Source organism: Pinus tabuliformis, chromosome X, assembly GCF_031772625.1.
Source record: "Pinus tabuliformis cultivar Carrire ecotype Pingquan chromosome X, CPIR1, whole genome shotgun sequence".
Taxonomy (NCBI): domain Eukaryota; kingdom Viridiplantae; phylum Streptophyta; class Pinopsida; order Pinales; family Pinaceae; genus Pinus; species Pinus tabuliformis.
In genome coordinates, this window is record NC_142308.1 from 753615304 (window position 1) to 753759482 (window position 144179).

Here is a 144179-nt window from a genome sequence, read left to right on the forward strand (position 1 = left end):
TCTCCTGGATCTCATGAGATCACTTTGTCACATACCTTTACTAAATTGATCCTAACCACACTTGCCAAAACTGAATTTTCATTTCTCATACATTTTCAAATATCTTTTTATACAAATAATTGAGTGGCATTTATCTTGTATATCTTTTGTCAAAAATTTTGTATGGGATTAAATTAGAAACATTACACTTATTCCACTTGTAACATACTAACTAAAAACATGCCACATAATCATACCACTTTTCCATTTCTTTTCATGCAACTTTTCAAATTCCTTTCATGTAGCTTTGCAAATTCCTTGCATGCAAATATGCATAGATAAAATTCAACAATATTATCGCATCCATAAAACAACATTCTCTTCAAACAATTACTACACTATTACACAACAATACCATCCCCAACTACAAACAACATACTCATTGGGGAATTTCATCAAACAATTTGTATGCAATGAACCATTGAACCATTTAAGCCTTTCATCAAACAATTTGCATGCAAACTAATATAGCGAATGATTCAGAGCATATCTCCTAAACTTTGGCAGTACAAGTTATGGAAACTGAACCAGATAATCGGTGGGAGTTTCCTTCACTATGGTTCAAGTTTCAACTTCTGACACCTCATATATAAAAATTATAGCAGAAAATACCAACACAGTCCTATTTGGTGCACAATTATAGGAGCATTCAAGAAGCTCTACTTCCACTAGTGATATATCATAAAATATAGAGACCTAATATATGAAATTATTATCACATTATAAATTGGATTTCCCCTCATTATGAAAACAAATTCAACTCCTGATACCTCCCAAATGAAAAGTTATAACAAAAATTTGAACATGACCTGTTTGTTGCCTGATTTTAGGAGCATTCAGGAGGCTCAACTTCCCCTGTTCATATCTACTAAAATATTATGACCTAATATCTGAAATTTTTATCACATAATCAAATAGACTTACCCTCAATGTGGAAAATGTTTAATCTTATGGAACCTAACATAAGATAATTTATGGTACAATTTCCAACATGACCAGTTTAAAGATGCATTCAGAAAGATCATCCTCCTCAAATCATAATTCCTAATATATTGTGAACCAAAATTTGAATTTTAATCAGATTATCATTGGGATTTACCCTCAACGTGGACAATTTTTCAGCTTTTAAAATTCTACTTAAGTAGATTTATAATAAAAATGAAAGTGATTGTACTCATTGATCCCTACATGTACACATGAACATATAAACTTTCACAATCATGTATTTAAACAAAATCATATCAATGTAATAAATAATATTGCATCCTAGTTACTACAAGGATTGAAACATTTCTACCACATGTTATTCTAGAAACTCTTATGCAGTAAGAACAACACAATGGTTAATTCATAAACTAAAGAAATCATGAACCATGTAATCAATGAACATCATTTCAGACTAGTATCATATAGGAACATATATATGTACAGATGTATTAAATTATTGATTTCTTTGAGAACATGAGAGATACATATCTGAAAAACTAGTGGAAAACTAATTTTGGGACTAAGACTCTCTACCCAACTATAAATAACTAAAACCAAGTCTCACTTGTAGCTGTCACCCCCAAGACATATTCCATAGATTGAGGGATCATTTGCTCAGGACATAAACACAACCATCATTCAGACCAGGGAGTCTAGAGAACCATCCATTTGCACCCACCAACTGGATTGAAAATTAACACCATGCATAGGGATTTTAGGGGCCAATGTTCTTAACCCTTTCAAAACACACACATTGTGGCTCCACCCAAAAAGGAGGGATTCTAAAACTTACATTAGAGTCAAAAGATAAAAGGGAAACATTCAAAAATACTCCAAGAATTTTCCAGGACCAATTCCTCCATCCCATCCCATTGGTATTTCCTAAGAAACACCATCTCCACCCTCGAGGAAAACATGGACTCAAGAGGTAAGTAGTTCTACACCAGGCATCTCTTCCTGCTCCCTTGCCATCCAAAAGAACTCCTTCATCTCTGCTATTCAATCTCTCTTAGAATTCATTTTTTCTCTAGGAAAAACCTCCCCTCCAATGTTTATCAAATTCCCTTATTATTATTATTTTCTAGTGTCTCTTCATATTCCTCTTGTGTGTCGCCTCATATTGTTCATTATATTTTTTGCACAATAATATTTTCTAGCAATAATCACCCCAAACCTCTAGAATATGCATCCCATTACTCAACTCATTTTATTTTATCATAATGTTTACATTTCATACATAAATGTAACTGCTTGGGGTTGTCACACCTCCCATGTATTTTAGTCCTCTTAGCCTCCTATATGGTATGAAGGAAATTCTATAATAAGCACATTTTATAAGCAATATTTTAATGATTTTGTTTTTACAATTAGTGAGGAATCTTATTATTTAAATAATCAGCTGGGTGAATTATATATTTTTAACCAATCAGATAATGCTAATGGTTTTCATTTTATTAGTATTAATTTATCTTCTATATTAAATAATGATTTTGTTAATTCATCACAAGTTGATTATTTAGAATGTGAATTTTTTGAGATTTGTCAAGATGGTCAGAAACTTCATGTTTAGCTGATAATTATTTTAGAATCTCATGATCTGACTAAAATATTTGAAATCAATTATACCAAGATACTTCCACAAAATTGTACGCGTGATATTTACTCATTTGTATATTTATTTCAATATTATCACACTAATATTTGTACATTACCTAAAAATATTAACTCGCTTTTCTTGCATGTTTTAAATTCAATTTTAGATGTTTTAGATTTTTTTTTCTTTTGTAAGTTAGGAATTGTATTAATTCAAGAGAGAAAAAAATAACATATATCAGAGTCATTCCAGGTCAGCCCACAGGGAAAACTCTCATATTATAATTGTGCTATACATAGGGAAGACTCTCATCCCAAATCGTGGATGATTGGAGCTGTACATGCAGAGTATGTGTGCTATCATCATATTGATGACCTCCACCTAGCTATCAGTCTAGGGATGGAAGGCAGTAGACTTTGTGAGCTTGGTGTCCAATAGTGTCCAGAGGCTTGACCAAAATGTGCTCCAGAACCTGCTATCTCATTCTGAGATAATGGTATGCAGGATCCCAAAATGTACCCATACTTGTTGAAAGAAGAGTTTGGTAGTTTCCTCTACTCTGATACTCTTCTTGTAGGCTGCTAATATAGCCATCTTAAAAAAACTATCCATGACCACAAATACACAATCATTACCACACTTTGTAGAAGGGAGGACATACATATAGTCCATGGAGATGGATTCACATGGCTAGCTGGGAGTAGGAAGAGGAGTGTACAGGCCTTGATTCTTAATGGTTGGCTTGGCCATGGCATAGGAAATGCAGCATCTGATATGTTTCCCAACATCCAGTCAGAGTTTGGGCCAATAAAATTACTTTTTTAGTACAACCATAATTTTCTCCCCACCAAAGTGTCCTACAACCATACTGTAGTGCACCTCCCAAATTATCTTGGCACTCTCACTTGAAGGAACACAAAGGTGACCCAAGTAGATTCATAATAATGTGTCATGGAGGTGGAAATCAGGAACTTGCTTTCCATCTACTAACATCTGGTATATGGAGGCCAACTCTGGATCATATTTCTATAGATGCAATTGTTGAAAATAATACTGAGAGGGGTGGTGAATCAGTATTATCAGATCAATAATTTAATTTTCAAAAATGATTTGTATACGCTACTTCAGCTTAGTGAACTAGCATGTATACACACTATACTTAATGCAACCAGTGTATATGTAGAGATCCAAATTATCATGCATTGAACATTAACCAGTGTATCTAGAATTCATTAGACAATGCAGTAAAACCAGAATAAAACATCACACATAAGAAACACACATGAACACCAAGATATAAGCTGGAAACCCAATGTGGGTGAAAACCACCTGCTGCAATCATCTCTGTCTTCCTTTAATAATAAGAAAATTATGTTTACAATTTTTGTACTAGTGCAGTCTTATACCAGTACGCAAGCTTCTACCTGTAGAAGGCTACAACCTTCTCTCGTTCTCCAACTTATACTAGAAGGGAGCTACAGCCCCCTAGCTCTCGTACTAGCTGATACGTTTACTAGTACCTAGGTGCTGGCCTACAGAAGGCTACAACCTTCTCTTTTCTTCTAGGGACCACATTTCATAAATTTTCAGACTGGATCCATCAACAACATCATTCAATCATCAAATATATCTGCAACAACCAATCTCCCTTTGAACCAATCACAACCGAATCAATCAATCACTCTGACAACCCATCAATATGATCTTTCATAATGTTGTCACCAGAATATAGTAACCAGAACCCAAGCCAAAACCCAAAACACTGCAACAACAAACAGAAGCAACTAAAATATATTTATAAGGTACACGCTACTTCCACGTGTCGAACTTGTGTGCATACGCGCTTTCCTCAAAGTGAACCTACATATATGTTGCTTTGATATATAGAACTAGCGTGTATATGCTCCTTTTCTAAAGTGAACCTACATACAGATCAGTAAATGATGATTTAAACATTACAACTATTCTAGACTTCAGTCATACCTAGATCATATCATTTACAGAATAATACATGCGTCAGTATTCAGATCTAGCATATTCATGAGCAAAAACACATAATGATAATTCATTTTACGCCTTAAGATTCTGATCCATCATTAGATCTAGTTCCTCATCATCTACTAAGGTTCTTCCTTGGTTCAGATCCAGCAATGCACCATAACCCAATAACCTGCATAATAGATCTCACACTTCATTAGATATTTGATACTTGCACACATTGGCCTAATGATATTCTCCTCCTTTTATAGTTTGTATGCCTTTCTCAATACCATGGACCAAAACCACTTAGGACCAATACCTTGGACCAAATAACTAGGGTCAATACCTCAGACCCAATACCTTGGACTAATACCATGGATCAAAATACCATGGACCACATATTTCGGACCAAAAACTTAGTTTTCCAAGGTATACATGCTTTTCCTTTTATGAAAGTGTGTGTGTACGTATACGCAACTTCTATACAGTGAACCCACCCATATACGCAGCTTAGCTAATAGTGAACCTGCGTGTACCTCTCTTCCTTCATTCTGTGAAGTCTGATCTGTAACTCTGTGTTGTTAACCTATTGTACTGTGATCTATCATTTGAGTGAGTTGCCTTTTGAACTGATTCCTTGAAGCTGCCTGGCATTTCATCATGTCTATTAATACTACTGCCATGCATTTTGTCACATCTGATATCTCTTCTATAGCTTCATCTAGTTACCATGTGTAGAAATTTTTAATAATATGACACATATTCATAGAGATTATCTTGATTATACACTTATAAGCGGAACATGCATAATACATAACCTCCTCTACATTGATCATCAATTTACAGAAGCAGAAACATTCACAGGCGCACATAGAAGCATCAATCACACATATCAACACAGTATTTTCCCAGGGAAAGCATCTCGCTAAAAACCCCAACTATCTGTATATTATATTGATTGAATCATGTAAAAATACATAGTACAATACTCCTCACAAGTATCCAACACTATCTCTACCTATTACACACAATACATCTCAGATCTGATCTCCAAATCTCCTCCGCTACTTGCCTACCTCCACTGCACAATCCTGCAAGAGAATGAATCAATTCAAACTCATTCCAAGTTCTTATTTACCTTGGAAAAGTCACTCACACTGGAAATCACGTGAGCACAGGCTATCTACTGGGCATATCTCATGGGCATACTCAATCATGTGCAAATCTCATGCACAACTGATAGCTACAACTCACCCTTTCACTTATCTCTACCACCTGTCTTCACTGAACTGTCCATTGCACTGAGTTAACTGATGTATTCTTCAGTTGCATTATGAGTTAATAATTATGAATTAATTAATAACTAATTCACCCAATTCATCTCTAGTATATTGGCCAGTTAGACTAAATACAACTAGTTTAACCAAGTCAAACTGAACACAACTCCATCAACTGCTCCTCCAACTCCACAGAACTCAATCACTGAAGTTCTAACTGAGGTCCTGCATACAATAGATCAGTCATCCCATAGGTTACCACGTGATTCCTTCTGGGATCTGCATGTGCCACATCAGTAGCTCATCCTGAAGTGCTCAAAGAGAATAAGATAATGTTTAGAGTCCAAATATTATTAAGGGCTAATAATATTCGACTGTTCTATATTCAGAATTATAGTCACTCCACTGTGATCTAAAAATAGAATTCCATCTATTTTTACCAACATGACCAATCATCCATAAACAACATCCTGCAACTCATAGACATGATCCATATGTCTAAAAATAGACTTTGCGCCAAAAATAGCCTGCGGGCCCACTTAGTGAAGGCGACTCCTTTCCACTAAGCTCCATCATCTTGTTGCATCTTCAAAAAGCATTTCTTGTTGCACACTTTTCAACACCACGTACATGTGAGTTGTTCTGCTACATGTGGGTTGCCATCAAGTACAACACATGCATCATAATTCCAACAATCTTCCCTTTGGACTTGATGTCAACAACAACTCCAAGTCACTCTCCTCCTTTGACATCAAGGGCAAAGGGTCATGCTCCCCCTGAGTACATGCTGAATTCCCTGATATGATGAAGTGTGCTGATTGAGCTCCCATGATTGAGTCAATGCTCCCCCTGAGATCAAGCAAGGTCTGCAAAAAGATAACATGACTCTATACATACATTCATCTCCCAACCAAGTGGGGATATACCAACTTTGACTCATCCACCCAACCATGTGGGGATATACCAATTGCTTATACACGACAAAGAGAAGAAACATTACATCATTCGTCCCATGCATAGTGGGGTTACAAATTAGGTCTCTTCATGACCTTTACATTAAATGATATACATGAAATATATAATAGAGACCAAATGTCTTAAACAAGACCATGATAGTCATCAACGACTATCATCAACAACATCTGTCAATCAGCATCCATACCAGCAACCATGTTCTCCCCCTGAATCTGTTCCACCTGTTCACTATCAAATCTTATCATTGCATATGTCAGTAATAGATATCACAACATCATCATCAAGCATATATACATCAGGTTATCAACAACTTTATGAGGACCAAGATATTTCCATATGTTATAACCAGATTGTAACCATCATCAAACATAGCAGATAATTGACAGAACCATAACAAACCCCCTACTGAAACCAGCCTACTATTTTTCTTCAAACCAACATATACACGACTGTGCCCACATAAATCCACATATGTATGTGACTTCGCTTCATGAAAATCACGTATAACCACGTATCTCTGAAAAATAGGATTTAACAGCAGGACGATGCAACAATTACTCCCAACTTTTGTTTGAGATATTCAAATGTCTCTCTGGGTAGTGGTTTAGTGAATATATCAGCAACCTATTCTTTGGAGGGAACATAATCCAATTTGACCTTTTGTTCAAGCACTTGTTCACGTAGGAAATGATATTTGATGGGTATGTACTTTTTCCTAGAGTGCATGACTGGATTCTTTGAAATAATGATGGTGCTTGTATTATTACATAGAATGGAGATGGGTGGAGTACATGTGATCTAAATATCTTGCAAGGTTTGCATCATCCAAAGTAGTTATGTGTAGCAAGATGCAACAGCCATGTATTCTACTTCAGCTGTATATAATACAATTGAAATTTGTTTCTTGCTGAACCAAGACACTAATCTGGTACCCATATAGAATGCACCACCACTAGTGCTTTTTCTATCATCAACACTTCCTACCTAATATGCACCTATATATGCATGAAGTGTAAGATCTTTATCTCTATGATACCATAACCCAAAGTTCTGTGTTCCTTGAAGATATTTGAAAATCCTTTTGACTGCTTGAAGGTGTGATTCCTTGGGATTTGCTTGGAATCTTCCAACTATTCCCATAGCATGCATGATGTTCGGACGGGTACCTGTTAGATAAATCAGACTACCAATCATGGATCTATAAGTTGGTTGATGTACTACTGTTGATTCATCATTTGAGATAAGATTGCATCCTGTTACCATTGGGGTGCATATTGGTTTAGAATATTCCATGCCATACTTTTTCAGGATTTGTTTGAGATATTTGGTTTGTGAGAGAAAAATACCATTTTTATTTTGTTGAACTTGTAGACCAAGAAAATAGGTTAGCTCACCAAGCAAGGGCATTTCAAATTCTTGCTGCATAACTAAAGCAAAATTCTGGCTCATGGATTCTTCATTTCTACCAAAAATGATATCATCAACATAAACAACAATTATTAGCAATTTACCAGTGTCAATCTTTGTATTGATATCTGCTGACCCCTTTGAAAAACCTTGTTGGTGGAGATGTTTGTCAAGATGATAGTACCATGCCCTTGGAGCCTGTTTTAGACCATAGAGAGCCTTTCTGAGTTTGCATGCAAGTTTTTCATCATTTCCAAGAATGAATCCTTCTGGTTGTTCAATATAGACTTCTTCTTCTAAGTCTCCATTAAGAAAGGCAGATTTTACATCTATTTGATATACTTTGAATTTCTAAAAACTAGAAAGAGCTAGAAACATTCTTATGGCTTCAAGTCTAGCAAAAAGTGCAAAAGTTTCTTCAAAATATATACCTTCTTGTTGAGCATATCCTTTGCAAACAAGTCTGGCCCATTTTTTAATAACTTCTCCATTTTCATTTAGCTTGTTTTTGAATATCCATTTAGTTCCTATGATATTCTTATCATGAGGTCTAGGAACTAATTCCCAAGTATTATTCTTTTCAATTTGCTCAAGTTCTTCATTAATGGCCTTGACCTAACATTCATCTCTGCACACTTCATTTACATTTTGAGTTTCACTGGAAGATAGTAATGCTAGATAGCTTGAGGTTTTGTTAATAGTTCTTCTTGTCTGCACACCTGCCCCTTTTCCCCCTAAAATTTGAGTTTCTAGATTATTTTTCTGAAGATACTTGGACAGAGTCTTTTCTTCTATCGTTATCTCTGCCTCTGGTGCTTCATTGGTTTCTTCTTCAGAATCAGTTTTATTTTATGTGGGAAACTGATCCTCATCTTCTTCATTGCCATAATCTTCAGTTTTTATCTATTTTGGATTTTTGCATGCTTCATCAACTACAACATCAATACTTTCAATAATTTTCCCAAGTCTTTTAATATAACATTTATATCCTTTACTTCGGGAAGAGTAGCCAAGAAGAATACCTTCATCTGCTTTGGGTTCAAACTTACCAAGTTTTTCATCAGTCCTTTTGATGTAACATTTTCTTCCAAAAATTTGAAGTATTTTGCAGTAGGAGTCTTACCATACCAAAGTTCATGTGGAGTTTGAGTGTTGTTTACCCGAGCATTTGCTTGGTTGAGAATAGTGATGGCGGCAAATGCAGCTTCACTCCAGAAGGTTGTAAGAGTTCTAGATTCATATAGCATAACACGAGCCATTTGTTGAACAATTCTGTTCATTCTTTCTACCACTCCATTTTGCTGAGAAGTCCTTGTGGTGGAGAACTACCTTTCTATTCCATGTTGTTCACAAAAGTCAAAGAATTCATCCGAGGGAAATTCCCCTCCTTGATCAGATCAGAGGCATTTTATTTTGTGATCTGATTCATTTCCAACCAAAGATTTGAAGGCTTTGAACTTTTCAAATTCTTCATCTTTAGGCTTTAGAAGACCTATCCAACACATTCTAGAAAAATCATCAATGAAGAATATAAAGTATTCTTCTCCACGATGTGACCTTTTCCTTGATGGTCCACATAAATCAGTATGAACAAGTTCAAGAGGCTTACTAGATGACCCTTCCTTTTCAATGAATTAAGATCTGGTTTTCTTATCGAATTAACATGATTTGCATATAGTATTTTTAGGAATGTTGATATCTGGAAGATCACGAACAACCTGGAATCTGCATGCTTTCCTTATTTGAGAAAAGCTTAGATGTCCAATCTTTTGTGCCATAGCTAGTTTTCATGATTTTTTCTTAGGTAGCACTGTTGTGGTCCTCCCTTGAGTACATATAGGTTGTTTGGAGTTCTTTTACCTTTAATCACGGTTTCTCCTGTATTAAGCTCACGAACAACACATCCATTTGATCGAAACACTACTTCATTTCCTTGATCACACATTTGACTCACACTCAACAGGTTATGCTTTAAGCCATCAACATACATAACATTCCCAGCTTTAACTTTTTCTTTCAAGAAAACAGATCCTTTACCTTTTATGATAGCAAGAGTGTCGTTTCCAAATGAGACACTCTTTTCCTATTCTAAGGCAATATATGAGTGTAGTTTTTCTTTGTCACCTGTCATGTGTTTTGAGCATCCACTCTCGATGTACCACTAGTTTTCTTGTCCTTCTACATACAAGTGTATACCACATCTTTCTGTTTGTGGTTCTTTCTCTCTCCATATTTTGGGATTTAATGGAGTTTGATCCTTTTGAGATATTTCCCGAAATTTACTCCTGCATTCACATTCTTCATGGCCAAAGTTGTTATAGATTGAGCATTCTATTTCATTCTCAAGAAGAGAAAAGTTATTATAGGAACTTTTCTTGATCCTTGTCACATTTCTTTGATTTCATGTTTCTCTAGTCATGATAGTTTTGTTAGCAATACATTGAGTATCTTTGTGTCCAAAATTATGACATGAGAAACATTGACCATTAAAGAAGTTCATGTGATTATCAAATCTACTGACCTGGTGATTGTAGTTTCTATTGATATTCATCTTTGAAGAAAATTGAGTACAATTTACCTGAGTTTGGTTGTGGCTTTTGCTCATCCTTGAAGTAAATTCAGCCTAATTTACCTGGTGTTCTGCTTTATGCCTTTGCTGACGATTGTCAAACTGTTCACTGCTCTTTGCTGCACCAAGATAGCTTTTAGTGGAGGTTGACATCTTTTGTGCTTGAGATGCTTCTTCAGTATATCCAAGACCTGTCTTTATCAAAGGAGAACGCTGCACTTTGATAATTTCATTTAAGGTTTCTAATCCTTTAGCAAATCTGAGATTGAGAGCTTTTTTTTTCTCAAGATCCTTTCTTAGACCCACAATTTCACATTCTAGTTTTTCATTGCTTTTCTCCCTTTCAGCAAGTTTCTATGTCAAGGTATCTATAATCATATTCTTTTCTTCTAAACAGATTTTGAGTTTAGATATTTCTTCATAAAGGTCATCTTCATCTAAAGCATCAAAAAAATCATCATCTTCAAAAGCCATCAGAATTCTATAGTCATTACTATTTTCATCTTCATCAATATTTGATAAACCATCGCTATCTTCATGAGTATAGTAGCTCTTTTTACTTACACTTTGTTTTCTATTCCATTTTGCAGATTCCTTCCCTTTATCATATTTATCTTTATGAGGACATTTGGCAGCATAATGACTGACTCTACCAAAGGCAAAACATTTGAAAGGTAGTTCACCTCTGAATCTTCCAGAACCCCGTTGAAGCCTCTTGACAAAGTTTACTTCCTCTTCTTCTTCTAAAAGATGTCCTGATTCATCGAGTTCTTCTTTTCCTTTTGATAAAGCTTTAAATGCGACTTCTCTCATATCTAATGGACCTCCTTTTCTCATCTCAAAGGCAGTTAAGATTCTGTGCAGTTGTGTCATAGTAATAGTCTGTAGATCCTACTTTTCTTCTATGGCAGATACTTTTGATTCAAACATAGCAGACAAGGATCTTAAAACTTTTTCAACTAAGGTAACTTCCTTTATCTCTTCACCCAGATTCTTCATGCAATTAACAGCCTCATCTATACGTAAGAATTAACTAGTTATACTTTCATCATTGTGCATCTTAAGAATTTCATATTGAATTCTGAGAGTTTGTAGTTTAGCACGTTTTACTTGAGAGTCTCCTTCATAGCTTAGAACGATTTTGTCCCATATTTCTTTGGTATATTTGAGCTGCATAATCTTGACAAACTTTGATTTGACAAACTTCCCAATAATGTATTGACAACCTTGGCATTGGTTTCATATTGCTTTTTACCTGTCGTATCTGTAGGAATTGTTGATGGAAATGTATACCCTCCTTCCATGATTTCCCAGAAATCTGTTCCAAGTGATTGAAGATAGGTTGTGGTTCTTACCTTCAAATAAAAAAAGTTGCTCCCATCAAAGATTGGCGGTCTAATGGATCCCCCTCTTTCTCGATTACTCATGATGATGGATCTTCCTTCAAGCGATCAAGCTTCTTCTGAAGGACTTGCTCTGATACCAATTGTTGAAAGTAATACTGAGAGGGGGGGTGAATCAGTATTATCAGATCAATAATTTAATTTTCAAAATTGATTTGTATACGCTACTTCAACTTAGTGAACTAGCATGTATACGCAACCATACTTAATGCAACCAACGTATATGTAGAGATCCAAATTATCATGCATTGAACATTAACCAATATACCAAGAATTCATTAGATAGTGTAGTAAAAGCAGAATAAAACATCACACTTAAGCAACACATGAACACCAAGATATAAGGTAGAAACCCAATGTGGGTGAAAACCACCTGCTGTAATCGTCTCTGTCTTCTTTTAATAATAAGAAAATTCTGCTTACAATTTTTGTATTGGTACAGTCTTATACCAGTACGCAAGCTTCTACCTACAGAAGGCTACAACCTTATCTCATTCTCTAGCTTCTACTGGAAGGGAACTACAACCCCCTAGCTCTTGTACTAGCTGATATGTTTACTAGTACGTAGGTGTTAGCTTACAGAAGGCTACAACCTTTTCCTTTACTTCTAGGGACCACGTTTCATAAATTTTCAGACTAGATCCATCAACAACATCATTCAGTCATCAAATGTATCTGCATCAACCAATCTACTCTTGAACCAATCACAACCAAATCAATCAATCACTCTAACAACCCATCAATCTGATCTTTCAGAATGCTGTCACTAGAATACAGTAACCAGAACCCAAGCCAAAACCCAAAACACTGCAACACCAAACAGAAGCAACTAAAACATATTTATAAGGTATACGCTACTTCCATCTGTCGAACCTGCATGCATACACACTTTCCTCAAAGCGAACCTACGTATAGGCTGCTTTGATATACAGAACCAGTGTGTATACACTGCTTTTCTAAAGTGAGCATGCGTACAGATCTGTAAATGATGATTTAAACATTACACTATTCTAGACTTCAGTCATACCTAGATCATATCATTTATAGAATAATATATGCGTCAATATTCAGATCTAGAATATTCATGAGCAAAAACACATAAGGATAGTTCATTTTATGCCTTAAGATCTCGATCCATCATTAGATCTAGTTCCTCATCATCTGCTAACGTTCTTTCTTGGTTCAGATCTAGCAATGCACCATAACCCAATAACCTACATACTATATCTCACACTTCATTAGATATTCGATACTTGCGCACATTGGCCTAATGATCTTCTCCTCCTTTTATAGTTTCTATGCCTTTCTCAATACCATGGATGAAAACCACTTAGGATCAATACCTTGGACCAAATACCTAGGGTCAATACCTTGGACCCGATACCTTGGACTAATAGCATGGATCAAAATACCATGGACCAAATATGAAAGTGCATGTGTACGTATACTCGACTTGTATATAGTGAACCCGCGTGTATATGTGGCTTGGCTAATGGTGAAACTACATATACCTCTCTTCCTACATTCTATGAATTCTAATCTATAACTCTCTGTTGTTAACCTGCTGTATTGTGATCTGTCATTTGAGTGAGTTTCCTTCTGAACTGATTCCTTGAAGTCACCATGCATTTCATCACGTCTATAAATACTACTGCCATTCATTCTGTTGCATCTGATATATCTTCTGTAGCTTCATCTAGTTATCATGTACACGTGAGTTGTTCTACTACACGTGGGTTTCCATCAAATACAACACATGCATCATAATGCCCACAACAACCATCCAGAGGTCTCATGGCCACAAGAGTTGAGAACAATAGTTAGTGTTGCAAGTGGGGTCAGCTAAGGGAGTTTGTAACGTTATTGGTGTTGCCATTTTTGTATTTAATGTTCAAGTGGAATTGTTACAAATATGTAAGCCACTTTTGATGGTGATCGTTCTGCAACTTCCCTTGTGCCTGTATAAATTGAAGAGTTCAGTGCTCAGTGTGGATGACCATGTCCTTCCCCAGAATGTAATGCTTCCATTGTCGGTAATCTTGCACGATGAAATACATCTCTTTATCATAGGTGGGGTACTTTTAAATTGTATCAGAAAGTGTCTCACTATGATAGGCCACTAGATGCCCATACTAGGTGAGGACTACACCAATAACATAGTTTGAGGCATCTGTCTCAATTTCAAATGGTTGTTGTAGGTCTGGCAGTGTGAGTACTGATGCAGAGAAGAGTCGATGCTTCAGCTCAACGAACACCTTATGTTGGGACTCAGACCAGGAAAAATTTTCTTTCACCCCGCCCTTAGTAATCTAACTCATAGGCCAAGTGATATGGGAGAATCCCAACACAAGCCTCTGATAAAAATTTGCAAGGCCCAAAAAGTTGTGCAGCTGTGTTAGATTGGTCGAGGCTGGCCAATCTTGAATTACTTGGATATTAGTTGAATACACATGCACACCACGCTCATCTATGATGTAACCCAAATACTAGACTTGGCTCATGCGAAAGGTGTATTTCTCTAAGTTGGTAGATAGTTTGTGTTGCTGAAGGGTTTGAAGGACCTGCCAAATGTGTTGCAAGTCTTCTTTCCAACTCTTCCTGAAGATGAGGATGTCATTTAGATAAACAACAACAAATGAGTTGGTAAAGGGCCGCAAGATATATAACTTACTACCCAAATAAATAATAATAGAGTGCGGTCTAGACTCATATACAACATTATTATTCCATAAGTATGGTTTTCCTAATAATACATCACAAAATTCAAGAGGAGCAACATCACACAGTACCTCATCCATGAAGGGCTTGATGTTGTAGGGAAGGAGACATTGTTGGCTAATGCAGAGATCTCATCCTTCGTGAAGCCACCCGATGGTGTATGGTTGTGGATGTGTTGTATTCAGTAGGCCTAACCACTTCACAACCTCTATTGAGATGAGGTTCTTTTGGCTCCCGATGTTGATAATGAACTACATCAAAGAACCCTTCACCCTGTGAGTGGAATAGACATTCCCCTCATCTAGATCTTAAATCTCAATATTCTGGATCTTGGTGGTGGCCACACTGGCACTGCGCTTCAAGTTAATTAATTTCTTCCCTTTTTCATTCCCCCTATCAATTTCTGACTCAGAATCATAAGATGCGTCTGACTCGAAAGCCTTCAGCTCATCCATGGGTGACTGCTTGGCCTAACACTCGTGTTGTGAGTGCAGCTCTTATGGGACTCACACCACTTTCCCATGTCCTTCTTTTTCTTTGAGATGTTGTTCATTACTTGTGGTTTTAGTGGGTTATCCTTGGTTTCCTCGCCTTGGCTTTTCCATTTTCTCTATAGTTTTGGGGCACCTTTCCCTTGCTTCGAATACACAAATCCAAAGTCTCACTTTTTCTGTTTAAAATTATGCTCAATATTGACAGTGTTTTGGTATGTCGTACTAAGTGAGGAGATGTCTAGGAACTCCATCTCATCCTAGATGTACCTATGTAAGAAGATCTCATACTTGAATACCAAATGTTTCTCAAAATCCTTGATACCCAACTTCATGCGAACAGTATGAAAAACATTGGTAAACTATGACACATCATGGTCCCTTCGCCGCCAGAGTGTGGTCCACTTTATGTATTTATCCTCATAGATCCTAACAAGGTAGTACTGCTCCTTAATGGAATCTCGAAATGAATTCCAGGTGGGTGCAACCAAAAATAGTGAGGGTGTATTTTTGTGCTTTTTCTCACAGTAGGTTTCCCACCAATCCTTGATGTGGTTGGCAGTTTTGAGAAGTGAAAAAGTAATCGTTTCCTAGATGGAAAAATCATGAACAAAAAAATATTCTTGTAGAAAATTTAACCATTTATCTATGGCATCTACATCTATGTGACCCTCAAATATGGGGATGTCAAAGTTAACTTGTACCTTAAAGGGTGTGGCACTTCCAGAGTAGATTCTAGAAGGAGATGTGTTGCCCTGGGGTAGCCACTCAAGGATCGAGGCAAATGTTTCCATAATCACATTCCTCTATCGCTTGAGGGCTTCTTCGAGCAAGATTTTGAAAGGATCTCCTAACCCCTTACATTTCTTCTCTTCTTTCATGGGAGGTCGTCGGGATTTGTGAGGTTGGTATTGCAAATGTTTGACCAGTTCGAGCCCTAACTCCTTATATCCCAACCTCGTTGGGGACATTCAAAGAGAAAAATAGAAAGAGAAGACTGCTCTTATACCACTAATCCAAACTTAAACAGTAACGCAAAAAATTACAGATATTACCACAAATAACAAAAATAACACTTCATTTCATTAATATCAAATACTAAAATATGCTTATAAACATAATGGAAATAAAACTAGCTCGTGCGATGATCGCTTATCTTTAAGAAGAGATGTGGTGGCTACATGCCTCTAAACTATGTTACAATGAGGCTCGGAGGCCTCTTTATTTTTGAGAAAAAATTGAAAACCCTAAACATCAAGGAATTTAGACTTCTGTGATCCATAACGTTTGTTTAGAAAAATCTTTGGCGAAATCACATAATTGATCATTTGTCGACGCGTTTCGAACCAACTAGTGTGGTTCATCGTCAGGACAAGTTGAAGATACAGATCCAGTATAGCGAGTTAAATAGTCCAAGCAGAGACTCCAACGGCTAAAAAGACTAACGGCTATTTTTCAACTTAAGGACCAAGTCAAACCCCTTTAACTAAATTAATATTAATATTCTTTATAATTATTATTATACTACTAGAGCTAAGTAAACTGGGTAAAAATTAACTAGATCAGAGATTATTAATCTATTTATATATTTAATATATAATTATATATAATATTTTTCAATACCTAATATAATACTATATTTAATATTTAGTTTTTAAATTATTAGAAAACTATAATTTTTACTAAAAATTGAATTAGATCAATGGTTAGTTATCAAACTAAATCATTTATTTATTTAAAAATATATATATATATATATATATATATATATATATATATATATATATATATAGATATATATATATATATAAGTATATATATAAATTAATATATTACCATACCTAACATTCTAATAATATTATATTTAATGTTTAAATATATATATATATATATATATATATGTGTGTGTGTTTTTTTTTTTTTTTTTTTTAATTATATATATATATATATATATATAAATATATCAATTTAAAATTCTTTAATAACTAATCATTCTAATAAAAATTTTATTTAAAGTATAGATATTAAAATATTATATCAATTTCTATTTATATAATTAAAAAACTTTTTTTAAAATTTTTATCCTACACTATCTCTTAAGGTTAGTTCAATTAACTAGAACTAACAAAAAATCAAAATTAATCAAATGAATAAATGAAAAGTAATATTGATTAGTTAAGAAAAATGCATATTTTAATTATACATGTATTTATAGCATAAGGATGTTAAAAATATAAGGTTAATAAAAAGTAAATAATTACCGTACAATCTAAGGATAGTTCAATCATATATTATGTTAAATATTCCCAGGTTGCCAAATTTAATAATCTTCGAATATAAAGGGAAAAAGAGGGGACTAAATCAAGATCATAAGGGTGATAATTAAAAGGAGAACAAATCAAATCAAGAGAAAAGCAAGCAAATAAACCACAAACACAGAGGAAACAAATCTTAAGGAAAGGAAACAAGAAACACAGAGACCATACCAAGCAAGGACCGTGGAGGCTAGGAAGATAGGGCTGGGACCCAGCAGCGGCTGATCTTCCAGCCATCATCCCTATTAAGATTATTCGGCCTTTTTTCGATTTCCAGGGCCTCCCTAAACTTGCGATGGTGAAACTGAGCAACTCTAGCAATGACTTGAGCCTCTTCGATACATACATGATGCATCGTCTTCTCGGCATGCTCTGCCAAGGCTAAGGATTTGGTCCTACCATGCCTCAGGTCGGCTGAATGCTCACTAATCCTTTGATTGATAGAGCGTCCTGTCTCACCAATATATGGAATCCCACAAGAACAAGGGATGACATAGACGCCCTTCATGTCTTTAGGGTCAATAGGATCTTTTACAGACCTGAGGGATCTTTTAAAAACTAAATATTAAATATAGTATTATATTAGGTATTGAAAAATATTATATATAATTATATATTAAATATATAAATAGATTAATAATCTCTGATCTAGTTAATTTTTACCCAGTTTACTTAGCTCTAGTAGTATAATAATAATTATAAAGAATATTAATATTAATTTAGTTAAAGGGGTTTGACTGGGTCCTTAAGTTGAAAAATAGCCGTTAGTCTTTTTAGCCGTTGGAGTCTCTGCTTGGACTATTTAACTCGCTATACTGGATCTGTATCTTCAACTTGTCCTGACGATGAACCACACTAGTTGGTTCAAAACGCGTCGACAAATGATCAATTATGTGATTTCGCCAAAGATTTTTCTAAACAAACCCTAAACATCCAAAAACCTAACTCTAGGAGATGAAGTGCCAAACCTATGGGCCTTGTTTGGGTAAATTGGTACATCAAATTCCCCAGGTCGTAACTTTGGTATGAAAACTCCATTTGACACGCAAAATACCTCATTAGAAATGTCTATCCAAGGACTACAAATTTCAATCAGAAAACACTAATCATAAGCCCATTTTGGCCTTGCTTTTCCTAAAAGGTGTCATTTAGGGCCTCAAAACGGCTCTGAAGTTCAAGACCTAAAAAACTGCCAAAAATAGTAAAGTGTGCTATAATTAAGGAAACTGGAAAACAAAAAGAGACAGGGGTGGGGGTCCAAGTGGAATAGGCTAGTGGCCATCAAAATCCACCTGGATCATACAAAATGTCAAAAATGGTAGATATATTTGTTTACAAATTATGAGGAGAAAATGGAAAAAGAGGAATAGGAGAAGGAGAGAGCAGAGGATGATGCTCCATTTCCATCTTCGAGTGAGTATACTTCTTCATCTTCTTCTCATCATTTAAATGAAGAGATGAATGAGAGACTTCAAGCAGAGAATGTTGAATTGAGGACACTTCTACAAGAAGCAAAAGAGGAGAAGCAAATATTGCAACTTCAACTACGAGCCATGAAAGAGGCCTTGGAAAGGATGAAGTGAAACAAAGGCTTAGAGAAGTTGTCATCACCTGCTTCAAAACCAAAAACTGAGGTAAACAATGTTGATAGCTCTTCAATTTCATTTTCACATGATGTTCTTTTTGTTGGAAGCCTTGAGGTACCCATTTCAGGATTGGGGTACACTGAAGGAGACTGTTCAAAGGCAGCAGAAGCAAGGGGTTCTTTAGACAAAGAAGATTCCAAGCCATTTCCGAAACCATCAAGGAAATAGGATGATGGAAACACACCACCATCTTCCAATGACATTGCATATTGCAAAAGAAGAGCTAAGGCAAGCTCTCATTGCCAGGATTGCACCAGAGACAACCCTGTGAGGTATAAAAACTCTCAGTATGATAATGTTCCTTTTGACTATAGGAAGATTTATAATTATGAGAAAAGTTTATTGCATATAAATCAATGTAGTTTTTGTGGCTTGCATAACCATGTGGTTTCCAAGTGTTGGAAAACAATGGCAGCAAGGAAAAAGACAAGACATGTAAACCCTTCTTCACAACAGAGTAGGAAGAAGGTCAAGCAAGTCTCGAGGAAGAAGAATTTTTGTAGCCATTGTAACAAGCATGGGTATCAAAGAGCTACAAGTTGGGAGATCCATCTAGAGTAGCATCTCAAGAAGGACAAAGCGCCTATGCAAGAACCAACCAAAGAATTTGTTCAAAAAGTGAATTAGCTACAAGGAGATGATCCATTCACTTTGTTGGGTGAGAGATGGTTTTATTATAGATAGTAGCTTGTCATGGCTGCATTTTGTCGATCACATGTTGTGAAATGATTATAAAAGTGAAGAAATGTTTACCATCACTTATGTATTCAACATGATGGCATTTTTGACCTTTTGTTGATACTTGGGGTATTATTTTATGTTATGATCTTGATGCAAACTTGACCAAAGAGTGTGTTATAAACTCTTGGAAAGTATGGGGTTCCTTGGGTCATGATAGGTCATATAATTGAACATGTATTTTGCAAGATGTACTATAGGTTTGGATAAGATACAAGTATCAATTCATCACGTATGACTTTGAAGAGAAAAGGTGAAGGAGAAGGAAGTGTGGCTCATTAGGGCACTTGTTGTGTGGGTAAGGGAGTACAACATATTGTAGATTTTGTTCATACTTTTAGAGGACCAAAAGCTCCTTAGTGGAGAGGAATGATTCAAGTGGCTCTAGAAAGGCTCAAAAATCAAAGTATTTAGATTTTTTCGAAACTATGACCAGATCAAAGAGCTCGTCGTCCTAATTCCAATGGTGTAAATGACACTCAAATCCAAGTTTGTATGTTGAAGGTATTTGTGGTCAAAGTTTTGGTCAACCTGGCCCAACTCGCTAAATTTAGCAGGTTGTTAACTGAATTTGGAGGCTCTCCAAATATGGAGGTCCCACTAAATTTTGTGACGATTAACTAGGATACAAGATGGAACTTGATGACAACTATTCTCGATGGTTAAATATGGTGAAATCTTTGCCTCTTTAAATTTTCCAGTGACCCCAAAAATCCGACAAGAAAATTTCAAACAGTTTGTTTAAAACCAGAAAAATATATAAAAGAAAGGGATCGGAAGGTGGCCAAATCCTGCCAAATCATAACAAACATTGTAATTATTTTAAAAATGGAGCGATCCACCCAAAATGGCAGACCTGCCATATATAACACCACAAACAACGAAGCCGATGAGAGTTGAACCCGCGTCGGCTAGGTGACCGACCCACCCGATGTGGCGACCCCATATTAAAACAAAATACAAAAACATACACAAAAATAGGATAAGTCCTATGGGGTTTGACCCCAAGACTTCTGCAAAATAGTTACTTAAAATTCATCTACCAATTGGGATGCCAACTAGGCACTTTGGGTAATCTGCCCAAATTTTTACATAAACACCCGCAAATGTACCACTTTCCCGAGGAGAAACGGAGGAACCAAAAGCAGAACTCAACCTAGGAGGGGCATGTTTATCAAGGTGAGAATATTCCAAGTGACTATTCTATAGAATATTCCAATGCAAAACCTTGTGGAGGAATCTTTAGATTCCCTTGGAGCTGATTATTGAAGGTGTCAGATTCATGCCAAGTTTATACTCAAATTAAACAGAATTTCTCCAAGATTATGATGGTGTGATCTTATTTCTAATCTGAGTAGTAAAATTTTTAGGAGAAGAATGTTGATGGTAGAACCATGAAGTTTAAACCTTGACACAAAAATAAGGGTGGGGGATTGAGGCAAGGAAGTAAGGGAATGGGCAACATGCACTGATATAGAATGAAAGAGAGGGAGATGAGAATATAAATAGGGGTTAGAAATTTTAGCTAAAATTGGGGACAGAGCTGAGCTTCGTATCCCTTAATAATCTAATGATACGTATGGAAACATAAATGTGATCACCCATCACACATACGGTGGGATCATCCCCTACATTTGAGTGATTCATGTTGTAATTAGATGCGTGGGGTGAGTAGTTGCATCAGTCATACCTTGAGCAAGTCATGTTTACTTCGTTCAAGAGTTCATTAAGAGCTCTGAGAGGGAGGGTGCATGCGAGGGACATGGAAGAACCTCCTTCAATGTCCTCATCCTTTGACACCATGAGAATGGTTGTTGAATGGAGTGAGGGAGAGTTCACTCCTGGTGGGTAGTACTCTTCCTGTCCTTTTGATTGATATCCTCATAATCATGACACAACCTGCCAAATGGTGTTCCTTTCCATGCATTGGAGCACAGGATATCATTGTCATGTGTACCTTCATTGGAGAGCTTGTCAGCGAGAATTTTCCTTCCTTTTAAGAGCTTGAAAGTGCACCCCAACGAAGCTAGTGATGTGTTCATGGATATGCCAAAGGGTCTTGGAATGTTTGGTGGTCAGCTTTCTAACTGAAGTGTCATGTTAAGGCTTCCAGGTAGTAAGGATCGCCACTGCTGAGTCTCCTTCCATGATTAATGCTTTATAGGAATCTGCAATGTCAATGCCTAATTCCAGGGCTTACAAATTTGTTGCGTTATTCATGCTAATTTTCAATTTTCCATAATATATCCAAATTATTTCCCCATCGTCATTCCTGAAGGCCATGTTGAAGCCTGGTTCAACTAAGTTTCCTTATGATGACCTGTTATGAAACCAGCTCAAGAAAAGATAGAAAAGATATATCAATGCCTTAGAATTTAGCCTCTTCGAGGGGGCAACCTCCTCTACATTAAAAAATGAACAATTCTTCGATGATTCAAATCACAAAACCTCCTTTCTATATATAGGAGTCTAAGGAGTCAAAATATAACCCAGCCGACCTAACAATAATAATATAAAGCCAAAAAAATAACTATAGAGGGATTCTATGGGGCACAGTAATAACAATATGGGGATAATAGGGGCACAACAATATTAATAAGGGATGCACCTACAATAGTAATGGGGTAATTACTAGTAATATATGGACCCAACATGCCCCTCTCCTTAAAAAAAAGTTTTGTCCTCAACACATGAGTAGTTCTGGATGCTTCTGTATAAAATTCTCATCCTCCCATGTGGAATCTTCAGCGGATAAGTTCTTCCACTTTATAAGATACCCTGAAATTGATCGATTTCGTAGCTATCAAGTTCTTGTTTCTGTGACTGCTTCCAGTTCCAATACAATTTTTCCTTCCTCGTCAAGTTCTGGCAATATTGTTTGAACTGGGAGCTTGTCGCCTATAACCTTCTTTAAACATGAAACATGGAAAACTGAGTGCAATCAAGAAGTTGCAAGAAGCTCCAATTTGTATGCCATAGTACCAATTTTTTGCAACAACTTGTACAGACCATAATACTTTGGTGATAATTTATTATCCTTCTTAGCTTGCTTGAGGGACATTTGCTTATATGGTTGTAGCCGTAGGAATACCCAATCACCTACATCAAAACTTCTTTCACTGCGATGTTGATCTGCCTATTGTTTCATTCTATTCTGTGCCAACATGAGGTTATCCTTTAGGAGTTGGAGGACTTGTTGTTGATGTTCGATGTGATGTTCCACTACTTGAACCTTAGAATTTTCTCTTAAATATGACGTGATGGATGGTGGCTGATATCCATAAAGTGCCATAAATGGGGTCATTTTTGTTGTTGTATGGTAGGAAGTGTTATACCACCATTCAGCCAGAGGAAACCATTTGACCCATTGTGTCTGTTTATCTGATACAAAGCAACGAAGATATCCTTCCAAACATTTTTTTACTATCTCAATTTGCCCATCAGATTGAGGATGATAAGATGAGCTATGAGCTAACTGAGTACCAAGACAAGAAAATAATTCTATCCAAAACTTTCCAGTGAAAATGGGATCTCTGTCACTTACAATAATCTTTCGGTTTCCATGTAGCTTTTGAACTGTTTCCATAAATGCAGTAGAAACTGTACTGGCTTTAAATGGATGTGATAATGCACAAAAGTGTGCATACTTGGTAAGTCTGTCAACTACCACCATGATGAAACTCTTTCCCTCATACTTGGGTAAACTTGTGATAAAATCCATTGAAACCTCCTCCCAACGTTGGCTTGGAATGGATAAAGGTCGTAATAGACCCGATGTCTTAATTATTTCAACATTATTTTGTTGGCAAACCAAACATTCCGCCACAAATTTTTGAATATCCGATTTAAGGCCATCCAAAAAAAATTCCTTCTTAACCCTGTGGTAAGTTTTTAAAAATCATGAGTGCCCTCCTAAGGGAGAAGTGTGCAATTCCATAAGAATCTTTTGTTTTAGTTGGGAATTATTATAGAGGTATAAGCGATCTTTGTACCATAAAGAATCATTTTTCCAACTAAATGTATCAGACGTACTGGAATCTTGTTGTAACTTTCGAACAAGTGCCATAATTCTTTGTCATTCTTCCATTCCTCCCTTGCTTCATTTATCCAATCTGGTTGGATAATAGAAATGGCGCACAACAATGGTTCCACATCCTCATCCTTTCTTGAGAGTGCATCTGCCACCACATTTTGCTTCCCTTTTTTGTAGATGATTTCAAAGTCATAACCCAACATCTTTGTGACCCATTTTTGTTGCTCTTCAGAGGATAATATTTGTTCTAAAAATTATTTAAGGCTATCATGATCCGTTTTTACCTTGAAGTGTCTTCCCATTAGGTAGGGTCGCCATTTCTTAAGTGCATGGAGTATTGCAAACATTTCCTTCTCATAAATAGATTTGTGTAAAAACATTCCCTTGATTGGACGACTTTCAAAAGCAATGGGTCTTTCATCTTGCATTAAAACAACACCAATTCCATTTCCTGAAGCATCGCATTCCACAATAAAGGTTTTTGTGAAGTCCGGTGTAGCTAAGACCGGTGCTTGGCACATTGCCTCTTTAGGATGTTCGAAGGCCTTTGTTGCTTCTGGAGTCCATGAAAATGCATCTTTCTTCAATAATGTTGTTAGAGGTGCTGCTATTCTCCCATAATTCTTAACAAACTTGTGATAATACCCTGTCAACCCAAGAAATCCTCGCAGATGCTTTATGGATGTGGGGATTTTCCAATTCTTAATGGCTTTAATTTTGCTGGGGTCTACCTTAACTCCTTCATGAGATACAATATGACCCAGATATTCCACCTCTTGTACTCCAAAGGAACATTTGGATATTTTTGCATATAATTGTTTCTCCTCCAATAGTTGTAGCACCCTGTCAACATGTTCAACATGATCCTTCCAAGACTTGATGTAGATTAGTATATCATCAAAAAATACTACACAAATTTTCTAAGGAATGGTTTGAAAATGGAATTCATCAAACCTTCAAATGTTGATGGTGCATTGGTAAGGCCAAAAGGCATGACCAAAAATTCATAATGACCCTCATGAGTTCTAAATGTTGTTTTCGGAATGTCTTCAATCTTCATTCTGATTTGATGATATCCTGAACGAAGATCCAACTTGGTGAAGTAAATTGACCTATGCAATTCATCTAGTATTTCATCAATGACGGGAATGGGAAACTTATCCTTAATAGTGAGCTTGTTGAGCTCCCTATAATCCAGACACATGTGCCATGATCCATCCTTCTTGTGCACTAATACTACTGGAGCAGAGAAAGAACTTTGACTCGGTTGAATTATACCAGCCTCTAGCATTTCTACAACGATACATTTCATTTCACTCTTTTGGGCATAGGGATATCTGTACGGCTTGATGTTTGGAGGAACACTTCCTAGAATCAAATGAATAGCATGATCATGATCACGAATAGGTGGGAGACCTTGGGAGTCTCAAATACCTTGGAATGATTGTCCAAGACTTTTTGGAGATCTCGAGAAATAGATTATTGTAATGTGGAAACATCTAGCGAACATAATTGTGCAATTACAGCCCTTTTTTCCTTTTTTAGAAGCTTTGCCATACCATTAGAGCTAATTATCTTTCTCAGTTTCCCTGCAATACCCCTTAATTCAACTTCCTTTCCTTCCACGAAAAATTTCATGAAAATTTCTTGAAAATTGAAAGCTATTATACCCAAGGATTGTAGCCATTGTACTCCTAGTATAACATCAGCACCTCCCATTGGAATGGAAAGCATTGGGCTAGTCAATACATATTCTCCCATCGATAGCTTGATATTATGGCACTTTCCAGAGCAATTTATTGTTCCTCCATTTGCAGCCATCACTTGACACTCTGGTGCTGGGTATAGGAAGCAATTCAATTCTTTTGCTACCTTACAATGAATAAAATTGTGGGTACTTCATGAATCAATCAACACTAGTACCTTTTTCTTCTTGATTTGTCCTTCTATCTTGATGGTTTGAGGACTCGTAATTCCCGCCAATGCATTACAAGATATGGTCGGATTCATTTCTTCTTTATCTAGGCTTTGTTCCTGGAGTATATCCTCTTCTTTTTACCTTTCTTTCTCATTTTCTTCTTCCTCTTCACAATCTATGTAGAATAATTTCTTCTCAGCACACTTATGACCTTTAGTGTATTTGCCATCACAACTGTAACAAAGCCCTTTTGCTCTTTTTTCTTCCAATTGTTGTGGTGTCAACCTTATAGGTTGTGGAAGACTAGGAGCAACCACACTTCCATCTTTATAGTTGTGAGTGGTATGCTTCCTGGTTGCCATAATTTTGCTTTCCATTTTCTTGCTAACCTGAATGCCTTCTCTAATGAATCAGGTTCCCAAAGGCGAACATCATGTTGGATATTATCCTTTAAAGTCCCTATGAATAGCTCAATCCTATGCTCCTCTGGAATATCTTTTATCCTTATGTTCAATTTTTGGAACTCCTCAATGTGCTCCATTATTGAACCCTTTTGTTTGAGACTTATCAATTGGCTAAAAAAAGTGTTGCTTTTTGTATCCTCATAATGTGCTATCAATTCTTCCGTAAAAATTGCCCAAGTGATAATTTTTTTACGAGAGAAAAGCCATTGATACCATACAAACTGATTTCGTTCCAAATATAAAGTTGCAATACGTACCTTTTGTTTGTTTTGCACATTATTGAGATCGAAAAATTGCTCAATTTGTAATATCCATGGTGCAGGATTCTTGCCATCAAACTTCCTCATATTGATTTTTGGAAAATGGTGGGTTTTCGATCCCACATTAGAGTCTAAGAAATCATGATTAACATTTCTTTTGTTCGCATCATGAATTTCATTTACTACCTTTTCACCATTGGTAAGTATTTCTTGCCGAAAATTTGTCAAATCTATCTTCAAATCTGCCATGCCTGTCTTCAAATTTGTGTTCAAACCTGTCTTCAAGTTTTCCATCTTAGCTCCATGCCATTCATCTTAGCTTCCATGCCATTTATCTTAGCTTCTGTTAGCTTTTGTGACATTGACATTTGTTGCACTTGTTCATGTAATTTTGATATATCATGTAGCATTTCTTCCTCTTCTTCATGAGTCATGCTAGAGCTTTCAGGTTTCTTACTAGGTTTCTTCATTTTCTTTCCTTGGGGCATCAGTTATCGATAATAATTCTCTACTATGCCCTTTGAATTCCTTCAAAATAAATTTTCAAACCAAGATTAAGTAAAAATTTAAGAAAATCTACACACCTTTTTTCACTTTGTAGGAGCTCGATATTGCCTCTGATGTATCTTTGTACTTTCCAATCATCTAGTCCTAAATTTGTGAATTGCAGTAGCCCTCTGTGTCCTCTTTTCAATGCCACAAGTCTGACCCAAATTGGATTCTCCAAGGAAGAGTTATGCGAAATCTCCCACAGTGACTTGATTATAGACTAGTTGAGTAGAGCGAACTTGTACGACATGCCACGAGTCACTGTTTCAACCTTTGAATCTAAAAAATGCATACAAGAAACTAAAGTCTGTCCTCTTTCTGTACCTTCTTGCGAAATTTCAATCCGATCCCCAGTGAGAAAGTTATGACGATTTTCCCCAGGTCACCTGTTTGGAATGTAATTCAGGAGTCTACAAAAAGACCAACTTCCTCAGATCATATCTCCGAAAATATAGTGCGAAAAGCTCTGAAATTTGGACCCGAGGTTCAGCGCGATTTCTTCTCAAATGGATTTTTTTTGCAACTTCTGAAGCATTGCAGAAAAAAAAAAAAAAAAAAAGTTATAGCGAAAATTCCACGACGACCTGTTTGGAGCAGCGAAACCCTAGAATCCAAAGCTCTGATTCCAAATGTTATGAAACCAAGTCAAGAAAAGATGGAAAAGATAGATCAACGCCTTAGAATTTAGCCTCTTTGAGGGGGAAACCTCCTTTACATTACATAAATGAAAAATTCTTTGATGATTCAAATGACAAAACCTCCTTTCTATATATACGAGTCTAAGGAGTCACAATATAACCCAGTCGACCTAACAATAATAATATAAAGCCACAAAAATAACAATAGAGGGATTCTATGGGGCATAGTAATAACAATATGGGGATAATAGGGGAACAACAATATTAATAAGGGATTCAACTACAATAGTAATGGGGTAATTACTAGTATTATAGGGACCCAACATGACTTGTCAAAATTACGCTTGAAGACAATGATATTAGGAGGAGACCATAACTCTGGGATGTAGGGAGATGTAGAGGGGTTGTGCATGACATGATTTGGGATTTTCTCAAGTTAGAGGAGCTGGATAATTTGAATGTCCATGGCTTGGGGTGGACCTTGCTACGACAAAAGCTTAGAGACTGAGACTAAATCTTGGATGACCTTCTTCACCCTTGTAAGGAGAATTTCTGTTGTAACTTGTAGGTTTTTGAAAATTTATGCATTTCTTTCTTTCCATAGGACCCGACAAAGAGCTCCCAGGAACAATTCCCATGCCCTACTAACAATATGATGGGTATAAGTTTGAGGCCTCCAAGTCTTGAGGGAGCTTTGAATTTAATCTTTGTTCTTATCCAAGATTCTAAAAACCTATGCTCCCTAGTCCCATTTGGTGGAGGAAATTTTACAATTATTTAGAAGATGTTTCATTGTTTCTTCTTGGTCATTGCACATGATGCATCTTGATGGACCTGTGAGGCCACACTTGAGGATATTGTTCCATGTGAGGATTTTCCCTTACAAGACTACCCATAGGAATAGGGTTATCTTTGGCCAATTATTTTTGTCCCATAGAGAATACCATCAGGGGTACATTTCTAACTGACTATGCTTACCAAGGTGTCCATAGGCATCTTTGAGTAGGAAGACATCCCCAGAGTTTCTCCCCCATTTTAACTTGTCATCGTCCTATTATGGGAGAATTTGATGATCCTATAGGAGCTTCTAAAAAGCCTCCAAATTTAGGTCCTCTGGGTGAGGTTTTCATTCCTCCTTTTTTATATAGGTTCTCCATTTGCTTTCCTAAGGGGATTTTTTCTAGTAATGGGAGACAAGGGTTTTTCCATTGGATTTCATTTGTTATTAAAGGGTTGAGTGGGCCCCCTCATTCAATTCTGGTAGTTTTTGCCAGGCTTTTTCCCAAAAGAGAGCACTTTGACCATTTATCATTTTCTAGAAGCAATGTCATTAGATGAAGGGTTTGTTTCACCAAGCTTGATTCTAGATGGTCGAGCCCTTTATAATTCCTTCTAGTTAGATTAGGTCCTTTTGTTGATGATTGATAGAATACATTTATTTCCATGGGCTCGTCTAGGAGGTGTTCAGAAAATCTAACCACTTCCAATAGGTCTTGTCTCCAAGAGAATTTCCCATGATCTATGGGTCCAATAGGCCTAGTCCTCTAGTTGATGTAGGCCTGCACAGTTTTTCGTAGCTTACCATAGCTAATTTTATTCTTCCCTCTAATATTCAATAGAGAAAATCACTCTGAGGATTATGGATGTTATTCAGAATAGTTTTGGGAGAAACTAGGGCAGAACAAATGTAGTGAGGCATGGATTGTAGGACTGATTTGACCAGAACCAACCTTCCATCTACATTAATGGAACAAAAGGTCCAATTTCTGAGTTTAGCATGGATTTTTGAGAGAAGATTTTCCTTGGTGGATTTTTTGAGGACTTTATCAGTAATGGGAACCTTGAGATACTTGGATGGGAGAGAAATTTTTTGAAAATTTAGGATTTTGGTTATGTTTCTTTAAATAGGAAGGGGCATGTTATTAAACAAGACTTTGCATTTTAGAAGGTTCATCGAGGTGCCAAAGGCTTAAGAGAAGAGATAGAGGATTTTATTTGAGTTTCCTAGCTTCAACTATAGTGGGGATTCCCATGATAATTTTATCATCTTGTTGAAGGCTGGAAAATCCTTGCCTCAACGTCGGGGAATACCAACTGGTTGAGAACTTAAGGAAACTCCTTTGCTGTTGAAAATGGTGGGTCTGACTGGGGATAAAGGGACCAATTTCCCATTTAAAGAGATATAATAGAATAATGGGAACACAATGAGACTAATGGAATGATTTAAAAGCTAGAGATGGTATTACTAAGTAAAACTTATCCTACTTATTTCACAGGAATAATCTCTCTTTATATGTGATTCATAGAAATATTTCACAAAGCATGCAACAATATAGATCATTAAATACTTTATGAAAGGAAAAGTAATAAGATAAACTAAATCAATTAAATAGTTAATTAATTTAGTTGATTAAAACTTAATCACATATAAGAATTCATTATCTCATATACAATTACAGATCATACAATCCTACACATCAATAGTGACAATGTATGACTGGTTTCAAAGCATTTATATAATGAAACAACTTATAAGAAATTCACTATCTATTTCAATGAAAAATAGTAGTAATATAAAGATAGTAGTACCTGATACATCATTACTCTACTCATAAAAAGATAGCTACAGGTTCTTGTTTTGAATAAGATAAATTTGGATTTAAGCAATAATGAAAGTTCAATGTTGTCTTTCAAAAATTCAGAACCCCTTTCTAAATGCATGAAAGGAGTTTAAATAGCTTATTAATATTACAAAAATAATAAACTAGATAAAAGTCTTTAGCAAAACTTTAACAACTTAAGCTAAAAATGAAGCAAAGCTAAAGATATCAATTTGTTGCAACACAAAATTTGTGACTGTGCTCGAGGCTAATTCTCCATTCGTTCTCTGAATCCACATATGTCCGTCATTGGCTTTAGTTGGGGGGGAAGAATCAGCTGCATGCACATCTATCCCGTGAATACTGCATCACTGAGTGTTGGAAGGAATTGAGTCATTGCATTAGAGAGACACCTCAGCACTAGCCACTGACTATGTGGTTTCACTAAGAAATGCCAATAAACTTCAAGGTTCACTTTTGATAAACTTTGGATATCGTTGACATTTTTGTTGGATGCTTCTTTCCATGACTGCTTCAGAGTTTTGACATCTAGAAAAGTGTCCTTTGGGCATTCCTGTATTAGATTGGCCTGCCATAAGGTATCGGTGATATATTCGGTGAAGTTTGAAGTAAGATTTCTGGCTCTGATAATAGCCATTTATGATTGTTTCATTTTGATGTCCCAGTCACTGAAAATGATATCCTTTTGAGATTCTTTGATTCGAGGAAGATCAACTAATCTTCCTTCAGCATTTTCTTTCCAATCTATATGCTCAGATATTTTCTCTTCAATTTCTTCATAAAATTTCTACAAATCGGACAACTGGTTAACTAGACAATCACTAGTTTTACACAAATCATGAATTAAAGCTAATTTGTAACAATAAAAACCAGTTGGTTAGTGAGGATTGTATCCAGTTATCCTGCTTCCTTTCATACTTCATTTATTTTTGGACTATCCTTCAACTGGTTAATCTTTTGTTGCAGTTGTTGTACTTGTGCATCTTTGTCTTTGATTTCAAATTCAAACTGTAATTTTAAGTTATCAAAACTTTTCTATAACTCGGCAAGTTTTTCTTGCCCTTGTTGCTCAATCACTTGTCTTTCATTTTGAAAATCTTGCTCTAATTGAATAATCCTCTAGTATTTTTCCTTCATAAGTAGTTGTATTTCCACTGCTTTGTCAATAGTAGCACTAGCATAAGCTCCTGCAAACTATGAAAGCCTATTTAATTCTTCATCAGGAGCTGTTTGGGCTCCTTTCCAGAGAACTTGAAAAGGAGTCTCGTCTAAAACTGATGCTTGTGCTTGTTCTATATTTCTCTTCTTTCTTGACCTGCTCATTACTACTTTATGCTTTGGACTATAGAATACATCCAGAGGAGGAATTTCTTCAATCTTTAGGACTATTTCCGATGTGGGAAATGTCGGGATAATTTCCATATCCTCAGCAACAGTAGTTTTATTGGTAGCCTCATCAACATTAGTTTTTTTAGGAGTCTCAAGAATAGTAGTCTTTTTAGGAACCTCAACAGTGAACGAGGTTGTCCCTTTAGTTTCTGTGACTTGCTATGTTTCTTTGTTGACTATTGTATTTACATCCTGAGTTTCTTCAGTAGATAAAACACAATTAAATTCCTCCCATACTTCATCCAACTTATTTTCTTCTTTAATTTTCATCATTTTCTAAACAACTGTAGTCGCTATCTCTGAAATCTAGGAAGTAATTGGATCTTTGGAATAGGAGTATGATGTATTTGAAACTTCAGGCTTTTGTTGAGACTGTCTTAACAAAATTTCTGGCATATGGGCTATTCTCCACTCTCGATATTGATTAAACTTAATCAATTCTTCAAGATTTAGGCATTCTGCTACTAACTTTTGAACCATAGAATATTCTAGAACCATCTCAAATAAATCATTCAATTCATTAGGCTCACTTGAAAACTTCCTAATTTGGGCTTGTGTCATGACATCTTTTGCAACACCATTGGGATCATATTGTCTGTTTGGAATGGTTGGAAAACTAAAAGCTTTAATTTGGTCAATTTCAATCTGAGCATGTCTAAAATTTTCCAATGCATAGGTACCACAAGGGATAGGAAAGGAAGGCCAAAGAGTTTTCTTGGCATCCTTGAGCACTTTAGTCAAGCCATTACCAACTGTTTGGTAGGAAATTTCTTTGGCCAATAATTTGTCCGGAACAAAAAGAGGCAAAACATGAGGATGGGAAAGGCTGCCAAAAACTCAAATATAAGTAAATGTTTCTTCCCCAAACCACTTTCCTAATGGATTTAAGTCCTTATTAGCTTCAGTGGAGAGTCTAGGCACTTTTTTGCCAAAGACCTCTTGGTGGATGGGCAGGATAATTTCATGACAAATTTTATAAAAATGAGGATGATACTTGGTTTCCCATAGGATATCAAGGTAAAAAAAAATAGGGGTAGGGTATTGAATTGTCCACTTCCAACCTATAGATGGAAAATCATAAGAAAAACAAATAGCATCCATGATATAGGCACTCATAAAGAAAGGGGGAGAAGTTCTTTCAATAACATTGTGCTTCTATTTGTAATTGCAGATTTGAGTAGTTAAATTATTGGAAAAAATATTTTCCCAATCCATGATATAGCCATCAGAAGCAACCTCTATAAGCAGTACCCATTCCTCTAAGAATTTATGTGTATTTGGGTAACCATAGAGATGACACATCATAGCAGCAATATGAGAGAAAGGACCAACAATAGAGGCTAATGAATACATACCCATGTCTTCTCATTTGTGTTTGCTTTGGTCCCTCCTCCATTCTTTGATAATATCTGTTGGGTTCGGATTCTCCTGCATGAAATTCTGGACAAATTGAGTATCATAACTCTTATGTGGTGGAGGTATATGATACATTTTCCTTAAATCCATTGCCTTGAACGATCCAATGATTGTCTTCTTAGGAGTTAGAAACATTCTGTCTGTAATATCTAGGTTATCAATGACCCATCTTACCATGTCTATATAGGGTATAATTTTAGGATGGGGAGAAAATCTATGTAAACATGAATTAGCTACATCATTCCATGCATCACTAGCATCTAGAGTGGGAGCATCAACAATAACACTTTGTTTCTCAATTACCCTTGGGATTTCATCCTCAAACAATTTGTATATGACCTCCCAGGAGGAGGACCCTGCATCTGGAGTGCATGTAGTATCTGTAAACAATGGTGCCATCTCGTGAACTTCTTCAAGACGAAATATTGTATGTGGCTGAACTACAAACTTTCTCCTCACTTTGATTATCCTTGACATTTTATTTAACTTTTGTTTACCGGAATTAACCTATTTAAGAAGCAAACTAGGATTAGTAGCAACAACTTGTAGAGCACAAATAGTCTTATCAATTGAATGCAAGTTTTAATGAAAACATGCTTCTACATTATATCAAAATCATTGTAAATCATTTAAACCTTGAAACTATAAACACACAGAGTGGCCATTTAATTTTCAAATGTTTGTTCACGTGATGTTGACACTTGTCATTATATCAGAGATTTTCTTTATTGATGTTTCAGTAGCAGATGGTATGAACATGACTTTGCAATATGCTATTTTCCGATATTACATTGATATGGTCACAAATAGGGATGTGGAACGTGCGATATTGAAATTCCATGAGTTAACTGAATGTGATAGCAGTGTTCGTCAGTTGATAGAATGTGATACCAATAAGTGACAGACTGTGATATCACAATCAACATTTTGTAATCGGTACTTCACAAGTGATAGTTTATGATCGACGATACCACTGTCAAAGTTTCACTATCGAAGGTGGAATTATTGGTACTTACTATGAAATTGCTGACACTGATAAGTACTTACGTGTAGTTCTTTGTGAGATCAACATTTATGATATTTTTCCTTAGTTATTGAAACAACCTTTTCCGTTGTCTTTTTCATTGTTTTCTTTATCCTCCTAACCTTCTCCTAATATATCAAACTTGTTTCTACTGGTTTGGCTTATTAATTCTTGCTTACCCTAGGCTTTCCTATTGTTCTTATTTTTGGAACTTACCTCAGTGAAGCCTTGATCATCTACCTTTTGTTCACAGTGAGGATTGAATGGCGGTGGGGTGTTCTATGGGTAGTCCCATGTTCATGGAATTTGTAGCAATGAAAAGGAATATGCTCATAGTATATATTCTACGTCCATATCTCATCAAAAAATGCAAACTTAGTTACTTTAGGGAATGCCCCTAAGACATCCATGTAGTCATGGATACTAGCATAAGTTAGATAGCGCCATGATTGAATCTTTATGAAATTTTGATATATTCTCCCAAGTTGTCACCTATTCCTTTTAGGACAAAGGGTACCCAATAGTCTATTGGAAAGGAGTGGAGCCTAGTCTAGAGTGGCACCCTTATGAATTCCTCCTTCTCCAAGGTGAAGTTTTCTTTATAGTATCTCATGTACAATACAGTTGAGTTGAAGAAGTAAGGCCCTCCTTTAAAGATGTAGTCTTTCTCTTCTAATAGATCAAATATTACTATGAAAAATCCCTTGGATCTATGATGGAGCTTGATGCCTCCCTTAGGGTGTCATCTTTGTTGTATCCACCAGTTTAGTGCCTTCTCTATAGGCTAGAAGTAGAAAACATTACATATGAAAGCATGCTCCTACATATACTCCTTGTAAGTAGCTATTTCAGGGTCTTTAATTTCCAGGGTTGGGATTTTCTTTCTTTTTGGTTTGCATGAATTTGTTGCTGGTGGCTGAGCTGAGATATTCCCTCTTAATCATGCATATTTATTGTTTAGTTATTATTCTATGCCCTTTCACACCTCTCCCTCTCCTGTGTGATTGGCTAAAGGCTTCTTGAAGGAATTTTAGTTGGTAAGTTTTGTGAATAAGGAAGCTTCCAACTCCTTCCCTTTTACAGGGACAACTACACTAAAGGAGGGGGTACATGAGTCTCCTCCTAAGATTTCCATGACAAATGTTAGAACCAAACCCTAGTTGACATTTGTAGCATCACTCTCTCTATTTCCCCAATATTAGTTAAGAAGAATTTTTCATTCAATTTTCTTTTTCCCTTTTAGATTTATTTTTAATTCAATGTCTATTTCTAATTTATAATGCACAAATGGCTATATTTTCCCATTCTTTTAATAGTTTTTGTTTCTATTTCAGTGTTGATGGTTTGCTAGAGAAACATAAGTTATATGGTTTGATCAATTTCTACAGGATGATGAAACAAAATTATAATTTCAATTAATACTTGTGCTTCATCATCTTGCTATTTCTTTCGGAATTGATTTCATGATTTCAAATAAACTGCAGTTTTTGATTCCCACCAATAAAACTATCCAAATATAAGTTCTTCCCAACCACTAGTATTCTTTCAGCCTGTTATCTCAAAATCAGGACCTGGAAGGCTGCAGACCAAGAAGACTTCAAGTAACTATTTCAAACCTACTTTAGGCTGAGGCCTAGCCTCCTCAACCTGAGAGGACTCTCTCTTGATGGATTAATGATTTTGATTAAAGATAAGATGGCTAACTCTTATAGAACAACTGTGAAAAATATGAATGCTGGAAACACATTAAACAACTATCCATTGGGCTTATGGAGTCAAAAACACCTCAATATAACAGTGAACTTAACCTTACATAGAAGTCAGGGCATTCAGCATTTAGACATTCAGAACATCAACTCATATGGGACCACACAGTTTATAAATGTATACAGGAAATCAGAGCACATTCAGTGAATTCTGAGTGATTATACATCTATACCACTGTAAGAATTAAGAAAATGACAACATCACATATTTTGAACATAAGAAATCCTTCATGAATCCTGAGAAGTAAAGTCAAAATTATATTACTGAAAATGAGTCTTACATAAGCTAAATACAAGCTTTGTTATAAAGTTTTCCAACCCTGATTACATTTCTATTTCAGCTATATATAGAGCTCTTATTCTAACTGATCGAGATTCCTCCTCCAGCATGAGGGGAATTCGAAAACTACTTCTAATGACACCTATTAACCCTTTAACTAACTAATAAATACAACAAAGTGTTGACTGGAGTTTTTTTAGAGATCTAAATCAACTATGACTCTAACTCCATATTACATGCATGATGGCTTTAATTAAGATGATTCCTCATTCTTTGACATCTGGTTCCCTTCTAGTTTAGTTGTGATGATCTTTAAGGCTCCATGGTTGTCTTCAATGACACATGTTTTCCAATGCCCTGAAAGATAAGAAACTACCCCTATTTACTGGTCTTTAGTTTTCCCCAAAATATTCGAATGCAAATAAGCATGTCCTTTATCCTTTAATTACCCAAAATGGAGTAGACTGCCACGTCCTTGATGCGTTGTAAGCTTTTTCCCATGTACATGTGTGTAGGCAAAAGTTTCTTGTAAACTGTTTGATATATCCTGAAATGTGGTAAATGTGCTCACTTTACGGCAAATATTTAAAGTTGGATTTGAATATATATTTTCTCCACCTGTCTTGACCTGGTTGACTGTTCATAGCTTCAGATGATGCCTTGTATGCCTTTTAGATAGTTCCCTTTCAAAATTCCCGCTTATAATTCAAACCTGCTTGATTTACGTTGAAATCATCACTTTCAACAGTTTCGTAGCGCGCTACGAAACTGCTGAGTTATTTAAAACAACTTGTTTTTAACCTGAGACCTTTATTAGTCGAGTGCTTGATTTCCAAAAACTTCTTCAGACATTCCACAAGTCGAATAGGAATTTATATTTCTTCAGAAAGATAAGATCAAGCAAACTTGTCAAAATTTTGAAACAAAATCTTACTTGAAATGAAAACTCATTTAGCAGGTCCTTTAAGCTGGCTTAGTTGTGCCTTCAGATCTTCAATTTGTTTCTTCATAGCCTTATTCCCAGCGCTCAGTTGCATATTGATCCTTCTGATGTACTTGGCTTCTTTGATTGCTGGTACTGTCCAGGTGTGAAATTGTGAATGACCATCAACCACTGAATTCAGTTGGGCTTCTACAGTTGCATTCCCTTCCCATAGAGTTTTATAATACTTTGCGTGTATGACTGCATGTCTTCTAACGACTTTCTTCAATTTGGAAATCTCATACTTAGCTGATTCTAATTGGCTCTTCAGGGCTACTATATTATTTTCTTTAGGTGTAATGACCGTTTTGCCTGCGTTTTTCTGTGTCTCTTCCCCTGTTTCCTCTGTTCTTGGCAGTACTTCCTGTACTTGTTGGAATCTCCTTGTCATAGGTCTTCTAGGTTTAAAAACGAACTCTTTAGCTGGCTCATCAAATTTAAGCCTTTTTGAGGCCTTGGATTTCTTGGTGCTTTCTTGTTCTGACTGTATTAACTCGATTTGAACTGGTAGAGACTGCTCAAATTCAATAGCCTATAATAAGTCATTTAAACTTGCCTTGGACACTGGACTTTCTTTGACTGCTATAGCTTTACCTTTTTCCTTATTCATCTGGCTTCTTGTTCTTATCCTTGAGACTACTTCAGATGTGCTTGTTTCAGGTACAGTCTTTTTACCATGAGCTTTTTCCTTAGTTGATTGTTGAGGTTGATCTTGGATGACGAGTGGCTTCACTTGTTTTCTTACTTGTGACTTTGGAACTCTTTTAGCTCTTGCTTCTGTTTGGAGCTCAGCTATTGTAAAATCTCTAGCAGGTGGAGGAGTCTGGCTTTTGAAGCTAGCCATAAAAATGAATGAATTCCAATCTCTGTCTATGTTTTGGAGTCCATCTAAAACCAGTAGTTTGATCAAACCATCATGAAACAAAGAGGTTTCACAATCCTCTTTCCTCAGCTATACCTTATCACACATCTTACTCAAATTACGGAACAGATAAAAAGGTAAGTCTATGGAGACCTTCCCGGTGAAATGCAAAAGGAGCTTAAAATGGTAAGAGTAAATCTTGTTATACCTTCCTTCACAAGTCAGATATTTCTGTATGCAGGTGAGTAAGTGAGCATAATATTCTTTGACATAATTCCTGGGCACTGCCTTACTTAAATCTTCATTTACAAATTCATCCTTCAAAAACTCCTTACAAGGATTCATGTCAAATTTCAAGTTTTTAAACCATTCCTCTTGTCCTCGTGGGATCTCTGTCACAGTAGATATCACTTCTGGCGAAACCAGCAATTCTAACATGGCTACTTTTGAATTCAAGCCTGTGAAGTTAAGTGCAAATTCTTTAGTTACCTGTGCGTGTCCTCCTTGTAACTTTTTGCAAAACTTCCAGCACCCGGCCTTTTTAAATGCTTTCTTCACCTCTTCATTTCTCAACGTTATATCCAGTCCTTCAGGCTCAGTCCTTAGACATTTGCCGGATCTGTGCTCCTTTTTCTCCATTGATTCTTCCAAATCCTCGCAAACAATAACTACCAGCTCCGGTTGGAATTGTGTTTCAGCTTCTATTTGAATTCAGCCTCGCTTTATTATCAGCCTCGCTTGAATTTTAAATTTTTTCGTTTAAAATCTTTCAAGATGTAATCTTGTAGATTTGTCATTCATGCAAGACTTACGGCCATCATTAAGATTTATGCACGGTTGTCTTTCTTGGGAATGATAAGTCGTGCGTATCAACAGATCTAGTGGTGGTGATAGTGGCAATGAGTGGTAAAATGTGACAAGAGAGGTATATGAGCTGACATGAGAAGACACGGCCTATGACTCACCTAACGGACTTGACATTTCGGGAAAGACTCGCTGCGAAATGTACGAATCCATGATTTCGCAGCGCTGTTAGTTTTAAATTTTAATGATGCGCTGCGAAACTGCCTAATCATGATGCGCTGCGAAATTGCAAACAGGCACGGTGACTGACATAAGATAACAAGTGGCTATAGAACAATGGTAGATGGAGGGGAACCAATGGGAGCTGAGAATAACTTGACTCAAAAACTCTTGAAAACTCCAGATTCTAAGGGAAAAAATTAAAACAAAATTAAACTAGCACTGACCTTTGTCATCGGGCTAGGATAAAAAGTTACATGTATCAATTTTAGTTCTAAGTGATAACACAGCCTAATATTAACAAGTGAGCTGAATTTCAAATGGGAGAAATAGTAATGAAGCAGTGCTTGTTATATGACAATTTTCATGATAGAATAGAAGCTTGGTTGTAGGAATCCTTTCGGGAAAAATTTGTTGTAAAAAGAAACATTGTTATATTACACATAACACATGGAGATGTAAATAGCTTATTTATTTTATTTCCTACTATTATATTAAATCTTCTTGTAATGCTAATTTTTTATGTATATATATGTGCATGGATAAAGAAACTTGAATGGCTTCACTAGAAGTATCATTTTACTTCATCCCGGTTGTCCATGTGGAATAAGGTAGATTAGTTTTAGGAATAGTTTTAATTTTGTTTCAGTTTTTTTTTTTACCAAATAATGTAGTGATGGTAATAAGCAGGTGATGAGCCCTTAATTTTTCTTTCTAATCACTCTGTAGGTTTTAACCCTGTACAGAAATTACCTGCATATGAATTCTTAAACAAAGAAAATAAACAATGCGAGAGCATAACCCATAAAACACATATGCACAGAGATTTTTCCCTGGATCCCAAAACCGGGACTACCAGCTTGATTTTTCATTATGTTCCTTTCAATGTTACAATACATATTTATACATGCCGAAGCATCCAATACCATGGACCGAAAAACCATCGCGTCCAATACCATGTGCGAAAATCATGCACAAAACCATAGGTAGGTTCGCCCAACCTAATATAGGGTCCAAAAAAAATTTCCCGGGGCGCTGCCCCGGACCCCGTAGAGGGGGGCTACCCGCCCCCCTCAAACCCCCCCAATAGGGGGGGCTTCCGCCCCCCCTGTGACCCCCCACTACGCAACAAAGGGGGGTTGTCGCCCCCGTTTAACTACGATGGTTAGTCGTGGAAAGAATATAACACAACCCAACAATCTCCCACTTGTTGTTTTCTTTCCATAGGGGGCCACAGGAGAGCTTAGTCATTTTTCCAACCCTGAAACACCCATTGTTTCTCTACACCAAGAGAACTTCTCAGAGCTCACAGATTTTGTCAATGCATCTGCAGTTTTCTTCAAAGTGTCCACCTTTACCAGCAACACCTTTTTGTCTTCTATCATATCCCTCACAAAGTGATACTGAACATCAATGTGCTTTGTCTTTGAATGATAACCAGGGTTCTTTGCCAAGAAAATTGCACTTTGGCTGTCACAATCTATTCTTATAGCTCCCTGTACTAACCCCATACTTGAACACAATCTCTGCAACCAAACTGCTTCCTTGCTTGCATGAGTGGCTGCCATGTATTCTGCCTCTGTAGTTGATAGTGCCACTACAGATTGTTTCTTACTCATCCAACTGACTGCACCTCCAAATAGGTTAAACACATACCCACTTGTAGATCTTCTCTGATCCAGATCTCCAGCCTAGTCTGCATCAACAAAACCATGAATATCCAACACTCTGTCCAATCCTGGTCTTCCTTGGTAGCACAAACCATAATCACTAGTGCCACGCAAATACCTGAAAACCCGCTTCACTGCTGTCCAGTGCTCCTTCCGAGGTTTTGACATAAACTTGCTCAATACTCCCACTGCATGTGCAATGTCTGGTCTAGTACAGACCATTGCATACATCAGGCTACCGACTGCACTTGCATATGGAACACGGGACATGTCCTCTTCCTCTTCTTGTGTCTTGGGACACTGTTCAGCAGATAACCTCACACCTACAGGAATAGGAACCTTCACCGGTTTACTATCCTGCATATTAAACCTCTGCAGTATTGTCTCGACACACTTCCTTTGGTTTAACCAGAGCTTCCTCTTTGCCCGATCTCTTTTAATTTCCATGCCCAAAATATAGTTTGCAGCACCAAGATCTTTCATGTCAAATTTGGAGGACAATTGGGTCTTCAAATCCTGAATAATTTCTTTGTCATTTCCAACCAGCAACATATCATCCACATACAAGACCAGATAAATAACACGGTCACCAATTAATTTAAAATACACACAATGATCTGCTTTGCTTCTGGTGAAGCCAAGTCCCCGTATAAATGTATCAAATTTCTGATACCACATCCTTGGTGACTGTTTTAACCCATACAGAGACTTCTTTAACTTGCATACCAGTTCTTTCTTACCCTTCACCGCAAAGCCTTCAGGTTGCCTCATGTAGATTTCCTCTTCCAAATCCCCGTGAAGAAATGTTGTCTTCACATCCATCTGTTCTACCTCAAAATCAAAAGCAGCAGCAACAGATAAAAGTAATCTAATAGAAGCTACCTTGGCAACAGGAGAAAAAATATCACCAAAATCAATTCCCGGCACCTGGGAATAACCTTTTGCTATCAACCGAGCTTTGTATTTCTCCACCTTTCCTTCTGCATTAGTCTTCTTCTTGAACACCCATTTGCTGCCAATGGGTTTCCTTCCAGCCGGCAACTCTACCAGATCCCAAGCCTCATTTTTGTGCAAAGATGCCATTTCATCAACCATGGCCTCTTTCCAGAGTTTTCCATCCTCTGAATCCACTGCTTCCTTCATAGTTCTGGGATCATCATCAGTAACAGACAAAGCAAAATTTGAACTGAAAGCAGATGGACTATACCTTTCTGGCTGCCTTCTTTCTCGACCTGATCTTCTCACAACCGGAGTTTGTGGCTCTTCATCTTCTGATTCCTCCTCTGCTGCAGAGTCTGATTCTTCCTCCTTTAGCTCAAACTCTATCTTCTCAAGTTCCTTTGGTTGGACTTCAGATTGAATAACATCTTTTACCTCTCTGAACACCACATCTCGGCTATACACAACCTTCCGTGTGACTGGGTTCCAAAGCTTATAACCCTTTAAACCATCCTTATACCCAATAAAGATGCACTTTTCAGATTTACTATCCAACTTGGTTCATTTCTCCTTTGGAACATGTACATATGCATCACATCCAAATACCCTCAGATGTGAAAGAGAGGGTTTCTTACCAGTCCATACTTCTTGTGGAGTCATATCCTCCAATGCTGATGAGGGTGATCTATTGATCAGGTAACGTGCAGTATCCACCGCCTCTGCCCAGAATTCCTGTCTTAACCCGGCACCACTGAGCATGCTTCTTTCCCTTTCCATCAACGTCTTGTTCATTCTTTCTGCGACTCCATTTTGCTGAGGTGTATATGGAGTAGTCTTCTGTCGTGCTATACCACACTTCTTACAAAATTCTTCAAATTCCTTGCTGCAAAATTCTCCACCATTATCTGTCCTCAGCACCTTTATCTTCTTCTCTGTCTGATTTTCCACCAGAGCCTTAAATTCTTTAAACCTGTCAAAGACTTCAGATTTCTTCTTAAGGAAATATATCCATGTATTCCTTGAGAAGTCATCTATGAATGATACATAGTACACAGACTTACCCAGTGATGGAACCTTCACAGGTCCAAACACATCACTGTGCACAAGCTCTAATATCTGTTTCGTCCTCTTACCACCAGAGGGGAAACTCACTCGATTCTGCTTCCCATACACACAATTTTCACAGAAATCAAAATCCAGAGAGCTATCATTCATCCCTTCTACCATACCTTTACCATGAAGTATTCGAAGGCCCTTCTCTCCAATATGTCCAAGCCTTTGATGCCACAACATGGTCTTCTCTCCAGAGACCACTAGGTTTTCTACTCCATTTTCAGGAACCATAGAACTATTGCACCCATCAACAACAGTGCTACCTTGTAGCTTGTACAGAGTTCCAATCCGAACTCCCCGCATCAATATCAGTGCTCCTCGAACCATCTTGCAAGTATCTTTCTCGAACACCGTCTTTACACCTGCATCATCCAACTTGCTTACAGAAATTAGATTTTTGGCCAATGCAGGAATATGTAGAACACCCGGAAGTGTTCTAACCCTTCCACCTTGCAACTTCAACTTTACTTTTCCCCGACCAATGATTCTAGCCTTCCTATCATCTCCTAAGAAGACATCACCACCATCGTATTTCTCATACTTGCAGAACCACTCTCTATGGGGAGTGAAGTGAAAGGATGCACCTGAGTCAATCAACCATGCCTCATGATCTACATGTGTACTTGAAGAAGCCAAGTACACATCCCCACCTTCATCTGAGGTGGTTTTCGCCTCTGCAGAAGGAGCATCATCAGATCCCTTTCCTTTATCAGGAGCTTTAGATTTACAATCCCTTCTGAAGTGCCCTTCCTTTCCGCATTTCCAGCACACCACCTTTGTAGGTTTTCCTGGAGATTTAGATTTCCCTCTAGATTTAGATCTCCCACTCGATGACTTATTTTTGTTTCTGTTCTGGGACCGTCCTCGTACAGACAAGGCATCACCATTCTGGTTGTCCATATTCTTCCGTCTCATCTCCTCTGTCAGCAAGGCTGAGACTATTTCATCAAACTGCAAAGCAGTTGCATTGCTACCTATTCCAATAACCAGACTATCCCACGAATCTGGTAGAGAACACAATAGACTGATGCACTTATCTTCATCTGAAATTTTAATATCAACAGATAATAATTGACTTACCACAGTATTAAACGCATTCAGATGCTCTGTCACCGAGTCTCCATCTTTCATCCTCAGGTTATACAGCTTTTTCCGCAGGAACAGTTTATTCACAGAGACTTAGATTGGTACAAAGTCCCTAACTTGACCCACAAAGCCTTTGCCATAGCTTCCCCTGATACATTCAGCAATACTGAATCTGAGACACACAATCGTATTGTGCTCTTTGCCTTCCGATCCAATTTCTTCCATTCTTCATCGGTCACTCCCGATGGTTTAGTACCCGGATCTACTGCGATCCACTGATCTTTATCGACCAACAGATCCTCCATCTTGAGTTTCCACAACTCAAAACTCTGACCATTGAACTTCTCAATCTCGATCTTTCCACTGCTCGCCATCTTCTTTCACCACCACAATCGATCTCGCAGATCTCCCACTGAACAGGGTCTACCACAGGCCCGAGCGAAACCCCTCAGCAACAAAGGCATCCCCTTGAAGCCAAAACAACTCTGATACCAAATGTAGGTTTTAACCCTGTACAGAAATTACCTGCATGCGAATTCTTAAACAAAGAAAATAAACAATGCGAGAGCATAACCCATAAAACACATATGCACAAAGATTTTTCCCTGGATCCCAAAACCGGGACTACCAGCTTGATTTTTCATTATGTTCCTTTCAATGTTACAATACATATTTATACATGCCGAAGCATCCAATACCATGGACCGAAAAACCATCGCGTCCAATACCATGTGCGAAAATCATGCACAAAACCATAGGTAGGTTCACCCAACCTAATATAGGGTCCAAAAAAATTTTCCCGGGGCATTGCCCTGGACCCCGTAGAGGGGGGCTACCCGCCCCCCTCAAACCCCCCGGACAGGGGGGGCTGCCGCCCCCCCGCTGCGCAATCGGCACAACGAAGGAGGGTTGTCGCCCCCCTCTAACACCCCGTTTAACTACGATGGTTAGTCGTGGAAAGAATATAACACAACCCAACACACTCCAATTCCTAGTGAATAATGGTTCAAAGCATGCCAACAAAATAAGTTCATTCACCGAATATGTTTAGGGAAGTATTCATTTTCCCATTAGAGTTAATTTTAACAAATTGTGATTTTTTTTTAATACTGAATAATATATCTATGGAGATGCTTCATTCTTGAGTATTTTTCTTTGCAAATTTTGTGCTAATTCTTTTAATGTTGTTAAAACTACTCCTAATGCTACTAGTAGAGATTAAAATTTAAAAGAAATATATCATAAAAATTGGTTAATTCCTATGGGCGTAATCATGAATTTTTACCACTAAATTACGCTTCTTATCACCTCCCACAACATGAATTTCCCTTTATTTAAATCTCACTTTACATTATACAAATTCCCAGGGCTCCATGAAAACGTTTCTTGGAAATTGTTGTAAACATTTTTGTCCTAGTTCTCGTGTACTAGACCAAACCTTTTAATGAGCGCTCTACAGTAGGACGTAAATTTTCATTGTGATTTGTTGTTAAATTTTTTTTCTCTCGGTTTTAACTAAGTTCTCAAATATTGACTCATTCCAAAAATACATTTAAATGAAATATTCTACAATGTTAGGTGTAGGAAAGGCCCATGGGTCAAAATTCACAGGCACTACATCTATTTTTTTTAAATGGAAATACCACTTGTACCACCCCGCTCTCTTCACCTAATCACCAAATGCAATTTTTCAAGTAGATCAAAAGGGTGGAAACAACAAAGAGTTGAAAGCACTTAAGCCTGGGAAGTACAAGCAAACCCTTCGGGGCTATGGGCACTCATTGGTAGTGGGGACATGTTTATATGGTTTAGAGGCATCTTCATCGGGGTTATGCATGCCCATGGGCAAGGAAGCAATGTTGGGAAAAGGAGGTAACTTTACATTCAATATATGTACTAATATCAAGAATTCCTAACCCTACCTCTTCTATATAATAGTATAAAGAAAGTATAAAAATAAATTTTCCTTTAAATAGGATTCATTGTTTTAAGATTAGGTAGTTATAAATTAATTTCCTATTTAGAACTTATATTATTTTTAACTATCTTATGTGGGACCCATGGAAAGTGGTGCAACGAATGAGAATAATGTGAAACTTATCATTTGGTTTATGATAAATTTAACCCCAATATTTATACACCAGATATGATTGGTTTCTCCCAATGAGTCACCAATCATTGAGCCCCCCCCCCCCCCCTCCACCTCCTTAATTTTCTTAGAAAATAAATAACCCCACATATAAATCTTGCCAATGTTGCTTTTTTTTTTATATTGTTTCAATTTGTTTATTTTGAGTAATTTTTACTCTCTTAGGTTTTTCCTTTTGATTGCTCCATTTCTTCTACATTTTTAATAACTTACTAACGATCAAATTTTTTCCTTATTCTAACCTTCAAATCGAAAGTTATGGGCTTTTGAAGGTTTGAAGTATTTTTACTATTTTGAAAAATTTACTCTCAACTTAGTATACTAACATTAGAATAAAATTTTAAAATAAATACTAACCTGTATCATAAACTATCTACAAAATATATACATAAAACAACAATATATAATTATTTAATAACTTTACATGTAAATATATATTGTAATTGTATTTTATATTGTAATTATAATTAAAGTATTTTAAATATATTATAATATATATATAAATAACAAAAAAAACATAAATATTATCATAACCCTCTCAATAAAATCCATAAATCCCATGTGTGCAAAAATATATATATATATATATATATATATAATATAAAACCCTATATATTGTAAACCACATGTATACATTATATATTATGTTATTATATAAATCATAGGTTAAAACCTCATATATTATACATTGTATCTTTATGTATTACATGTTATACCTCATCACTACCATATAACATAAATAATGTTTTCACACACTTTACAAAACTCAACATGTGATATTAGTGTTTTAAAAACTCATGACATGCCATTTTACCTGAATAATTAACATTACATCACCCATTGACTTTTCTTCTCGAGCTCTTGGGCCCTCATCCACCTAGGGATCACTTAACATACAAAAGAACCGAGGCATGATTAAGATAACATGCAATGGAGGAATAGAGCATGCCACATCCACCTAGGGATCGCTTAACATACAAAAGGACCAAGGCATGATTAACATAAGATCCAATTGAGGAATAGAGCATGATGTCAGCAAAAAAAAAATCGTCTCTCCATGGTGCCCCATAAGTGCACACTTGTGGATTGAACTAAGAGATGAAAAATTACAAGTTAATTGATTATAAATGATGAAAGAAGGTTATGTTTTTCCTTATACTTTTTATGTGGGTTTTGACATAAGGGGAAGGTGTGATCTGATATTTTTATTCCCTGAGAGGTCGAGACTGAGATCAGAGCAAAGGAAAAGGTTACATGCTATAAATTTAATCCATGTCACATAACCTTACATTACCATTCATATAAACCTCCACGTAGGATTCGAAAGGGGTAAAACTCATCTAAGCCTCCACATAAGAAGGCACAAGGGTCAAAGGTTCACAAATTTTAAACTTAATTTAATAACCTCATACACCAAAATATTACCTTGCTCTCATTCACAACTCTTGCTTGCTTATTTTCTCTATAACACCTATGGTTCCACACACTCCTAACCAACCCAATAAAGTAACTTGGTCCACTTACAGTGCTAATTTACCCTTCTAGTTTCATTAGTTATTGAATAAGATAACTTGCTACTACCAATCCATCATAGGCTTCTTCTACTTGCTACCTACTACTAATCTTGTCTAGTGTAATTTCTTCATCTTCAAACATCTAACAATGTGTTATAGGTCTTGCAGTATGGTTTTATTCTCAGTAATACTTCATAGTTCTACCACAGCTACAGAAGCAACCAAAGTAACAAAATTTCTAAGGAAAACATTGGTATTGTCACAGAAGAACTAGTACAAATTATTTATGTAGTTGTCACACAAAAAATAGCCATCGGATTTCTGACGAAATAGGTGTTGTCATACAAGAAAAAACACCTACCATTTATGTGGTTTTCGCACAAGAACCAACCAATGGATTGCTAAAAACATGGGTGTTTTCACAAAAGAAACAACCACCATATTGCTAATAATAGGTGTTGTCACACACGAACTGACAACTACCAATCTTAGAAAACCCTATTGTTGCTTCATAAGAACCAACAATAGAGAGAAAAATTAGTTGAATAAATTCTCCAGAAATACTATTGCCCCACAAGAACCTATTGTAGAATGAGTTATTGCAGAAGTATTGTTCCCTCAAAACTTCAAATAACGATATTTCAAAAGTAGGAGGAGATTTGTTGATAGTCCTTAGCACAAATTTTCAAATATTTTTTCTCTTCACCATGGGACACTGAGAAGAAATTTCTATAAAATATCATATGCTTGTTGCAAGTTTCATATACTTCTTGGGCAGATATAGGTATGCTTCTTCTTTCTAATTGTTTATCATATTCATTAAATACTTTAGATTTGTATCTAGAAAATAATTAAGCCTCTTTTCTTTTTTGTCACACTTCCCTATAATTTTCTATCTTGAGGACGGAAAAGGTCTTGGGTTTGGGGGGGACACCTTCACCTTAATCATTGATCACCAATCATCATACTATTCCTACCCTTGCTCAAATTCAAAGCCTTCACCACACCATCCAAACCATGACATCATCTTACCTTATTTCCATGGTTCATGTCCATCCCAACACCTCCCTATTTATCCAAGCAATGATAAGGACTAGAAGCTGCTCAAGGAAATAAACTAGTATTGATACATCAAGCATTGATATTTCTACACAAGAACCATCATCAAGGAATCCCTATTGTTTCCCCATAAGAACCAACAATAGAAGGTCCTGCTACTGCCACACAAGAACCAGTAGCAAGGGAAAAATAAGACACATAAAATAATGTTGTTACATCAAATAATGTTGTTGCTCCACAAGAACCAACAAAATAAAGGAAATATGGACAAGCCAAGGAAATGATCAAAAGAGGAACATGCTTCCATCAAGAAAAACATAAAGTTGATATTCGTTGGAGGTTGTGTCACATTTGGTATGTGTATTGCAAATCATTGGAGGTTGTATTGCATTTGTATACATGTTACAAAGGATATTGATGGGTTGTGAAATTCGTAGGTTCATAAGAAGTGTTGTGCACTACATATAATGTGACTTTTTTTTGTGTTGCCAACATATTCATTAGAAGCTACGACACTAAAGATTACAACACCCATGTTTCAAAGTTCCCTTTTGCATGTTCTAAGAATAAATATGCTATTTATCAATTGTTTCATATCCATCAAGGGTAGTACATGGTATCTTATATTAACATAAATACTCGTGGCTAGACTATACACATAAGCATGGATCTTGAGGTGTTTGAATATTATCAAGCAATCTAACTGACAACAGGGAAACATTGTAGTGTTGTGTTCACTCACCTTATTTCCTTTATCAAATTTGAAGGAGAATTCATGACTTGATCTATGATTTGGATTTGGATCCATCACATTAAGTAATATGAAGTATCAAGATTTATTAAGTACTTGTCCTTACAACAAGGTTTATATAGAGGTACATGTGTGCATGTGGACATGAAGCATATTCAGTTTGGAGGAGATGATGAGCCACAAAATTACCATAACTTAACATCTTATTTTCCCTACCTTTAATCCATTTTCATTTACCTATAACCCTAAATAGCCATTTTGATGCTCATCTTCAAGAATTATGCTCAAAGAGTCTTCCATTTACATTTCTTAGTATTTCATTCAATTTGTTATTAACATTGAGGGAAATAGTGTAACATGTATTTAGTTTTTGAAGTATCGGCTTACATATGGACAAGTTGTTACAAGATTTTTCTCTAAAGGTTCAAATTTTATGGATTCTTTAATCATGGTCATTGCACATCTTTTGAAATAGATTTCAAATATCGTGCTATAGATACAAGGTTCTTATGTTCGAAATAGTCTACAGTAAAATTTACTATAACAATCTACTATGAACTTTCCTGTAACAGTCTGTTGTCAAATTTCCTGTAATAAATTGCTATGAAACTGCTATGAAACTGTCATTGTTCACTACAAAAACCTGTAACTTGTTTGCTGTGAAATCGAACATCTAGCATATTATTACTGCAAAATCGAACTTGCAACAAATTAAAAACATTTAGAGATAATTTCATGTTTGATTCTCATAAGAATTGGTTGATTCAATGATTCAAGTTATGATGGCAATGAATGTCTAAATTATTAAACATGATTCTCTCATAACTGTGTAAATAATATTCCAAGTCATCATTGTTAAAATTATGCAACTACGGTCAAATTCCACTTTATACAGCTAACATAATGGAGATAATTATTGCATTGAATTCTTCTTTTCAAGAGGACCAAAATCAACCTAAAGATCACTTTGTTTGGATAATTAGAAGTTGGTTTTTGAATTTATGATTCCACTCATGTATATTGGATCATGTCAGCCTTATGCATATGTACAATTGGATAGGTCGGCCTCAACATCAAGTGGACCCTCATGGAATATGATAAATAGAAAATACATCAAAGATCATTTGGACACATTGATCAAGCCATATTCTCTTCTCTTCTATTGTCTTGGTTCTCACAGGTCCGATAGAGGAAGTTCACACACAGGTCCAAAACTATAGGGTTGAAGCTCGCATGAATCTAGGGTTTATGTTTCTCAGTCACTGGATCCTAACTAAGCATTCTTTGCCTAAATGCACACACAGAGTGGTCCAAGGTGCATATGGGAAGCCTCAAACACTGACTCAGTAGGCTAAAGGGAGTGTCTAGGGTCTTTGAAGCAGATCAGATAGTGTAGTCCCCATATGCATGGACAGAGTGGTCAAGGGTGCATCTGGGAAGCCTCAGATGCTTTCACAGTAGACTGAAGGGTGTGTCTAGGGGTTTGACATAGATCTCAATGTATTTTTCCCCAGTCGCATGCTTACAGTTCACCAAGGGGCATCCATGACTGTGATATTCACCTGCACAACTCCTCCTGCATGCGTTTGGGACTAAGATATGAAACTTCGGTACTCTGAATATCCCACTCAGTGACAACAATGTTCAACAGTGGTCTATAGACAATGAAAATACATTATAGTCCTCAGAATCAAGGTTTTTAATACAAGCATGTTTAGGTTCATTTCATGGATGTTCTAGTTGTTGTGAATATATGGATCATTGTACTCTCTTTTGTTGAATCATTTGATGACAATCTATAAGAAGAAGAATTTGCAAGTATTTTCCCAATAGTGTGTTTTTCCTTGGTCTCTGACCAATCCTAGTGTCTCTATGTATGCATTATTTTCTTCTATTGTTCCTTTATGTTTCAATGCATTAATGATGATGATATTGTTATTTCTACATAGTTTAATATGTTGATGAATAATGATGTAAATATGAATTATGTCATGATGTTAAGTGTGAGCTTAATGTGTTAATGAAGAAATGAAATTATCAAAGAAAAGAACAATATAGACCTAGGAAAATTTAACATGGTATCAAATATGGACTGAAGAAAATCCATGGAGATCACCCCAATGATGAAACCATTGATGAAAGCAAGAAGAGGATGGTGGAGACCTAAAATAATTCTAGGGTTTGAAGAAAACTTTAGGAATTTTGTTTATTAAAGTTTTATGATGTTAGGGTTTTGAGATAAACCCTGGTTTATGGAATATATATGAGATATGAAACCTAGCATGGTCAATGTGAAGATGCTCAAGCATTGTGAAATATTTGATGAATCCCTATATGGGATAGTCCCTAGGAGGCCTAGTTGGTTAATTGAAGGCAACATTGGTATGTGGACAACGGACATTGATAGCTCTTGAAGGATGCAGAGGAACACCTCTCATTAAAGATATGTATTTCTTGATCTATGATGCTTCTTATTTTTGTTTAGACTTGTATGATTCTTGCATCTGTATTTGAATATATATATGTTGCTAACCTCCATGATGAGATGTGATAAGTGGATCCTTATTAAGGATCATTTGAAATGAAGTAAATATGGCTAGAGATGGAAAAGGTAAAGTGGAACTATATGAAAACATGACAAAGTGCTACAAGATACCTATGTCTAATGAGAAGGTGCACAGGTATTTGAATACCACAAGGTATGAATGGCATGTTACATTGAATGACTCGGTAAGCCCTAAGGTATGATGAGAATGTCTATGAATCATGAAAATGATTTGGATTTATGCTTCCTATGATGAAATGGTGCACCTGGTATTGAACTTTTGATCTTTTTGAAATGTTTATATTTGACCTTTATGGTATACTTTATGTTTGGCTAACATCTATCTATTGGTTATCTTGATCTCATAAAGAAGGCTAGCACCTTGAATATTATACTCTTGATACTTGTCATGCATAAGTCATGATGGATTTTACAATAGAAGGTGTTAGATACCTATACCAATAGGTTTCATATTTCATGATGGGCAAATAAAAGTTCCAAATATGCTCTGCTTTGGTGATGCAAAGATCCCATATTTCCTAGAGAAGACAATATGTGTACGTAAGCTTGATCTTGACTCAATTTTGATGGATGGTCCAACAGCCTAATCTGGATCATGCCATGATTCAATTTTCTGTTATAGAATAGAGAAAGAAGTCTGTCCAAACTGTCTAATCTTGGCAGACCACTAGTTAGGTAGAGAATTAAGGTTCCCAACTGCTTAATCTGGGGCCTTGGAAGCAATAAGGGTAGTTCTAGATAGAAAATCAAAAGAAAAAGCCAAAGGAAAAGAAAAGGCACATGAGGGTTTGCAAGTCTAAGTGCACCCTCCATGAAGAAACAAAAAAATGCTAGGCAAGTAGATGGGTAGGTAGATGGGGTTGCAGAAATGTCATTCCTTTCAACTGAATTTTGCTGGTCTAACATAAAGGAAGCATCAATGGATAGGAGAAGCTCCTCTTCCCTATCATTTGCAGCAACACAAAGGAGCATGTCTAACTTCCTGTTTCCCCCCATTCACATTCATTGCTAACAATCCCATCACCAGTTGTGTTCATGAAAGAATTCAAGGCTTTATGTTGGTTCTTGTTTCTCTAAAAGCCACATTTCTTGTCTAAAATTCTTTTCATTTTGATCTACTTCCTAAGCTAAGTTGTTTTCATATAAACTTAGTGTTATCACTCCTCATTCACCTTTTCCACTCATATTAACCCCTAACTTCTTATCAAGGATAATTTTAGGGGCGAATGTTCGTCCTTTGGCGAAATTAAGGGGTTTTAAATTTTTAGTGGGTGAATATTTTGTATCATAGTACATTTTTACAAATCACCTCAAATAGCCCACCTTATTTTAAGGGAGAGGGTAAAAAGGGTAAATTTAGCCCTTGAAATTAGGACTTACAACCTTTCATTCGCCCATTTTCAAGAATAGGTTTTATTTAAGTGAATCCATTCGCCCATTTTCAAGAATAGGTTTTATTTAAGTGAATCCTATGGGCCAAATACCATATTTATAAAAGAGGTATGGTAAATTAATAAAAATATAAATAAATGAGAGGTATGGTAAATAAATAAAACATTTTTTATATTTACTCCATAAGTCACCTTATATACATGTAAGGGTGTAAACAAATAAAAATATAAGTAAAGTGGAGGTATGGTAAATAAATAAAACGTCTTTTTATACTTACTCAAAAGGTATGGTAAATAAATAAAAATATAAATAAACTAGACGTATCGTAAATAAATAAAACCTCTTTTTATATTTAGTCCATAACCCTTGTTCTATTTATGAAGGCTCAAGAAAGAGGTTTTATTTAAGTGAATCCTATGGGCCAAATACCATATTTGTAAAAGAGGTATGGTAAATTAATAAAAAATATAAATAAACGAGAGGTATGGCAAACAAATAAAACATTTTTTTATATTTACTCCATAAGTCACCTTATATTTACGAACACTCAGAAAATGGGTTATATTTAGGTGAAACTTATTAATACCATGCAAAAAACCATTATTAACCTTAATATTAATATTAGAATTAATAAAAATAAAAATGGCAGATGGTATTGACCCATGGTATTCACCAAAATGGCACATGGTATTGACCCATGGTATTCACCTGGAATGTAGCCTATTTAAATGGGGGAATTAAACCAGCATGTAGCCTATGCTAAGATTCACTAGGACTTTACAAAGTTTTATTATTTAGTGAAAGGCTCGCCAAGATCTTACAAGATTTTATAATTGAGTAAAATATTCTAATAAAAATAAAAATGGCACATGGTATTGACCCATGGTATTCACCAAAATGGCACATGGTATTGACCCATGGTATTCACGTGGAATGTAGCTTATTTAAATGGGGGAATTAAACCAGCATGTAGCCTATGCTAAGATTCACTAGGACTCTACAAAGTTTTATTATTTAGTGAAAGAATCGCCAAGATCTTACAAGATTTTATAATTGAGTAAAATATTGGCGATGCCTGGTGAGAGATTCGCCAAAAAATTATATATACATATTATATTATTGATAAAATCGCCTTCCATTTTTCCTATATACCATGGAGATTCGCCCATTTATTATATTTATAAATTTAGGGGGGGTTCTTAAAATTTTCCCTGCTTCTTATTATCTAAATCCCTATGTTCCCCTTTTCCCTTACTATTATAAACACTATGGTGTATAAACCCCAAGCATTCTATAAATATTCCCCCCCCCCCTTGGCATTATAGCCATATGTTCAAAGTCAGGGATTAAATTGACCTCTGGTCAGTTTAACAGCCTAAGCATTACCCCTCTTTTCCCTTCAGAAATCATTTAAACCATTTGCCCCTTCATTTGCAAAAGAACCTTGTAAAAAACCCCACTTTCACCCCTAACCCGCTTTATTTGCAAAAATACATCAAAAACCCGCTTTTCGGCTTTATCCAAAGTTTGGCGCAAATGCGCATTTTTATAAAAAATTACATTGAAAACCCATATTATCCGCCGAAGTCCTAAGTCCCGCCGGGCACGAATTTCACAAAAAGTATTAAAATATTCCCGCTAGCTGACCCTATCGTCCGGACGACTTGATGACCCGTCGACCGTCGGATCTGGGCTTTCCCATCCGACGGCCCAGATCCATATCGGGTCGGCCCCGATGTCCGTAAGTTATCACCTGAGAAATTGTCAGAGGGTGACGTCAGGCCTCTGCCACGCGTCACCCCCACAGGTTCTCGGGTCGCCCTCTGACAAAACAACTTCCGTATTAAGGGCGGTCCGAGAAAATCCACTTACCGCTTGTGGTTTTAGGCCAGTCCCGCCACGCCCACGTCATTGCCACGAGATGCCCACGTCATTGCCTCCTCACCGCCGCATCATCGCCCGGCCCGTCATTGCGCTGACCTGTCTGCCACCTCACCATCCCCGTGGACCACTCACAGCTTGCCACCTCACCCGATGACGTCATGCTGACGTCATCCGACCCTGACCCCACCTGATGACGTCATCCAAAAAAAGCGCCAATGACACAAAAGTCCATATTTTGGTCGAAAAACACGGTTTTTCTCACTTTTTGCAAAAAACAAAGAACTATTCTGCTCTGCATGCATATCACGACCTCATCCGCCAACCTGCTGAAATCAACACAGAGACTGTGGGCGCTTCCATTCTACCTGCACTTGTAGCCATTGCCGACAGTTTACCAGGTATTTATCCAAAGCATTCCTCTGCGCCTGGTTTTGTGTCCATAGTTGTCTGAAGCTAGTTTAAAAGAGTGAAAAACACAACACCTACCAGCAAATCCCGGTGGCTAGCCTCCATTTTCAATTGTTAAGTCGCAATTCCTCTGCGGAGCCTGTATTTAGCAAAATTTACCTAAATTCAAAGTTAGTTCGCGCATTCGTGAACTAAGAACCTCAACTGCACTAATTCACCGTGGAGACAATCTTATCAGTCCTGGTATTGGCTTTATCAGTCCTCTGCACAGTATTTCAATTGCTGCTACTGCCATTTACCCTCTGTTCCTTTGCAATTCACCTCTGTGTTGCAAAAGTACCCCCCTGCGTTGTTCTACTCACTCAAACCAATTCACATACAAATAAGAGGCCTTACTAGCCATGGAAACATCAGTAGCCCTGAATATTCAACCTCTGAATGCCCCACAAAGAGAATTAGAATGGAAGGCCCTGGGCGATAAGGATTATCAGATGATAGACTCATTTTCAATGAATTCCAAATTTAATATCCATCTGTTGAATGAGTTAAAGGCCCAACACCTCAGTGGAGCTGATATTTTAGGGATTTGGGACTCCAACTTGCCCATTTACAACCTCCCTCAAGTCAATGCCCTTCCAGACTTAATCCATAGATGCTGTGAATGCTATGATCCATGTCAGAGAGCTGTTCTCAATCCCTCGGGTGCAGTCTTGTTCCATATCACCCCTGAGGCCATAAATCAAATGCTCAATTTTCATTCTGCAAGACCATTGACTCCTCTCTCCATGCTAGAGTTACTAAAGAAGGGGGGGAACCTGTCCAGTGCCCAGATCATCAAAATCAATCAGTTATCCATACAGCCAAGCTCTGAAACTGTGAGGACGCCTCCTATTGGAAATCCATACCTCAATGACTTGGGTAAAATGCTTGTAGATTTGATCAGCTATGTCTTGGGCTACAAGGGAACTGAGGATGTTGATGACACCATTATGGCTATGCTGTCCATATTTTCTCTAGGGAAGCCTCCTGCTGTGCACTATGATTATGCTACATATATTGCAAACAAGATTCATGAGAAACTGATGAATCTAGAAAGGGAGAAGGTGTTTAGATACACCAGATACATATATCATCTGTTCTTATTTTATCAGCCTGACAGTTTCCCTATTCCTCTCAAGAAACTTGATGCCCAGGGAAATCCAAGGTCAGTTGTGTTTTGGACTTCAGTTTTCCATCACACCTCTTGCTCACCATACACATACTGTGAATTCATAGACCTTTTCATTCATCCAGCTTTGACCTTGTTGTATGGTGTTCCTCCTCCAAGATTGACTGATGAAATGCAAAGAATTCTTCATCTCTCTAAGTCCTACAGCATTGGTGATTGGTACTTTTACCAACACCACACAGTAATCAGAGTTTATGGCTGTGAGCTGGACCCTTACAGGCTACCAAGATATGTCCCCATGAGACTATTTGCCTTGGAATACTTCAGGCAGTTTGGAAATGCAGATCAGATCCATTTCCATAGTAAGAACAAGAAAGTGCAGCTGAAGGTCAGGAACCAGTTAGGCCCTTTTCTTTACAACATAAGGGAGGAGGGATGGAAGGAAGAAGATGGCATGTTAGAGGCCCTCCGATTGGAAACCAGTTTTCGCTGGGTACCTTATGACCCTAATCATTTCATTTCTCTCAGGAGGGTAAAACATAAATTGGGTGTTTATGCTCATGTCAGATTGCCTCACATTGAGAAGTATGCCAACTTGTTGAGTTGGAAAGAGGGCACCTTAGAAGAGGCAACTACTAGAGAGAAAATGATACAAAGAAATGCAAAGAATATTGAAAAAGAGGCTGACTTGGAAACTTGTGGACAGGTTTCCTCTTCATATCAAAGGCAACTAGGAGCAGTTGTCTCATCTTCCACAGCACATCAGCAAGCAGCCAAAACTACTCATCAAACTTCCAGCAAAGGCAAAGAGAAACAGATGGAGCCAGAATAGCTAGCTTCTATAGAACAGCAGCAGGAAGTACAACAGCAAGAGGTACAGCAGAAAAAACAGCAAGAACAAGAGCAACCAGGGCAGCAAGAGCAAACATCTGAAGCCCCAATATCCACCGAGCAACAGGCTCAAGAGAATGTGCCTCCTAGGCAAGAAAAGACAGTGGAGGCCTCAGTACTACAGACTCCCCAACAAGAAGAAAAGGGAAAGAAGAGGGATAGAGAGCAGGAGACTCCCCTCACCACCTCCACAACTCACGGGGAGAAAAGGCACAGAATGAATCCCCTCTCTGAGGAGGAAATGCCTATTGGGCAATCTTTGGGCATGGGCCCACCAAGTATGGAGGCATCTGCAAGTTCCTTTCAGCAGGAACATGAAAGGACAGTTGGAGGAGAAGTCAGCTCCTCAAGCCACCAAAAGGGAGCTGAAGTAGGCATCAAACAACAATTTATTGATATCAAAAAGAGGAACGAGCCAATCAAGATACAGCTCTACAATCACTTGTTAAAGATGGCTCCTACAAACCAGCAAAGATTGATGTCTGCCTATGATGTACATGAAGCCAAAATGGTAATGAGTCATTTCATGCCAACCATGTTGCAGCCCCAGTCAGCTGCAGACTACATAAGGACCAACCTTGAGGTCGTAGCTAAAGACATCCACCCTATGGATCAAATAGAATTGCACAAACAAATGGGTGAGATGGTGTATGCCACTCTTGCAGACAAAAAATTGGTAAATCTTAGGCTGGAAAATAGCCTAAATAATACAACTTCCCAACTTGAGTTGGAAAAAGCATCCTCTCAAGCAAAGGACAACCGAATCAAAGCTTTAGAGGATATAATTATAGAGCTTGGGCATGATCCCAAGGACATCAAGGCTGTACAAGCACTGCTGAAGCTAAGAGATGCAGATATGGCAGCACTAAGAAAAATGGTTAAGATCCCAGCAACTATTCACACACAAACAGAAGAGGTTGCTCAGTTGAGACATGACCAAGATGTAGCAGCTATGCTGGTATCGTTATACAAACAACTGATCCAGACACAGGAGAAATTGGGAGAGTCAGAGGCTGCACTGCAAGCAGCCCTACAACAGAGGGAAATAGGCCAAACATCACAGCCCCCTCCAGAAATAATCAACCTTGAGGAACCCCCTCAAACTAGTGCTCCTCCTACAGAACAAACAGCTCAGGCAACACCATCTACATTAGCACCAGCACCAACAACAGAGTAGGCTCCAAGCCTTGATATGCAGAAGCTGAAGAACGAAATTCAGGCCTTAGAAGCCCAAATGGCAGAGCTAAATGAAGCCAGGAAGAATTTGGCTAAGCTCAATGAAAAGTATGACAAATCCAAGCAGAATGTAGCAGAAAAAGGAAGGGAAATAAAAGCCCTCAAAGAGAAGATAAAGGAGCTGGAAAAAGAGCTCACCCTGGACAAAGTGGTGGCTCAGCTCAAGACAGTTTTATGGGCCAACATTGGCCAATCGATCACAGATCAGTGGCAATACATTGAGACCATTCATGAGCAAATAGAACTCATAGGAAAAGCACACAGAGAAATCCAGAGAGCAAGGGCATCTCTAGGCAACATGCCTGAGGTAGCCAATAGAATGATTAATGTGCTCAACAACCGTACAGGTCCTCAGCTGGCAGCAATGGGAATTCCCAGAAGAACTGAAACCATTTTGCTGATAAAGAGGGTCCTTACATTAAGAAGTCTGGTACAAACACTGGAAAGAAGAAGCCAGGACATGCAGACAGAAGTAAACAGGTTCATGGACAAATTTGCAGTACTACAAGGCAGAGGTCTTCCTGGCTTACTGAACAACGCAGGTAGGCTACTTTCGCATGAGAACTATGCAAAGAGGGTCAACACATTTGCTTCAAATCAGATCACTGTAATACCAAGTACTTCAGAAGAAACAGGGCCAGCATCTGGGCAAAATCTCTATGATAGAGTAGAGAATTTATTTTTTATTATGAATGAGATCAAGCATTTGTTTGAAGTGCCTCCAAACTTCTACAAATATACAGAGGCAGATGAGACACTGGATGCAATTTTGAGACATCAATTGCCCTCACAGGAATGGTGGACCAAAATGATACAGATGATACTGTGAACAAGAGGCTCTCATTAAGTTTTTTCATCAAAAACATAAGTCATCATGTACAGGAAAATTTGATACAGTCAGTATGACTGAAGAAAGATGGACTGAGCCAACTCAGCAGAAAGATTCGGCCACTACAGCAGCACTGACAGTTACAGATGACAGGGCCGAGAAAGCTACAGCATGACAGAGCATAAAGACACATCATTCAACATTTATGCAGAACACTCAACCGACTCAGTGGCCTCCAAAGGTCAAAAAGGACTTCTGAAAGAATTAAAGAGCATTCATTTTGTATTTAAGAGCAGTAATAACTTCTTTATCTGCTATTTTGTAAAGTTGGTGAGCATATTTAATTATCAAAATGACTCAGCGGTTCAGATATTTGTAGAACCGATTGTATATATTCCCCCTTGCATAAGCTTGCAGGGGTTGTTGTTAGTTGTTCAGAAAGAGAACTCGGCTGTATTTTTGGAGAGATAATACAAAGGAGCTTTTGGAATTTCAGAGATTATCTTTTCTGGTGTATACTGTGTTGGAACCATTGAATGCTGCAGAATTCTAGTGCTATAGCTTGATACAATAAGTTTCTCTATCTCTGTCTATGTGTTATTTTTGTATTTCATTTCTCATGTATGTGATCAAATCTTAACAAGAAAGTAGAAGAATAACTCAGGATTTGTCCAAGGAGGCACCCTGAATTCAATCTTTCATTGTTACAAATGTTTTCTTCAGGTTTATCTGTTAAATTGGAATTCTTAAATGCTCCAAATTACTATAAATCTTTGACAGTATATGTGCAGTAATTCTTAGATGCTACTGAACACATTCTGCTCTTCCTCAACGTACAGTCACACTATATTTAAGTTTCCATTCCACTCTGTTTCATTTATCGACCAAAATTTGTATCATGAATAGCTGTCTAGCTCTACAGTAAATCCTTCTCCATCACAGACATCAGGACCTACTCAATTTCTGACTCCATAAGCCCAATGGACTAGAAATCCCTCAAACATTTCATGCCCTTCTCAATCAACAGTTCACAACCAAAACCTCAAACAAAAACTAAACTCATAACTAGCCTAAAATCTTCACAAAATAGAGATAAATCTTAAAGAGAGAGCCCTCTGTGATTACAGTTTGGCTAGGATCTGTAATCCAAAGCTTGGTTAGTGGTTACCCTGGCCGTATTCCCTTGGGAGTCAAAGGGAACAACCTGGGTGTTAACATAATTGGCGACTCCACTAGGGAGCTCCTTAGGATTTTCTAATTTCTGTATATTTCTTAAAGCTGCTTCAGTTAATCTTCATAATAGCTTTAAGATATACACATTCATTCCAAAATCTTGTCTGGCCCTTGTAGACACAAAAATATTCCAAAAACATACTCAAAAACAAGTTCAGAAGCTGGCTCCCAAGAAGAATCCGCGATATACAAGGTCAAATCCTGACCCCAATCCACCAACTGTTTTTAAAAATCCTAATACAATCCCTAAAATCATTAGGAAGCAGCAAGGATAGGAAACTCTTGCTGATTTGAGTCCTGAGACAGCTTACCCAAACCCTGTTCCAACTCCAATCAAGGTTCTATTTCGGTCTACCCCTGATTCCCCCAGTTCACCATCCACATCTCAAAGCCCTCCTTTCACACCTCCATCCACTGCACATATTCCCTTGACCAACACTCTAGTTTCTACCATTCCCATTACCCCTGTGGTACCAGTCGTTCATGTTATCCCAGTTATCCCTGTCAATCCTACAAATCCTGCAAATATGGCTAATAGATATGCACCCCTGCAGTTGCCTGCTAATGCTGCAGCTCTACCTCAAAACTACCAATCCAAGATCTCATATTTTGACTCCACTGGCCCTTTCACAGCAATTCAGCATGCCAAAAGGATGCAAGACCATTTTGAGAACTATGAAATAGATGATGACAGTGTGAGAATGAGAATCTTTGTTCAGAGCCTGACAGGGGATGTAAGAACTTGGTTTAGATCACTGGCTGTAAACACCATCACAACTCCTGATGAGCTTTATCAAGCCTTTACTAATAGATGGGAGAAAAAGAAAGATCCCCTGCACATACTTGGTGAATATGATACAATCAAACGAGGTCCGCAAGAGACCGTTTTGGAGTATTGTGCAAGATTCAACAATGTATATAATGCAATACCACAAAATTTAAGACCTCCTCCCGATTTAGCCTTGTACAAATTTCCTGACGGTTTTGACCCTGATATGGCATACCAGTTGAAGGAAAGAGCCCCTGAAACCCTTGAAGATGCCCAAAAGGTTGTTGTCACAGTAGAGGCTAACCTGATTGCCAAAAGAAACAGGGCAAGATTAGAAAAGAGAACCACCTTCAAAGAAGAACCCTCAGCCTTTGATCAAAAACTGGATGCAATACTCACTGGTATGAAGAGATTGGGTGATAGAGTAGAATCAGTTGAGAGAAAGTCATCATGGGAAGCACCACAAAATAACCCTATCAGGAATCCCAATTTTAGGAGAAATCAAAACCCAAACGTTGGCAAGGCCGGTTCTGATCCAGACATAAGACCTCCGTTCCAGGAAAACTATACTGAGGCATCCACCTCGAATGAGCAAACAGATGACACCCACATTAACCTGATGGGCCTGAATGATGAGCAGCAAGTTTTTCTGAGTCAAGAAGATCATAAGGATGATGACATTCAGCCATTCTAAACCAAGTCAGGTGAGTCATTTGACTTTAAACAAGTCTATGACACAGCTGTTTATGAAGTTCATAAGCAATACAAGCTAAGAAGCAGAACTATAAATGTAACACAACCTGAAAAAAAAAAAGGATAGCCAGCAGCCCAAAAGAGCCATAGTCACAGAGCCAAATGACACAACTGATTCAGTTACAAATGAAGTAACCATTCAAGAAGTCACTGAACCATTGCCCTCAAAACAACAGCCTATGGCTACATCACCCTTGCAGCCTAATCCTAGTAACACTCCTCAAGAGGTGAGTAAAAAGGACAAGCCTCAAGATCAAGATAAGAATCAAGAAGAAAACTTTGTGAACAAGGAAAAGGCTGTCCCCCACAACACCAAGATCCAATCTGAAAGACCCTTTGACTTAGAAGCTGAAATTGGCAAATTGAAGGTAGCTATTCCTCTTTCAGAACTAGCCAAGCATGACATTTATAAACAACAAATCAAGAAGTCCCTTCAACTTACTCGTAATAAAGATAATGTCAATGTGTTGGATGACACCCCAGAATTGCTTTTTGGTCCAGAGGTTGATGGAAAGACAGCAGTTACAGGGATCTTACCTTTCTATGTCAGCCTGCATGTTCATGATAAGGTACTACACAATGCAATGTTTGACTCAGGTGCCTCTCACAACTTGATGCCTAAATCAGTCATGGAAAGATTGAATCTAGATATTGCAAGACCATATAATGACCTATTCTCATTTGACTCCAGCCAGGTTAAGTGTTTAGGCTTAATAAAAGACTTATGTGTGTCCCTTGTTCAGTACCCAAATAAAACAATTCTAATGGATGTTGTAGTTGCTGATATCCCACCCAAATATGGGATGCTGTTATCAAGATCACGGGGGGCTGAACTCCAAGGTTCCCTACAATTAGACATGTCATATGCCACCATCTCAGTCTTTGGTCAACCCAAGAGGTTATATAGAGAGTCACTTATGAAATACATGGTCAGCAGTGAAGAAAAACCTCAAAAATTTCCCATATATGCTGTCCATTCTGACATAGACTCCTTTATTCTCTTCAATGATAATACAGGTCCCACAAATGATGAAGAAAACCAGACACTCAAACAAGATCAGCATATAAATAAAGAAACTGATGTTCAAGAAATAATGATTGAAGAATCAATTAACAGAACTGTCCAAGAAGGAAAACCAAATGTAAGCCAAGATCTCAAGTTATTGATGCTAACTCCCATAACAGTTGGCAATTCTTCCCTTAACCAAGAAGTCCTCTGGTTTCTTGAATTCGATGGGTCAGTCAACAAATTAGGGGTAGGAGCAGGGGTTAGGATACATAATAAACAAAACAGTCATGCAGAAGGCCGAGCCTATATGTTAAACTTCAGGTGCACCAACAATATGGCAGAATATGAAGCTCTCTTACTAGGCCTCAAGCTAGTAAAATCCTTACAAGCCATAAAAGTTTCAATCCTAGGAGACTCAGACCTAGTTATCCAACAAGTAAAGGGTAATTTTGTCACCAATAACAAAAGACTGAGATCTTATAGATCTGCTGCTGCTGAACTACTAAAGTCCTTCACTGAATTTCAAATTACCAAAATTCCTAGAACCCATAACCTGCATGCTCATAGTTTGGCTACATTCGCAAGCACTTGTAAACTTCCTTTTGAACCCCAGCATTGCTTTACAGCCGAGGTAAAACACAGACCTTTTGTCCCAAACAATGTCAAGGACTAGCAAGTGTTTGAGGATGATACCCATATAAATCAATTTTTGACTTTGCAGCAAGAATTTTCAGGGCTAAACATTGATATGGAGGCTGCGAGTGATTCACAAACACCAGGTGAACAACACCAAACAAGTATTTCACCCAAAACAGCAAACCAAATGTTACATCCAACCATTTTTAACAAAGAAAACCTACAAGAAATTAAACAAATCAGTTGTGAGGAGATAGCTGATAATGAAGCAGAAATTATACAACTGAAAGACAATTTCCTCCCAACAGGCCTCACTCCCTTGGAAGACATTTTCGACTCAAATGATATTCTCAGGAAGCCAAAATTGCAGCCCCTCAATACTACCATAGAAGAGTGTAACATTGGAACTGCAGAACAACCCAAGATAATTAAATTGTTTGCATCTTTACCACCTGATCAGAAGCCTAAATACATTGACCTATTTAAAGAATTCCAAGATGTCTTTGCATGGATTTATGAGGATTTAAAATCATATGACACCTCTGTTATTCAACACACTATCCCTCTCAAGCCAAATCCTTTAAGCAAAAATTGAGGAGAATCAATCCTATGCTGCTCCCAGCAATGGAGCAAGAGGTACAAAAAATGTTTAAGGCTGGCGTCATAGCACCAATTAGATTTTGATTGGGTTTCAAATTTGGTTCCTACCAGAAAGAAAACTGGTGAAATAAGGCTTTGTGTTGATCTAAGGAACTTGAATCAAGTGTCCTTGAAAGATAATTACCCCTTACCAAAGATGGATCACATCTTGCAAAGAGTAGTGGGGGCCTCAAGAATTTCTTTACTTGATGGATTCTTAGGTTTTAATCAGATCCTAGTACACCCTGATGATCAAGACAAAACCGCATTCACAACCCCATGGGGAACCTTCAAATATGTAAAAATGCCTTTTGGGTTAAAAAATGCAGGGGCTACATTTCAAAGAGCAATGGATATTGCTTTTGCCAAAGAGATTCATGACTTCCTTGTCATTTATTTAGATGACCTCACACCATTCTCAAAATCTGACCAAGAACACTTGAAGCATTTGAGACAAATATTCATAACTTGTAGGAAATATGGAATTTCCTTAAATCCCAAGAAGTCCCTGTTTGGTTTGGAAGAAGGTAAGTTGTTAGGTCACATCATTTCAAAGGATGGCATTAGAATTGACCCAGACAGGATACAAGCTATCTTACAAATGCCCCACCCAAGAAACATCAAAGAATTACAAGCTTTCTTGGGAAAAATTAACTTCTTAAGGAGGTTTATCTCAAACCTAGCAGAATTGATCAGATTACTAAATAACATGCTTAAGAAGGATTCAAAATTGAAATGGACAGTAGAAGCAAATCAAGCTTTTGAAGGCATAAAGTTCGCCCTTACCCAAACACCAGCCTTAACAAATCCTCAATTTGACAGAGAATTTATCATTTTCTCCTTTGAATCCCAGCACACTATTACTGCTGTCTTATTACAGAAAGATGACCAAGGAAATGAAAAACCCATTGCTTTCTTTAGTAGAGCTCTTAGAGATGCACCTCTGAAATATCAGATCATGGAGAAAAAAGCTTATGCTTTGGTCAAGGCCATTAAAGACTTTAGGATTTACATCCTGTACTTCTCTAAACATGCATTTACTATACAAGAAATCAAGTGTTTAGATCCTACCTGTAGTCCAACGCTGTTGTAGCAGTGCAGCCTCGCTGATCCGGATGAGCTCCTCCTTCACTTCGAAACCTGCGTTCACTAACAATCAAACGATTAAATAGCACTTGATAATCTCATAAAATAAAACATATTGAACACATAGACCAAGGAGTACATGAAACAACTCACAAATAACAAGTTATTGAGAAGAATGGACTCATTTGCATTAATAGGAAACAAAAGGAACAATTACAACCTGAGCCTTGGTGTTGTGCAAGTCCCTCCCAGGGTCCATCAAGAGTTCTCCTTTACTTTGACAAAGCTCACCCACTTCCAAATAGAACAAGCAAAGATGGCAATCTCTCCTCACAAGCTTCTAAATGGGAGTCCTAATTCCGACAGCATCTACCCTTAGAAATGTTTAGCTTTCAACCTCTCCTCCTTCTGGCCCAATGCCTATATTTATAGTGCTCAAGAGGAAGTTAATCAGGTCCACCATCAATGGGATAATCCCCTCTTTGGATGGGATAGCTCCCTTATTGATGGGATAAGTTCCTCTTTGGTAGGGGTACATGAACCATCTGGAGGCGCTTCATACACATCAAACATACTTCTAGAAGCCTCTAGAAATGACCACAAGTAACTTTTTTGGAGTGAAACTTGCGCCTTTTGACCTTTACAGGGGTACGCACCTGCCCCTTTACATACAGAGTGTACAAGTACGCAGTTTTTGTGAACATTAGGTGTGTATACGCAGGTAAGGCCGAGAGAATCTGTGTACCCAGAGATAAACACATTTACAAAGACTTTCTCTCTTTTTGGAGTTTTGACATGGAGAGCAGAGGCATAAGACTTGCCCAGGAGGATAGCATGACTGTTGATAGAGCCATACTAACTGTAAATAGCCATGGTGACATTTTTTAGTGTAACAGATTGCCCCCTAAAGTGCGAAGCCTGTAGTAGATTAGGGTTTTGTTTTATCTAGGAAGGGTGAAGCGCTTTATCATTTCAAGTATTATCTCGTGGAGAGCCTGGTCAGAACCTGCAATTTTCAACACAAAATACATGTATAAGATTATATCATCGCTGAGGTAGGAATTCCCATACTCAGATCAAAACTTTAACTAACAGACTAACTACTCTGATACAGGAATGATCTTGCAGTACATCATAATCATAGACTTTTGTAGACACAGTATGGGCGCAGCCATCTGTTTATGATTAGTCTACTAGATAATGAATACAAAACTCCTCGCAGCCTGGATGGTGGAAACTAGATCCAGGGTCTTCATTTCTAGTTCCCGAATTAGTACGATTCTAGCCATGCGAATAAATGAGTTGATGTTGAACATGGTAGAAACCACTTGATTACCAGTCGATGATGTAAACTGTTAACAAGTGTGAGAGAGACCACCAGTAATGTCAATGGTTCTCAAAGTACCCAGTACAATCCATGAGATGTGAATGAATGAGTTGATGTCGAACATTTCACGGAATCCTTCGATCGAAAGTCAATGATGTAAACTGACGTCAAAGGCGAGAAACCTACCATTGATGCATGCAGACTTCAAGGTACTGACGATTTCTAAGTCCTCTCTCTAGATAATGTGCTGATGTAGATAGAAAGCGACCCGTTGCAGGAAAACCCACAACACGAAATCATTGTTCAAGTTGAAGAAATGTCGCTGTAAGGACTGACTCAGGGATGGTCAAATGGACGACAAGTATTTTGCAGATGAAATTTTTGCTTGCAGACCTCTTGAACACATAACGACACAACAGATGGCTTGGTGATGAATGACTCAAAGTTAATCCATGGAAACGGCTGAAGATTTTCAATGTGGTTTGATCAACTTTTAAGGCAAAGGATTTCCCAACCTAGGTGAACGGAAAGTGTCGTGTCTAAGAGTGGTGATAAGGTTCTTTTGTAACAAAGGATGACAAATTGGTTCATTCTTCTCTCTTTTCCCCCACCATTTCTGGCAAGTACCTCTTTATTTTTAACAAGCTTGAGGAGGATAACATATGCTTGATTATAATCTCATCCTTCGGATGAGTCCAACCTAGTTTTGATTCGAACCCTAGGAAGGAGTGGTTCGTTCCTGTTTGTAATTGAACAGGTCCTTTACTGTGAAATTTTAATGAGCCCAGTATAGGAGAAACTCGGCATTTTTCAATTTTAGAGAGTCTAAAAAACTTAAGAAGACTCCAGGTTGAACTTTTTCGTAAATTTGTGTCCCCCAAGCCCGAAAAAGTATAAAATAATACCTGGGAGAACCGCTTGATCTTGCGACCAAGGAGTACTTTCATGATTAGTGTCTCTGACCTGAAAAGTAAAAAGCAGTCAAGGACACGTCGTTTTATTTCCATATCGAGTTTGAAACGAAAAAAACCCGGCAATCTTTTCCTGTTTTTTACGGTCAGAAAAGAGCTATAAGGGGACCGTCTTTTAATTCCGTTTTGATGAGTGTAAAAGAAACGATCGGCAATCTTTTCATATTTTAGGAGTCAGAAAAGAGCTTAAAAGATGACTCTGATGTTTTGGTTCGTGAAAAATGATGATTTTACTCTAAAGTCCTTTTGTCCTGCACAAAAACGACACATTACTCATACCTGTTTAAGATGGGTAAAAATATATTGAAAAATGTCCTTTCATGGTGAAAAATAAACAAACTTAGCATTCATTCATCCAAAAAACCTATAAAAAGACTTTTTACCATGTCATTTTACCATTTTACTGTTGAGGTTGAGAAAAGGGCTTTTGACAAGAAAAATTCCTGTGGTCATTGCGGAGAATCCGACCGTCAGAATCGAACGTCGTCTCATCAGGTATTCTACAACATCCTTCTCTTGCTTTCCATCCGTTTAAAATTCATTTTTTAAGTTTTTATTTGATTTTTGGGGGTCTTCGGGTTTCAAGATGCGCCCTTCGGGGTACGCAGGTCATGCACTGCTGACCTGCGTACCCCGATATTTTTTCAATGGGGAAAATACCAGGTGTACGCACCCGGCCTTAAGGGAAGCTACGTCCAGACGCTCTGTCCCTAAAAGCCGGGGTGCGTACCCCGCAAAACGCATTTTGAAACCCTCAATTCTCCAAAATGAACCAAAATTTTAAAATTTTATGGATTCTAACAGATGTTTTATGATGTGGAGGGAGCACACCATGCTTGATTGGCGTGAAAGAGAGCACGAGGACGTTGATTTTGCCGCGATAGGTCATCAACCTTCCATTGATGCATTAAAAGCATGCGGACTGTATAAATACTGGGCCATACCTGGCATGAGGGGCCAGGTGCCATTCCTTGAGTGGCTGGTTGAAAGGTGGAACATTCAGGAGCAATGTTTCTACATCGGAGAGCACCAGCTCGAGATAGAGCCCTCTGACATATATTTTCTCACTGGCTTGCCTAACAGGGGCGAGAAACTCTCTCTATTCGGGACTAGGCCGGGTGGCCAATCCCTTTGCTAGTCTCCGGCTAGAGTGGTGCAACAATCAAAACCAGGAGAAGGGGATAGAAATTAAGTACATATCCCGACCTGAACTTATGGTGATAGCCTTTACTATTACCAGACTTTGCGGCGCGGCCGCTTTGCACCATGCCACCGGGTCCCAAATGTGGATGGCTATAGATTGCCTCCAAGGCACCATTTTCAACTGGTGCGATGTTGTGCTGGCTAATTTGAAGGGCCAACTAACCAGGGCAAAGAGAGGACAACTGAAGACCTTTGGATATGGGCCTTTAGTCGTGAGCTTTGCCCTAGAGAGAGTTCCAATGCTGGTCCCCCAGCATCTTACAGTTCCAGTTGGGGCTCCTCGGGAGCCTAAGTTGACGAGATGGGTTGCGGTAATGGCCCGGCATCCTGACGAGGGCGCAACAGTTGTTCAATTTCCTGATGGTTACTTTCACTGGCTAGAGAGCTAGGTCTTTGCTATTCAGGACTTTCCTTATGCCGGAATGGATTTTCGGAATGATCCGGACATGGTTCTTCCACAGGGAGAACAGTGGGACGACAGAGGTATTTCATTTTTCACGAGTTTTCAAATTATGTATATATATATATATATTTTGTTTTTATATATCACCTCAAAACTGACAGCACAAATTTTCAAAATGCAGATGTAGGTCCACGGCGTCCAGCCAACCTCCGAGCTTTTGAGAGGAGAGTACCAGCTGTGCCAGCACCAGCCCCACAGGATGCGGTCGCAGAGACCTTAGCCGAGCTGGAACAGGATCTAGAGCGTCTGACGACGGATATACCAAAGACCACCATAGATGACATTCCCATTCGACTTCAGCACTATGTGGTTGCAGTCCCAGGACCTTTTAGGAGGTTCTTGTGTAGGGTAGCGCGAGCAGTGGTCTCGTATAGAGAGCACCACCAGTGATTGGCTAGTCACTTTTGTAGACACATATGACATTTTTGGTTTTTTGTACTTATCATTTTTGCCGATCATAAGGTGTTTTTCAACCTATGATCGAAGACGATGTATATTTTTGACACACTCCTATCTATATATATATATCATCATTACCGGCTCATCTTGTTTAACATATGTGATGAAATGTTTTTAAATTTACTTGCATGATTATCTTAAATGTCTGTCCAACATTCGAGAAGAAATTGCATCTGCTAATGTATTTAAAGACCTTGGAATATGCTGATATTCAATGTAATCAAATTCACGTTCCAAGAGGCGCACTCTCAAAAACAACCTTAATAACACAGGATTTCTAATGGCATATACTCTATTAAGCTGTAATACAACGAGTTCAGAATCTAACCTCACAATCAAACGTCGAATTCCAAATGAAATAGATTCAGACAATAATTCAACCACTGCACTGTATTCTGCAATGTTGTTCGTCGTTTGACCGAGGCTCACCCCATGCATAGAAACTAACTCGTCAGAGGGCGAATAGATAACCCAAGCTGCCGAAGAGATATTTCGTGTACTACGACAAGCACCATCGACAAATCCAATGTACGTTTGGAGAGGCGTCGACATCTGCAATATCAAGAGTAAAGCCAAGATAAGCCAGAATAACGACGAAAAACACACTTTCTAAGCTAAGCACACTATCTAAACTAACAAACATACTAGCTAGAAAGAAAACCTAACCTAACTAAAATTCTCCATACCCACCATTTAAGCATAATACCTCTTTAGGTAAAGTCCATTTCTGGGTTTACCTAAAGAGTCCCCATCAAAATCTACCAGCTCATAGGCTCCTTTTGCTAGCTTGCGCTTTACAATGTAGGGTCCATGCCACATAGGAACGAATTTTCTAGCATCTAGCTTATCGTTAGCTTGATCATATAATGGTACTAGGTCTCCCTCCGAAAAACTTCAAGGGGTCACATTTCTATCATACTGAGCTTTCATTCGCTTCGCGTGAGTCTCGATTGCCAATGCAGCGTCACGTCGAGTCTCATCTAACTGAGCTAAGTATAATAAACGTTTCTCCTCTTCGGAAGTAGCTGGGAGTAATTCGACAGCCATTTGAAGTGATGGGATTTCGCATTCAATGGGTAACACAGCTTCCAAGCCATAAACTAGCTGGAAAGGAGTGAACCCAGTTGAAGTTTTCACTGAAGTTCGGTATGCCCATAGCGCTGAAAATAACATGTTGTGCCAATTCGACCGATGAATACCAATGATTCGTCGGATCATGATAACCAGAACTTTGTTGATAGACTCAACCAAACCATTGGCTTGCGGATAATAAGGAGTAGAGCTATCGTGGCGCAAACCAAGCTGGCTTGTAAGCTCAGTCATCATGATGTTTCGAAAATGGCTCCCATGGTCAGTGATGATTGCTTGCGGGACACCAAACCTAGTTATAATGTGATTGAATACGAAAACTGCAGCTGTTTTTCCGCTTGTGTCGAACGTAGGCATCGCCTCGGCCCATTTAGTAAAATAATCAACCGCGAGGATGATATACGCATGCCCCCCGGCCGAGTGAGGGTTACAAGTAATAAAATCGATACCCCATTTGGCGAAAGGACCAACGACAATTATAGGATGGAGAGGAGCAGGTGGTGCGCGCATCTTGCGATCAAACACTTGACAGTTGTGGCACTTTCGGACCGCAACGATACAATCTTTAAACATGGACGGCCAGAAATAGCCAGCGCGCAACACCTTCTGAGCTGTGGCATACCCAGACATATGACCACCACATGCTCCAGAGTGACAATCATTCAAAACCCTCTCAGCCTCTTCGTGAGTTAAACAACGTCGAAAAACTAAGTCTGCCCCCCGGCGATAAAGTGTATCTCCAATAATTCTGTATTGCTGGGATTGAAACCGAATTTTTCGACATTTCGACTTTGAAGCTTCAGGCCGAAAGGTTTGGGTTTGGAGATAGATGATTATATCCCCGTACCACGGATCTAAAGTACTGATAAGAAACAAAGATTCGTCCAGAATGGACTCCTCTACCACAGTTTCTGTGTCAGCACGCGGGAAATCACACATCAATTCCGCAAAAACTAAGGATTTCTTAGACTTGGACTTCTCGAAGTCCAAGTCGAACTCTTGCAGGATAACGATCCATTTAGAGTACTTGCCCCCTAGCAGTTGTTTAGTCAAAATATAAATCATAGGGTTGCAATCCGAAATAACTGTAGTTTTACGGAGAAGAATGTAGTGACGAAAACGCTGGACAGCTTGAACGGCTGCCAGGGCCAATTTCTCCACATGCAAATATTTTAGCTCAGTGGGGTTTAATGTCCTACTAAGATAAACTATCACATGTTCTGCTCTGAATTCATCTTCTTGAACTAACACCATTCCAATAGTGGAATGCGAAGCTGCGAGGTATAAGAAGTAGTCCTGGTTGTAGTTGGGAGGATGCAACAATGGTGCATGGGTCAACGCGTGCTTAAGTGCATCAAAAGATTGTTGAGAAATCTCGTCCCAAAAGAATTGAGCGTTCTGTTTTAACAACCGTGTAAAACCTTTAGTGACCTCGGCGTAGTTTGGAATGAATCGGTGTAAAAAGTTCGCTTTCCCTTGCAAACTTTGGAGTTGGCGCAAACTCGAAGGAGGAGGCAATTTGATGATAGCTTCGACCTTCGAGGGATCGATGCGAATGCCGGCTTTTGAAACAACAAATCCTAGCAATCGACCCGTTTCTATACAGAATACACACTTGTGGGGATTCAACTGAATACGATAATGCCTACACCTCATAAAGATTGCTCGTAAGTGGACAAGGTGATCAGCTCGATGTAAAGAATGAGCAGGAAAATCATCGAGGTATGGTTGCACAATGTGTTTGATGTCATGAAATGCGTAAGACATCGCCCGTTGAAAAGTCGCTCCGGCATTCTTAAGCCCAAAAGGTAATTTGCAGTAAGCAAATGTCCCCCATGGACAAATGAATGCCGTTTTTGGTTGATCGGCAGGTAGAATATTGATTTGATTATAGCCCGAAAAACCATCCATAAAGGAAAACATTTCACTTCCGGCACAATCATCAATAATTTGATCGATATAAGGCGTAGGATAGTTGTCTTTTGGACAAGCTCGATTTATATCCCTATAGTCGATACAGATTCTTATTGTTCCTTGTTTCTTGTTAACCGGAACAATATTCGATACCCAATCTGTTAACGGGATTGGATAAATGAAACCTGCTTTCAACAGCTTCTCGACTTCTGCTTTAATCGCAGCCGCTTTCCGAGGGTGAATCTGACGCAACCGTTGCCGGACGGGTTTAGCGTCTGGGTAGGTCTTTATTTCATGAACAACAATGGCAGAATCGATTCCTGGCATTTCCTCGTAAGACCAGGCAAACACATCGCGGAATTCTTGGAATAGGGCCTTGTAAGTTTGAATTTCATCTTCTGTACATGAGGCACCTATATGAATGTTTTCCTCAATTCCGAGCTTCACTGAAATGTCAATGGGAATAGTGCGAGAAATATTCCCTAAATTTAACTCTGAATCAGAATGTTTCGTTGGATTCTGAGCGTCTTTGACATATTCAACGGTAAAGATAGATGAAAAATCATTTTCAAAAGCATCATCCTCAGGTAAAAACGAAGATCTATGATGAAGATCTTCCCATGGTAGATCGTCTACACTTAGGATTTCGCGAAGTTGCTCGTCAGATGACACGACTTCGGGAAACGCTATCCGTTCTGAGGTTGATGTGAAAAGTGATTCTTCACTGACCACATTCATTTGGTCGATTTGGGTTGAACGTGAGTCGGTAAAAGACATGACGGCTTCATAAGCAATTTCATATGGACTCAAAGGCATAGCATCACCGAATGAGTCTATCTCAGATTCAGATGGGACAATCCAAGGATCGTCGTAAATAATGGTGTCTGATGTAATCATATGAATTGATGCAAATGAAGGGTCTGCGTTGATTGGAGGGAAAGGAAAAGTTCCCAGTAAAATGGAATCTTTAACTAAACCTACGCCAATGTCCCTATAATGGATTGTCGTCTTACCGACATGCTGGATACTCTCTGAAGAGGCTGGGTCGGATGAAAAGTATGTCAGCTGATCAATTGTCACGATCTTACCGTTATGTGGAAACTTTATTACTCTGAAGACCGATGAAACGACCGCTGTCATAGCATATGACCAACTTTGACCCAAAAGAAGGTTGTAGTCTAGAGGGGCATCAACCACCTCCACATCTAGACTAACGGTTTTACCTTCTACCCCTATAGGCAATTCCTGTAGAATACCAAACGGACGGAACCCACGGCCATCAAAGGCCTTAAGGATGGTCGGGGATTGGTTCAGCGAAGGAGAACCAAGTGATCTCCAACACTGAATCGACATAATACACGTAGAAGCTCCCTCATCAATTACAGTCCGATGAATAGGTCTGTTTTTGACTATCACTGGAATCTGGAAAGCCATTTGATGGGGAAGGCGCGGTGTACTATTTTCTAGATCGAAGATTATCAGATTTGGGTCCTGAACATCAACAGCTCCGATAGCCGACAAAAGTAATTTTCGTTGTGCTGGGCATGATTGCAGCACTTTTAAAGCCGACATTGCTGAGGGTGAAACAACTAAGTCCTCAACAATGTGGTAATTCTGGGCCGCTCTCGCATGTGGATTAAAAGAAGACCTTCGAAGTACACCCTTGGCGGGCGGTTTGATTACTAAGTCCGGGTTAGGTTTTTCGATCTGTAGTGGATCGGAACCAGGAGCTGAGGTTGATGGATTAGAATGAGAAGATTCTGCTCCCTTACCATCAACAGGATTCTTACTACCATAATCTTGCGATCGAGTCGCAATCCTCACATGAGACATCATCAAAATGGGTTCTTCACTGGCAGTTGAGGAAGAACCTATCATCTTACTCTCTTGCTTTGGAAATGGATCTTTTAACACAGCAGGAGTGGGAGAACCTTTGACTATTTTCACAACCTCAGCCCGATGAGGGCAATCTCTTGTAAAATGATCCTCTTCACAAATAAGACAGGGATATCGAGGTTTGCGCTTTTCGTCACTGGTTTCCGACTTTTCTATTTTCTCCTTTGGAGCCTTGTCTGCTTTAGCCTTCTTCTTTCCTTTCTTCTTTCCACCATTTTTTGATTTGGCTGTAGATGACTCTACAGCGTGAATATCGGCGGAAAGTTCAGGAGAAGACTCTCCTGTCGGGGAATCAGGAAAGGTGATTATAGGAGTAGTAGAATTCTTGGAAGATTTCTTCTTGCTCTTTGTGTTCACCGTACCAATCATACCATCAGCAGCATGAGATCCCGAAGGAGCAGCAACGATTTGATTCGATTTTGGAAGATCTGGGATCTTCTCGTGTAACGTACCTGACTGATTATAAACTAAGTCAAGGTACTGTGCCTAAGCAATGACCTGCTCCTCAGTAACTACTCCGGCCTTAGCTACATCTTCAGTAATCTTCGGTAATAATGATTTAACAAACCATTCAGCTAAGATTTGGTCCGGAATAAAAACTTTCACTAACCTTCTTCGACGTCTCCACTCATGAATGTGATCAGAAATATACGTGGACGTCGATTGTTTTAGTGAAGTTAATAATTCCGTGCCCTTATCGTATCTGAACGGCAACTGAAAGTGAGTTAAGAACGAGGTAGCTAACTAGCTAAAATTGTAAAAAGAGGCCCGTGGTAACTCAATGTACCACTTGGCCGCGAGACCAATGAGTGTACGCTGGAAAAGACGTAAGCGGATCGAATCATCCGAGATAGAATTTGAAGCACACCAGAGGTGGTAAGTCATCACATGATTGGACGGATCCTCTCCAGACTTACCTTCGAACTTGGGTATATCACTGGGCAAATTATTTGGCATTGGCGGCCAGAATGGAAGATATTGAATTGGATCATTCGTTAGGCGCGTCAAGTCTGGTAAATCCAAAGTTGCGATAAACGGTAATTGCCGGTTAGGATCTCTAAAACTCTGGGTCACAAGACCAGTCCCAGGAGGAGGATATCCAGGATAACTAGGAACAAAAATCGCATTAGGGATATTATATCCTCCTGGAAAACCAGGATTAACCGGACCGTACTGGGGTTGTTGAGGTTGTTGATAAGTGTACCCAGGATACGGTTGATACTGGTAAACCGGTTGCTGGACAGCTTGCCCATATTGATACTGTCCCTGGTACGGTTGATGAACAAATTGAGGTTGAGTAGTGACAACCGTACTTATACCAGGCTGACCTATAGGTATTTGGACCGTGGTTTGAATCATAGATCCAGACAACGGTAAAGATGTCTGAGGAGTGGTTGCAGAGACAGTAGAAACCGGAGCTGTCGATACTCCAGAAGTAAGTGCGGCAGATGTTGCGGTAGTTGCAGCAGCCGTTTGAGATGGAGTACTAGGTGCAATTGGCGGCTGAGTAACTACCGAAGTTACAGAAGTTTGAACATTTGACTGGACAGGTTGCGGTTGCTGGGGTGGACCAGAAACTACAGGTTGTCCAGCTTGAGGTACCAACTGTATACTTGGTTGCAACACCTGTTGACCCTGTGATGGATCCCACACTATCAATCCGGGGTATTGACCCGTAACAGGTTGAGAATACTGAGATCCATAACCGGATTGAGGATAGGATTGATAACTAAAAGGTACAGTTCCCATACCTTAAACATATGACTGACCCTGAGGTGGTTGATAACCTTGACTCGAGTATTGACCCTGAGGTTGATAACCTTGGGGTAAATATTGATACTGGGGTTGACCTTGACCTTGAGGTTGATACCCTTGGGGTTGATACCCTTGAGGTAAGTATTAATACTGAGGTTGACCCTGGGGTACATATTGAGGCCGGGGTTGACCTTGAGGCATGTATTGCACCATAGGTACATACTGACTTTGAGGCTGCCCCCAGACACAATTTGTGTACCTTGAGGTTGCCCCCCAGGCGTTAATTGAGGCTGGCCCCCAGGCGGTAATTGGCCACCTTGAGGTTGAGAAACGGGAACTGAACCTGACATCATGTAAATGTCTCCTACACCCAACGGTTTATTACCATTGTTTCCATCTAATAACCCATGATCAATGGGTTGAGGAGTTGCCCCCGCAAAGGTACCAGAAAGTGATTGATACTCGGTGGGAACAGAAGGACCGTCGTGTAAGAAAGATTCAGGAGTTTGAGTAAACACGGACAACTGACCAGACATATTTACAGGAGTATAAATACCTCCAGGTGGAAAAGGAGTACGAGGTGTAGAAAAACCTATCCCTGAGTTGTCTAAATAATTGGTTAACGAAAGGTACCAAGTAGTACTTCTAGGAGGACTGTAAAAGATAGATTCACGCTCCCTGAGCTCAATAGTAAGTTGATCTTCAAGGTTAGAGACGCCTGTTTCTTCCTCTGGAGCAAGTTCTTCAATAGCAATCAAACCAGTAGGAATATTTTCGGTGATAACTCGTTCTACTCTTGGTGAATCTGGAACACTAGAAGTCAGAGTAACAGGTTTAGATATTTCATGTTCTTCGCCTATATCACTAGTAGACGAAAAACTACCAGCAAGCTCAGAAACTGTAAGAGCTTCGGGATTATAACCTGTCTCTAGACTTTGGTAATCTGGATGGACTACCAAGGAAGATTCTCCTTCTTCAGGTGAACCTACTCTACTGCCACTAGGAGGAGTTACAAGGACCTTCAATCCTTCGTACTGACCCGGGACATCTTCAGGAGATCCACCCCGTGATCTACGGAGTTTCCTCAAAAAATCAGTTCCGGTAACAATCTCAGGTGACTTGCCCCGAAGTCTACGGGACTGTCTCGGTAATTCTGCCACAGCTAAAAACTTTTAACTACTACACACGAAAACAAAGTAAAATCTCAAATCAAACCACCTAAAGTCGCTAAAGAACCAAACAAATTTGAATCACACGCCTAAAGAATCTAGGGCGTCAAACCAAGCACAAACAGTAGCCTTCCAGACCGAAAACGCTAGTTAGAGATGAAACCCAACATCGCCGGATTCAGTACAGAAGTGGCGGGTGGAACAGTTACCTCGGCAACCTGCTTAATGAATAGACCGGCACAAGTTCCTCCACTTTAACCGTCTCGAGTGAAGTGAACCCCCCAGAAAATCCAAGTGAGTCTAGCCGACGTCTGCTCCAGGTACAGTGGGATCTTCCCTCCACCATCACCTCAGTAGAATCCTAAAGATAATGGTCACTAAGGTTACCAACAGCAACAAATGCACCTGGGGGAACAGTCTACACTCCGACAGCACGCAAGGGCAGAGTATCAAGCTCAATCCCCTTGCCAGTTCCTTGACAATAATCCAAGGTTTACCGACAAGTGACCCCTGGCTCCTCGACAATGGTTAATCCGAGGTTTACCGTTTGTAATACGTGCGTGTCTGGCATCGTTCCCAACGAGAGAGGATTGATCCCCTCACTGGTTCGGACATGAGCTCGTGCTTCTCCTTTAAGAGGAGCTTTCCCAGAGTACAAATGAGATAATTGGATTTACTCTATCACAAGATAAGCTACTTGCTTGGTTTTGTTGTCTTGGAGAGTTAATTACTCTCCTACTCCAAGACACTAGCCTGATCTAAATTGGTGTTTCAGAGCCCTAGTAAATAAAAGTTACAAAGTTGACTTTACTTTAAGCGTCAATTTTATGGTTTTTCTTAAAGACAAAAGGTAGCGGAAATGAAACCAATGGTGTGTAGACTCGACTCAAACCACTACAAAGATGCACCTAAGATGATTTACGCTACTTTTCTCTTTCAATGAAACTCCTAACTAAGAGAGTTAGAAAATGCAAATTTTATAGAAAACAACTTTCTTAGTAAAGACAATCAAAGAAACAATTCCTTTTATCTTTCCAAGCATACAAACATGACCACTCCTTACGTGCATGAAAAATTCTTTTTCTTTCAAAATACCTCAAAGCTACTTGAAACAAAACTTTTCAAAGGAGATGTTTTTGTATTTCCTCTTATTTAATAAAGCATATAAATCTATTTTAACGAAAATCAATCTCAAAATCTATAAAAGCTATGAAAAATTGACTCACAAGCAAATCAAGAAGAAATTTACTCTAAAGCAAAACTAACGAGGCAGAAGCCTACAAAGATGATTCTAGGTTGTTTTACTTGACCACAATCAAGCCAAGGACCAGCTAATGCAGAATCAAAAGACTAGTCAAAACAAAACTCAAATCTTTTTGCTCTTTTTGTAAAATGGAATTCAATACTCAATCAACAAGCACTCCGAAATTTGCCAAAGAGACAACTCAAAGGTAAGTTGCTCTCACAGGTAGACTTTATGACAGGTCCGACTCCTAAGAAGGCTGACAAAACCAGAGAGATCTAAGGCTTGACAACTTCTACCGCCAAAGTCACTACAGGACCTACTCAAAAATCAAACCCTAGGGCTTAAACTTCTATGAAACCCACTAAAACACTCAATGCTATCGAAACAAGTTCAGGTGAAGATCTTTGACAGGAGACTAATGGATCTGGGCAGTAAAAACTAAGAAAAAGCAAAATCTAAGAGGAAAAATGTAAAAAAATGGAAATTTCTTAATTTTTGGCAGGGTACGCAGGCAACCTGTTAAGACAGGTGCGGGCCCGCTCTGTGCACACAGCAACAGTGCGTACAGGTACGCACTGTGCAATACTCAGAGGGTGCATACTACTGGAAAAACCAAGAAAAACTAAATTCAATCTAACCTTAAGCTAACCCACCCAAATACAAAGACACAGAGCCAAAAACCAGAAAATAAATGACTTTTCTCAGATCAAAGTTGCATACAAAGGAAAAACTTTCTCATCAATGGATTCCCCAGTGGAGTCGCCATTTTGTCAGGTGGAAAGAGTCGATAGTGCGGACACAACCAACCTCCCTAGGAGCTTAAGACTCTCTAGTGACAAACAAGACAAACAAGCGCAATCCTTCTCTAAACATGCATTTACTATACAAGAAATCAAGTGTTTAGATCCTACCTGTAGTCCAACGCTGTTGTAGCAGTCCAGCCTCGCTGATCCGGATGAGCTCCTCCTTCACTTCGAAACCTGCGTTCACTAACAATCAAACGATTAAATAGCACTTGATAATCTCATAAAATAAAACATATTTAACACATAGACCAAGGAGTACATGAAACAACTCATAAATAACAAGTTATTGAGAAGAATGGACTCATTTGCATTAATAGGAAACAAAAGGAACAATTACAACCTGAGCCTTGGTGTTGTGCAAGTCCCTCCCAGGGTCCATCAAGAGTTCTCCTTTACTTTGACAAAGCTCACCCACTTCCAAATAGAACAAGCAAAGATGGCAATCTCTCCTCACAAGCTTCTAAATGGGAGTCCTAATTCCAGCAGCATCTACCCTTAGAAATGTTTAGCTTTCAACCTCTCCTCCTTCTGGCCCAATGCCTGTATTTATAGTGCTCAAGAGGAAGTTAATCAGGTCCACCATCAATGGGATAATCCCCTCTTTGGATGGGATAGCTCCCTTATTGATGGGATAAGTTCCTCTTTGGTAGGGGTACATGGACCATCTAGAGGCGCTTCATACACGTCAAACATACTTCTAGAAGCCTCTAGAAATGACCACAAGTAACTTTTTTGGAGTGAAACTTGCGCCTTTTGACCTTTACAGGGGTACGCACCTGCCCCTTTAGATACAGAGCGTACAAGTACGTAGTTTTTGTGAACATTAGGTGCGTATACGCAGGTAAGGCCGAGAGAATCTGCGTACCCAGAGATAAACACATTTACAAAGACTTTCTCTCTTTTTAGAGTTTTGACATGGAGAGCAGAGGCATAAGACTTGCCCAGGAGGATAGCATGACTGTTGATAGAGCCATACTAACTGTAAATAGCCATGGTGACATTTTTTAGTGTAACATGTACTCCCATGTTATAGCTTATGTGCCAAGTCCCATTGTGAAAGACATACTCACTCAAGAAAACTTAGAGGGCAGAAGAGGAAAGTGGATTGCCAACATCTTGGAATTTGATATTGAAATAAAACCTACAAAACTGATAAAAGGGCAAGGTTTGGCTAAATTAATGACAGAGGCAAACTTCCAAGCCTTAGACATAAACCAGCTGGACAATGAACCGGAGCTGGCGACTCCAAAGATCAATGTAGCCTTTGAACAATCCCCTTGGTATTCTGATATATGTTATGTATTGCAAAACCTGTGTGCTCCCCCAGGATTGTCCAGAACTAAGTGTAGGTTCCTAAAAATGAAAGCTTCAAGATTTTGTGTCATGGATGGCAATTTACTTTGGAAAAACCATGAGGGTATACTGTTAAACTGCTTGATTGAGAATGAGACTAACAATGTCATGAAAGAATTTCATGCAGGTGATTGCAGTGGACACTTGTATTGGAAGTCCACTATGGATAAGATATTGAGGGCTGGTTACTATTGGCCCACTGTCTTCTCTGATGTTAAAAAATTTACTACCTCATGTCATAAATGCCAAGTGTTTGAGGGAAAGAGAAAGTTACTGCCACTTCCTTTGAGGCCTATTGCAACAGAGAGACCTTTTCAACAATGGGGCTTGGATTTCATTGGGGAAATTCATCCCTCATCTTCAGGCCAACATAGATGGATTCTAACAGCTACAGACTACTTTACTAAATGGATTGAAGCCATCCCATGTAGACAGGCAAATGATTCAACAATCATTTAGTTTTTGGAGAATAACATATTGTCTAGATTTGATTGTCCTGATAAGATCATAACAGACAATGCTGCTGCCTTTAGATCCAAGAAGATGGTCAATTTTTGTCACAAATTCCACATTACTTTGGGCCATTCTACTGCATATTACCCTCAATGAAATGGCCTAGCTGAATCATCAAATAAAAGTCTTATAAACATCATAAAGAAGATGTTGGAAGAAAATAAAAAGAACTGGCATAAGAAGCTTGTCAATGCCTTATGGGCAGACAGACTAACAACCAAGAGATCTATTGGGGTCAGCCCATATGAGTTAGTCTATGGATTAGAAGCCAAATTTCCTTCATCACTAGGGATCCCTGTTATGAAACTACTTCAAGAAAGTCAAGCTGAGCCCAATGACATACAAAGAAGGATCAATCAAATGGTATGCTTGCAGCAAACTAGAGACCAAGTCTATAACAGAGTTCAAGTGTTACAAGAAAAGTTAAAGAAAGCTTTTGACAGAAGGACTAAGGCTGAAGACTTTAACATTGGAGACAAAGTCCTCAAGTGGGATTCAAGAAGGGAAGATAAAGGAAAACATGGAAGGTTTGATTCCCTTTGGAGAGGACCATTTGTCATCCAAGCAGTGCAAGGAAACAACACTTACTTTCTTAAAGGTCTTGATGAGACTGATTTGGATGAAGGTCCTGTGAATGGCAGGATGTTGAAGCACTATTTTGACTACTTTCCATGAACATAGCATGGTTGTTCCCCTGTACATAATATATTGTATATAACGTTCTCTTTCAGCATGTGAATAGCTCAGTTTGAAAGGTCTTGCAGAAACAGGAAAAGGCTTTAGTTCAGCAAGGTCCACAAGTATGACAGATTCCAATTTTGAGATTTCAAGGAAGAAAAACTCCAAGTTTTGGTAAAGAGAAGTCAAAGGGCCAAGGCATTCTGACCTGCTGTTCTTGGTCTTTCAAGAAGAAAAACCATCCCCATGTGGAGCCACTATTAGATACCTATACCAATAGGTTTCATATTTCATGATGGGCAAATAAAAGTTCCAAATATGCTCTGCTTTGGTGATGCAAAGATCCCATATTTCCTAGAGAAGACAATATGTGTACGTAAGCTTGATGTTGACTCAATTTTGATGGATGGTCCAACAGCCTAATCTGGATCATGCCATGATTCAATTTTCTATTATAGAGTAGAGAAAGAAGTCTGTCCAAACTGTCTAATCTTGGAAGACCACTAGTTAGGTAGAGAATTAAGGTTCCCAACTGCTTAATCTGGGGCCTTGGAAGCAATAAGGGTAGTTCTAGATAGAAAATCAAAAGAAAAAGCCAAAGGAAAAGAAAAGGCACATGAGGGTTTGCAAGTCTAAGTGCACCCTCCATGAAGAAACAAAAAAATGCTAGGCAAGTAGATGGGTAGGTAGATGGGGTTGCAGAAATGTCATTCCTTTCAACTGAATTTTGTTGGTCTAACATAAAGGAAGCATCAATGGATAGGAGAAGCTCCTCTTCCCTATCATTTGCAAGAACACGAAGGAGCATGTCTAACTTCCTGTTTCCCCCCATTCACATTTATTGCTAACAATCCCATCACCAGTTGTGTTCATGAAAGAATTCAAGGCTTTATGTTGGTTCTTGTTTCTCTAAAAGTGACATTTCTTGTCTAAAATTCTTTTCATTTTGATCTACTTCCTAAGCTAAGTTGTTTTCATATAAACTTAGTGTTATCACTCCTCATTCACCTTTTCCACTCATATTAACCCCTAACTTCTTATTATCTAAATCCCTATGTTCCCCTTTTCCCTTACTATTATAAACACTATGGTGTATAAACCCCAAGCATTTTATAAATATTCCCCCCCCCTTGGAATTATAGCCATATGTTCAAAGTCAGGGATTAAATTGACCTCTAGTCAGTTTAACAGCCTAAGCATTACCCCTCTTTTCCCTTCAGAAATCATTTAAACCATTTGCCCCTTCATTTGCAAAAGAACCTTGTAAAAAACCCCACTTTCACCCCTAACCCACTTTATTTGAAAAAATACATCAAAAACCCACTTTTCGGCTTCATCGAGAGTTTGGCGCAAATGCGCATTTTTATAAAAAAATTACATTGAAAACCCATATTATCTGCCGAAGTCTTAAGTACCGCCGGGCACGAATTTCACAAAAAGTATTAAAATATTCCCGCTAGCTGACCCTATCGTCCGGACGACTTGATGACCCGTCGACCGTCGGATCTGGGCTTTCCCATCCGACGGCCCAGATCCATATCGGGTCGGCCCCGATGTCCGTAAGTTATCACCCGAGAAATTGTCAGAGGGTGACGTCAGGCCTCTGCCACGCGTCGCCCCCACAGGTTCTCAGGTCGCCCTCTGACAAAACAACTTCCGTATTAAGGGCAGTCCGAGAAAATCCACTTACCACTTGTGGTTTTAGGCCGATCCCGCCATGCCCATGTCATTGCCATGAGATGCACACGTCATTGCCTCCTCGCCGCCGCATCATCGCCTGGCCCGTCATTGCGCTGACCTGTCCGCCACCTCACCATCCCCGTGGACCACTCACAACTTGCCACCTCACCCGATGACGTCATGTTGACGTCATCCGACCCTGACCCCACCTGATGACGTCATGCTGACGTCATCCAAAAAAAGCGCCAATGACCCAAAAGTCCATATTTTGGTCGAAAAACGCGGTTTTTCTCACTTTTTGCAAAAAGCAAAGAACTATTCTGCTCTGCATGCATATCACGACCTCATCCGCCAACCTGCTGAAATCAACACAGAGACTGTGGGCACTTCCATTCCACCTGCACTTGTAGCCATTGCTGACATTTTACCAGGTATTTATCCAAAGCATTCCTCTGCGCCTGGTTTTGTGTCCATAGTTGTCCGAAGCTAGTTTAAAAGAGTGAAAAAGACAGCACTTACCAACAAATCTCGGTGGCTAGCCTCCATTTTCAATTGTTAAGTCGCAATTCCTCTGCGGAGCCTGTATTTAGCAAAATTTACCTAAATTCATAGTTAGTTCCCGCATTCGTGAACTAAGAACCTCAACTGCACTAATTCACCATGGAGACAATCTTATCAGTCCTGGTATTGGCTTTATCAGTCCTCTGCGCAGTATTTCAATTGCTGCTACTCCCATTTACCCTCTGTTCCTTTGCAATTCACCTCTTTGTTGAAAAAGTACCCTCCTGCGTTGTTCTACTCACTCAAACCAGTTCACATACAAATCAGAGGCCTTACTAGCCATGGAAACACCAGTAGCCCTGAATATTCAACCTCTGAATGCCCCACAAAGAGAATTAGAATGGAAGGCCCTGGGGGATAAGGATTATCAGATGATAGACTCATTTTCAATGAATTCAAAATTTAATATCCATCTGCTGAATGAGTTAAAGGCCCAACACCTCAGTGGAGCTGATATTTTAGGGATTTGGGACTCCAACTTGCCCATTTACAACCTCCCTCAAGTCAATGCCCTTCCAGACTTAATCCATAGATGCTGTGAATGCTATGATCCATGTCAGAGAGCTGTTCTCAATCCCTCAGGTGCAGTCTTTTTCCATATCACCCCTGAGGCCATAAATCAAATGCTCAACTTTCATTCTGCAAGACCATTGACTCCTCTCTCCATGCTAGAGTTACTAAAGAAGGGGGGGAACCTGTCCAATGCCCAGATCATCAAAATCAATCAGTTATTCATACAGCCAAGCTCTGAAACTGTTAGGACGCCTCCTATTGGAAATCCATACCTCAATGACTTGGGTAAAATGCTTGTAGATTTGATCAGCTATGTCTTGGGCTACAAGGGAACTGAGGATGTTGATGACACCATTATGGCTATGCTGTCCATATTTTCTCCAGGGAAGCCTCCTGTTGTGCACTATGATTATGCTACATATATTGCAAACAAGATTCATGAGCAACTGATGAATCTAGAAAGGGAGAAGGTGTTTAGATACACCAGATACATATATCATCTGTTCTTATTTTATCAACCTGACTGTTTCCCTATTCCTCTCAAGAAACTTGATGCCCAGGGAAATCCAAGGTCAGTTGTGTTTTGGACTTCAGTTTTCCATCACACCTCTTGCTCACCATACACATACTGTGAATTCATAGACCTTTTCATTCATCCAGCTTTGACCTTGTTGTATGGTGTTCCTCCTCCAAGATTGACTGATGAAATGCAAAGAATTCTTCATCTCTCTAAGTCCTACAGCATTGGTTATTGGTACTTTTACCAACACCACACAGTAATCAGAGTTTATGGCTGTGAGCTGGACCCTTACAGGCTGCCAGGATATGGCCCCATGAGACTATTTGCCTTGGAATACTTCAGGTAGTTTGGAAATGCAGATCAGATCCATTTCCATAGTAAGAACAAGAAAGTGCAGCTGAAGGTCAGGAACTAGTTAGGCCCTTTTCTTTACAACATAAGGGAGGAGGGATGGAAGGAAGCAGATGGCATGTTAGAGGCCCTCCGATTGGAAACTAGTTTTCGCTGGGTACCTTATGACCCTAATCATTTCATTTCTTTCAGGAGGGTAAAACATAAATTGGGTGTTTATGCTCATGTCAGATTGCCTCACATTGAGAATTATGCCAACTTGCTGAGTTGGAAAGAGGGAACCTTAGAAGAGGCAACTACTAGAGAGAAAATGATACAAAGAAATGCAAAGAATATTGAAAAAGAGGCTGACTTGGAAACTTGTGGACAAGTTTCCTCTTCATATCAAAGGCAACTAGGAGTAGCTGTCTCATCTTCCACAGCACATCAGCAAGCAGCCAGAACTACTCATCAAACTTCCAGCAAAGGCAAAGAGAAACAGATGGAGCCAGAACAGCTAGCTTCTACAGAACAGCAACAGGAAGTACAACAACAAGAGGTACAACAGAAAAAACAGCAAGAACAAGAGCAAACATCTGAGCCTCAGTACTACAGACTCCCCAACAAGAAGAAAAGGGAAAGAAGAGGGATAGAGAGCAGGAGACTCCCCTCACCACCTCCACAACTCACGGGGAGAAAAGGCACAGAATGAATCCCCTCTCTGAGGAGGAAATGCCTATTGGGCAATCTTTGGGCATGGGCCCACCAAGTATGGAGGCATCTGCAAGTTCCTTTCAGCAGGAACATGAAAGGACAGTTGGAGGAGAAGTCAGCTCCTCAAGCCACCAAAAGGGAGCTGAAGTAGGCATCAAACAACAATTTATTGATATCAAAAAGAGGAACGAGCCAATCAAGATACAGCTCTACAATCACTTATTAAAGATGGCTCCTACAAACCAGCAAAGATTGATGTCTGCCTATGATGTACATGAGGGCAAAATGGTAATGAGTCATTTCATGCCAACCATGTTGCAGCCCCAGTCAGCTGCAGACTACATAAGGACCAACCTTGAGGTCGTAGCCAAAGACATCCACCCTATGGATCAAATAGAATTGCACAAACAAACGGGTGAGATGGTGTATTCCACTCTTGTAGACAAAACATTGGTAAATATTAGGCTGGAAAATAGCCTAAATAATACAGCTGCCCAACTTGAGTTGGAAAAAGCATCCTATCAAGCAAAGGACAACCGAATCAAAGCTTTAGAGGATATAATTATAGAGATTGGGCATGATCCCAAGGACATCAAGGCTCTACAAGCGCTACTGAAGCTAAGAGATGCAGATATGGCAGCACTAAGAAAAATGGTTAAGATCCCAGCAACTATTCACGCACAAACAGAAGAGGTTGCTCAGTTGAGACATGACCAAGATGCAGCAGCTATGCTGGTATCGTTATACAAACAACTGATCCAGACACAGGAGAAATTGGGAGAGTCAGAGGCTGCGCTGCAAGCAGCCCTACAACAGAGGGAAATAGGCCAAACATCACAACCCCCTCCAGAAATAATCAACCTTGAGGAACCCCCTCAAACTAGTGCTCCTCCTACAGAACAAACAGCTCAGGCAGCACCATCTACATCATCACCAGCACCAACAACAGAGCAGGCTCCAAGCCTTGATATGCAGAAGCTGAAGAACGAAATTCAGGCCTTAGAAGCCCAAATGGCAGAGCTAAATGAAGCCAGGGAGAATTTGGCTAAGCTCAATGAAAAATATGACAAATCCAAGCAGAATGTAGTAGAAAAAGGAAGGGAAATAAAAGCCCTCAAAGAGAAGATAAAGGAGCTGGAAAAAGAGCTCACCCTGGACAAAGTGGTGGCTCAGCTCAAGACAGTTTTATGCGCCAACATTGGCCAATCAATCACAGATCAGTGGCAATACATTGAGACCATTCATGAGCAAATAGAACTCATAGGAAAAGCACACAGAGAAATCCAGAGAGCAAGGGCATCTCTAGGCAACATGCCTGAGGTAGCCAATAGAATGATTAATGTGCTCAATAACCGTACAGGTCCTCAGCTGGCAGCAATGGGAATTCCCAGCAGAACTGAAACCATTTTGCTGATAAAGAGGGTCCTTACATTAAGAATCCTGGTACAAACACTGGAAAGAAGAAGCCAGGACATGCAGACAGAAGTAAACAAGTTCATGGACAAATTTGCAGTACTACAAGGCAGAGGTCTTCCTGGCTTACTGAACAGCGCAGGTAGGCTACTTTCGCATGAGAACTATGCAAAGAGGGTCAACACATTTGCTTCAAATCAGATCACTGTAATACCAAGTACTTCAGAAGAAACAGGGCCAGCATCTGGGCAAAATCTCTATGATAGAGTAGAGAATTTATTTTTTATTATGAATGAGATCAAGCATTTGTTTGAAGTGCCTCCAAACTTCTACAAATATACAGAGGCAGATGAGACCCTGGATGCAATTTTGAGACATCAATTGCCCTCACAGGAATGGTGGACCAAAATGATACAGATGATACTGTGAACAAGAGGCTCTCATTAAGCTTTTTCATCAAAAACATAAGTCATCATGTACAGGAAAATTTGATACAGTCAGTATGACTGAAGAAAGATGGACTGAGCCAACTCAGCAGAAAGATTCAGCCACTACAGCAGCACTGACAGTTACAGATGACAGGGCCGAGAAAGCTACAGCATGACAGAGCATAAAGACACATCATTCAGCATTTATGCAGAACACTCAACCGACTCAGTGGCCTCCAAAGGTCAAAAGGGACTTCTGACAGAATTAAAGAGCATTCATTTTGTATTTAAGAGCAGTAATAACTTCTTTATCTGCTATTTTGTAAAGTTGGTGAGTGTATTTAATTATCAAAACGACTCAACAGTTCAGATATTTGTAGAACCGATTGTATATATTCCCCCTTGCATAAGCTTGCAAGGGTTGTTGTTAGTTGTTCAGAAAGAGAACTCGGCTATATTTTTGGAGAGATAATACAAAGGAGCTTTTGGAATTTCAGAGATTATCTTTTCCGGTGTATACTGTGTTGGAACCATTGAATGCTGTAGAATTCTAGTGCTATAGCTTGATACAATAAGTTTCTCTATCTCTGTCTATGTGTTATTTTTGTATTTCATTTCTCATGTATGTGATCAAATCTTAACAAGAAAGTAGAAGAATAACTCAGGATTTGTCCAAGGAGGCACCCTGAATTCAATCTTTCATTGTTACAAATGTTTTCTTCAGGTTTATCTGTTAAATTGGAATTCTTAAATGCTCCAAATTACTATAAATATTTGACAGTATATGTGCAGTAATTCTTAGATGCTACTGAACACATTCTACTCTTCCTCAACGTACAGTCACACTATATTTAAGTTTCCATTTCACTCTGTTTCATTTATCGACCAAAATTTGTATCATGAATAGCTGTCTAGCTCTACAGTAAATCCTTCTCCATCACAGACATCAGGACCTACTCAATTTCTGACTCCATAAGCCCAATGGACTAGAAATCCCTCAAACATTTCATGCCCTTCTCAATCAACAGTTCACAACCAAAACCTCAAACAAAAACTGAACTCATAACTAGCCTAAAATCTTCACAAAATAGAGATAAATCTTAAAGAGAGAGCCCTCTCTGATTACAGTTTGGCTAAGATCTATAATCCAAAGCTTGGTTAGTGGTTACCCCGGCCGTATTCCCTTGGGAGTCAAAGGGAACAACCTGGGTGTTAACAGAAGGATAGCTCACTGACTCTTTATATTTCTTGTGATGAACATGATGAAAGTATGGGAAAAAGAGTTGAAACTCTTGTTGTTTTGATAAAGTTCTATTGAATTTTCTTACTTCATCATATTGATATTGATAAGCATGGTAACCTTGATGATAGAGGTATAACTATGAGGTTGATATTCTAGATATTTTTACTAACTACAGTCGTGCCTTGATGTGATGAGTAACTATGGCATATGGTAAAACTGATTATCCTAACTTGATGGATGGACTTGATATTTTTACATCTGTCTGATACCTTAATCAATTGACTCTAATCACGTAATGAAGGATTGATGTCATGATGTTGATGACCATGATGTATATATGTTTGATTTTATGATCTAACAAATCTGTTGTTGCGTGACTCTAGTATAGATAGGTTGATGACGTGAAAGAATATTAATGAAGTGGATTTCCATTTAGATGGAGAATCTCTCCTCAAGATTCATAGTCATATTACCATTTTCATTATATGTATATCATGTACTATTGAAGTATGATTTATGGGTATCTCACATTGTTGATCTACAGGAGAGGTTTTCACTAAGGTAATATGGTTTTATCCCACTCAAAGCCCGAGTGCGTGGAAGAAAGGCTACAGGTGCGACTATGCTTGCAGATCATAGAAAAATGAATTTTTTTGCATGAAATCAAATGTTCACTTGCAAGATGTTAGTTCCATAGATGTCTAGCAGGGAACATAAATATTTGAGAGAAGGGAAGTTTGAATGTTTACTATAAAATGAATATGTAAACTAAACTTGTGTTTGCATGTGACTGGGATATAGATACATCATTATGTTTGAAGTTTGTATTAAAAGAGTTTGACATGTGATCTAGGTGGATATTGGTGGCTACCCACCTATTCTACTTAGACCCCCTAGTTAGTTTCATCTGTTTCCTTAATTGTAGCACAATTTACTATTTTTGGCATTTTTTTGGGTCCTGAAATTCTGTAGCCATTTTGAATCCCTAAAAGACATTTTTTTTGGCAAAATTAGTTTTAATGATTGCCAAGGAAATCACGTCAGTAGTTGTAGTCCTTAGAGAGATCTTTCCAATGAGGTATCATATGCGTTAAATCGAGATAATATGACCAAGTTACAACCTCGGTGTTATTGCCTAAATCTACCTTAGGCTAAGGAAGGCAAAAATTAGGGTAACCACAAACCACGCTCAGTCTCGTACCTAGCCCTACGAGAGCAGGAGAGGGCTCTCTCCGAGTCACACTCAGCAAATGGATATGCAAAATGGTCTAAGATGACTTACAATACGATGTTTATCTTAGGCTAGTAAGTGAAAAAGGATTTTGGAAAAGATTTTTGAAAGTGATTGAACTTCTGAGATGTATATGGGACTGGCGCTTAACAAAGAATAGAGGAATGAGAATGAAGGCACAGATTATTCTGTGAGGCAAGGTAGGTGGGAAGCGCAACAATTTTAACTTAAGGTGACGCGGAATGGAAAGATCACCGAAGATAGTGAAAAGGGCATGGACGCATGAATCCTTTTCAACAAAAGAATAACACTGCACATGAAATTTTCCCACAGGCAAAGCAATATAAATTGAATTCTACCTAATCTCACTTAGAAAATTTCACTGAAATGAAACATGAAATGAATTATGAAACATAACAAGATACATATGGAACATAAGAACACATTTTCTACACTCACAACCACAAGAATCTCATGAAACAGAGCCACTTCCTTTCATTAACTCTCTGTCAAAAATACACAGTGCAGAAACAAAGTTTCTTTCCCACAGTCTCCCAGAAGTTACAAGCCAGCCAACCTTATGCAAATAACTTTGCTTACAATATATAGAAAGTGTAGAGAAGATATGGAACGCCCAGGGGTTGGGAAGTTACTCAAATCGTTTCGAAAAGGAGATGGAGAGCCAATCATCAGCTACAGGTGCAACAATCTCAATCATGAAATTTGGCTGTGGTCACCCTTTGCATTCTTTGCCACTTGGATAGATGCCCACCTAGAGAGAAAACTCTTTAAAAGCCGCCTTTGGTGCCAAAAAACTGAAGAGTGGATGACCGGGCCCACTTGGAGAAGTCGCGACCTGAAATTTCGCGAAACGGGAGCAAACTGGGCAAAATTTCCTCTGTGCGCCGCGCGCTTTTCTCTGTGCGTCGTGCTACTTTGGGGCCTATTTTGGGGCACTTGCAGGTGTCCAAAATGTGCCCAAGTGGGCTTGTTGGAAAGCTTGGCCTGTCTACTTTCCAACCCAACTAGAATTTATGAATTTGAAGCTCATTTTCCCCTCCAAAACTTCATTCTCCCAAGATTGCTTTCTGTGTGTCCAAAAAGTGGCAGAGAGGCCATTTTTGGGTGTTTTTTGACCTTTAGGAGACCCAAAACTTGTCAAAATTTCTTGCCCGGACACCAGTAGATGTATTTTTCAATGATGAATCCAAAAATGCAATCTGTTCCTCGATATGAGTTCTATAATTTTATCGTCGCGCGGGGTGCGCGATGCACAGGGAGAAAAACCCTGTTTTTTAACCAAAAAAATTTCAAAAACACAAAATTGCCCCAAATTTTTTGAAATTTGGGCTGGGGGCTCTCTATGGAGTGACATGCTGAGCCAAGGAAGCCTCAACCAAGATTCTAATCCTGTCTTTCTCTTTGGCCCGTTTTGCCCTTCTTGTGGCTTTCCTCAATTTTGCTTTCAAAATCCTTATTCGGGCTATCAAACTCAAGTTTCGTGCCCTATAATGACGAGCCATGTGTCTCAGCAATGTGTTGTCTTTGTCGGCCTTGTTCAACATGTTGTCTAGGTGCATGTTGACTCTCTCAAGAACAGACTCACGATCATTAATAACCTGTTGCTCCAATGAAGTGAATTCAATCCTCCTCTGCTGGGCAGTTAGGCGATCCTCACGGATGTTCTGCAGCTCCATGATCACATGCTAGTCTTCCAGCTATTTGTTCCTTTGCTCCAAATACCTGATGTTCCATTTGGCCATCTCCAACTTGAGTGTCAAGGATTGAATCTCTGTCTCTTGCTCCTGGAAGATCTCTTTCAACTGTGCATTTTGTGGACGTGTATTTGTATCATCATCATCATGAAGGAGAATGAATCTGGTCTCTCGTTCACCTGGTGGCACACCTGAAGGCCCCTCCTCATGCTTGGGCTTCTTTCCCTTGTCCCGTACCTGTATTTCCAATGTAGGAAGCGAGGCCCCTTCCACCTCAGGTGGAGATAACACTCGCTTTGCTGCTGCAAACAAAGGCCTGGTCCCTTTCGGATAGCCTCTCTGATATGTGATGGAAAATGGCACCACAGTGGTCTCATGGCACTCATGCTGATGAGAAGGACCACCTATCTCATGCGTCGCCTCCGATACTACCTGTGGAGAGCTGAAGAAGTCATGGGAGACGAAGTCCTCCCAAGCAATGCCCTGCAATCCCAACTGATGATCCACCAAAATCTGGATAAGAGCAAAGTGATATACACTTTTGAGCTGCTGCTGAGGGGTCTTGTGCTGCATGAACTTTTTCATTTTCTATATGTTCCCGCAGATGAAAAATGGGAGGTTCATCATACGCTCCCTGGTAAAGTGCATGAGCAACCTGATGTGATAGGCATAAAGGCGAGAAAACCTCCCCTCACAACTGAAGTATTTCATGATCAATTTCATGATCAGAGCATACTCATATCTCAGAAATCTGAATGGGAAAACTCTAGTGAGCTGACTCAAGCAACTGGCCTTAATGTAAGGCTCATAAAGTTCCCTCTCCACCTTCATCTTCTTGTGCCACTGTTCTCCAACATTTGGTATGCCTGTTGCCACAGATATGGTTTCGGGTGTCAATGTGAAAGTGACCCTTGCCAAGATAGACTGACCTCCATGTAGGTGAAGTGCAAAAAGACGAGCCAACTCATGATGAATTCTGACATTTTCCACCCTCTGACAAAATTCGAAACATGCTAAGTGATGGAAACAAGACACAGCGAGAGGGCATGCCTGCAGCTCAATGAGGGTGTTTGGTTCATCCCTGACATGTTTGCCACTCCTAGGTCTCCGGGGAGCCTGTTCTCCTGAAGCTGTATCACTGTGAGTTTCCCCCTCACAATCTGATGAAACTTCTGATGCCATTACTGCTGTTTGTACCCTGAATTTTGTGCTGCCCTCTGAACCCACTGAACTGGCAGATGCCTTGCAAATTTTTCACCAAGGGGACAAATAAAATAGGGAGTATTAGGAGGGGAATGATGAAATAGGGAATAGGGATTAAGAGGAGAAAGTTGTCAGGTATTCAGGAGTATTTTTGGTATAGGTTTGATGGGGTAGGGTTTAAATTTTGAGTCATAGGAATAAAGGGGGAAAAAGGAATATGATTGCAATGTAGCTAGGGTAATCATCAGGGGAAAATGCTCCAGGGAAATCAGCTGATCAAGGTAAGGTAGGAGCTTATTTACCAATTGTGCTACTGTAGCAAAAACCCTAGTTTTTTTACCCTTTTTTGTCATTTTTTTGTTTTCTTAAAAAAAAAAAATTGTTTTTGGTCTCATGGTCACCAACATCATATTTTTCTTTAAGCTTAGGATCAGTGGTGAAAAGATTTATGGGCACTTTAGAAATTTTAAGATCCAATTCCAAAATTTATGGGCGATTCGGTGCATTCTTAGGCTCGCAAGCCTGTGCGCCACGCACTGGGTATGCGCAGCGCTAGTGTAAAGTTAACAGTGTGACCAGGCTCCCAGTGCGCCGCGCACCCTGAGTGCGCCGCGCCACATTGTGTGTGCACCGTGCACGGTTAAATGACACAATTTCTGTTTGAAAAACATGGGAGGGGGTTTTAGGGGGATTTTAGGTTGGTTTACTTGGGAGACAAGGAGGAATGGGGGTGGAAATGGTGAGGAGTAAGGGGACAAGGGGAGGGGAGCAAAACCTTGGTGCTCATCATCACGTTTTGCGACCCCATCAACCATATTTCTTGTTGCTTTTTCCATGGAAAGCCATTGTGCTTTTGGATACCTTTCAAACATCTTACAAATAGCTAAACATTGACCAAATTGATGGAGGAGAGGTGTCATAAAGCCTACCTCGTGATTTGATATCTTTCACAAAGATTTGAAACGGTTTGGTGTTGTTTTTGAGCTGTTGGACTGTGTGTGCCGCGTGCCTTATATGCGTCACGCCCTTGCAAATTTTCCACTATGGGTTGGCTGCCAGTGCGCCGCGCGCTGTGTGTGCGCCGCGCTCCCGTGTGTATGTGTTGCGCTCCTTGAAACCGGCTCTCACTCACTCAAATTCTCACAATATCAACTTCACACCTTTGAAAATGTATTCTCCAAGTCATGCAAGAGCTCCATGCCATTTCATTTGGGCAAAAACAAGTATATATAGGCTTGGAGAAGATGGATTTGATTTTTGTCTCTTTGAAAACCCACTTTCTAACGTTTTATTTTTGCACTTTTAATTGACTTTTAAAACACTTTGTTTTTCCTTTTTCTTGGAAATGTGGGCTCAAATAATGAAATTTTCGGCATTTGCTTGCAAGGACTATATGACAGGGCACCTGGCTTTGAAATCCATGACTACATCTGAAAATGTCAACTGGCGATTTTTGGAAAATTTTGTCATAGTTGACCTTGTTTGACTTTTCTTCAAAATAGAGTTTTGAAGAAGAGTCAATGTCTCTTTAGGCAATGATGAAGCTTTCTGAACCATAGCTTTATAAGGTCTCCCTCTGACCCGCATGGCTTGTTTCTGGACATGTTTTTCAGAGACCAAACTGATGAATTTCTAGACCCAAACCATAAAAAATGACTCTTTCCTGAAATAGGACCAGACCTTGACTATCCTGAATTCCATTGATTTTGGACCAAGACCTAAATCAGCAGAGGCCAAACATGAGGGAAAATGAGTAGCATGAATTTCTCTGTCAGATCATGACATGTCCCTAGCGAAATGCAGCTGAGTGGATGAAGCGAGACACCTAAAATTGAAATGCACAAAGAGATTTGATCTCTGACGAAGGGCTAACCAGACCGACTCTAACACCCGGGAAGTTGGATGTCCAACTAACCCCAACGGGGCCCATAAAATCTTGGTGTTACATCTCCTCGGATTAGGGTTTTTGTTGTTTAGGGTTTTCTCTTATTGTTCAATAATAAAAAGGCCCTTGAGCCTCATTGTAACTCAGTTCAAAGGCATGTAGCCACCACATCTCTTCTCAGAGATAAGTTACCATTGCCTAAGCTATCTTATTTCCATTATGTTTGTAAGCATAGTTTAATATTTTTCTATTAATGAAATGAAGTGTTTTTCTGCTCATCTCTGTGTTTATGATTATATATGTAATTTGTTGTGTTCCTATTTAACTTAAGATCAGCATGATTTGGCTGATTGATATAGATGTTAATTGTTGGGAGTTCTGACATGAATTATATTCATATTTGATAATGGCTTTGTATTCGCTTTCTCGTTCTTAGCACATTAGATGAAGTATTGATAGTTGTATGCTTGGAACCTACATGATCTATCCTTCATATATGCATTTGTATCTAGTAACATAAAAGACTTGTATTATGATCATGATAATTAATTAATTAAGTTTGATATTGTGTGATAATAGATGAAGTCAAAACATGATATAAGCTCTACCTGTCACCTAGATGAAATAATTGATATTGTGATATTGATGACTTTGATAATAGTTTTGATTTGGCTTCTAAACTTTGATGAGCTGACTTTGTTGATGCGATGGTACAACATTGATTTATGAAAGGTTGGGCATGTTGGTTTGATAAAGTGTTATGGTTATATTGAGCATTGCATGAAGAAAGCTCCCCAATCCAGATATGTCTGCATTCACTGTTATATGGTGAAGCCATGATGATGTGTTGATCCAAACCTCTACCTCAGAAATGTTCCAAGATATGACTTTGGTTTTATATAACGATGGTATACTCTTGACAAGTGATGATCCTCTGATGATCTAAATAAGAGGGAGACGACTTTTGAAGCTTGAACTAAGAAATCATGGCATGATGAATCAATTTTTGAAATTGGGAAAAGATAATCTATATTGTGAAGCTATTAAAGAAGTATTAGAAAGAGGAAACGCAAATCCTTGGAAACTCTAATTAAATTTGCAATCGATAGTTGATTGAAGTAGGATATGCATAGAACCTAAGTCGATTCATGATTGAGCCACTTCATACACATTGATTTGCCGCCAAGCTTCCTTCGAGATATTTGCACGACATGATCTATTCTTGGTCTGAGATATTCTTCCTATGGTATATGACTATATGTATATGTTGATGTTGATTGGGATTGTTATTGATGAGATGAGCACATATGATTGTTTCCTTAGTATGATATCTACCATGATGAGAGGTTCATAGCATGACTGAGGTTGAGTATGATGTTGCTAGCATGGTTAGCTATGAAGTAAGATGAAGAAGCATTTGAAGATATGTTTGAGAAAGTTATGAATATGACATGGATACATTGTGATGACATAGAGAGGTATATAATCCCATATATATAGTTGGGACTAAGATACTTTCATATATTGAGACAGTGCAGCTGTACAAGACAAGCCTTGGATTTTGTTTGACACCTCCTTGAGAGGGAGGATGATTATGATATCCTTTTGTGATTAATATGATTATTTATGTTCTAACATGATATTTGATTTGATGTCTTTTATGAATAGGAGACAGCTTCTACTAATACATGATTATTACCTGATACATGTACAATGATATGAGTATGATGAGATCAGTGCTAATCGAGGACACTGAGCCAAGATATTCCTCCCCTGTCTAAGCTCCCGAGGTATGGAATTGAGATAAAGGGCTCCTGGGGTTGAGAGAACTATGGATAATAGTGTATCACCCCTATAAATTACCCATAGGGTTGGAGTAGTAGCTCACCCTATCTTGGTATTTTTAGAGTATACCCCATTTGGCATCATACCCATAAGTTGGGCTTGTTGGGATTAGCCCTCCCCGTCTTGCCAATGGTTGACAATGCTTTGGGGCCTAAGATACTTACCTTTGGAAAGTCAAGTATCTTGCCCACACTAGTATTATGATGTAGGTGTTCTACCACATGACTATTGAGGGCCATTGTTGGGAATATCGGTAGGCAATAGGATGGCTTCAACAGTAGCTCCCTTATATCACCTATTTCTCGATATGGGGTCGTAGTAGTAGCTCCCCTATGAGATTCCAAGTTGAGTATAAGCACCTTGATGCGGTTCTAGGGTTGATATTTTCTCCCTGATGATATGTTTTTCAATGATGATATGGGTAGTAGCCTGCTAACAGATATTTCGAGTAGTAGCCTGCTGACTGATATTCCGAGTAGTAGCCCATTGACAAATATTTAAGGTAGTAGCCTGTTGACAAATATTGTGGGTATTAGCTCGTTGACAGATATTTCAGGTAGTAGAATGTTGAAATATATTATGGGTAGTAGTACACTAATAGAGATTCCAATTTGTAGCCCGATGAATAGTGGGTGGTAGCTTAAGCTCCCCTCCAGTAACAAATTCTTCTTCTTTTAGATTCTAGAATATTTAGCATATTAGTAAGAAAAATCAAAAGATAAGAAGGAATAATAAATAAATGTCCATTAATGATTCGAGATGATCAGATACTTGATATGGGATGTATGATGACAGGAAGTCATGGTGACCGATGGTCAAATATTGGCAGGTGGAATTCTCCCTAGTTGAGAGGGAGTGTTAAAATTATGCAACTGCAGTCAAATTCCTCTTTGGAAAGCTCACATGCCAGAGATAATGATTGCATTGAATTCCTTTTTTTGATAGAACCAAAATTGACCTAAATATCACCTCATTTGGATAAGAATAAGTTGGTTTTTGAATTTATGATTCCACTCATGTATATTGGATCAGGTCAGCCCTATGCATATGTACAATTGGATATGTTGGCCTCAACATCAAGTGGACCTTGATGGAAGCCTATGAATAGAATATACCTTAAGCTCATTCAGACACATTGATCAACCCATCTTCTCCTCTCTTCTATTATCTTGGTTCGCATAGGTCTAACAGAGGAAGTTCGCACAAGGGTCAAAAACTACAGGGTTGAATCTGACATGGATCTAGGGTTTCTGTTTCTCGGTCGCTCACTCATAACTAAGCATTCTTGGCCCCGAACACATGAAAAAGTGGTCAAAGTTGTGTTTGGGAAGCCTCAACCGCTCGCACAGTACCCTAAAGGGAGCGTCTAGGGTTTCTAAAGTAGATCAAGAAGTCTAGTCCCCAGACGCATGCACAAAGTGGTCAAGGGTGTGACTGGGAAGCCTCAGAACTTGCATAGTAGCCTGAAGGGTGCATCTACAGGTTTGAGACAAATCTGAGTGTATTTTTCCCCAATCACACACTTATAGTTCACCAGGGAGCATCCAAGACTGCCATATTTTCTCACATAACTCTTCCTCCATGCGTCCAAGACTAAAAGATGAAACTTCAGTACTTTGAAGATTTTTCTCAGTGACAACAATGTTCAGCAGTAGGTTACAGACAATGACAATACATTACAGTCCTCAGAATCATATTTTTGAATACAAGCATGTTTAGGTTCATTTCATGTGTTTTCTAGTTGTTGTGAAGATACGGATCATTGCACTCTCTTTTGCTAAATCATTTGATGACAATCTATAAGAAGAATAATTTGCAAGGGTTTTCCCAATAGTGGGTTTTTCCCTAGTCTCCATCCAATCCAGGTGTCTCTATGTGTGCATTATTTTCTTCTATTGTTCCTTTATGTTTCACTCCATTGACGATGATGATATTTTTCTTTATACATAGTTGCATATGTTTATGAATAATTATGTAAATATGAATAATGTCATGATGTTAAGAGGTGAACTGAATGTGTTAATGAATAAATGTAGTTATTAATGAATATAAAAATATCACCCAAAGAAAATTTAACAATCATAAATGAGTCAATAAATCACAATACCTAGGCATTCTTCACATTGTTGAACTGCTTTACAACTGCATAGTTACGAGTATGCCACAACGAGTAACAACAAGAGGTTAAATTTAGTACAAAACTAGTTTCTAGAATTGGGACCATCAATGGATCACAACGCTCCAAATTTTAAGTTGTAATGAACAATAATTATCCCAAGAATATAAAAGTGTTGTTATTTCCATTTTTGGGCATAAAATATAGTCTCTCGTGTTATATAAACAAGAAATTCATCTCTCAGTTGTAAGGGAGAGTGGTTGTAATATTTCCACCAATAATATAATTCAAGTTGTGTTGTCTTTCTTTGGGTGATTATTCACAGAGTGTGTCGTCTAGTTTGTGGTTTAGCACACAAGTCCACCTTTAGAGGGGGCCCACTCCATGCTAAAGGTGTTGTGTGTGCTCAATACATATTTTAGGATTTTTTGGTCGTTCTAATGTTGGTAATTTTCAATCATTAGTGTTAGCTAATTTTTTTTATTTTTATGTGTGATTACTGTGTTGATTAATTTCTTTATGTAGCATGTTTATTTTGCAGGCAAGTGTGATTTAATTTTTTGCAATGCAATTTTTAGTTATTTTTATTTGGGGTGATGATTCCCTTTTTTTTTTTTTAAGATTGTTTTCTAGATTAATCACATAATCTCTCTTTTTTGTCAACATTATGAACCAACTACTATATTTCATCATTAGGACAAAGATGAAAAATTTGAAATATCCACCAGTTTAAATAGCTTAGATGCATCATGCTCCAGATATAAACATTATCCTCCTTTCCTTTCCTTGATGTTAACCTCTCTATAATGGATGATGGTTCATTATCCCACTAGGTGTTTTGTAAAATAACTCACATGGAGAAATATCTTCATGCCAGTTCTCATTATTGTTCGTCAAAAAACATCTTAGTTCATAACACATTGGCTACCCATGCTCTGACCATTTTAGATTATAACCACCTGGAAGATGAGAAAGCCCATCTCATGAAAGTTTTGAAAAGAATGGCTATAACAAACATCAAGGTCTTAGAGTTTTTTGAAGAGCTAGTAAAGATCCTAGGATGGAAAATGTTACCGATGATGAGGTTACCAATGTTAGACTCCCCTTCATCCATGGGACCACGAATAAGATTTCTCGTATTCTTAGGAAGAATAAATTATTCGCCCCCTTCAATCCACTTAATACCATTCATAGCTCCATTAGATTAGTCAAAGATATGGTAAACCCTAGAGACATGAAATGAGTTTATTCAATCCCTTGCTCATGTGGGATTCCATACACTAGGGAGACTAGCCACTCCATTAATTAGGTAATTCAAGAGCATGTGGCAAACATCAAGCACAATCAATCTTGCTCCTCAGCTATTGTCAAGCATACTGAGAAAACTAAACATCATGTCTGCATTGAGGATTCCTGAGTAATTACAATGATTGATCACTTCCATCATAGGAAGTTAAGGGAGGCCATTGAAATTGAGAAGCAAGCAAAGAATCTTAATAGGGAAGATGGTTGGAAATTAAGTAAAAGTTGGATTCCTACTCTTTCTTCATGATTTTCTTAGGTTCTCTTTTTTTTTTCTTCCCCTCTTTTTTTTGAATTAATAATTTTTCATATATCTCTATCTATCTATATATATATATATATATATACTATATATATATATATATATATATATATATATATATATATATATATATACCTAATTGATAACTTTACTCATTTATTGAATTTGATGTAGTGTAGATGTTTCCGTGACAAATTGTAGGGTTAAATTGATGGAGATGAATGGGTTATGAAGTGCCTCTGCAATGGCGCAACCCTGTTTTCCCTTCTCTGAATCCTCTTCTTCGTTTTGTACTCCATTCCGTGACTGCAGCCAGCGGTTACTAGTGGCGCCACAATGGCATTCTCCCAGGGGGGCTTTCAACGCGCTCCCCCACTTCTGAAAGCATTCCACAAGCGATGAATACGATTGATCCTCGGAGCACTACACAACATGATAGAGAAGAACGGGACCCTCCGATGTAGGAAACGACAGAATATTTCACTATGTAGCCTGACAGCAACAATGAAGAACAAGAAGGAAAGTCCAAGCAACAAGAAACGCCAAAATGTACCTCATCGACATGCAGACCTATAGTAGCTGAAAGATCCAAAATAGTGCTTCCCAGCCACTGAATCAATGGTCGGATCCAATACATGTAGGACCATGCGCTTATTGGAAAATTTATTGTATTCTGGCTGACGGAAAAAGCCTTGCGTGGATGGATCTTTGCCAAATGGAAACCCAAGGGACAGATCACCTTGCAACTAGGACTGAAAGGCTTCTTCACGGTGATTTTCCTCTGCATCGAAGATCGAAATAGGGTTATGGATGAAGGTCCTTATTTTTTCAACTCTACTAGACTGTATTTAAGAGCTTGGAGAGAGAGATTCAACCCTGACAAGGAGGATTTGAGTTGGGCGCCAGTTTGGATTAGGTTATACTCACTCCCTGTTGAATATTGGGATGAGGAATCACTCAGAGAGATTGGAAAGGGGCTAGGAGAGTTTGTAAAAATTGCTGAAGAAACTAAGCTGTGTAGATACACCTCATACGCCCGCATCTGTGTCTTCATGCGCCTGGACAAAGCCCTTCCGGAATCGGTAAGTCTCTTTCATGATGACTATGAATGGATCCAACCCTTAGATTTTGAACATGTTCCCTTTCGCTGTCGTAAATTTCGTGCCTTGGGACACTTTTTCAGGGACTACCCACTAAATGTTCATCCACAAACCTCTGAACACTCAGGCAAGGCGGAAAATGAGGGTTTCCCCAAGGTTTCAAGTCACAAGAGATCACACAAAAAACCCTCCTCTGGAAAAAAACCCCATTAGGATGCTGCCTCCATCCCCTCCATGAGCAACAGTTTCAAGGTTCTTGCAAAAACTCCGGAAGACCCTACTCAGATCTCTGTGTCGATCCCTCAACCGAATATCTCATCTCCCCTGAACCCTCCTTTGGCCTCCACTCCTAAACCTCTGTCTCCAATTATATTAAGTGGAACTCCCAATGTAGGCCCAAAAAACCCTGAAGGGAAATCCAAGGACATGGAGATGGACGATCCCCAAAACCAATCCTGGTAACTAGCGCTCATCTCAGAGGAAAGTAGTCAAGCGCAGAATATGCATGAAGAACCGGAAAGCATAGATCTGAGTGGTCTAGACATTTTTGAACTAGAACAAGCTTGTAGAAAGAAGGAGTATGATAAAATCCAAGCGCATCAGCTCAGTACTCTGGAAGTTATCATATCCAGAGCATACTAGCAACAGCAATCGGGAATACAATTGGGAAGTCAATGGGACGGCAACCTCCTTCCAAAAGACTCCAAAAAGCATGGAAGAAAGACAGATATCTAGCGAACTATAGCCATAGGGAAAATCCTGGTTGACTCAGGCAGATATGCTAAATTGATGAAGTACTACAGGCCCACTACACATAGTGAATCATGAAGCTCACTTCATGGAATGTAAGAGGGCTCAATAGCCTTGGGAAACTCCGAATGATTAAAAATATGATAAAGCAGGAACAACCCAAGATATTCTTTTTGCAGGAAACTAAATGCAACAGTAACACCCTGGGAAGTATCCTTTCAAAAGCTTGGCCAGGTTTTCACTCGGTGGCTGTGGATGCATCAGGTGCATCTGGAGGTTTGGCAATTGCCTGGAACATGCAAGCAATAAAGCTTTCAAATTTCCACGCATTTCATATAATTGGCACTAACACACATGGTCATCTGACCAATGTTTACTTTCCGCAGGACGTTCCCAATAAAATTTCTCTTTTAGATACCATAGCAGCACTCAACTCCAATAGAGAACATCCTCTATGGCTCATTGGCAGAGACTTTAATATGATCACCAAGTTAGAGGAAAAGACGGGAGGTCAGGCCAGGCTGGAACAGGAAACGAACCACTTCAAAGATTTTATCCACAACAATATGCTAATAGATATGCAAACCTCCATTGGAATGCAAACTTGGAGCAATCGCAGGGCTGGGTGGCATCAAATTGCTTCAAAAATTGATAGATTCCTCATCTCAAATAGCGCAGTACATCTCAGAGGCGACCTCTCAGCATCCATCCTTCCACACTCTGGATCTGACCATTGGCCCATAGCTCTCCAATGGCAGCGACCAGGCGACTCAACTAGACATCCTTTTAGATTTGAGGCATTTTGGTTATCCCATCCCACTTTCAATGACTTCATCAGACTTACCTGGAACAACTTCTCTACGCCAGAAGGATAAAAAATGTTCCAGTTCCAACAGAAACACAAATATCTAAAAACCCAAATCAAAAGTTGGAATAAGGAGACTTTTGGCAATATCTTTCAGGCCCAACAAAACCTCAATAAGGAAATGAGAGATCTCCAGCAACAAATAATAACAGAGGGATACAAGGATGGGACTTTGGAATGGGAAAGGCACATACATAATCAATTGGAGGAGAGAAGAAAGCAGGAAGAAACTCTCTGGAAGCAGAAATCCAGGATTAGATGGCTGAAAGAAGGCGAGAGAAACACTAAATTCTTCCACAGAACTACTATTCAAAGAAGAATGCACAATACTATCTCCTTTATACAAAAGAAAGGGGGGGAAAGAGTGGAAAACCATGCAGAGATTGAACAGGAATTCATCAATCACTTCCAGGAGGTCCTACAAGAACCCCAGATTGACAGACAACACGCTATAGAAAAGATCACTCAAAATGTGCCAAAAGGTATCACAGAAGAACACAACCAACTCCTTCTTCGACCTGTAGAGCTCGAGGAGGTGGACTTAGCCATGAAGCAGCTCAAGGAGGGCAAAGCACCGGGCCGGGATGGCTTCTCCACTACTTTCTTCCACTCGTTTTGGGAGCTTATAAAAGGTGAAGTGTGGCAAGTGGTGGAGGAATCTCGCTCTCTTCACCAGCTGCTGCCATCGCTCAATTCAAATTTTATCGCCCTCATCCCCAAATAAGAAAGTACCATCACTCCGGACAAATTTCGCCTAATTGCTCTTTGCAATGTCATCTATAAGGTTATCTCTAAAGTCATTGAAAATAGGTTGAAGCCGCTGCTGCCCCTGCTCATATCCCCTGAACAATCTGGGTACGTTGAAGGATGACAAATTTTGGATGGCATCATCCTCATTCATGAAATTATACATTCCCTCAAGATCTCCAAACAGGCAGGTATGATTCTCAAGATTGACCTCTACAAAGCTTTTGATAAATTAAGTTGGACTTACATTCAAAAAATGTTACATGCCTTTGGTTTTTCACCAATGTGGGTTCGCTGGATACAGAGTTTAATCTCCTCCACCTTTTTTTCCATCCTCATTAATGGCATCCCCTCTCGACCATTCAGCCCCTCCAGAGGCATCAGGCAAGGGGACCCTCTATCTCCTTTCCTTTTTGTTCTAATGGTTGAAGGGATAGGTAGACACATCAAGCACGCCCTTCTCTCCCAGCATTTCAAAGGAATTTCCATTCACAATTCCCCTGCTACCACCCATCAACAATACGTTGATGAAAACATGCTCTTCGGGTACCCATCTGTTCAAGAAGCTACCATTTTCAAAGCCCTTCTGAAGGACTTCTCAAATGCCTCAGGCACAAGCATAAACAAAGACAAATCACAAATCTTTTTCTTTCACATGCCTCCCATCATTCAACGCGTTATTGCCCGCATTCTAGGCTTCTCCATAGCATCCCTGCCTTCGAATTACCTAGGCGCCCCTCTCATTGACTCTGCTATTAAGCATGCCTCCTGGCGCAGGTTCTTAGAGAAGCTAGAATCTCGTCTCTCCTTATGGACCTATAGAGCTCTGAACATTGCTAGTAGATTAATACTCATCAAAGTTGTGCTTCAGGCAATGCCCCTCTATCTCTTCTCAATCCTAGCAATGCCTAAATGGGTTCTTAAAAAAATTAGAGATCTTTAGCGCAATTTTCTGTGGGGAACACATGGAACAAATCACAAATGGGCCCTTGTTAAATGGACTACAGCATGCAAACCAAAGGAAAAAGGGGGCATAGGCCTGAGAGATCCTAATCACAGTAATGAAATCATGTGTGCAAGAATTTGGTGGCAATGGCTTTCTGCACCCAACAAGCCTTGGGGGGCCATCTGGACAACCAAATATGCCAACCACAGACCAGCGGAGGAGCTTATCAGATTCACCCCTGCTGAGAAAGGCTCGTTGATTTGGAATGCAGCCAGTCAACATTTCTTACTGATCCAAGAACACAGCTTTTGGGAGATTAGAAGCGGCATCACAGCTCGATTCTGGACGGACACATGGAATCAGCTTCCAAGGCTTGATCGCATTCTTCACCTACCGCCCAGCCATGATTGGGAGGAACACCAAAAGGAAATGGTCAAGCAACAATGGTCTCAGGAGATAGAACAAGGATACAGACAATGGAAGCATTCCGATAGGATGATAAGAAATGTCGACAACCAAACTAGAGAAATCTTGGAAAGAGAGCTCCAAAAACGTAGAATCAGATACTCTGAAGGCAAAGATATATTGAGATGTGGATATACCCCAAGAGGATCCTTCACCACGAAAGAGGCCTACAAAATCAAATGCCAAGATTCTGCACCTTAGGATCCTATCTAGGGAAGAGTCTGGACTCCGGGCATTTGGCCCAAAGTTTCCATATTTCTGTGGCTCACTGGGCATCGTAAAATCCTAACTTGGGACAATTTAAGGAAGAGGAACATACACGGGCCCTTCATCTACCCCAACTGTCAATCATAAGAGGAAATGTTACAACATCTCCTGGACTCCTGCTCTCTGGCCAAGCATCTGTGGGAGAAGACCAGTTTCCGTTGTCAAAGGAATTGCTGAACGTCTGAGGACATTATCAACTCCATACACCTCTGGCACCAAAGCCCCTATAAAACCGTAGTCCTTAACCATCTATGGAGAATCATTCCTAGCCTCCTCCTATGGACTATTTGGAAAGAAAGGTACAAGCGTATTTTCAAAGACCAAAACACTCCTTTAGAAGTCATCTGGGACAAGTTCTGTCATAACCTGAAAGAGACTTTGTCGCTCAAATCTTGGCTCCCAGATGACTTTCCCATGCAGGCAAATGAGAAAGCCATATGGGAAAATTGGAAAATCCATCTCCCAGAAGGAAGCCCTGTTTGCAAACCTCCAGAAAACTTGAATATCAGTAAGCACTTGTGGCTCCCCCCTCCAAGGCATAGATTCAAGCTCAACTTTGATGGAGCTTCTAAGGGTAACCCCAGCAAAGCAGGATTCGGCGGCATTTTCAGAGATCATAAGGGCTCTCCTCTCCTGATCTACCTCGGCAACATAGGATGGGATACGAATAACTCAGCTGAACTAGAGGGGCTCTGGCAAGGATTACTCATAGCCCAACACCATGGTTTCCACCCTCTTGAGATTGAAGGAGAATCCCAAATCCTCATCAACATGGCCAAACAGCTACTCAATGGAGCTCATGAAAATAAATTCTCCAGTAGCTGGAGACTTGAAGCCAGACTGGAAGCCATAGAAAAAACTCTCAATGCTAATAGAGCAATCATATTCAACCATGTTAGACGGGAAAGCAACAAGGTCGCGGATCTCCTGGCCAACCTGGGAGTGGAAAATAGGCATTCTCTTCTCACTGGGGCCCTAGACATAATTCAGAATCATGAACAGGAACAGGAATGCAAAATTCTGGTCCAAAAGGATGCAGCTTCCCCGGATGCGGGTGCTTATACTGCTAATTAAGGTGATGGGACAGGGGTGCGGCAAGGCTGGACGACACCTGCCTCCCCTGCACCACCTGGTTGATAGCTAGAAACGACTTCAACATAGGTATGGGAGTTCAATTAGTTTCACGTCTTGGGGCGCTGACATGCACAACCTGTACTCTGATCTTTCCATCACTTCTGCATGCTTTGGCCTAAGCTGGGCATCGACTCTATTCAATGCTAGAGTAATGGTGGGGGTAATCCAAGGAAAGGCGGTTGATGTTAAATTTAAGCATAGCTATGGACTCGTTTGGAAGCCCCTGGTGCATAGCTGGTCTGGCAAAGTTGTGTTATGGTATGCTACTTGGTTATGCTTGGCTAATTATGTGTCGTGCCCTCCGCCTGCTCCCAACTTGCTTTTCTTTCCCCCCTCAGATTACCCCGGTGCTCTCTCTGTTTCTCATCCCATCATGGTTCGACATCGTTTGATTAGTAGAAGGGGCGGCTCGTGGGGTGGGAGCTCTCGGCCTCAGGTCAGGAGGTCAAGCACCTTGGGCTCTCCATCTTCCTCGGCGGAAAATCCCCGCTATCCCAATACTAGAAGCGGCCATGGTAGAGCAGGCCTTTGCTCTGCTCCCTTCCCTCCGCCCCTGCATCACACCCCCCATACCACGTCATTCCACTTCAAAATCTCACTCAATAATCTGATCATCACCGCTACCATTTCCATATCCTTTTCTGAGGAAGCGGAGTAGAGTATCTCGATGACCTTCCCCATGGACGAGATGCACAAAGCTGGACCGAGTCAAAACAAAGCTGGACCGAGTTAGAACAGAGATAAGGAAGATGAGCATGAAGGGCAGGGTGGGCATCCCAAATAGAATGGGAAGGCCGTTGTTGGGAGCCCGCAAGAGGATTCAGAACCACATCATGCCACGCAAGCCATGGAGGGGCGCATGATGGATGTATCGGACCTGCAGTTAGACACAGGTAGCAGAGAAGGAAAGCAACAAGACAGGGGCCAAACTAGGCCAGATATCCCAGATGACTAGGGTTTCCCGATAGTGGAGGAACCTGCCACGGAGGATTTCATCACCAGAGTCACCAATGCTAGGTGGCACTTCACCTAATTTTTGGTTTCTCTCCCTCTTTTTGTCCATGTAGGAGCTCCAAGGAGGATGAATTGCTGGTTTTTTGTGGGTTTATTGGCACTCTTCAGAAAACTATGGAAAATTTTTAGTATTGTCTTCTTTTTTTTATCTCCCTCACTATCAGACTGGTTTCCCCTCTGTTGGGGCAGTCCTAGATCTAGTTCTTCGGCAAGCTTAGATAAGTTGTATTCCTTCATAGCCAGAACCCCTTTGTAAATATATTTTTATTTTCTTTTAATAGATTAAACTTACTTAGCAAAAAAAAAGAAGCTTTACTCATTTATTAATAATTCCTCATTATATTACTATATACTTTGACATAACATGTTAGTTTTTAGAGATATTTTGAATTATAAATTCAAATCAATTTTAAAGTTCTAAGATTATTTATGAAGTATACACAATATATGATTAAATACAAAATTTGAATGCGTGGAATTCGTATCTCAAGTTTAAATACAATTCATGCTCAAGATAGGTCAAAACTACTTAAGTTTGAAGCATTTTGTTAACACAATTAAATCATGTTAGCTCAAGGTGAAATATTTTGTCAACAATACTAGTTAATATATAGAGTTAAATCATGTTAGCTCAAGGTGAAATATTTTATCAATAGTACCACTTAATATATAGAGTTAAGTTGTACTAACTCAGGATGAAATATTTTGAAACAAGGTTGGTTGAAATTTGAGCTAATTTTTGGTCACTTAGAATTAAAACGTTTTTTTCAACAATAAACTATAGAGTTTGCTAAGGGTTGACACAAATTGAAAAATATTTTTTTCATATCAACATTATTGGTTTAACAACAAGGTTTGTTTAGATTTTAAACATTCTTGCAAAAAATATTTTGTGCTAATAGTGTTGGTGTCAACAAAAAATCTAAAAGTAATTCTTGTGTGTAATTGAAACTACAAACCACATTTTTTCTTGGTTGATTGTGTTCTTTTTAATTATGGTTTTATTTTATTTTTTGGTCCAATCCAAATATTGTTGACAAAATCACAATTTTTACAAGGCTTTAACATATATCTCTCAATGGAAGTCATGGTAGAACCATCTAAGATTGATATAGAAAAATTGCATTGTGATATGGTGACCATTTTACAGGAAGATGGATGGTTAGACTTTTTCTCAAATTTCATCAATATGATCTTAAAGTGACCATAAATATTTATTTTTGATGGAAAGCATTCCAATATAGGAAACTTAGTTATATATCTCTTTGAGCATCTAATGTAATAGGTGATAGAGCTTCCCATAACTAGGGAAATATGGTTCTAAAATCAACATTTGGAAGAGAGAGAATGGAACCCCTTTGTGAAAACATGGGTGAAGCATCCTTGGGATGAATTGTTTCCCTCAATTAAAAAATATGTTACATATGAAAGGAGATTTAATCCTATATATTTGTATCATATTAGGTTATTATAAAAGTCTAAACATCCATATCTCCTCTTACACAATCTTATGAAGATGGGAAAACTCATTTAGATACAAGGAAAAAATGAGGAGACAAGCCTATATCATCACAACTTTGTCGGGCTAATCATAGAATGTGAGTTGGAGGAACAAGGAAAACTTGGGAAAATTTTCTTAGGATAGTAAATTTATTGAGGGCATTGTCAGTGAAGAGGAACCAAGGAAAAAATAAGGAACAATAGAAGAGGAAGTACTTGAGATACTCCCACCAATATCAGCCAACAAAAGCATCAAAAAATACAAAAAAATAAGATGTTACATGCAACAAAAGGATTACCAAGGTCATGGAATATCAGGGTAAAAAAATGAAAAACAAAAGGAACAACATTTGCTACTATTTCAAAGAAACCAAGGAATTAATTTTATTCAACAACCACTCTACATTGGAAATAGATGAAGATCAACAAACAATTTATGATTATGTTTAATCCTTGGAGGCCAAGGAGTAGAAACCTTCAACAAGGAAGGAAACAAGTGGAAAATTAAGCTTTCCTATAGAGGAGAAACCTACCTTCACTGAATAAGAGAGGTTTCCCACTGAATAAGAGTTTAAAAAAATAGTGAAGAACACTCCCCAAATAATAAAAAAGGCAAGAGTCCTATAAATATTTTTGAAGAAACCATGAAGAAGAAAAATTATAAAATCGAGAGAATGAAAAGAACCATTGAGGAAAATAAGGCCTCAGAATAATATACCAAGACCCCTATTGAGTTACTAAGCACAACATGACTCATATTGAAGAAAATAAAAGGTTGAAGGAGGAGAACAAGAGGTATCAGGAAGAGAATTTTATGGTTTCTAAACAAGCCTATGAATGGTATGAAAAAAGAAGGAATTAAAAGCCAAGAACATAAGCCTCAAAGTAAGGGAATTGATGAATAGATCAAGGAAAGTAGTGCAAAGAGGAAATATAGAATTACATATTAAAGTAGCCAGATCTCTTTGACAACCAACTACATAGTTTTATGCATAAGGACATGCAATCTTCCTAGGGAAGATGTCAATACTTAATTTTTATGAAAATTTCCCATTTTATAAACCACATTTTGGCCTAAATAAATTTATCCCCTGTCACCTTTGCCACTTTTTCCTTCTATTTGACCAATAAAACACTTTTGAAAGTATTTTACCATTTATTTCTCATTTTTGAAATTTAACAAATTTTATGCATTATAATTCACTTTTATCAGATTTTCATAGGTAATAATATGTTTTAGTAATTCCTCATTCATTGAGATATTTTCAGGAGACTTGGGTGAAATCAAAGACATGGTTTTTTTCCTCGTTTTCCCTATATGGTGAATTTCTTACTACTTGACAAGAGAAATTACATACAACCCTGGTTAATGTGTCTGGTTAGCAGGAAAAAGTGCATATTTCAGGAGGAAATTTGTCCATATCACAGAGATCATTATTTTTCCTTGATTTTGGAAATTGTGGAGGTCGAATCCAACCTAAATTAATGCTCACAATATCAATTAGTTATCTAAGAAGAGGATTATCAACAATTGGTTTTGTTTTCTTATGTATAAATGGAAACTCATTGAGATTTTCTTGTTTAAGATTTTTCAAATTTCCTTGTTTGAATCACAATCTTGTTTATTTCATTGTTTATCATAGTTTAATTGATGTTCATGAAAGAATTAAGCCTCTTTTTCATAGAATAGTCATTGCTTTTGAGAAACACATTTATTAAAAGACTAGCTAAAAGATTAGAAGAGTCTATGCACTAGAAAAGACATTAATGCATGCATATTCAATCAAGTTAAACTTGCATCGAGCATCGTTTTCATTTCTAAATATTTTATTTCAATTAACACTTAAAATTAGCCTAGATAATGATGAGAGTAAATACTTAGGATTCATCAACGTACTTTTTCAAGTTGTTGAGACACCTAAGGGAGTATGCAAAAGACACTACAACAAGTTTCTCTTCTTATGAGACACTAGTGGATACTTGATCAATCAAGTGATTTTATGTGAGTTTTTTTCTTTTCTTTTACTTTCAATAAGTTTTCTAGAATTTATTATTCAACCAATAACCTATGTCAATGACTGAAGCATCATTGTACGGGCCTTCCAATTTCACCATTGAAAGGCATACCCCACCTCACAACTTGATATTTTTCCTTCGTAAGTTCAAGTAGTCTTGGTCAGTCAGATTAGTTCCTTTATATATTTCGACTGTTATATTGTAGTTTTGTTTCTGTTTTTCTTTATTTTATTGGCTTAGAGTTTTAGAGCCTAATTTCTAAATTTCCTAGTAGTTAACCTTAGCATCCTAGTTCTAACTTTCTTTGAATATATAGCCAAAGCATTTTTTTTCATTTTATTAAAGTGACAATTAATATAAGCCTAATTATATACATATATTAGTGTGCTTCAAATTTTATGAACTTCCATATCATTTAAAATATTATGTCCTCATTTATTCTAATAAATTATACATATAATAATGGTGTTTACTAATTCCTGGGAGTATCCAACTAATTTCATTGCTCTTCAAACCAAGTATAACTGTAATGGGAACCCTATCATCCTAAGAAGGCCTTAGTTAGTTGTAGAATATACATATATTAGCCATAGGGTAGGAAATATGAACACTAAAAATGGCCAATCTCAAAAAGAACTTGTTCTATGCACCCTGTCAATCCACAAATTAAAGAAGAAATTCCTATGCGGGTAGTACAAGAAGAATAGGAAGAAGTGAAATTACAAACCTTTATTTATCCTTTCCTAACTATTGGAATAGCATTAGCCATGAAAACTTTAGATGAAGACACTTTCAACTCCAATTTTACACAAAATCTATAGTGTATTGTTATAAAAATCAATAATTTTAATGAATAAGAACCACCAAAATACACTAAAACTTCTATTAATATAAAAGAGGGTTCATTATAATATTTTAACACTACTAAAAATGGCAAAAAAAAATGATCAATGTAGTGGAAACTTTCCCTTAAAAACTCTAAAAATTAGCATGTGTGTGACTATTGAACAAGAGCATAAATCATTGGTGTCCTTAGGAATCATATTGCATATTTTGCATGGGATTAAAAGGACACTAAAGGAATTCATACAATCATCTATAGTCATTATAATGATGAGCCACAAAAATTAACATCATTTAACATCTTATTTTCCCTATATTTAATCCATTTTCATTTACGTATAACCTTGAATAACCATTTTAATGTTTATCCTCGAGAATTATGCTTAAAGAGTCTTCCATTTATATTTCTTAGTATTTCATTGAATTTCTTATTAACATTAGGGAAATTAGTGTACTATGTATTTACTTTTTGAAGTATTGGCTTGCATATGGAAAAGTTGTTACAAGAATTTTATTTAAAGATTCACATACTATGGATTCTTCAATCGTGGTCACTGCACATCTTTTTCCACAGATTTCAAATCTCTTGCTATAATTACAAATTTCTTATGTTCGAAATAGTCCACAAAAAAATTTCGTGTAACAATTTGTTGCGAAATAGCCCATAATCTGCTACAAAATTGCTACAAAAATGTGATTGTTTTCTATGAAAACCTATAGCAGCTCGTTTGCTGTGAAATTGCACCTGTAACAACTTATTACTACAAAATGAAACTTGTAGAAAATTAAAACCATTTAAAGGAGATGATTGCATGATTCATTCTCATAAGGATTAGTTGCTTCAGAAATTAAATTTATAATGGCTACAAATGTCTAAATTAAACATGATTCTCTCATAACTGCACAAATAATATTCCAAGTAATCATAAATGAGTTAGTAGTTCTACCACACGATAGCCAAGAATTCTTTGCATGGTTGAACAACTTTACAACTACATAGTTACGAATATACCACAAGTGCTTAAATTTAGTACACAAGTGGTTTCCAGAAATTACGACCATCAATGGATCATAATGCTCCAATCTTTAAGTTGTAATGAACAACAAACCTCCCAGGAATATAGGAGTGTTTTTATTTCCATTCATGGGCATAAAAGATACTCTCTCATGTTATATAAACAAGGAAATGATCTCTTGGTTGTAAAGGAGAGTGGTTGTAATATTTCCACCAACAATATAATTCAAGTTGTGTTGTTTTTCTGTGTGTAATTGTTCACAGAGTGTGTGGTCTAGTTTTGTAGTTGAGCACACATGCCAAACCCTTGGCGGGGGGCCACTCTAAGGTAAAGGTGATGTGTATGCTATGTAGATATTTTGAGCTTTTGCGGTAGTTATAATGTTGGTTATTTTCCATCATCAGTGTTAATTAATTTTCTGATTTTTATGTGTGATTAGTGTGTTGATTTTTTTTTTGTAGTGTGTTTTATTTTGCAAAAAGTGTGCTTTAATTTTTTGCGATGCATTTTTTAGTTATTTTTATTTGACGGGATGATTCCTATGGAGTCTGTCTGCTACAAATCTTTATATTCATTGCCACAGTTTCTACTTCAGGAGAATTATTCAAATTTAATTCCACTGGCGAAATAGAGATAAACATCCTAAATTTGGATGTGTGGGGTACCACATAGTCACACTTTGGGGCTAAATTGTGTAAATGTCTTCCACCCAAAATCTATGTCACATTAGGATTTCCTTTCTATAGTATAGGTCATTTAGGAAATGATAGGATTCCTTTTTCTTATGTATATTTCATAGATTGTATCACAATCTTACTGGCATTGGTCTAACAAATAAAATGCACAGTGTATCTCATAAGCGTAATTAAAATCGATAACATATAAATACACCATCATTTTTGGCATTGTTTCTAGGGATGCACTCAAAAGAATTAGGTTTCATTACCTTAGTTAAATAGCGAAGATACAAGGAGTAGAAGTGACCAAAGGGAATTTTAGACTACCCATTTTAGTAACCTGCATCCTTGCTATCCTACATTAGGTCATATAGAAACATGAATTAATTTAAATTATAATTCTCTTTTGTGGTGTAGTAAGAGCCACCCATAGTGTTAAATTATTTTGTAGGGAGCTCAATAGGAGGAAGAAGTATTGTTAAATAAATATTCCATTAGGAGAATGGTCAAGGAGAGGTCACTTCAAGAAGGTACGTTTCATGAAATTTTTTAAGTTTATGTGCTAAAGAATACCTATTTTCATTCTCTAAAACATAGTGTGCAAAAATTACATTGATAAAAAGACACTCCATGGACTCTATAGAGTTTCGATGATGGTTATGTTAAGTTCTCATTATATCAATTTCATTATTTAGATGATGAGGCACTCCACGGACTCTCCAGGATTCCCATGGTGGTTATGTCAGGATCTCATCCTCTGATACCACACTTGAACCATGTGCTTTAGTAAGAAAACCTTTAATGACTCATCTTTCAATTCATCTTTTGTAACATACTAGATGTGAAAAAAAACATGGCTATATCGTGATTGTGCATTCATCCTATTGTCGTCTTAGTTTGGTAAAAGATATTTCCATGATCCTTCAATGCAAACACTATGTTGTCAATGATATACCTATTTGTTTCTCTCCCTTTTTAGCCCATTGATCCATGACTATTTCCTTCATTTCTATGCCCTCCATCCTTAATAGCTTATTACATCTACAACACACCTAGTCCCTTTGATCTTAAAAAACCAAGGAAGGAGTGAAAACAACTTATGTCTTAGATGTGCATTTAAACAACACCATATGGATTATGTTGATGCAAGACAACCAAATAAGAATTCAAATACCTCTTTTCAATAGAATGTTATTTGAGAATCTTGCAGTAATATCAAGAATTCTTGGCAATCGATGCCCAAGGCTCTATAAAGGAGGCTTTAATGGAAATTTTAATATTATTCTTACAATTTGAGATAGGGTTGAATGAGTTTTTGCTTGATTCCAATTTACTATCAAATTGATTTTCCCTACTATGGTCATCCTTATTCTATCATTGAAGGAGCAAAAAAAAGCTAATGAGGAGACACAACAAGTCCATATTATTACGCAAATGATCATGGCATTACAGAAGCAAAGCAATGAAAGAAACAAAAGGGAGAAAATATCATTTTAACAAGGAATGGTTACATAAAAATTTGAAGGTCACAATCACTCACATCAAGGTAAGCCCTATAAATTCATAAGTTTGAATCTAAATACCTTGAAAGATTTCTCAATGACTATGAATGTTTTATATCTCATGCTTTAGTGAGTGCCTTGGTGAGGTGTTTAACTAGGTGTCAATGCATAAAATTTTATATTTCATATGACACTAAGGATGAAAAGCACTTATATATTCTTCTGCATTTGTATAACCATGTAATTTTATCTAAACATGCATATTAATGGGGTCTAGCATGATGAAGTCATGATTTGCTACAAATCATCTAGGTGTCCTAGATTTTTTAGGGGTCATATCACACAATCCGTGATATGAATATTGACTTTTTTTATAAGAGGGAATATTTACATTAATATGAACATTCCCACCAAGAATATAAAATATGTGGATCATGGCTTAAATACAAATATATATTTATTGAACGATAACATTTTGACTTCATAAAATTTCTAGGAAACAAAGTTGGGACAACTAATTTTTGGGAGATCAAATGGACATATATTTAAAAAATATTACAATGATATAGTCTCTTATGAATACATTTTATAAGGAAACTTGAATCATTTCACTCCAATATCATATGAGAACATTATGCCCTAATTACTGATCATTTGTCATAAATATGCATTAAGAAAATTTTGTTTCGTTGGTTGATAATTGGCACACTTGACTCATCAATTCTACATATTTTTAAAACTTGTTTCTCTTGGGGTTACTTAAGTGAATCTGTTTTAATTTCCAATCGGAATCAATTCGATTCGTCATGAAATGAGAAAATTATGACAAAGACTGTGACTATTGGTTTAGGCTAGAAAATGAAAACAACATCTCGTGTAGTTTGTTTCTCAACATATTTGAAATATTATTCCAAATAATTTTTAAAACTTATTTATACTAAAGATATACCTTTTAATATACTTCAATTTGTCTTTGGAATCGCTCAAATCAAACATCATACAAAAAACTATCATCAAAATATCGCTGAGTAGTCTAGGCTAGCCACCAATCCCTTACAATTAACAATGGAAAATTTTCATTAAATCCTTAAAGATATTTATTTTATATGAATTACTTGTAAATAATTTTATTTTTATTGCAGTAAGAATGTTCTCATAGCTCTTTTTCTTTATAATTTCACCATGTATTATAGGAAAAATGTTATTTTTTGTAGGTTAAAGAAGGATCATGGAGGTTTTGATGATGTTGGATGTCGCGAACAACTAGGGGGGTCTCACCAGTGTGAAGTCCCAATTATACCTAACATTGTTTGGGATACGAGCCCCATACGGTAAGTGGGCCTGACTTCCACCATGAATGCTTTCACTCTTGGTTGTCAAATTAAAAGGTGTCAGAGTGAGGACCAGAATGAAGCGCCGAGACAATGAAACAAAGTCAACCCAAGATTAACAAACTATAGAAAGAGGTACACGCAAGTCACAAAAAAATAAGAATAAGTATTCCATGAGAAGGATAAGTGGGCCAAACCCAATCAGAGATACACCAACAAGAACATGCTAGAGGTTAATTGTAAATTAGTTCACAAAAGATCATTAACATGGCGTAGAATATGTAAGCAGTAGCACAAATTTGAATGAAAACATATATGAAACAACTACAAACTACACCATAATATATTGCATGTATGAGAGCGCACACATGAATACAGTGAAATTATCAGACAACCAATACATCCAACACAAGTAAGCATGGGAATAGGTTCCAAACATGAAGAACATATTATTAATTCTTCTGCAAATTGAAGAACATATCTTTTAATTTATCAAAGCCCGACAGTGGGACATGGTCTACTCATACCATTTCATAATAAAAAACCCTAGCGTCACTTTGGATCACCCTCCTAACTTCCAATAGTTGAGTGGCTCTATCTCCCAAGCACAAATTAACTATCAAATACTAGCCTCAAATTAAGTGCTAAAGTCCCTTTATAATGAGGCATGAGGGACAATTTATAGAGGTGAGGTTATTTTTCACTTATTGTGACCTTTGACCTACCCTCATGACTCTTGAACTTCTTCACTATTCTCTCATTCATATTGCATAGTACATGCTCAATCGATCTTAGCATAGCTATTGAAACCATGACAAGAACATTTATATATTAATAGGAGAGAAAATGTGAGGAGAGTAAAAGAAGGTTTTGAGAAACCCTAGGGTTCTTGTTTCCAATGCTATTTTGAAACCATGAAGACTTGAATGAACCATTGAACTGCTTGCTTTGTGCCTTGCTTGCATCCAACCATTTTTTTTGTGTTCTAATATTTCTAGCAGGCTCTAGGAGCTTGAGTGGATCCAGTTTCGATCTTGTCGAAACCTTAGTTGCAGCTTTTACAGGAAACCCTAATTCTTCCATCGAGATCGTCATTCTCGATCCCTCCATTTTACCTACAAACAAATCACAAGGGCCATACATTTTTTAGATAAATAATACTATTAGAGACATAATAAATCGATTAAATAGAGAAACCAAATTGGACCCCTGTATAGTCCCTTTTGTGCCATAGTGTTGTCGATGCATGTGTAGCCCATGCAAGATCTAGGGCATGATCCAAGAGAAACTTTATCAAGTGGTACTTTACCATCATCAATGTGCCCTTGAGTAGGGATTTATGAACAATCCATCAATAGGAAGCGTTTAAAATCTTTGTGGTTCTACTGACCATAGTTGTTCCTCATTCTTGATGAAAGGTAACATAGTGGAATTTAGATGCAACTTCATCATCTTGTGGTGCCAAGGGGCATGTAGTTCCACCGATTTTAGGAGATAGAATTCTTTATGCGAGATTCCTAATCTTGCAAATTTGTCTTGGTTAACCATAACTCTCATCAGGAAGATTATTATTATCCATCATTGGTTTTCATGAATTGTTTACTAGTTGCCATGGTTTCACTTCCATTGACATTGTTTTGCATCTCTTTGAAAGAATTGAGTACCTACCATGACTACCTTATTGAAGATGATAACTATGTTAATTTAAGAGGATCTGTAGACTATAACTTATCAATTCCCTCTCATTAAGATAATAGGCATCCCCCCTATTGGAATTGGTTACTTTAATGATTTTTCTAATTAAAAAATTTGATTGAATGGTACAAATTTAAAGATGCCAGCATATTCTCGCTGTGGCCACTACATCAATGGATATAATTCATAGCACTAACTTCCTTGCATGTCTAAATCATATGTTTAAACCATACTTAAATTAATTTTTTACAAAACTTGATTAAAATTTTACTATACAAATAGTTTATCACCACATATGAAGATTAGAAAAAATTAAATTGAAAATAAAAATTATAAACCCAATTTGAAATGTGGCTATACAAAACTTTTCCATTGGATTATAGAATATGTGTATGTTAACCTATACATTAGATTACATTCTCAATGCTTGTGCATTGTGCATTGTGCGTTTTAAAAATCTTAATCTTTGAAATATCCAATAACTTGTACATTGCATTTTTGTGCATTTCAAAATTTCTAATTGCCCAAATATCCACTAGCGTGTGCATTGCATATCAAACACATGTCGAGCTGAATTCAAGCATTTAGTACGAGATAACAGTTCCTATTCTATTAATCCTCGTCATATTCACCCAAGCTTTTGTCCATTAAAGTCTCCAATGGTTTCGTTTGCCCATTCAATTCCACAAGGGTGCATTTACGCTTGGTGGAGGAGTTTTTTCATCCATATTCGTGCATCATCACAAAAACCATTCACCAGTTAAGTTTAGTTTTATTGTGCATAACAAGGTTCAATTTTCTTTATGTTGATGTTGTAATTTGATGTGTAGACCCACATACACGTTCAATCTCATTATGTCAATTGAGGTTAAGGTTAATGTTTAGTTTTTTAATAATTGTTTTTAGGGTTCATATTAATGGGGACCAAAACATTTGCTATTTAAATTCAGTTTTATCGTGCATAACCAGGTTCAAATTTTTTTTATGTTGATGTTCTATTTTTATGTATTCGATGTGAAGGCCCATGTTTAAGTTCAATTTAATTCTGTCGATTGAGGTAAAGCTTGAGGTTCATTTTTGTAATAATTATTTTTAGGATTCATATTAATGGGGATCTTACATTGTCCACCTATATTACCATCACGGATTTAGTCATTGGGTATACAGTGTGAGAAAGAGAAAGAAAAGGATCTAGAGGACATGCAAAAGCACAAGGTTGAGGACTTTATAGAAATAACGATAGTATGAGAAAAAGGGTTGTGTTGTGCCTTGCATGAGCATGAAAAAAGAATGCAGAAAGGAAGCGAATGATCATTGCTTTGATGCATTTTAAATAGAATATGTTCCTTCGCTCAAAGTAATTTACCATATTGGGACTTGTACCTCGATGATTCTAACGAGCTCCTCATCATAAGAAAATAATTTTAAATGTTGCATGATGCGTAAATCATGTCTCGTTTCAATATGAGCTTAGAGCCCAACAACCGAGATACATCAACATCACAACATTCATCCTTCTCTATTGTCTTTACTTTTTCCTATTTAAATTGATAATATTTAAATAAAAATGGTTTTTAATAACAATAAAAAAAAATTGTTGTCCAAATAAGTTCTCGCAACCATTAGAATGAGAGATCTATCCGACTATCAATCCCTATCCAACTATCCGTATTTTGGTTTTACTTTTAATTTTATGTTCTATTATATTTTTAGGTTTTAAGGTTTCAAATTAAATTCAATATTATAGGTTATGTTTTAGATTAGATTTACCTTTTAAGTTTTACATTTATTTTTTATGTTTACTTTTTACTTATAATTTTAATTTTATGTTTTACTGGATTTTTAAGATTTTTAGGTTTTAAGTTTTAAAACACTTCAAAATCATTACAATGGTATCATACTTCAATATCATATATATATATTTCATCATAATGTTAACGATTTTTAAATCATACTTCAAAATCATATATATTTATTTGATATAAATTAATTTGATATTGATGATGTATTTAGAGTTAAATATTTTAGTATTTTTTCTTTCTAGTTTATATTTTTATTATTTTATATTATCTTTAGCTTTTTTTTTTGAGTAGTGAGCATATTTTATTAGGCACAATGCTAACTTCATAGAAACAAATGCTACTATTTCATTTGGTAGAACTAATATTTCATAAATGTCACAAGGGCCAACATGTCTCTGAGACTTGAACCCACTCTATTTGGACACAAATCATGAACCATAGCACTTGAGTTAAGTTCCTTTGACATATTATCTCTATAGTTAGATAAAGTACTAATTAATAATTAAGTATTCTTAATAATATTTCATAAATAAAAAAATAATTAATAATCATAATAATAAAATAATATTAATAATAATTATTGATATTATTACTTAATAACAATATTAATAATTAATTAATAATATCAATAATAAAAATAATAATAATAATAATAATAGTTGTTGTTGTTTATAATTATTAATTATTAATTTATTGACCTTATGGTTAATCATGGTCAACCATTGTCAACTGTTATCAACTATGGTCAATCAATAATAATTAACAATTAATCATGCTCAATCATGACCAATTAATTAACCATCAATCATGTGCAACCATGGTCAACTTTGGTCCACCTTGGTCAAACACAGCCAATCATGGTCAACCATGGTCCAATGTCGCATTGTGACAAAGATTGTTTGAAAATGAAAATCAACCATAGTCAACCATGGTCCAAGAACACATTGTGAAAAATATTGTCTCAACATGAAAATCAACCGCGATAAACCATGGTCAACCATGTTTATTTTAGGGTCTATAATATTTATCTCAGACTTTATATACCTTGGATTTAATATTATTCTGTTGGGCTTAATATTATTTTTTTGGGTTTATAATCCCTTGGGGTTTTAGTGTTAACCCCTTGGCTTTATAATATCAATCCCTTGGGTTTTTTAATCCAAGGGTTCATACACCTACGGTGTAATATTATTCATAAGTTTTATAATATTAATCATTGCGTTTAATATAAATCTCTTAGGTTTATAATCATGGTCCACCTTGGCCAATCATGCTTATATGTCACATTCTGACAAAGATTGTCTCAATATGAAAATCAACCATCGTCTATTGTTAAGTGCTCTCAACCATGGTCAACAATGGTAAACCATTGTCAACCACCATCAACCATGGCCAATCATGGTTAACCATGGTCCAATGTCACATTGTGAAAAATAATCTCAATATGAAAATCAAGCATGGTCAATCATGGTCCAATGTCACATTATGACAAAGTTTGTTTCAATATGAAAATCAACCATGGTAAAGCATGGTCAACAACGTTTATTACTCGGTTTTAATATTTATATCTAGGTTTGTATACCTTTGGTTTATTATATTAATCCCTTGGGTTAAATATTATTCCCTTGGGTTTATAATACCTTGGGGTTTTAGTATTAACCCCTTGGGTTTATAGTATCAATCCCTTGGGTTTATTAATCTAAGGGTTCATATACCTAGAATATAATATTATTCATAGGGTTTATAATGTTAAGCCTTGGGCTTAATATAAATACACTCGGTTTATAATCATGGTCAACCATGGTAAATGTCACATTGTGACAATGATTGTCTTAATATGAAAATCAACCACTGCCAACCATCGTAACCCATCGTCAACAATGGTAAACCATTGTCAGCAATGATAAACCATTGTCAACCATCGTCAACCATTATCAATCATGGTCAACCATGGTCCAATGTCACATTGTGACAAAGATTGTCTCAATATGAAAATCAACAATGGTCAACTATGGTCTAATGTCGTATTGTGACAAAGATGATCTCAACATGAAAATCAATCATGGTAAACCATGGTCAACCATGATTATTTTATCATCAAATTTGGTCCATATTGGTCAAACATGGTCAACCATGGTCAATCAAGGTTAACCATCATTCAATGTCATATTGTGACAAAGATTGTCTCAAAATGAGAATCAACCATAGTCAACCATGGTCCAACGTTGTATTGTGAAAAATATTGTCTCAATATGAAAATCAACCACAGTAAACCATGGGAAACCATGTTTATTTTAGGGTTCATAATATTTATCTTAGGTTTTATATACCTTGGGTTTAATATTATTCCTTTGGGTTTATAATCCCTTAGGGTTTTAGTATTAACCCCTTGGGTTTATAATATCAATGCCTTGGGTTTATTAATATAAGGGTTCATGCTCCTACGATGTAATATTATTCATAAGGTTTATAATATTAATCCTTGGGTATAATATAAATCCCTTTGGTTTATAATCATGGTCAACCTTGGTAAATCACGCTTCAATGTCACATTGTGACAAATATTGTCCCAATATGAAAATAAACCATTGTCAACCATTGTGAAACATTGTCAAGAATAGTAAATCATTGTCAACTATTGTCGACCATGGTCAACCATGGTCCAATGTCACATTGTGACAAAGATTGTCTCAATATGAAAATCAACCATCTTCAACCATGGTGAACCATGGTCCAAATTCATAATGTGACAAAGATTGTCTCCATATGAAAATAAATCATGGTAAACCATAGTCAACCATGTTTATTTTAGGGTTTATAATATTTATCTTAGGAATTATATTGCTTGGATTTATAATATTAATTCCTTGGGTTTAATATTATTTCCTTAGGTTTATAATCCCTTTAGTTTTTAGTATTAACCCCTTGGGTTTATAATATCAATCCCTTCGGTTTATTAATCTAAGGGTTCATATTCCTAAACAAAGATTACCTCAATATGAAAATCAACCATGGTCAACAATTGTTAACTATTGTCAACCATGGTAAACAATTGATGCAGGGTTACCCTCGCACATCCCCACAATATGCATAAACATGCATAAATACACCTGTCCTAGGTATTTGACTCACAAAGGAGTCAAAACTTCAAACCATACGTGGTTAAGGCCCCTTTTTAACCACAGTTCCTTTTATATCGGAACTCAATCACCCTACCAAAACCTCCTATCGGGACTTCTCAACAACGCTCAAGCCTTTGTTTTATGGCTCTATTGAAGTTTTTCATTAGTCCTTCCTATCGGCACTTTAAACCTCTTCTCAATCTTTATAAAACCCTTTATAACCATATATAACCTTTAATCCCAACTTAACTTTGGTTACATATGTTTATCGCATGAAATACTCTATCAGCACATATTTTCCTTACAAAACCTTTTACAAAGGAAAATGCTCCCAAAACATACCTTTCTCCGCCTTTCGTACGACTTTTGCACAGATCCCAAGACATATTTATCGCAATTGCTATTGGCTCTTCCTTGGGTCATACATACATGTATGCCTCACCACTTATTTGTATCCGATATGCGGCTATCAGAGACAGTAATATATATTTAGTCTTAAAAATACTCGCAACCCATCTATCACCAATACATGATAATACATTGAAATCCTGCTCTGAACTCATATAAGCAGATTTCAAATTCTTTCCAATCGTGTCTATAACTTCATCGAGACGCACTTTTAGTCCATCGCCTTTTCGCTGTGCCGATCTCCATGCTCCGATCCCTTTGATGTTCGATCATCGATTATCGGCTATTGGTGCATCACAAAATTGCAAAATCGCAAGTCAGAGTATTAAAGGGCCGATGCTATAACACATAAACCTCTGATGTGATCATACTCTCGGACCCACTAGGATTTTAAATCTGTCGTTATAAAACTTCAGGTCCGGTTATATTGCCATATCAGAATTTGGCAGTTTAACAAGTCTGGTTCCTCTCCACTGAAGTGATGCGATGCGATAATGTTTTCCCGCTATAATCTAATCATGGTCGTCGACCTTAATTATCCAACGACTGCTGAGCAACCATCCTTTACTTCTCTACTCGACTCTTTTTACTTGGGTTTTTTATGTGTTTTCTTCAATTTTCCTCTACAGGTCGATTCTTCAAAAGGTTCTGGTCTTCCACTTCCACTACACACTATCTCTGATCCTAAGCTCTTTAGTGAATACTCACTTCGCTTCCTCTATCCAGAGTTTAACTCTGCCTCTTCAATTGGATTTTAATATCCTTTTATGATTCCTCTTAATCATTCAGCTCTCTCTCTGTGCATTCTATAGAGCTCTGCCTGCAATCGTTGTTACATAACCTATGAGTTCACATAGTAATCAATCATAAAGAACTCGATTCACACATTTTCACACTCAGAATCAAATTTCTCTGTATATAAATTTATAACCAGTTGATTACATTCGAGACTTCTCTATCTCGCATAGGCCTATTCTTCAATATCGTGGCCTCCTCCCGCACTCTTCCTGTAGGCTTACATTTATACCAAAAAGGTTCATTGAACTACTCTCGGTTCGACTCCTAAATCTCCTGTACTAACTCCTAAATCCTCTAGCCTCTATGCCCACTTCTAATCTCCATTTAATTCCTAAATACTCTGTCTCGCTCCTAGAATCTTGAAACTGCTTAAATAGTTATATTTGACTTTTAACTCTTTATCTTTATTAACCACTCATGTTCTCATTTATTTGAGAGCATTTAACAAAAGCTTCTCATTATCTAGTTAATTCCTATTCTATGCACTCAAAATCCCAATATTGCATTAATTCATCACTACTTCCTAAAAAGACATGATCCCCTATGTCTACTTAATTACAATGATTTTCCTTGGGTTGAATGCTCCTGCATCAGACTCCCAAAGTAGAAAATATTAATGATCTCTTGATCATGTGTCTTCTGATCTTTGTCTTCCTAGATCCCATACTTTGTTTTGTAACTGCCCAAATGTTTTTCTCCCTTGCTTCTGTTGTACTTCTGCTGTCTTTTTCTCCCTTTTCTTCTTCTTGTCAATTAGGTTCATACTCTGATTGATTATGCTTCATGTTGCTTCCATTTTCCTCCATTTGGACTGCTTCATCATCAGTTGCCACATCTCTCCAATCTCTGTCTCCAGTACATCCTTGGACCGTTCCATGTTTTGCTTCTTACTTCTTCCTCTTTCTCTTTGCTTCAGGTTGTTGTTGATGTCCACTAGTTCTTCAATTTGTTGTTCTTCTTGTTCTGTTATTCTCACTCCAACTTTTGTCTTGCTTGCTATGCTGACTTCTATGTTGACTCTTATGATGAATATACTGATTGCCTCCCTATCATGCTTACCCTCTTTCATGATTTTTTATTTCTGTACTGAATCATGAATTCTCAACATTCTTTCTAGCAATTTAACATCTTTGTACCATAGATTAAATTCTTCCACCGAGTCTTCTTCTTTTGTTTCTATTTGGTTGTTCATCTGTTCCAAATATCCTTTTGTATCTGTGACAAAACCTGCACTCACAAAACACTTGTTAACATTAAAAACATAAGGCTTTAGTGCCTTATCTTCCTTTGGAAACAATTCAGTTCGTTGCTCTATTTCTTTCTTCTTTGTCAACACATCAGTATGCTAATTTGAACTCTCAAAAGAATTCACGAGATTATCCATTAGTCTCTCTTCCACACCATCTGTCCTAATGATGCCTTCCTTCTCTTGTTCATTGTAGTGAACTCCTCCTTTTGTAGTGTCAATCTGTTGAACTTTCATATTCATCTCCTCTTTCCTATGATTGTCATTCATGACAATGTTTTTGTTTTCCGTTTTTAGTAGTCTATCTTGAACATCTATCCTCTGTTTTTCTAACTCCCTTCTTTGAAAATATAATTTTCTATATAACTCAATAATTTCAATTGGAGTAGATTTTGGAAATTTCACACAATTCTCCATACCTTCCTTTGTTACTGATAAATCATTAGATGTCCTTTTTTCCTTTGTTAAGTCTTTTGCATCGACTTCTTCTTCCTTAACATCTATCAGTAGGTGTCCTTCTTCTTCAGTACATTTTGACTTGATGTCCCTCTGTAAGTCTTCTCCCGGAGTTATCCTTGTCTCACCATCTGCATTAACATTCTCCTGCATTTGGTTTTCATCAATAACATTAATCAAACTCATTTGATTACCTTTATGAGACAATATTTCTTCATTCTTCATCAGAATAAGATCCTGATTCCTCATCTCTATGACAGCTTCTATAGACTCATCCATAGACTTTTTCTTCTGTATGCAGTCAAATTCTTCTTCTTTTGAGAAGTTTTCTTTGTCACCTTTTACTTCTAGATCTTCATCTCCTCTGAAGATATCCTCAAAAGACTACTTCTCTCCTGCAATACCTGCCATTATACACAAACTATCAGTTCTAAAAACATAAGACCCTGTGGTCTCACTGGATGCTTCAGCCATCATATCCCCTTTTTGTTCTAAATCCTTCATGTGATTCAGAAATTCTTCGATGGTCTCTTCTTCAATCTCCTCAAGCCCTTCACTTGGTTGCTTGATATCTTCCCCCAATTGTATATGAGATCTATCTAATCCCTTGGGTTTATAATACTTTGGCGCTTTAGTATTATTATTACATTGGTTTTATAATATGGAAACCTTAATTTTATTAATCTAAGGGTTCATATACCTAGGGTATAATATTATTGATATAGTTTATAATATTAATCCTTGGGTTTAATATAAGTCCCTTGGGTTTATAATCCCGTCCAACCATGGTCTCAATATAAAAATCAACCATGTTCAACTATTGTTAACCATCGTCAACCATAGTCAATCATTGTCAAACATGGTCCAATGTTACGTTGTGACAAATATTATCTCACCATAAAAATCAACCATGGCCCAATGTCGCATTACGACAATGATTGTCTCAATATGAAAATCAACAATGGTAAACCATGGTCAACCATGTTTATTTTAGGGTTTATAATATTTATCTTAAGGTTTATAATATTAATCCATTGGGTTTAATAATTCCCTTGGGTTTATAATTCGTTGGTTTTTTAATACTAATCCCTTGGGTTTATTATTCACTTTGGTTTTTAGTATCAATCCCTTCGGTATATTAGTCTAAGGGTTCACATTCCTTAGATATAATATTATTCATATGGCTTAATATTAGTCCCTTGGAGTCAATATGAATCTCTTGGGCCTATGGTTCAATATTAGTTCCTTGAGTTAAATATAGATCTCTTGGGATTTAATATTTGGGTTTATAGCATTGGGTTTAATGTTAGGGTTTATAATAATGGGTTTAATAACAAGGTTTAAAGTAATGGGTTTATAATATGTGGTTTATAATATTATATTTATAATATAGTGTGCTTAAGATATAGAGTTTAATATACATGGTTTATAATTATTAATAATCTCTTTGGTTTATTATTTTCTTAGGTTTATAATATTAATCATAATAGTCTATAACATTAATCCCTTGAGTTGACTAATCGCTTGAGTTTATAATACTAATAATCCCTTGGTTTTATAATATTAATAATCACTTGGGTTTATAATAATAATCCTGAGAGTTTATGATATTAATCCCTTTTGTTTTTAATATTAATTCCTTAAGTTTATGATATTAATCCTTGGGTTTATGTTGTAGTGGCTAGAACCACCCTCCAAAAATTTTCCTTAGCCTATTTTGGATCCTCCCTACCAACCTTACACATCACTTTTTCCTACTTCGTCAAGTACTCAAGCTTCAATATTTCCCTCACACAAAGGCAACTTGTCGATCACATTTGATCCATTCCCCTCAGAGGCTACCCACCCGAACTTGATCCAACTAAAGGCTGAGAAGCTTTCCCTTGAAAATTACACATTTCTAGAGGGAAACCACCCTTCCTTCCAGGAATTGCGCAATCATCTCTGACAGCCTGTTGGGCTCCAAGATTGTGCAATCCTACCAGCCAACCCTCCCAGCAGGATTTACGCAAATTTCCCCAGCACCAAGTTGTTCAGCCCAAAATTTGTGCAAATTTGGGTAGCAGTCAGTTACTCTAGCAAAAAATTGTGCAAATCTGTTGGGCATCCAACCTAGCTCCCAGCCAAAAATGCGCATTTTTCTCCAGCAGTCGAGCAGTCTCTTGCATGTGCAGTTGAGCTGACTGATTCCCACCGGGACTAACCAAAATAGACTTCCATGCATGGGCTACTTCTCCCAAGTCACCATGCAAAGGCATCCCCTTTTTAGGGATCTATGTTTAGTAGTTGGAGGTTACATGCAAGGAGAAATTCTGAAACCTCCCACCAAGTGTCGCTTCCCCTAGATTCGTCGCATGCGCATCACAACCTTGATGTTATAAAAAATCATCAACCGAAAATTGCAGAGCTCATTGCTCACATCAACCTTTCAGCTATGACATCCCACATCACATCTAGGAGTAGTCAACACATTTAGCTTAGTTTTTTTGGGGTAAGTCTGCTTCCCATGCCTTGTGCTGCATTTCTGTCGCTTTTTGTGTTTTCGCTTGTGAGAGTACTGCTTGCTTGATTTATTTCAACGCTTGTTGTCATTTACATATATACTAGCTTGTCCTAGCTCTATTTTAGTTTTCATTGCTATCTCACTGCTATCGCATGCATGAAACTGTTTTGCACAGACATTTGGCCAACCGGCGAACTACCTCACCCACATGCATGTTGATCTGTTTGCCAAATATTTCATTCATGTTTTGCATGCACTATAAATCACTTCTACTATCACTTAGTGTTGCCATGAATTTACTGTCTTAGTTTCTTTCAGTTGCCCATCGGCTACTCGAGCCAACCTTGGCCTGGACTTTGCCTTCACCAAGGCTACATTGTGCAATCTGGGGAAGGAAGGCTCACCTTCCTCTCTAGATTTGTGCATTTCTGCCTAGTACTAGCCTCAAGGATGGGTTTGTGAATTTTTGAAGGATAGTGGCTGCTTGGCTGAAGAAATTACGCAAATCTGTCCCCGGGCCGATAGTCCTTCCCAACTCAAATTGCGCATTGCGCAATCCCAATAGTCAGTAATCAGACTGGACTATGCATTACGTAGTTCCAATAGTCAACCAGTCTCCCAAAAGCCTAGATTGTGCCTTGTGCAGTCTTGGCAGTCGGTCTCCTGACCACCCCGCCAAAATTGTGCAACCTTCATGATCATGCACCTAGGTATGTTGCAAGTCAGTTCTCATGTTCATTTTGGTTTTTGACTAACAGATTTCTTTCCATGAGTGTTTTCATGTCTCCAAGTATCCCAGGTGTTCATCTGCCTCTCAGTATTATAGGTCCAATTGTTTCCAGGAGAGCAGAGACGATGACACCGTTCATAACACACTTGGGGATGTAGTCGATCAAGTGTCCATGGACTTGCCCACCCACGAAGACATCAAGTTTTTCGTAGACAAGGACATCAAGATATGACAGCAACAACATCATAGTGAGAAGAAGCATGAATAGTAGCTGAAGATAGCATACCAAGTGCAATGAATGCAAGAGGAGGGTTTTTGACAACACGGAGGTGGAACAAGGTTGCAAGCTCAAGTAGGTCCATTGATGATGAAAGCAAGTTTGGAGACTCCAGCTATGAAGTGACAGCACGACATGAAGATTGCGCGAAGGCAGAAGATGGAACAAAGAAGGAGTTGCATGTGTTGAAGCAGCAAATTAGGAAGAATATGCAGCTGCACAGACAGACAAATGAGTTGCAATAGGAACAAGAACAGTAGTGGGCGCAACATGCACTCACAGATGAAACTACGACTATACAAGTTAAGGATCCATCCTAGCAGCTGACACAGAGTAGACATGGTGAGCAGTGATGTTTATCGCATGCAAGGGATTTAGCAACATGCATGTCATTGAGTGAACACATGCAATCCAACTCATTCAACACACTCACCAAGGCAAAGACAAGAAGCAAGTCCAACTGGGGTTGAACATGTACTTTGGCAAGTTGATTTACATGACCACTAGCACACACTTGAAGATTAGCACAAACACTATGTATTAGTGTGTTTCTAGTTCAACCATACCCAAGAAGACCATGCGCATGTAAGGAGGCAAGTTGGATGAAGGGGTCAAACCAATGCACCGGTTGCAACAGAGGCAAGAGTTCGCTTCAGCAAGATGTCACCATGAGGTGTATGCACACCATCATGGACGACCAAGCTTCACATCAACTCAACACCTTCACCATCACAATCATGTCAAAGAGTTGGTCTCATCATAGCAGAACGAGTGTTAGTGATGTCTTGCAAGGCTTGCTCAAGCGATGTTGCCTCACATGAGTACATGTGCATTGTAATGTTGAGTCATGTCAAGTGTAGGTCAAGTGGCAATGGTTGGATGTAACAGCCATAAAGTAGGTGAAGAGTCATGAGGGTAGTTGAATTATCACAAAGGGGAATGTCAAGGGTCACCCCACCCTTTGCTATAAAAAGTCCCTCATAACTCATTATATAGGCTTTTGGTTAGCCAAGCTTCTACTAAGACTATCTTGAAGAAGGTTTGGACACTATTGTAATGCGCCTTGGCTTCTCCACTGCACAAAGCTAGTATATCTCTTTGGAGGAGCAGGTGGATGTGGCTGTAACATTCCATTGTTGGGGCTAGGAGGTTTACATGGATGTAATGTATGATTGTGACTTACACGTATTTATGTAATAAGAGCCAATAGATTTTCATGCATATGTTTCTATTGTAGTTGGACTGCTTTGGTTGCTTTAGTGATATATGTTGTTTAACTTACGTACTTTTGTATGAACTAATTCAAATGCAATTATATGAATCTTGTTGTTGATGTGTTGCATATGTTGTTAATGTTTTCACTGTCCATGTCGAGTACTCTGCCAAACATCAAACAGACCTTTCACTTGAACCTTGCTATAACAACCATCGCACTCATCTCGAACTAATCCATAAGTGTTGTACGTGTTACCTTACCTTGTATTATGTGACTACTGCATCCGAGTGGACTGCTCTATCAGAAGTTTTTCATGTCCTTTGTTTTGTGTGTTACTAGCTGAGTTGGGATTGATCCCTTTCAACTTGGAACTCACCTTCACCTCCTTCCCCCTTCAAAGTGTTAGAACCTCTCATACACCTTCCTTGGTTCACTACATCAGTCACACCCTTTCTACTGACAAAATTATCTTACTTGCCTCTATGCGACATCGCAGACAAGGCATTACCTTACGACCCACTACTGGGACTCCTACACCAAATGGTCTGAGGTCTGATTGGGACTTCTTACCAGGGAGATCCCCTTGACATTTTGGTGGGTCCAACATCATCAAAATTTCTAGCATTAAAAGGAGGGCATGATGACAAGCAGAGTCCTCTCATCTAGTTTTGGACCTTTGCATATCTTTCATGGAGTCTTGCATTCTTCTTCTCCCGAGATGTTTATTGAATCGTGAAGATGTCTCCATCTCGGGGAAGCTTTTTGATCTCTTTTCCACTCACATATATGGTGTTGAAGGCGAAGTCACCTAGCCTGACCTCTTACATAACTTTCTTTCCATGATTCATGAGGAAGATGAGTTTTCTTATGAATAGGCCGGTTTGTTGATTGCATACACACTTCATGAATCTCCCTTTCATTGGGTTCCTAGCCTACTGGCTAACATCATGCACTCATTTGAGAACTTCTGTGATCTTATTGAAGACACGTTCTATCATTTTGATCCAAACCATCTTGACTAGAAATTGTTACTGCAATGGAGGGCTCTGCATGAATCCGTTATTGATTTTTGGCAGTGCTTCTGTGACTTGCAATTTCAAGCTCTCAGGAGCCAGATGAAATTTTGTTTATCTTTGGAACCAATTTGAGTATTGCCTTAAGAAATTTGCTCGTCCCAAGAGAAAATTTGAAATAAAGCCTCGCTCGACATTCTTCATTGATGGAGCTGTTCCATCTCATGTGGAATCGAGCACTATCTCAACTGACTGTTTGCCTTCCCCACATTCGACAACTCCACCACTGCCTAGTGATGTTGAGGATCATGCTCACACACATGTTCATCCTTCACACCTTCCCAACATCACTTCACTCAATTTTCACATAGATTTGGTTATGATTCCTTTGATTCCTCATATGCATCCTTTTCTATGACCTCCGTCGTCGCACCCGGGTGTTCCTCCAGATGATGTTTTCTTGTGTTCATCCATTCCATACTCTTCACTTGTTATGAACAAGGAAAAACCCACTGATGGAGTTGGTGTTGCACAACCAACACGCATTGTCATTCATGAAGAGTATGAGTGGGAGCTTGAGAATAAGCACTCGACAAAGGATGAATCCCTTCCATCCGAGCCCCCTCTGTTCTTTCCTAACATCATTGGTGAATCTGCCATCCATGATTTTGCATGTGTGTCTTCATCCACGGATGCACCCATTATTGATCTTTCACAGGACACACTGTATGTTAGCCCATCATCCAACAATAGAGAGGACCAATCACTCATTGGAAATCCACTTGATCCTTCATCTATTTTTTTCTAAAAATGTAGAGGGTGAACATCCTTCCTCCTCATCTACCCCTCTGTGTGATTCATCAAATCATGACGATGTTGATCAACATCCTAAATTTTATGATCTTGGTTGTCGTGATCTTTTCACCTAATCACCTGATCATGATATTGATTCACTCATTGTTAATCTGTCTAAGCCATTGGTCTATGAAGATCCATCTTTCAAAAAATTCAAAACCCCATAGACCGTCGAGGCACTTTAACCCGAGTTGATGGTTATGTCAGACCCTCGCTGTCTTGAGGCTAGTTTTGCTTCCAATCAGGAAATTGTTCAAACACCCAAGGCTCCTCATTACTCATTTGTATGCATTGAAGATCCTTTTCACTCACAGATCACACTTCTTCCACTCGAACTACACGATCCCATTTCTCATGCAGTGGAGGATTCTTACATTGCAAGCACTCATGCACAACGTAACTTATCTTTGTTTCTTTCGTTTGCTTGCATGTCCCAATCAAGAGTCTTCTTTTGCTTCAAAGTTGCACGTAGTGTCACATAGCACCACGATAAGTCCACGGACTACTTTTCATGCACATTCACTCACCTATGTCTCGTGGGCACTTTGAAGCATGAAGTGTGGTTGTCTTCATTGTTATATCTTTCTTGTTTGATGGTTCGCACCACTAGGTTTCTTGCGGACCAAGCCTTCACCAACATGGGTCTACCAATGCGCCAGTGGCTACATTGGAAGTATCACTTCACGTGATGCACTGCTAATGTAGGAGTAGGGGTAGTGTTTTCTTTCAGTTGTTTGCTTGCATGCTTGTTTTCTTACATTCTTTGTTTGCTTGTTTGTTTGCTTACATGTTTTCTTACTTGCTTTGCTTTCACTTTTTCTTTTTCTTTTTATTTTCTTTGATGTTTGTTAGTTCATTTGTTTCATTCTTAGGTCAGTCTTGCATGAAACCATGTATGACTCTCAAAGCAAGCTGGATAAAGTACAAGAGGGCTTGTACAACTATTACTACTTGGTTATCTATCATCTTTCCTCTGTGTGATGAGCTTGTTACTTGTAGTCCATGATACGTCGAAGGAATATATGTACTATTCAAAGTGAACCTTGGTGAAAACACAATGCTTGCATGCTAACTAGTGTCACCTTCTCTAGTCAGATGTTCTTGGGTTAATCCTTCTCATCTCAGTCAAGTAGAGTAAGGTGAGGCAGAAAAACTTAACAGCCATGTCAGAGATACAACAAACTACTTCTCTACTGGAACAACCTCCTATACTCTCAATAAGTCGGGATCCCTCTTCCACCTATGAAATGAATAAGTGCTATGCACAATGAAAATGAAAAAAAGAAAAGTAAAAAAAATATGAAAAATGGATAAGATGAAAGAAGAGAAAGGCTTGCTGCACAGGGAGGTGATGCAATTAACTCTGTCTGGGTACTAACTAGGCTCTCTAGTAGTGGAGCCATGCTTGTGTTCCTATGTGACTCCATCGGGATACTGTCTAAGCCTGCTAGCAGTGGAGAAACACCAGAGATGAAACTAAGACTCTGACAGCTATACTGCTTGTGCACCTATATACCCTCAACCCCAATCAAAACAACTGTGTTGCCTTGGCTTGGAATGTGTGTCAATCGACCAAGGTCTTGGCAGATGCTACATCTTACAATCAAGTTAGTGTGAAACCAAGATGAGATAAGACCTGAACAATACTTCTAGAGGTGTTAGACTTGCTTTTCACAAACAAGGTCTTGCAGAGAGATGGAGTTTTACCAGTGTCTTGCCAATTGTTGTAGCAGCTATAACCACCCTCCAAAATTTTTCTGTAGCCTCTTTTGGAGCCTCCCTACCAACCTTACACAAGACTTTATCTTGCTTCGTCAAGAACTCAAGCTTTACTGTTTTCCTCGCACAAAGGTAACCTGTTGATCACAGTTGATCCATTTCCCTCATAGGCTGCTTACCCAGACTTGGTCCAGCTGCAGGCTGAGCAGCTTCCCCTTGAAAATTGCACATTTCTAGAGGGAAACCAACCTTCCCTCCAGGAATTGCACAATCCTCTCCACCATCCTGGTGGGCTCTAAGATTGTACAATCCTGCCAGCTAACCCTCCCAATAGGATTTGTACAAATTTTCCCAGCAGCAGGTTGTTCAACCCAGAATTTGCAGAAATCTGGGCAGTAGTCAGTTGTGCAAATTTGGGAAAAGGTCAACTTCTCTACCTAGAAATTGCGCAAATATCCTAGGCAACCAGCCCATATCCCAGCCTTTGCCCAAAAATTACGTAAATCTCCAGGGCAACCAACCCATCTCCGAGCCAGAAATGCACATTTTTCTCTAGCAATCGAGTAGTCTCTTACATGTGCAACTGAGTTGACCAGTTCCCTCTAGGACTAAGCAAAATAGACTTCCATGCATGGGTTGCTTCTTCCAAGGTAGCATGCAAAGGCATCCCTTGTTTCAAGGATATATGTTTAGCAGTTGGAGGTTACATATAAGGAGCAATTTCGAAACCTCCCACCAAGTGTCACTTCCCCTAAATTCGTGGCATGCGCGTCACAACCTCAATGTGTTATAGACATATTTGGGCACTGCAACCCCAATCACATATTTCCATAAACCAAGGGATTCTAAGTCCCTAAAAGTGTTACTTCATACCCTAAAGGAGCAAGGTCAGCTGATTACATCATCTCCTAGAAGTTCTCCATGAAAAGCTACTCAGAATTGGTCAAAGCAGGACCATAGAGACTGCCTAGTGCTAAATGTGTGAAGCATCTCACCTGCCACATGTAAAAAGTGTGATGCATATTGGAAAGCCCTTCTATAGGGTGCGATGAGTGAGAGAAAACAAATGGCATAGGCAGTTTGCTAGGTGGAAACCCAGAGAATCTTCTAGAAACTGCTCATTTGACACTTGCCTCTATGAGTTCACCCAGGGATGAGTAAGAGATCTAAAATCTCCATGTGGAACCAGGAACTATCAGAGAGATGACACTAATCAAATTCCCAGAAGCCGACTCACCCCCTGTAAATATCTATAAATGGATCCCTCATCCAAGAGATCCAAAGGTTGGAATTTGGTAATTTGTAAAGAGGTGTTGCTGGTTTCCCTTTGAAGATATTATTGGGTGATCTTGCTTTGTGTGAGGTGAAGAGGTCTTTCAAGCTGGAAGGATGGCGCTAGGTTAGACCAAGTGCTTGTAATCCTCTCTTCTACTACTTTTACTTAGTAAATCGATTTGAGTTTTTCTCCATATTCTTGTGTATCTATGAATATTGTGTTTGTTATATGCATTTGTATGGTCAATATATATTTGATCCTATATTGTTTACAGTGAAAGATCTCTATGCTTTGATGGTGTTATGCTGCTGTGAATCTACAGGTGATGCTTGAAGCTGGACAAGTAAGGAAGCAGTGGCGAGATTCTATCGAAGGGGAAGGAAACAAGCAAGGAGCCAAGCGGAAGACTAAGGTTGGTACTCTCTGCTTCTTTCCCATCTCTCTCTAGTAAAGGAAAAACAAGTGACTTTAATCTGTTTGTTTCTAAGATTGCTACCCGTCTTAGTGGGACTAGTAGCTCTAAATAGACACTAGATTTCCCAGTAACAAAATGGCGACTCCGCTAGGGAGCGATTAGTTTGATTGCTTGTCTCTATTTGTTTGATTCATAAACCACATATGGAGCCTGAAGTCAAGCCAGCTAGCCTTCAAACTGCATTTGCTACGCAAGTGCAAAGTAGATCAACACTGCTTCAGTCAATCTCTCATCTTGTTTATGAACTGAAGAATTGACTTGCAAACATTCTAAGTGCCCTAGAGGTAGCTTGAGTAACCTCATTAGATCATCCCTATACTTTGTAGTTACTGACTATCATTTGCTTGGCATAAATCCCTGGGCTAAAATGCAAATTGTGACCAAAAACCAAGTTAAAGTTTTGTTCCTTGACCATCGCACCCTCTCCTTTAGAAAATCTAGATGCATTGCACCTCCCATGTGTAGTAGGTGGGATGCATCCCTGTTTCCCTGTGTTATAGGTGCGATGATCAGATAAGACTAGATCTGCCTCCAGATTTTGGTTTTTTCTTCACTCTTTTGAGTTTTATTCAAGAGTTTTGTTGTCTGTGATCAGTAGACCACTGTTGAAACCCCACTTATTTGCATCATCCAACCTCTATTGTACAAAGAATTGTGAATGTTTTTATGTATTGTGCGCCATTTACAGTTTTCTTTTACAAAGAAGTGGCTTAATCGAACTGGCGTCTTTTGATTTGGAAGTGTCGCAAGTGTCATTTTCAGTCAAAGAAAAGAATCCTACTATTCCTGATAGTTGATTGTACTATTACTCTTGTATTTGATCTGAATTAGTAGTATTTCAAGTGTCGAAAGCAATTTTCAATTCAAAATCGCAAAGTGTCATCTTGCCTTCCTGTCGTTTTTTGAAAAGAAAATCGTTAGTACTATCACTTTGAAAGAAGAAATAATTTAGATTTGTATTTAGCATTCTTTTTGTCATTCACACATTAAGAAAGTGGAAAACAAATACATGCACGTGCACTTGCATTTAGACTACTTGTTGATTTTGATTTAGGACAGTGCATCTAGTGTGTGCTCTCTGCTCTATGTTGAAAGAATTTCATTTCTCTTTCCTTAGTAGCTAGGATTTTCATTGCGAAAAGAAGATTAAACGTCTGTTTATAATCTTAGATTGCATTTTAGGAATTGTATATCTACATCACGCGGTGAACCTTAAAGGCAAACTTCTTAAGAAAGATCTACTGTAAAATAAATTCAATGAACATAAAAACGTTTTGGAACCTAACGCAGAACATCTAGAAGTCTAGGCTAGAGATGTATTCTGACGTCGTAAAGCCTAGTAACTATTTCTTTCATCGTAGGTTGGGTGATTCCTCCTCTTTGAGGCGATAAGTGCCAGTACGGACTTGTGCTCCCATGTACCGTTGAGTATATTTTGGGAGACCACAATAGGCTATATCCTTTATCCTTAGGAAGCTGTGTCTGCTGCCCTATTGATCGCAATGCACTAAACACAGCATTCGGAAAGATTGATTGCCATACCATAAAAAGTATTCTGCAATGTTTCTATTTGTTTGGTAATCCCTCTATCTAGATTTCCAAAGTAGTCTCTTTTGTTCCTTTTCAAACTCCGTAAAGGAAAAGGTCCATTTGAGCACTTGTCACTTCAGGCTCATTAAAAATCTAAGGCAACTAGAGTCATCTTTAGCTTTTTCTCGACTCTTTAAAAGTGAAAAATAAAGTTGTGTCAAAGCGTCTAAAATTCATTTAATACGGAATAACATTTTCCCCTCTTATTTTGAGTTGATCAAATAAATCCGCAATTGTGGAAGAAATTCAATAAAAACCCCATCGTTCACAGAGACTAACAAGTCAACCGTCTTTGACTCCGGAAACCAAACCATTCTGGGTCAAGCAAACTCGTTTACTCGGTCAAAGTCTCCTGGTTTGTTTGAAACTTGTGTTTCAACATCCTCTAAGACTCTAGTTACTCCAACCATTTCTAGTATCCCTGCCTCTACAGAAGAAGTTCCGTAGTTACAAGAGGACATTAGAATTGATCCTAGTGTAACAGTAAACACTTCTATTCCTAAACCAACTCCATCCAAGGTTGATTTAGAAGGTGTTACCCCTCCAACATCTGTTGCTGTAGAATATATACCTTCTTTGGCACCAGAAATATGTTACGGACCTGACAGTCTGCCTCTTCCACCTAGATTGATTGCTATAGAAGAGATTACAGAGGATCTTCCATCCAGTACTCCATCGAATTTTGAGACTAAGATCCACCTATATCCTTCTACTTCAGAAGTTAATACCCCTTCATCGCAAGTTCCTATAGAAGCATTGGGAAGTCTTTTGGATAGACTCGATATGTCTGGACAACCATCGACATCTAGGACTATCTCATCCAATACAGCGGTAGCAGAACCTCCTGCCACCACTCCGATGATGTTCGCTGGTATACCATCTGTCCCAACCAGATCTCAACTGCTAGAAGGAGTCCACCTAGGGACTATTTCGACAATATGTTCTGTTCCCGTTTGTTCATCCAGAAAAGTATATGGAATCTCTTATGTTGAATCTCAACAAATTGATCCTTCACAACATCAATTTGGGCAGTCTAGTCTCCAAAGGCCAATCATTCCCTTGAGCACTAGATTGCCGCCATATGAGAGTTCACTACCGAATTCAGGTCAAATTGGAATCACATCCAGTGATTGGGTGCCAATACTGCCTCAACAAACAAGAGTTTCATACTCAATGCAACTGAGTCTCCCTATGTTGAGCATCCCCACTACACCAACTATTGTGACGGTGTCGCAAGTACAAGCATTGCCTATTATATGCCAACATCAAGCTTCTCAGGTCGTTGTATAATAGCCTCTTGTCTCCACGACACAACCACAATCACCAGTTAGTGGCTCCTTAACTGGAGTGACTTAGACTCAAATGGGTACTATTACCCCTCATCCTGGTCAAATGTCCAGTATTCGGCAACAACAAATGGTTTCATTACCATGGTTGGTGCAATATAAACAACCACAATTCCAACAAGCTTACCAAGGACCTGAGCAGCAAAACTTTGCAGGTAATGGGCAGCCGTGTATTCAAAACGGTTATAACCAATGGTCTCAAATTGGTTATGCCCAACCACCTTATCAAAGTTATCAGCATCAAATGCATTATGATGGTATGCAAAGACCCACTGCTCAGGCAATCCCATCTTATCCTGGGTACGCTTCGTCGAACCTAAATCAATAGTTTCCCTTCGTGGCGACTCTAGAGTTACCAGATCTAAATCGGCTAACAAACGATCTAATTTCTTATGCCCCTTGGTGGCTGGTGATTCCTCATAAACTTTCGTCAGATATTCCTAAATTTAATGGAAATCTGGGTGAAGACCCATCAAATCATGTGATGACCTTTCATCTGTGGTGTTCGTCCAACACTCTCAATGATGATTCGATTCGGCTTCACCTTTTTCAGCAAACGTTAACTGGTCTGGTAGCAAAATGGTATATCGAGTTTCCTAGAGCTTCATTCAATAACTTCAATGCCCTTGCCATAACCTTTTCAACGCATTTTCAATTACCAATAAGGTATGAAATAGGAACAGAGCTTCTTACCAATTTCAAGCACGATGACCACTCACATATTCGATCATATTCATGAATGGCGACGTCGTCGTAGAATGGTGAAAACATATGTTCCTAATCAGCTACTGGCTAAATGGTTTATTAAGTCATTGTTACCTTCTATTACAGAAGATGTGGCAAAGGGAGGGGTCATCACTGAAGAGCAGGTTATTGCTTGTGCGCAATATGTAGACTTGATCTATACTTAGTCTGGAACGCTCTACGACAAAATCCTTGATGCTCACAGACCGAAGTTTTCTGTTCCTCCTCCTCCTAAATCAAACAAGGACTCTCACACCAGCGATGGCGTGATAGGTACGATGAGCACGAAATCGACAAAGGCTACATCTAAGAAAGCCTGTAAGATTTCTGATCAAAATGAAAATGAAGAAATTCTAGCCTCGGAGGTTAATGTCATGTCGACTGAAAAAGGAAAATAAACGAAGCAACCAAGGGGAAAGAAGAAAGGGAAGAGAAAAAAGAAGAAACAGGATGATTCGTCTCTTGAAAAATCTTCTGCGAACCCTTCTGGGCAAAATAAACCTACTCATCCATGCCTCATATGCGATGAGGATCATTGGATGAGAGATTGTCCATATAAAGATGAAGTTAAGAAATTCTTTAAGAATTCAAAAACCTCAGCAATATTGACTGATCCATTTCCAAACCCAGGAACCAATATGGTTGCTAGTGATAATGCTTCCCCATCCCAAGTCCTTATGTTGTCCATTTCAAAACAGCAAAATGAAGCTTTGATATCAACAAGGAATAAAGATTATGGGAATCCACAGCTATCAAACAACAAGGCTATTGATCAACCTAGTAGTTTGACAACAACTTCGACCGAAGTTGTGCCACCCATCATTCCTAAACTAATGATAAAGCCACCAAATGGATTTGTACACAAATCGACATTTAATCCTCGTGCTAGAGCGGCACAGAATTTAATATAGTAGAGGACTTGGCCCAATCTCCGTCCGCTATGTCGACACTTGAGGTACTGCAAAATTCCCCTCCCAAAAGCAAGATTTATTATCAGAAATAGGTGGGATTGACCCAGCAGATTCCAATCTTGTGGCCTTTAATCATAAAGGATATGACCCGCAGTTACCAGCTCAGCTCGCTTTCCTCATTCAAGTGAAAGCCCTCAACAAAATTGTTCATTGAACAATTATTGATGAGGGGGCATCTACATGCATTATGTCAATGAGCTGCTAGAAAACTTTAGGCTCACCACCCTTGTCATGATTGTCGACGACGTTAAAAGCATTTGATGGACGAACATACACTCCATACAAGATTTTAAGTAACTTGCAAGTCGAATTGGGGGGAAAAACAATAGAAATTGATGTGGAAGTTATTGATGGAAACCTCGATTACAACATCCTACTGGGAAGGCCCTAGATTTATGCTATGGTTGCCATTGTGTCCACATACTTCAGAAAGATTGCATTTCCCTTCCAAGGGGGAATTACAATCTTCGACCAATAGGCATTTCTCCCCAATGGTTCGCAAGTTACGGGAAGCATTCCAATGATCCACGGAAGCTCTTATTTGCTCCAAAATATCGGAGTAGGCCTACTAAAAGACCCTACATTAATGGGTACTTTTGCCCTACCACCTCCAAACAACTTGGCAGAAGTGGCAATGGTGGGAACCTGCAATATGGTATCTTCCATTCAGAAGATGTCCGAACACGCTATTAGCATGGATCATCACCAGGTGTTGCCTACAAGCCCAATAGAAATATTGTAGCAATCAATGTTCTTGGCATGGGAAGCAAACCCCAATGAATTCTCATCAAGCGTTTGGGTAGATAGGTCTAAGGAGTATGGTACCTCTTCAAATCCTTGGTCACATGTACATTCTACAGACGAAGGAATTGTTCAGTCAGTGAACATACAAGGGGCACCATGGCAAGATTACCACCATCGTTCCCATCTTCCAGATTACAACGAAGATTACTCCAGCGACCTTAATCATCCATTAGTTTTTTATTTTCTATAAAATACTGTAAACACAGTGGATTCCGAGCGAAATCTATCCAATATTGAAGAAACTATTGCCATAAATATCTCGACTAGACCAGATGTTGTAGAAAATATTCATGTTGGCAAATCTTGTTCTTCTTCAGAACTTGAAATATATTACGCTCTCTTTCACGAGTTCAGAGATGTCTTTGCATGGTCATATGAAGAAATTCCAGGCATCAACTCAAGCATCATTGAACATGAAATTAAGATGTATCCAGATGTCAAAAAAGTAAGACAACGGCTTCGACAGGTGCACCCAAAAAAAGCCACTGCCATCAAGGCAGAAGTTGAAAAAATTCTCTGTGCTGGTTTTATTTACCTAGTTCCTTTAACTAATTGGGTATCAAACATGTTCCTGTGATGAAAAATCAAGGAACAATTAGAGTGTGCATCAATTACAGGGATGTAAACCAAGCTTGTCCAAAGGACAACTACCCTACACCATTCATCAACTAGATAATTGATGAATGTGCTAGATGTGAAATCTTTTTGTTTATGGATGGATTTTCCGGTTATAATCAAATAAATATCCACCCACAAGACCAGTCAAAGACTACATTTATTTGTCCATGGGGCACATTCACGTACCGTAAGCTACCTTTTGGTTTAAAAAACGCAGGGGCAACATTTCAGAGGGAAATGAATTATGCCTTCCATGACATCAAGAACATCGTTCAACCATACCTTGACGATCTTCCGGCTCACTCGTGAAAGCAGACTGATCATCCGTAGCATTTGAGAGCAATATTTCTACGTTGCCGACACTACAAAATAAGACTCAATCCACACAAGTGTGT

The 144179-nt window shown here is 38.2% G+C and overlaps 1 protein-coding gene across 1 annotated transcript; it reads left to right on the forward strand.

Annotated features, from left to right (window-relative positions):
* The first annotated feature begins 103871 nt into the window (after nt 1-103871).
* On the forward strand, nt 103872-104672 carry LOC149142068 (uncharacterized). Its single transcript, XM_089451393.1, has one exon. The coding sequence runs from the start codon at nt 103872-103874 to the stop codon at nt 104670-104672; it is 801 nt and encodes a 266-aa protein (XP_089307519.1).
* The last annotated feature ends 39507 nt before the right edge of the window (nt 104673-144179 follow it).

What these genes read in the sequence shown, in the direction of transcription:
- LOC149142068 (XM_089451393.1), top strand. Translation starts at nt 103,872, where the DNA reads ATGAAGCTCACTTCATGGAATGTAAGAGGGCTCAATAGCCTTGGGAAA.